Genomic DNA, 143,478 nt, shown 5'->3' on the forward strand with positions numbered 1-143,478 from the left:
TCCTAAAGACAAATGGAGAAATCTGGGGGTAACTTGATAATTTATTTGCAGGTTATCAATGAACTCATTTGGAAGGGAGAGAGTTTGGAAACCAGCTAGATGTGGACACAGAATTAGTGGGACTGGGCTTCCTTGTGGGACTCAGAAGCTCAATTCTCTTCAGTATTCCACATTTTGCAAAAGGAGGGTCTACATCTCTGGGGAGTGAGGCAATGAAGAAGTTGTGTGCTGACAGCAGAGATTCAGCCACAGGAAGAGGCACAGCAGGTGGGACGGGGGCAGGTGGAGATGACACAGGTTGGGCGATAGCAAGTGGTGTGGCAGGAGACTTGGCCAGAGACTGGGCGGAAGCAGCAGCAGGGGCGGCAGCAGCTGGAGCCACAGGAGCTAGAACCACAGCAGGAGGGGCGGCAACAGCTGGAGCCACAGCTGGAGGGGTGGCAGCAGCTGGAGATGCAGCAGGTGGGTTGGCAGCAGGTGGGCTGGCAGCAGGTGGACTGGCAGCACTGGGGCCTGTAGCAGCTGGACACAGAGCAGCTGGGGCGGCAACAGCTGGACACACAACAGCTGGAGCGGCAGCTAGAAATGCAACAACTGGGGCGGCAGCAGCTAGAAATGCAGCAATTGGGCCTGCAGCAGGTAGGCTGGCAGCACACGGACTGGCAGCACTGTGGCCTGCAGCAGCTGGACACACAGCAGCTAGGGCGGCAGCAGGTGGTCCTGTAGCAGGTGGTCTGGCAGCAGCTGGGGTGGCAGCAAGTCTCCTGGCAGAGATCTTGGCCACAGCCCTGGTCAGAACAGACGGAGCCACAACAGGAGTTGACCATGGTGTCGGAGGGTGGAGTTCTGGCTGTGGCTACAGGAGAGTGAAGTTCCCAAATATGGAAGTCTCCTTACCCCATGTCTCCTTTTATACCCTGCTGAGGGGCTGCTGTCACCATGTCAAGCATTTTTTCCTTGTTATTATTCATCCTTCTGGAAAACTTAATCATTTAATTACATACTTGTGTTTTTCTAGTTAAGAACTCCAAAATGGAGAAAATGCCATGTTTTCCTCTTCCTGGTGTGATCCTGTGTTTCCAATTAAAACATTTCTCCCTCTTCTTCCTTGGAAGACACCACCTCAGTCACTGGCCAATACAGTATGTTCTATACATATTTGTCACGTGACTTTCTGCCACTTTGTTTTTGAATATGACATTCCCTTCTATCTGTATATTGTTCTCTGAAAACCCTGGAGAATGTCTCTCATGATGCTAAGAAACCTTTTGTTGTCAAAGATGGGGCAGGGTGTTCTGGTCAGATGGGATGCTGATAGGGAAATAGAAGGAAAGACCCATGATGGGGAGGATGTTCCAACTGTAATGAAGATGACCGTGATCCTGTGTGGGCATCTTGGATGGTCAGAGAGATGATGGGACCCCACGGAAGTGCCAAGCTCTGTGCCAGATCTTATTTCACTGTCTCAAGCTGAAGAACTGGGCAATGACTTGGTGCTTTCAAATAGTAAAATCACATTTCTGACTGTAAGAATGTCTTCTAGGATAACCATTAAGAGTGGGAAGTTTTCGTTAATCTTATGAGTGTCAAATTTTTATGACTACTGATTTTTTTTAATTATAAAATATTTTATTATATATAAGAATCTTTAGAATTAGCAAGCCTTTCAATGACATCTCTCCAAGACATTCTGTTGGGTACTATGGGGGTATGACAGATAAGCCTTCATGTCTTTCCTCCAGGCATTTGAGTAAAACACATATAAGATACAGAGTTTGGTAATCACGAAGATATTTATGATTACTTTAATTAAAAAAATACAACCAAAATATGTAGTATGTGGGTAAGTCCATACACCCTCAGTGAAAGGAGAGAAAATACTAACAGCTACCATTTGTGCAGTGTTGACCATGTATCAGGCATTGGGCTCAACATTCTCTTTTTAATCTTTAGTGCAGCCTTATGAGGTTTTTTTTTTTTTTTTTAATGAGGTAGTGTGTTTTCTTACTACTCCTTTAGTAGAAAAAAAAAAATAGTAGAAGAGGCAACAAAAGCATAGACAGGTTAACAACAAAAACTTTTCCAAGGTAAACAGAAAGTAAGCTCAATATGTTTAGAATTACCAAGGAAGAATGAGTAAGTAAACTTAAAAGCCTTTGTGGAAGAGATTGTATCCTTCTGAAATGTTGCTTCTTTCTTGTCAGCTCATATGTCGAGACCTAGTTGTCGTGCTTTCTCTGCAGTGATGTCTTTCCTGACCAACTACACCATTCAAATATAATTCTTCCCTGTACTGTGCTCCTAACCTAGCACACCTGACTGTATCACCGTTATGTCTTCTGTCCTTGCCCCAGCTGCAATGCTTATACCCTGAAGTCATGTGCCATCACTTCTGTTTTCTTGTTACCCTGGTGGCAGGTACAGAGTTGGAACAGAGGACACTGACAATAAATGCTCCTTGAGTGAGCGAAAACTTTTTGACACCTTGGGGACATGCAATGGACTTTCAACAACACATATCTTTTAGACAGATGGAAAGAAGGGAAAAAACATTCTAAACAAAAGGATCATGTTATGAGGAAACCCATGCCTATGTCATGTAGTAGGTAACACATGACATGAAACACAGATTATGCAGGAAGTTTTGGAAGGTAAGTTGCAATTTTTACAATGAGATGTGTTTAGAAATAATCATGAATAGTGTGCTTAACACACATGCCTATATTCTCACAGACATAAGACAGGAACGCAGTGATCACCAAATGCTAACACTGATTTCCATCACCTCTGACTCCCCGATATTACTCTTGTTGCTAAAAATAACCAGTATTACCAGTTTTTTTGTCAGTCAGCCAAAAATATTTGCTGAACATCTACTCTCTTAGCTTGAAATCCCCCCAAAGCAGACTCCAAGATGAGGACATGAGGGCAGATGGTTTATTTGGGAGGTGATTCCAGGAGACACATGTGAGCAAGTGGGGAAAGTAAGACAGGAGAGGAAGAAAAGCCCAGAAAGTCTGCATTAATGACAGGGTACCATTGTGGATGACAGGAAACAATTCTTCAGGAGGCCCTCTGATAATCTATGGGGACGTGCCTCAGTTTGGTGGCATTTAGTCACCTTAATCGGATGCCCAGAAAACCCAACCAAAACAAGTGATTATTAGAATGAACAATGAGGTCAGATAAAAGCCTAACATACATATTGATGGATTTCTTAAACACTAGGAATAATCCTCCATAAAGTAATGGAAAAAAAAAAAGACAATTCTCAACAATAAACATATATGTCAATAAATCTTCCAGGGAATATATGTGGCATATATGGAGGAAGGAAACCCTCATGGCATAGTGGTTAAGAGCTTGGCTGCTAACCAAAAGGTTGGCAGTCTGAATCCTCCAGCTGCTCCTTGGAAACCCCGTGGAGCGGTTCTAGTCTGTCCTATAGGGTCGCTATGAGTCTAACTATGAGTCGAATTTGACTCGATGGAAGTGGGTTTAGTTTGGGTTTTTTTGGTATATGGTGGAAAGTATTAACATTTGCTAGAGGACATAAAATAGTATTGGCATAAATATCAGAAGAAGAAATGTACAACTAAAGCCAGGTTTCTGAATAACTATACATGAGGTACAAATGATTCGAGAAGATGTATCTCAACTTGTAACACTGGATCTTGAATGGGATTCCCAACAACTAATGAAAGGAAACTTGCTTTTGGCTGTGTTCTTCTGCATTGTTTACATTTTTAACAAGCAATATATTTGTGTTCAAATTATACAAAAATCCTTAGAAAGGAATAAACATAGTTTATATAAAACTTATAATTTTCTCTATTAAGTTAAATATTTTCTCCACTATAATGTTTATAATCCTATCTCATCATGCACTATAAGTATATTTCAGCCTACCATTCCAACTGTCTCTAGGTATCATGAATTCCACATGGGATTTTCTGGCAGGTTGGGCTCCCCAAGAAGCAGATGGTGAGAAGGAGATTAGCATGCAGGAGGCCTACTGAGGAGGGTTTGGGGATTAACACTTGAGGAAGGGAAGAGAGAGAAGCAGGATTGGGAGAAATCAAGTTGTGAAGCAGTCTCAGTGGAAGACTCAGCTGACCCTACGAGGAGTTCTGAAGAGAGAAATGTGAACATTTTTCTATCCATCCTGGGAAGGGGACATGACCTTGGACAAAAAAAAAAAAAAAAAAAGTCTCCTCAGATACCTATCAGCTTCCACCAGGTCAGTTTCATACATTTATGTCACCTGCCTGGTCCTGGAGGCAACCCGCCTATAAGGCAGAATGAGTCCCTGCTGACGCTCTACCAGTCAGAATGAAGGAACACCATCGTGCATGCGCAGAAGGGAGAAGGGATAGCTCCTCATACATTGCCTATGACCCTGAGTAAAAAATACATGGACTTTGCCAAACTATTTATTGGTTGCTTTTGTTGGTGGGGAAAAAAATCCGAAAGATGGTGTCTTTAAAAAATCATGAGTTGTGTTCAATCTTTTCAAAAAATTTCTCCTGCTATTACATTCATGGATGCACCACGACTTCTGTTTCACTCTCTATTTTCTGAAGACTAGATAAGGATTAGTTGATTTGCCTTAGTCTAAAAAGTCTTGCTAAAGAAAACTGGGTAGTATCGAACGACATTCAACTTCTATTGAGGGGTTAGCTAAACCGTGATGTTTACCCTACCAGTGTAGGCAAAATGCAGTTACCAAGGACCAAAATATAAAACCCATTTGTAAAAAATAGCCACAATCACATTCAATTTTCAGTGTCAGTAGAATAGAAATTTATTTTAGTACACGGATTAGAAGTTACAAGAGATCATTGAAAAGGAGTGCCAGAGATTGGATTTTCAGGTCAGCGGGGTTAAAAATTGGTAGCCTGAAGGGATGGAGACAATCTGCGAATCCTTAGGTATGATAAATGGGTGTCCTATAGACAAATGGAGAAATCTGGGGGTAACTTGATAATTTATTTGCAGGTTATCAATGAACTCATTTGGAAGGGAGAGAGTTTGGAAACCAGCTAGATGTGGACACAGAATTAGTGGGACTGGGCTTCCTTGTGGGACTCAGAAGCTCAATTCTCTTCAGTATTCCACATTTTGCAAAAGGAGGGTCTACATCTCTGGGGAGTGAGGCAATGAAGAAGTTGTGTGCTGACAGCAGAGATTCAGCCACAGGAAGAGGCACAGCAGGTGGGACGGGGGCAGGTGGAGATGACACAGGTTGGGCGATAGCAAGTGGTGTGGCAGGAGACTTGGCCAGAGACTGGGCGGAAGCAGCAGCAGGGGCGGCAGCAGCTGGAGCCACAGGAGCTAGAACCACAGCAGGAGGGGCGGCAACAGCTGGAGCCACAGCTGGAGGGGTGGCAGCAGCTGGAGATACAGCAGGTGGGTTGGCAGCAGGTGGGCTGGCAGCACTGGGGTCTGCAGCAGCTGGACACAGAGCAGCTAGGGCGGCAGCAGCTGGACACACAGCAGCTGGGCCTGCAGCAGCTGGACACACAGCAGCTGGGGCGGCAGCAGCTGGACACACAGCAGCTGGGGCGGCAGCAGGTGGTCCTGCAGCAGGTGGTCTGGCAGCAGCTGGAGCCACAGGAGCTAGAACCACAGCAGGAGGGGCCGCAACAGCTGGAGATGCAGCAGGTGGGCTGGCAGCACTGGGGTCTGCAGCAGCTGGACACAGAGCAGCTAGGGTGGCAGCAGCTAGACACACGGCAGCTGGGCCTGCAGCAGCTTGACACACAGCAGCTGGGGCGGCAGGTGGTCTGGCAGCTGACTGGGTGGCAACAGCTGGACACACAGCAGCTGGGGCGGCAGCAGTTAGTCCTGCAGCAGGTGGTCTGGCAGCAGCTGGGGTGGCAGCAAGTCTCCTGGCAGAGGTCTTGGCCACAGCCCTGGTCAGAGCAGACGGAGCCACAACAGGAGTTGACCATGGTGTCAGAGGGTGGAGTTCTGGCTGTGTCTACAGGAGAGTAAAGTTCCCAAATGTGGAAGTCTCCTTGCCCCATGTCCCCTTTTATACCCTGCTGAGGGGCTGCTGTCACCATACCAAGCATTTTTTCCTTGTTATTGTTTATTCTTCTGGAAGACTTAATCATTTAATTACATACTTGTGTTTTTCTAGTTAAGAACTCCAAAATGGAGAAAATGCCATGTTTTCCTCTTCCTGGTGTGCTCCTCTGTTTCCAATTAAAACATTTCTCACTCTTCTTCCTTAGACAGTGTCACCTCAGTCACTGGCCAATGCAGTATGTTCTACACATATCTGTCACATGATTTTCTGCCACTTTGGTTTTGAATGTGACGTTCTCTCCTGAAAACCCTGAAGAATGACTGTCATGATACTAAGAAACCTTTTGTTGTCAAAGATGGGGCTTGGTGTTCTGGTCAGATGGAATGCTGATAGGGAAAGAGAAGAAAATACCCATGATGGGGAGGATGTCTTATCTGTAATGAAGATGACTGTGATCTTGTGTGGGCATCTCGGATGATCAGCGAGGTGGTGGGATTCCAAAGAAGTTCTAAGCTGTGTGCCAGATCTTATTTCACTGTCTTAAGCTGAAGATCTTGACATTGACTTGGTGCTTTTAAATAGTAAGGATGTCCTCTAGGATAGGCATGACAAGTGAGAGGTTTTGGTAAATCTTTTGATTGTCAAACTTCTGCAGCGAGTTTTTTTTATTACAAAAGCTTTTATTATATGTAACAATATTTAGAATTATCAAGTCTTTCAATAACATGTATCAAAGACATTCTGTTAGGTAGTATGGGTATATGACAGATAAGCCTTCAACCCTTTCCTGCAGGTACTTGAATAAGACACATACATAAGATACAGAGTTTGGTAACCACTAATAGAATTACAATTATTTAAAAAAACAAAAATATATCATATGTGGTTAAGTCCATACAGCCTCAGTGAATGGTGAGAAAATACTAACAGCTATCATTTGTGAAGTGTGGACTTCAAGTATTGTGCTGAATATTCTAGATTTATTTTGTTTTTAAGCCTTAATGCAGCCTTATGAGATAGTGTGCATTTTTGCCTCTTTTAGTAAAAGAGGCAACAAAAGCATAGACAGGTTAACAATAAAAACTTTTCCAAAATTAAACAGGAAGTAAGCTCAATACGTTTAGAATGACCAATGAAGAATGAATAAAAAAAAAATTAAAAACCTTTGCTGAAACTATTTTATCTTCCTGAAATGTTGCCTCTTTCTGGTCAACTCTGTGAACTCCAACTCCTATGTCAAGACCCAGCTGGTGTGCTTTCTCCTCAGTGATGTCTCTCCTGACCAATTGCACCATCCACATATGTCTTCCTTGTACTGCGCTTCTAACCTAACACACTCTACTGTATCAGAGTTAAGTCTTCTGTCCTTGCCCCAGCTGCAATGCTTATACCCTGAAGGTATGTGCTATCACTTCTTTATTCTCGTTACCACAGTGGCAGACAGAGAGTTGGAACAGAGGACGCTGGCGATAAATGTTTATTGAGTGAGCAAAGGTTTTTTGACACCTTGGGGGCATGCAACGGCCTTTCAACAATACTTATCTTTTAGACAGATGGAAAGAATGGGGAAAAAAATCTAAACAAAAGGATTATGTTACATAGTAAGTAACATGTGGCATGAAACCTAAATTATGTGGGAAGTTTTAGAAGGTAAGATATAATTTTAAGAATGAGACATGTTTACCAATAACCATGAATACTATGCTTAACATACACGCTTATATTCTCACAGAAAAAAAGACAGGAAGGTGGTGAACACCAAACGGTAACACTGGTTTTGCCACCTTGGACTCCCCAGTTTTACTCCTGTTGCTAAAAATAACCACCATTACCAGTCAGCCAAAAATATTTGCTGAACATCTACTGTCTTAGCTTGAATTCCCCCCAAAGCAGACCCTGAGATGAGGACATGAGGGCAGATGGTTTATTTGGGAGGTGGTCCCAGGAGACACATGAGAGCAAGTGGGGAAAGTAAGACAGGAGAGGAAGAAAAGCCCAGAAAGTCAGTGTTAATGACAGGGTTACCATTGTGGGTGACTAGGAAACAACTCTCCAGGAGACCTTCTGAGAATCCATGGGGACATGTCTCAGGCTGGTAGCATTTAGCCACCATAATTGGATGCCCAGAAAATCCTGCAGGAACAACTAAGTATTAGAATTAAGAGTGAGATCTGATAGAAGACTAACATAAGTATCGGTAGGTATATGAAATAATCCTCCATAAAGTAATTAAAAAAACTCACAATTCCCAACAATAAATATATAATACATGTTAACAAATCTTCCAAGAAATATACTTGTGGAGGAAAGAATTAACATTTACTGAAGGACATAAAATAGTATTTGGATAAACATCAGAAGAAGAAGTGTACAACTAAAGCCACGTTTTTGAATAAATATACATGAGGTACAAATGCATATCTCAGCTTGTAACAGTGGGTCTTGAATGGGTTTAACATCAACTAACAAAGGGAAGGGTCCCTGGTGGCACAGTGTTTAAGAGCTATGGCTGCTAACCAAGAGTCGGGATTTCGAATCCGCCAGCCCCTCCTTGGAAACCCTATGAGGCAGTTCCACTGTGTCCTGTAGGGTTGCTATGAGTCAGAATCGACTCAACAGCAATGGGTGTAGTGAAGGGAAACTCATTTTTGGCCATGTTCTTTTGCATTGTTTACATTTCTAAAAAGCAATATACTTGTGTTTAAAACATACAAAAATCTGTAGAAAAGAATAGATGTGATTTATATAAAATTGAGAGTTTTCTTTATAGATTAAGTTAAATACAATCTCTGCTATTGTGTTTATAATCCTATCTCATCATGCACTAACAGTACGTTTCAGTCAGCCATTCCAGCTGTCTCAAATTAGCTATCGTGAACTCCAAACGGGATTTTCTGGCAGTTTGGGCTCCCCAGGAAGCAGATGGCCAGACGGAGATTAGCATGCAGGAGGCCTATTGAGGAGGGCTTTTGGGATTAACACTCGTAGAAGGGAAGAGAAAGAAGCAGGACTCGGAGAAATCAAGTTGTGAGTTATCCTCAGTGGAAGCCTCAGCTGACCCTATGAGGGTTCTGAAGAAGGAGTGACCAAGTGACCCTTCAGGGTCATCCGACTTTGGAGAGAAATGTGAATGTTTATCTTTCTGTTCTGGTAAGGGGCCATGACCTTGGACCAAAAAATCATAGTCTCCTCAAATACCTATGAAATTCCATCAAGTCAGCTTCATTCAATTATATCACCTGCCTGGCCCTGAAGGCAACCCTCCTGTAGGGCAGAGTGAATCCCCACTGACGCTCTACCAGTCAGAATGAAGGGACACCTTTGTACATGTGCAGAAGGGAGAAGGCATAGCCCCTGATACACTGCCTGTGACTCTGAGTGGAAAGTACATATACTCTGCTAAACTATCTATTGGCTGCTTTGTTTGGTGGGGAAAAAAAATCTGAAAGATAGTGTTTTTAAAAGATCATGAGCTGTGTTTAATCTTTTCAAAAAATTTCCTCTGCTATTACATTCATGGATCCGCCATGACTCCTGTTTCACTCTTTATTTTCTGAAGCCCAGAAAAGGATTAGTTGATTTGCCTAAGCCTAAAAAGACTTCCTAAAGAAAACTGGGAAGTATCCAATGTCATTTGACTTCTATTGGAAGGTTAGCTAAACTGTGATGTCTACCCTACAGGTGTAGGCAAAATACAATTACCCAGGACCCATATATAAAGCCCATTTAAAAAAAAAAAAAAATAGTGAGCATCACATTCAATTTTCAGTGTCAGTAGAATAGAAATTTATTTTGGAACATGGTGATAAGAAGTTACAAGAAATCTTTGAAAAGGAGTTCAAGAGGGATATTTCATTGGACTTTCAGTTCAGTGGGGTTAAAAATCGGTGGACCCACAGGGGATGCAGACAATCTCCGAATCCTTTAGGCATGATGAGTGGATGTTTTATAGACAAACGGAGGAATTTGGGGGAAATACATTAGTTTATTAGCAGGTTCTGAATGAATTCATTTGGAAGGGAGAGAGTTTGGACAAAAGCTAGATGTGAACACAGTAATTAGTGGGATTGGGTTTCCTTATGGGACTCAGAAGCTCAATTCTCTTGAGGACTCCACATTTTTAAAAAGGAGGGTATATACTTATGGGGAGTGAGGCAACGAAGAAGTGGCGTGCTCAGAGCAGGGATTCAGCAACAGGAAGAGGCACAGCAGGTGGGACGGGGGCAGGTGGAGATGACACAGTTTGGGTGATAGCAAGTGGTGTGGCAGGAGACTTGGCCAGAGACTGGGCGGAAGCAGCAGCAGGGGCGGCAGCAGCTGGAGCCACAGGAGCTAGAACCACAGCTGGAGGGGCGGCAGCAGCTGGGGCGGCAGCAGCTGGGGCGGCAGCAGCTGGGTTGGCAGCATTGGGGCCTGCAGCAGCTGGACACAGAGCAGCTGGGCCTGCAGCAGCTGGACACACAGCAGCTCGGGCGACAGCAGGTAGGCTGGCAGCACACGGACTGGCAGCACTGTGGCCTGCAGCAGCTGGACACACAGCAGCTGGGGCAGCGGCAGGTGGTCCTGTAGCAGGTGGTCTGGCAGCAGCTGGGGTGGCAGCAGGTCTCCTGGCAGAGGTCCTGGCCACAGCCCTGGTCAGAACAGACAGAGCTGCAACAGAAGTTGACCATCAGGTCAGAGGCTGGAGGTTCTGGCTGTGTTTTCAGGACAGTGAGGTTCTTGAGTTTGATGTCTCCTCGCCCTGTGTCGCTTTTTATACCCTGCTGAGAGCTACTGTGATCATGCGCAGGACTCTTGTTGTTGTTTATCCTAGTAGGAAATCAAACAGTAAATCAGTTCACAGTAGATTAGATAATTGCCTATCTGGTAAGTAGTGCTGTGTATAGAATAGGCACGTCTCCGTCTCCTGTTGTATTGTGTTCTTTCCAATTTGGCCATGCCAGGTGCATCAGCTCCTGTGGTTCTTCCTTTGCCTGATGGATCTTTTAAAGTGCACCCATTATATGACATTTTTCTCTGTATTTTACAAGTGTTATTTTCTCTTTTGTGAATTTAACTCCAGAATAATAGGTTGAGAATGGATTTTATAATGCCTAGATTTCCTCTGATGTCAAAGAAGTTAAAAGCAAGTCACGTGGAATGCTGGTAGAAAAATAGAATAAAAGGTGTATTTTGTGTATAATGAGGGATACTGTGATTTCTTTGGATTTGCTGGGTGGCCAATGAGGTGGAGAGAGTTCCAGTGAAGTTCCTATCAGTTTTGTCTTATTGAATCTCTTCAATTTGAACCAGTCCTTATGTGATTTACTATATTTAGTAAAACACACTGGCAAAATGGTCTTTTTAAAAATTTTTACATTATTATTGGCATGTTCTTCAGATATAGGATATCATGAGAGAGGATTTTTGCCCTATCCTTCAATAGGTCAACATACCCAATAGAATCTGTACAATGGAAATTTTATTCAAAGTATGTTTTCTTATATTCTGAGCATTGTCTCTCAACAATGTATGTTTAAGATATTTTGCTTGATACAAAGGTGATATGAAGTTAAGCTTTAATCTCTGTCCTATAGACACTTAAAACAAGACACACATAGGAAAGAGTTTGGCAATTATTTAAAGTATTATGTGACTTCTAAACAAAATAATAATTATGAATTTAAGTCCCATACGCTTCTAATGAAAGATGAGACGATACTAATGGTTACTATTTGTTGAATGCCTACTGTGTGTCAGGAATTTTTTGAGTACTCTATCATTGTTATCCTGTTCACACTTCACAAGGACTGTATGAGGTCGACACTATTCTTCTAAATTCTTTAGACATGAGGCAATTGAGGCCCAGATAGACTGAAGTCACACAGTCAGTATGGAAGGTGATTCTAACCTAGAATGTTCAAGGAAGGTGTGAAGAATAATAATGACATGCCATTTCTCAGGCTGCTTCATTTGCTAGAACATTTATTTCTCCCTTGTCAACTCAGCAAACTCTTGCTCATATTTATATGTGCAGTCTAGATGTCACCTTATCTTTGGTATCTTTCTGAACAGCTACCATATTCAAAATAAATCCTTCCGTCCATTTTGCTCCAAAACTATTTGAATATGCTTCTAATCTAGGGTATCACATTCTATCATCATTGCTTTATGTCTTTTTCCCAGCCTTCTGTAAATCCCATGAGGTCAGAGACTGTTCTTTACTCATATTTACAACTCTCGTGACTAGCAAACGCCCTGAACGAATGTATGTTGAGTGAATGTGGGATTTCTTAAAATTCTTGAAAGGGCATTTTCTCACCCTTCAACTTACTATTTATTATTTAGATGGATGGAGAAGAGAAGAAAGAGCATTAAGGCAGTGGGGAGATGGTTGAGTGGGAAATATACTTTTCATTTTTAATGGGATAACTAAGTTGTCTGGATGGTATATGTAGGAGAATACAGAAAAATAATACTCAACTATTTGAATGGGGAGAATTTAAGGATATTCTTGAATTTATGCAAAGAGACTGGATTTCATATCATTACACAGTAGGGAGAAAAGTGTGAGCAGACCTGTAGACTTTGTAAATATTATTTGGCTGGGGGAGTGACAGGAAGCAGGAAGAACATGTAGGTGGTGGTTGCAGTCTAGGCGTAAGACATGAATGGCTCCCTAAGGTGGTGACAATGAGTGTGGAAGGGAAGGTATTGGTGCAGTAGGCACTTCAAAGAGAATCAACCAAAACCAGTTACAAACTGGACAATAAAGGTAATAAGAGACCTCATCATTACAGAGGACATACAATTTAATATTTTTCAATTTTATACACACACACACATAATAAAATCCCTCCCAATAATGAAAAGAAAATAATTTGTAATAAAAAAAAAATGCTTGGTTAAAAAAACAAAAATGTAAGAAAAGTAAAAAGACAACTAAAAAAAAGAAAAACTTGCAATTTATATCACAAAGTGTTAATGGCCCTAATATATAAAGCGCTTCTAAAAATAGATTAGGAAAAAGACCAAAGCCTGAAAGAAAACTAAAATGAAATGTCTCCTCACCATTTGAAAATGCCCAATCTCATTCATAATAAGATAAATGGAATTTCTCTCCTTACCTGTTGGATTGTCAAACATTCAAAATTTGACCGCATTCTCTGATGATGAGACTGTGGGGAAATAGACATGCTCATGCTTTTCTGGTGAGGATTTGACAGTATCCAGCAGCATTATTCTTTGACCCAGCTATCCCAATTCTATGAATTATCCAAAAGAGACTCAGGTAAAAATATGAAAATATATTGCACGTAGTTATTCATAGGAACTCTATTTGTTAAATAAAAAATAAAACAAGCAAACGAATAAATCAACAAAAGAGTAGACACAATCCAGATAGCCTTCAGTGGGGTACTGGTAGATAAACTATGGTGCATTCCCATTAAAAGGATAAGAAATATCTTTATGTACTACTATGATAAACTATTAATATTGTATACATCCTACCAGGACATATTAAGAGAAGATAAAGCATGGTACAGAAAAGTGTGTAGAGTGTTCTAAAATTTGTCTAAATTTATATTTGGAGATATGAATATAAAATTATATTTGCTTACATTAAAAAAACAATGAAAGAGTAGAGAAAGAGGAGATGAGAAAACGGGGGAAAAAAAGGCATCTGCTTCCAGCCAAAATGGAGTAGCAGGGACTGGGTTTATCCTCCTGCCTGAAACAATTAAAAAACCAGACAGAATAAGTGAAACAATGGTTGTTAGACATTGGCTGCCACACAGGGCAGGATACTCATGTCTTAGAGAGGGGAAACAAATGAGGCAATCCCTAGGATTGCCTCAGTTTATTGCTTGAAGAGCCTGTAATCTCCCTAACTTGAGGACATGGAGCTGGGAGTAGGAGAAGCCAAGGCAGCTAGAATTCACAGGGATGTAGAATACCAGAGACGGGAGAGTTTCACCAGAGCCCCTGAGATCTGTGGAAGGTCCACCTCGAGTCTGAGTCTGAGTCTGAATACCGATCAGTGCATCGTGTAAAAAAGCTACCCAATGGTTGGGGGGGAGAAAAAGATGTCTTTTTTCCCATCACCACCACCAATAAATAGAAGAGAGAATAATCCTTGGAGCTCACACAGGGCCAGAAATAGTTCAAGTTCCCACAAGCTACAGTTGAAAACCTTATAATTCATGGGTCATTGGTAAAAATATTCAGAAGAGTATTGCCTCAAGAGTGGGACACATTTTTGCTCTAGACTAAAAGCTGCTCTGGTCCTGCTTAACAACCCTGAAAAGTAAGCCTAGAAAGGACTGAGCTGTTAAGTAACTTAATTGTATCCCAGAACAATCAGTTAATTGGACTCCATCAAAATTTAAAATTTTTACTCTTCAAAAGATCCTGTTCAGAAAATAAAAAGGTAAGCCACTGACTTGGAAAAATATTTATAGAACACATATTTGACAAAGGCTTTGTACATAGAATATATAAAGTACTCTTAAACCAAAACCAAACCACACCCATTGCCATTGAGTTGATCCCAACTCATAGCTACCCAATAGGGCAGAGTAGAACTGCCCCTATAGAGTTTCCAAGGAGCACCTGGTGGATTCGAACTGCCAAACTTTTGTTAGCAGCCACGGCATTTAACCACTACGCCACCAGGGTTTCCAAAGTACGCTTACCACTCCATGATGAGAAGACAAACAATCTGACCCCACCCCCCAAAAAAAATGGGCAATAGATTTGAACCAACATTTCACCAAGGAAAATAGATGGAAGGAAAATAAGTCCCATGAAAATATGTTCAACATCATTAGCCATTAGCAAATTAAAACCACAATTGGATGGCACTATATACTCTCTAAAAAAAAAAAAAAAAAAATTTTTTTTTTAGAATGGTTAAAATTAAAAAAGCCTGAACATATCAACAGTTGGTGATGATATGAAGCCATTGGAACTCTCATATAAGTTGGGAACATAAATGGTATGAACACCTTGTAAAACAGTTTGACAGTTTCTTAAAGAATTAAGCATACATCTACTATATGATATAGCCATTCCATTCCAAAGGAAATTAGCATCAAGAGCTACAACACAAAAAGAGGGATGACCAGACAATATGTGCCTTCTGAAGGAAGCTCATATCATTACCTGTGAAATTGTCTTTGGCAAAAAGAGGAAAATGCAGAACAGAATTTTCAAATTCTCATGTACTCCAGACTTCCTGGAGCCATAGAAGGTGCATGAACCCCAGAAACTATTGCCCTGAGATAATCTTTAAACTCTAAACTGAAAATATCCCCTGAAGTCTTCTTAAAACTAAACAATAAAAAAAAAAAATAGTTTAATTAGTAAAAATGTCTACCTCAGGCATTGTGCTCTATCAAGATCTATTTATATGGGATCAAATTGACAAGAGCAACTCAAAAGATTAGATAAGAAGCTTAGGAGGCAGTGAGTTTATGCTAAGTGGGAGGAATGACTCAGAAAAGGAGGGTGAGAATGATTGCACAACTCAGACAATGTAATCAGTGTCACTGAATTGTACATGTAGAAACTGTTGAATTTGTGTATATTTTGCTGTGTATATTCTCAACAACAACAACAAAACAAAATAAATTTTAAAAAAAGAAGAAGAAAAGAAATAGTCTTTGGGTCCTACAGATCCTTTGGGCTATAGTCTCCCATTAGCAGGTTCAGCTGTTCTCTGGGTGGGTTGGGTTGCAGTTTAACTCTAGTTACTGGCCTGTGGCAAGGAAGAGAGAAAGAAGGAGATGCAGATCGGAGCCTGTGTTGTCTTTTAAGACATCATATTCAAGGAAAGAGGTGGCACTAGACTTTCATAGGAAGGATTGAGCCACTTTTCCTTGAGGAAGATCTGGGAATTCAGGATCTTCAAATGCATCAACTCAGATGTCCCCAACCCATGTCTCGGGTCCCATTCTTTCCCAATCAGGGCCCTTGGCATGACAGAACAGATTAGGATGATAGAACAACCATCTGTGGGGCTCTGCTGCTCCTATGATTAAGTCCTAGGCTTGGTCCTCAGTTTTATCTGCCTTGTGGTTGCATCAGATCAGAGTCTACTTACACGCTGTCATTGAAACCTTCTGGCTTTCAAATCTGTCCTTTAATTCTGATTTATCACTCTCAGCCTTTCAGTATGGTTTTCCAAATCAACACCTCTAGCTTCTGACATACAATTCCATTATCCTTACAATTACTTTCACAGATATGTCGAAAAGATGTTGTCCTATAGAACATTAATTGTTCACAGTCTTTACAAAATTTTTTTTTTTTTACTTTTTGTCCATGCACTACTGAGAGTTTCCGTTTTGTTAAGAACTAAAGTGACTGCTCATGAAAACTAGGCTGTGGCTAACGTGACTTAATCTCTATTGTAACATTGACAAAACTATGTTGTCTGTCCTGCAGTTGTCCAGACTAAGTATAAAATCTTAAAGAAGGGCACAATCACAATGGATTTTCTACACAGGAAAGCAGTGATTTATTTTGGCATAGAGAGGTGACATATTTGGGGAGCAGGAATTATAGAGGAGAAACTTCATTGGACAGTTAAGAGAAAGACTATAAAAATCTGTGATGTAGAAGTACCGAAATTAATCTTCAGCTTCTTGAGCTTGATGGCTTGTTGCCCAAAACTCAAAAAGGAGAATTTGTGAATTGAGTAGTTGGTATATCACAAGCAAATTCACCCTTGAATATAAGGGAAAGGTCCACAAGGAGAAGGATTTGGACTGAGATTCGAATATGCTCACAGAGTCAATGGCCTGCGGTTGGCTCATTAAAATCATGAAACACAAGTCATTGAGCAACATCAACCCCAATCCATGTGTCCTAAAGGTCAGCACAAGAAGAGGATCTAAGTCTGTGGGAAGAAAGGTGGAGGAAGAGATGGGTCCAGGGCAGGGGGCTCAGCAGCAACGGTAGGCACAGCAGGTGGGACGGGGACAAGTGGAGATGACACAGGTTGGGCGATAGCAAGTGCTGTGGCAGGAGACTTGGCCACAGACTGGGCGTAAGCAGCAGCAGGGGTGGCAACAGCTGGAGCCACAAGAGTTAGAATCACAGCAGGAGGGGCGGCAGCAGCTGGAAATGCAGCAGCTGGGGTGACAGCAACTGGGCTGGTAGCACACAGACTGGGAGCACTGGGGCCTGCAGTAGCTGGACACAGAGCAGCTAGGCTTGCAGCAGCTGGACACACAGCAGCTGGGCCTGCAGCAGCTGGACACAGAGTAGCTAGGTCTGCAGCAGCTGGACACACAGCAGCTGGGGCGGCAGCAGGTAGTCCTGCAGCAGGTGGTCTGGCAGTAGCTGGGGTGGCAGCAACTGGACACACAGCAGCTGGGGCGGCAGCAGGTCTCCTGGCAGAGGTCTTGGCCACAGCTCTGGTCAGAGCAGACGGAGCCACAACAAGAGTTAACCATTGTGTCAGAGGGTGCAGGTTCTGATATTAGCAAGAAAGTGAGTTTGGTGAATATGAAAGTCTTCTCACTGCATGTCCTCTTTTATACCCTGCTGAGAGGCTGCTGTGACCATGTCTAGGACCATTTCCTAGTTTATTTTCCTATAGAAATGTTAGTCATTAAGTTATGTCATTGTGCTTTTCTGGTTAAATATTTTAAGATGAAGAAAAATAAGACTTCCTTTTCCTGGTGTCTTAATATTTTTCTATCTGGTCTTTCTCATAGAACTAGCTCTTCCATTTCTTTGTCTACTATGTCTTCTCAGGAGCATCCGTCACATAGATCCCATCAGCAGTTTGTTCTTGTGATCTGTGCATCACACAATGATGCCATTTGGGGAACTGGTCTCATGATGCCAAGATCTCTTGATGTCAAAAGAGAGGTAGAATTATGGTAGGGAAACAGAAGGAAAAAAGTTCATCTTTGTGGGTCACTTGTGTGCAGTGAGGAAGACGGATCCTCTTTCTGAGTCATGGATGCTCATTTTGAGAGTGAAATCTCAACATAAGTGCTAGGAAGGACTTCGTTGACTCAGTTTGAAACTGCTACCAGTGACTCATTGGTTTTAAATACTAAAAGGCGTTTGGAGCCACCTTGAAGGGACTTTCACTGGCTCAATATGGGACAACTTGAGCACCAAAATAAACAATGGCGGTAGTGGATTTTAACCCATTAAACAAAATTAGAATCCATGAGTCTATACTGAGACCCATTACATAAGTAAACAGAAAGACAAAAAAAGTTATCCATGGCAGCTGAATGTCAACTAATAAGTATAGAAGGGATGATGGACTTACAAAATCCCTACTTAAAACTATCACAGTAGAACTCGATTCAAGTAAATATCAGCAATGGAATTTATAACTATTAGGTGAAAATTTGTTGGGAAACAGGATATTTTCACACTTTTGAAGTATTTCTCCATGGATTATTTATTAATTTCAAAGGGAAAAATGCCGAATTTACTGTGGAAAAACTTGAAGAAACATCCTTAGTCAAAGACTTGAAGCTTTAATGTCATTAATAATAGGACAAACTGACACATGTGCTTCCTGAAATCACGCACTGACATCACTTATGTGTATTCCTCCGCAAATGCATAACCTGAGTCTAATCATGAGGAAACATCAGACAGACAGACATTCCACATAACAACTGGCCTGTTTTCTTCAAAAAGGTCAGTGCCAACAAAGACAAAGACGCTAAGGAAGTGCTTCAGATTGAAAAATTTCTCTATATGACATTATTGGGACGATCGGCAATATTTGGGTAAGGAATGTATGCTGTTGTTAGTTGATGTCTAGTCACCTCTGACTCATGGCAACCTTATGTATAACAGAACCAAACATTGCCCGGTCCTGCTCCGCCTTCATGATTGTTGGTTTATCTGAGTCCATTGTTATGGCTATTGTGTCATTCTTTCTCACTAGAGGCTTTCCTCATTTTCACTGACCCTTATTTGACCAAATGTGATGTTCTTTTCTGGTGATTGGTCTTTCTTGATTACGTGTCCAAAGCAAGTGAGTCAGTGTCTCACTATCCTTGCTTCTGAGGTACATTCTGGTTGTATCTCTTCTGAGACTGGTTTATTCATTTTTCTGGCAGTCCACAGTATTTTCAATATTCTTCATCAACATCATCACATTTCGAATGCAGGAATGTATGTTAGATAATAGAATTACATCACTATTTAATTTAATTTATATCTGTACTGCGGTTAAGAAAAAAAAATTTTCAGGGTTAGTGTATTAAGAGTGAGTAGTTTGGGCCTTTTTGGGAAAATGCTAAAGTATACAATAAATTTTATATTATAGGTGTTTCCACTAGAAGAACTTTTTTAGTTTGGGCCTTTTTGGGAAAATGCTAAAGTATAAAATAAATTTTATATTATAGGTGTTTCCACTAGAAGAACTCTTTTTTACATACCTAACTAATGCATGAAATCTTTCATCTGCTCTTGGGTCCCTGAAAATAAAGGGATGAAAGACTTCTGGCAACATGGCTGATTGAGCTGGCATGGGCATATGCACTTCCTGGTGCAAGCAAATAGAAATATTTGAAAAAATATTTTTGAATATATTAATTTTGTAGCTGAACTTGAAAAAAAGAAAAACCTTCATTTTCCAGGAACAAAGAAGGGACTAAAACTATAAACAATAGCTGGTATCCTCTGGCCTATGAAGGTTTGGCACCTAGTTATAGGTTCTCAGAGTTGGAAGCTTATGGTTTAAAACCCAGGCAGGTGTAAGAAATGGAACCTCAAACCATCACAAGGCAGGGACCAGGAAACGAAACCCCTATCATAAACCCACTGGAAGAAATCTATATTTGTGCCCATTCTAGAGAAAGGTGACCCAACAGAATGTGGAAATTGTCAAACAATATCATTAATATCACTCACAAGTAAAGTTTTGCTGAAGATCATTCAAAAGCAGTTGCAGTGTACATCGACAGGGAACTTCCAGAAATTCAAGCCAGATTTAGAAGAGGATGTGGAATGAGGGCTATCATTGCTAATGTCAGATGGATCTTAACTAAAAGCACAGAATACCAGAAAGATGTTTACCTGTGTTTTATTGACTATGCAAAGGCATTTAACTGTGTGAATCATAACAAATCATGGATAACATTGGGAAGAATGAGAATTGCAGAACGTTTAATTGTGCTTACGCAGAACCTATACATAGTCCAAGAGGCAGTAGTTTGAAAGGAACAAGGGTATACCACATGGTTTAAAATTGAAAAAGGTATGTGCTAGTGTTGTATCCTTTCACCATACTTATTCAATCTGTATGCTGAGCAAATAGTCCAAGAAGCTGGATTATATGAAGAAGAATGAGGCATCCAGATTGGAGGAAAACTCCTTAACAACTTGCAATATGCAAATGACACAACCTTGCTTGATGAAAGTGAAGAGGACTTGAAGCACTTACAGATGAAGATCAAAGACTACAGCCTTCAGTATAGATTACACCTCAACATAAAGAAAACAAAAATCCTCACAACTGGACCAATAAGCAACATCATGATAAATAGAGAAAAGATTGAAGTTGCCAAGGGCTTCATTTTACTTGGATCCACAATAAATGCCCATGGAAGCAGCAGTCAAGAAAATACACAATGTATTGCATTGGGAAAATCGGCTGCAAGAAATCTCTTTAAAGTGTTAAAAAGCAAGGATGTCACTTTGAGGACTGACCCAAGCCATGGTATTTTCAGTCATTCCAAATGTATACAAAACCTGGACAATGAATAAGAAAAACCAAAGAAGAATTGATGCATTCGAATTATGGTGTTGGCAAAGAATATTGAATATATCACTGACTGCCAGAAGAACGAACACATCTGTCTTGGAAGAAGTACAGCCAGAATACTCCTTAGAAGCAAGGATTGTGAGACTTTGTCTCACGTATTTTTTACTTTGGACATGTTATCAGGAGGGACCAGTCCCTGGAGAAGAACATCACGCTTGGTAGAGGGTCAGCTAAAGAGAGAAAGACCTTCAGTGGGATGGACTGACACACCAGCTGCAACAACGGACTCAAACATAGCAACAATTGTGAGTATGGCACAGGACCCAGCAGTGTTTCATTTTGTTGTACATAGGGTCTCTATGAGTGGGAACTGACTTTAGGACACCTAACAACAGCTACATATAAAGTTTGGATTCTTAAAATGGTGCCTTATGAGTGAGATGGGCATAAGATAACCTCAGCCTGCCAACATGGGATTCTATGTGGCAACCAAGTCTCCTGTGAAAATTTCAACTACAACAAAGTCACCAAGCCTCTTATTTTATACATATGCGTAGTAAAGGAATCTCAAGGTGAGAAACTGTTACAGGATAGTGAGCATCCTTAGAATAATCAGAAACAAAGGCAAAGTTCATAACACACAGAAAAACTCAAAAATTTAAAATAAAAAAGCATTCATCATAAGTGAAAAAAACCTCTAAGAAACCACACACAGACTACATGGGACTTTCACAGGCAAAAATCCCTGCATAAGATAAACTCACAGGCAAATATTACAAAGTATACAAGAAGATGATCCACAATGAGTGACATACTAAACCCAAACCAAACCCAGTGCTGTCGAGTTGATTTCAACTCATAGTGACATACGAGATGGAAGAAAAATATAACTCCCAGTAATTCAGATAATTAAAAATTCTGAAGGAGGCTATATATAAATTTATTCTAAAAATTTTGAAAATGTAAGAAAAAAAAATCCTAATTAAGGAATTGAATGTTTTAGAAAAAAAGCTGATTTAGAAAAGAACCACATAGCTTTTAACCTTTATTGTGGTCTTCATTTCTTTTATCTCATTGTGCTTCTATCATTTTATTCCTTTTGAAGAAGTCCCCTTTGTTTTTTTCTCTTAGTGCATTCTACTGTGACAAATTGCCTTATTTTGTATGTCTGATAATAAGTTTATTTCACTGTCCTTTTTGTTTCCCTGGGCATATAATTCTAAATTGGCAGTATTTTCTTTCATCGTTTTAAAAGATGTCTTTTCATTGTCTTGCTTCTATTATTTTAGTTAGGTATCAGACTTACTGTTCTTTTGGGGAAAGTATGGGTCTTTTTGTCTTGGTGCTTTTATGATGATTTTGTCTTTATCTTTGGTTATCAACGATTATCTATGATGTAATTAGATGTTATTTTTCCTTGCATTTACTTTGCCTTGGGCTCAAAGAGCTTCTTGAAATTGTAACTTGGTATCTTTTGTTAGGTTTGGCACATTCTGTACCAATATCTCTTCATGTATTGCTTCAATCCCCTTCTCCCTTCTCTCGGGGACTCCAATTTACCTGTATGTTAGACCTTTTCACGATGCTGTTATGTGTCTTATGCTCTTGTCTATATTTTCTACCTCCTTCCTCTCTTCACTTCAATTTGCTACTTCCAATTTTCTCTCCCTCTTTTCTCATTTGTATAATCTGTTGTTAAACCCATCTACTGAATTCTTAATTTCAGTTTTCATGATTGTCAGCCATAGGATTTTCACTTGGCTTTCTTTTTTTTTTTTTTTTTACAGATTCCAGTTCTCTGATGAAATTTGCTATTTTTCGTCTATTATTTCAAACATACTAATCATAGTTATTCTAAAGTTGGTGTTAACACCTACATATGGGCCATCTTTGCATTTATTTCTATTGTATTTTCTTCTGTTTTTAGTAATTTAACCTTCTTTTCTGACATGCCTGGTAGTTTTTTACTGAATGTTAAACATTTATAGAAAAATGTAGAAGATGTAGATGATATTATCTTCCATCTGAGAGAATTTACTTTTCTTCTGAGATGACGGGCTTTCAAATCCTGGCTACATAGGTCAATTCCCAATCCTTTCTAATGACTGTTTTCTGAATTTTATCTACCTTTCATAGTTATCCTCAGTGAGAGATTTGTTCTGATAGCAGCTACTCTTTCAGCTGAAAGTGGAATTCTGTTCCTTAATTTTTCAAATAGCTATTTTTCCTTCACTTGGGTTTTTGAACTCCACTTTCTGTTAGTTGTTTTCTTGCTTCTCTGGTTATTCCTTTTAGACTACTGTGGTGGCTGTTACTCTTCTCTCAACTATCTTATAAATGCCAGAGCATCTAATAACTCAGGTCATAGGTGTATTCTCTTTAGACTCTTACTCCCCATAGCCCAGGAAACCACATATATTCCCATGACATTAAAAAGAATTTTATACACTGAGACTAACAAAAGACACAAATAATTCTCATTTACAATCCTAAGCTCTTCGAGAGTTCTTTGTCTTGAATGGAATGGAGGAATAATTCCTCTACACAATATAAAACTATTTTCTCATTGTTATTATTCGTGTATTAGAATTTATAAAAGTTAAAGACATGTAAGATTTAATACCACCACATTACCACCAACTCTTAGAGTGTATGTTTTGTACAGATCTTTCTAAATGTTTCTCCCACTTTTACTAGCATGAATTCATCAGAATTTTTTTTAACCTTTTTGTCCTAGGATAGAGTTCATAGGAATCTGAGGGCATTCTGGATTGGCCTAAGAACTAAACTAATCCAGTAATTGGTTCCTTGTTAGCTCCATATTTTTCACAGAATATGTTGACAAAGTTCCTCAAGACCATGTTGGCAAATACACATCTAGAAAAGTCACTGAAATAAGACAATACTAAATTTTGAGTATTTTCCATTTTCTTCTATCCTCCCAGCTTCTCAGGAAGGTTGATTTTCCCAGAAGGTGATTATTTTGTTGATAGATGGAGGTGAAATTGAAGACGCTAAGTGGGTGATAAATGGAGTTACATGAGTGAGGATGGGTAAACCTTAAGGAGGATCCTCTGGTTTTCCAAGAATTGGATAAAAAAGACAAGGACAAAACAAAGCAGATGGTGGAAGAATGGAGAAAGAGAGAGAGGGAAGGAGAATGGTGAAATGAAGCAGCTAAGAGAGAAGTAAAACTGTAGGGAAAGATACTTTTTAAAAAACATTTAAGAAAGTTTTGTTGTGGGATGTAACCCTTCTCCTCCACACCCCTATGGAGCGTAAGTAAAAAATATTACTCTCCAATGCTTTTAGAGACATCTATGTATTTCTGAGGTGGTTTATGTATTGCTGTTATTTCTGGGGGATTTTGTTTGTTTTTACTTGTTTTTGATGGTTTTTTTTTTTTTTTAATGTCACTACCTGTTGAGATTTTCTGAAAGATGACAGCAGGAATTGGAAAGCCTAATGAAGTTGTGTTTTGAATATAATTTCCCAGAAACTGAGGAGAATCATAGCAAAGAAACAAACATGAGAAGATTATATTTCTAAGCCAGGAAAGTGGAACTTTATTCAGAAACAGCAGCAATAAGATACAGAAACTTTACTATAAAAGGAAATACAGGAGGGTGCCATCAGACTTTCAGATCTGAGGGTGGGAAGTCAGGTTCTGCAGGTAACGTCTGTATTTGGGGCAGGATGGCCTGGTGCCCAGAAATCAAAACATAGGATGTAGAATTTGGGTGATTCTATTAATTTCTTGCCATAAATGCCACCTAATGTCATACTTGGAGTCAACAAATGACAGTGCTTGACCTGAGACTAGGATGTGGGATGATGAGAATGGCCTCTCCCATGTTGAGGTACACAGGGTTTGCTTCTGTGAGGAAGGAGATAAAGTAGGTTGGGTTCAGGGAAGGGGCCTTAGCAGCAAGACTATGTGCAAAGGTAGGGTTGGGGAAGGTGGAGATGATACAGGTTGGGCGACAGCAGCTGGTGTGGCAAGATACTAGGCCACAAATGGTGGAGGCAACAGCAGGGACAGCAGCAGCTGGAGCCACAGCAGCTAGAACCACAACAGGAGGGGTGGCAGCAGCTGGAGATGCAGCGGTGGGCCTGCAGCAACTGAAGTCACAGCAGCTCAGATGGCAACAGCTAGAAATGCAGCAGTTGGGGAGAGAGCAGCTGGGCTGGCATTAGCTGGGATGGCAGCAAGTCTCCTGGCAGAGTTATAGAGGAGACACAGGAAGCTGGATGACTTCATGCCAGGTCATATTAAGTGGGCTCAAAAGTATTCTTTGCATGTGTCATAGAAGTGCATGCAAACCCTGCAGTTAGAGTTTAATGGAGCGTGAATTGATGAATGTCATTAATGTGTCTATTGTGGCAGGCTTCACATTCACCAGCAAAAGACCACACACACACACTCACTCTAACAGTGCATGGGAAATGCTTTACTCACATAGAGAAGAAACAAGATCAGCTTCACTAATGGGGACTGGTCTCCCATGGCCAATAGGCTCACCTCACATATGGCCAGTGCAGGGCAGATGTTCAATGTTCACCCCTCTTGTACAAGAGCCCCCATTCCCTCTGTGCTGACCAGGTGTGATGGTGGCTGTGCATGTGCAAGAGACAGAGAAAGTTACTGTGTGCCCAGAACAGGAGGAACCAAACCAAACCCACTGCCGTCCGGTTGATTCCAACTCATAGTGACACCTCGGGACAGAGTAGAACTACCCCATAGGGTTCCCAAGGCTATAAATCTTTACAGAAGCAGACTGCCACATCTTTCTCCTGCAGAGAGGCTGGTGGGTTTGAACTGCAGGAGTTTTGATCAACAGCAAAGTCCTTTAACCACTGTACCACCAGGGCTGAGCAGAAGAAACCTTCTCTGATAAGGAGAAAGAACTGAGAGAGAAAAGGTAACCCAATTACCAGACTCCTTATCAGAGAATATTCTGGGCCTTAAGCCTTTACTTAGGCAGCCTGGATGGGAGCATAGAGGCAGACCATTCCCCCAACATTGTCAATCCAGCCCCTCAAAAATAGCACCCAGCTTGCATCTCTGGCTTAACTTACTCTTCTTACCATAAGTGACATGTGTCATCCATCATACTCTTTGGTTTCTCATGGCGTCTGTTACTTCAACCTGAAATCCCTGACTCCTGTCTTCTCATAGGTTCCATCGTAATTAGGCCCACTGCATGAATTTAGCGTGATATACATCCCTCCTTAAAATAACTGTAATGTTGCTTGGCACTTTTATGATAATTTCCTTCATAATATAATACTCATCTGTCATCTGATCCTCTCCTTCACTATGTCTTACATATTTGTGATCTGTACATATTCCCTTGAATTTTCAGACTTGACACATTTTATTTCTGTGAATCAATCCTTATATGTTACTCTTATTCAATACTCTGGAAACCCTGGTGGTGTAGTGGTTAAGTGCTACGGCTGCAAACCAAAGGGTCGGAAGTTCAAATCCACCAGGCGCTCCTTGGAAACTCTATGGGCCAGTTCTACTCTGTTCTATAGGGTCGCTATGAGTCGGAATTGACTCGACAGCACTGGGTTTGGATTTTTGGTTTTATTCAATACTCTACTCTTGCTTACCAATATTACCAACATACTGCACCTGACATTTGCCTTCCTGTTAAATCCAAGATCTCATTGTGAGTTACCTAATGGATGTAAACTGGGTCTAATTCATCTCATGTGCTCCCCAGAGCCCAATAGTGCAAGGACCCTGCCAGGTGATCTATAAATCATTACAGTAGCAATGAAGGTCTTGTTTTCTCTCAATAGACTTGCCAGCAAGTAAGGTGGGCAATCTGGTTTTGGGAAAAGTTAATTATTTGGCTCTGGTTTATATTCATAGAATTGGTTTTCTTTGTTCATGTGATAGAAACCCAAACTTAACTCCAAATAAGCAATCAACACTAAAAAGTAATTAAGGACCACAAACATTTCTGATACCAAGATGGTAAATATTTATTGGGACATAGTTACCATATTACACACAATTTATTGTGAAGGTCAAGCCATGCACAGCAGTCATAGATTAGCAAGGTTTCCAACTGAGTAGTGTAGACATTTGGCATCTGAATGAATGAATGGTAGGTAGTTTACATTGCTGCTTTTTAAATAGTTGCTTGGTAGCATGACCAAGGGGATGAATAAACATAGTGACAGTTTAGAACAAGGCCAAGTGCTGTGAAGAAAGGAAATATGAATAAGACTGATAAATTGGCATCCCGGTGGTTGACTCAGGGCTGGTGGTCATTGAATGAAATTTAACAACAAGAGGACCCACAGCAGTTTAGGCGACAGCAGGTGGTACGGTAGCAGGTAGTCTGGCAGCAGGTTGGATGACAGCAGCTGAACATAAGGCACCTGGGGCGGCAGCAGCTGGACACACAGCAGCTGGGCCTGCAGCAGCTGGACACACTGCAGCTGGGGCGGCAGCAGGTGGTCCTGTAGCAGGTGGTCTGGCAGCAGCTGGGGAGGCAGCAGATCTCCTGGCAGAGATCTTGGCCACAGCCCTGGTCAGAGCAGACGGAGCCACAACAGGAGTTGATCATGGTGTCAGAGGGTGGAGGTTCTGGGTTTGTTTCTGAGAATCTGGGTGTCTAAGGTTTGGAAGTCTCCTTGCCCCATGTCCCCTTTTATACCCTGCTGAGGCACTTCTGTGATTATGAAAATATTATTTCCTTGTTTTTTTTTTTTATATGACTACCAATGCACTTAGTAAATGATATTTTTCTAGTAAGAAGTCCGGATATATAGAAATTAGTTATTTCCCTTTTCTCAAATTCCCTGGTGTTTCCACATGAATCACCATATGTGTTTCTCCCTTTGGTTTCAATAACATACGACTTTAACTCCTGGGTGTCACATGACATGAACAGGTCACTCTCACTTGTCTGTTTCTCGCCTTGATATGAATTTGGGAGAACTTCTGATGGGCAAAGATGCCTAGTGGAGAAATGCCTTTTCAAACAGACGGAATGCTGGTAAGAAAAAAAGGCGGTAGACTCTTTTTTATAAGTGCGAGAACTGAGGAAAATTATGGTTCACCATGTGCATTTCTTTTTGTTTTTGTTTTTTTGTGTGCGTATTCTAGGAGCCCTGGTAGTACAGTGGTTAAGTACTCGGCTGCTAACTGAAAGATATGTGGTTCAAACCCACCAGCCACTCCATGGGAGAAAGATGTGGCAGTCTGCTTCCATAAAGATTACTGCCTTGGAAACCCTACGGGACAGTTCTGTTCTGTCCTATAGGGTCGCTATGAGTCAGAATTGACTTGACGGCAATGGGAGTGTGCCTGTGTGTGTGCGCGCGTGCACGGGTATATATTCTGGGTGGTCAGGGGGCTCTTGAAATTTCTAGGACATTCTCATCACCGTGATGTACCTTGAAACATTTAGTAGTGACTTACCAAACCCAGAACAAAATCCATTGCCATTGAGTCAATTCTGATTCATAGTGACCCGATAGATAGTGACTTAGTTTTTTTTTTAATTCCGAAGGGTCATCTGAGATTGATTTGTGTCTTCAAAAATGTTCTTTAAGCTGGGGCAGAGTATTTAGGACAATAGTTTTTGGTCTGTCTTCTGACATATCAAAATATATCATGGTTTATACTTTATGGAAGTTTTATTAAAATCTTTTTCATACATTCTGAGCTAAAAAGTCCAGCCATTTTTTTTAAATAATTTTTATTGTGCTTTAAGTGAAAGTTTACAAATCAAGTCAGTCTCTCACATATAAACTTAAATACACCTTACTACATACTCCCACTTACTCTCCCCCTTCCAGTCTCTCCTTTCATGACCATTTTGCCAGTTTCTAACCCCCTCTACCCTCCCATCTCCCCTCTAGACAGGAGATGCCAACATAGTCTCAAGTGTCCACCTGATACAAGTAGCTCACTCCTCATCAGCATCTCTCTCCAACCCATTGTCCAGTCCAATCCATGTCTGATGAGTTGTCTTCAGGAACGGTTCCTGTCCTGGGCCAACAGAAATTTTGGGAACCAGGACCACTGGGATTCTTCTAGTCTCAGTCAGACCATTAAGTCTGGTCTTTTTATGAGAATTTGGGGTCTGCATCCCACTGTTCTCCTCCTCCCTCAGGGGTTCTCTGTTGTGCTCCCTGTCAGGGCAGTCATTGGTTGTGGCCGGGCACCATCTAGTTCTTCTGATCTCAGGATGATGTAAACCTCTAGTTCATGTGGCCCTTTCTGTCTCTTGGGCTCATAATTACCTTATGTCCTTGGTGTTCTTCATTCTCCTTTGATCCAGGTGCATTGAGACTCATTGATTCATCTTAGATGGCTGCTTGTTAGCATTTAAGACCCCAGATGCCACACTTCAAAGTCTAGCTGTTTTTGTAGTATCATGTATTAAATAATATAAAAGACATATTTTTTTAATTTTATTGTGTTTAGTGAAAGTTTGCAATGCAAATTATTTTCTTATTCAAAAATTTATACACAAATTGTTTTGTGACATCGGTTGCAATCTGTACAACGTGTCAGCACTCTCCCCCTTTCCCTGTACACCCCAGGTTTCCCATGTCCATTCGTTCAGTTTTCCTGTCCCTTCCTGCCTTCTCGTCTTTGCTTTGGGGCAGGTATTTTGTATTTGGTCCCGTATACTTGATTGAACAAAGAAACACATTCCTCATGTGTGTTATTTGTTTGTTTTATGGGCCTGTCTAATCTTTGGCTGAAAGGTGGACTTTGGTTTCACTTCTGAGTTAGCAGAGTGTCCAGGGGCTGTAGTCTTGGGAGTTCCTCCAGTTTCTGTTAGACCAGTAAGTTTGGTCTTTCTTTGTGAATTTGAATTTTATTCTACATTTTCCCCCCTTCTCTGTCTGGGACCCTCTATTGTGATCCCTGTCAGGGCGGTAGATGGTGGTAGCCTGGCTCAGACTGGCAGAGGCTGTGGTTCATGTGGTCCATTAGTCCTTTGGACTAGTATTTTCCTTGTGTCTGTTTTTCTTCATTCTCCTTTGCTCCAGATGGGATGGGGGCAATAGATGTATCTTAAATGGTTGCTCACAAGCTTTTAAGACCCCAGACACTACTCACCAAAGAAGGATGTAGGACATTTTCTTTATAGATTATGCCAGTTGACCTAGATGTCCCCTGAGACCATGGTCTGCAGCCCTCAGACCCAGTAACTCCATTCCTCAGGGTATTTGGATGTGTCTAGAAAGCTTCTATGATTTTGCTTGGTCAAGTTGTGCTGACTTCCTCTGTACTGTGTGTTGTCTTTCCCTTCACCAAAGTTAGCACTTGTCTACTATCTAATTACTGATTTTCCCTCCCTTATAACCATAAAAAAAAAAAATTTTTTTTTTTCTGTGTGTAAACCTTTTTTTGGGTTTTTATGATAGTGGTCTCAAACAGTGTTTGTCCTTCTGCGATTGTGCTCGTGATTTCACTCAGTTTAACGCCCTGCAGATTCATGCATATTGTGAGATGCTTCTCAGATTCATCATTGTTCTTTTTTGTTGCATAGTGTTCCATTGTGTGTGGGTGCCATAGTTTGTTTATCCATTTAGCTGTTGATGGGCACTTAGGTTGTTTCCATCTTTTTGCTATTGTGAATAATGCTTCAGTGAACATGGGTGTGCATATGTCTATTTGTGTGATGGCTCTTATTTCTTTAGGATATATTCCTAGGAGTGGGACTGCTGGATCATATGGTATTTCTATTTATAGCTTTTTAGGTGGTGCCATATAGATTTTCATAGTAGTTGTACCATTTTACACTCCCACTAGCAGTGCCTGAGAGTTCCAATTTACCCACAACCTCTTCAACATTTGTTATTTTCTGTTTTTTTTTGTTAATGCCAGTAATGTCAGGATGAGATGGTATCTCATGGTACCTTTGATTTGCATTTCCCTAACAGCTAATGATCACAAGCATTTCCACACGGTCTGTTAGCTGCCTGAGTGTCTTCTTTGGTGAAGTGTCTGTTCATATCCTTTGCCCATTTTGTAATTGGATTATATGTTCTTTTTGTTGCTGAGGTGTTGAAGTATTCTATGGATTTTAGAGATTAGACCCTTGCTGGATATGTTGTAGCCAAAAAATTTTTCCCAGTCTATAAGTTCTCTTTTTACTCTTTTGGTGAAGTCTTTGATGAATGTAAGTACTTAATTTTTAGGAGCTCCCAGTTATCTAGTTTATCTTCTGATGCTAGTGCATTGATAGTTATGGTTTGTATTCTATTTATGCTATGTGTTAGGGCCCCTACCATTGCCCCTATTTTATCTTCCATTATCTTTATTGTTTTAGGTTTTTATTTAAGTCTTTGATCCATTTTGATTTGGTTTTTGTGTATGGTATGAAGTATGGATCCTGTTTCATATTTTTACAGATGAATATCCAGTTTTGCCAGCACTGTTTGTCAAAAAGACTGTTTTTCCCTTTGGTCCTGTTTCCTTTACATATGAATTTGGTGATTAGTTTTTCTACCTCATTAAAGAACGCTGTTGGTATTTGGATCAGGATTGCTTTATATCTGTAGATCACTTTTGTTAGAACTGACATTTTCACAATGTTGAGCCTTCCTATCCATAAGCACGGTATGTTTTTCCATTTATGTTGGTCTCGTTTGGTTTTTTGCAAAAGTGTTTTGTAGTTTTCTTTGTATAGGTCTTTTATGTCCCTGGTTAGATTATTCCTAAGTATTTTGTCTTTTTAGGGGCTATTATAAATGGTATTGTTTTCCTGATTTTCTTTTCGAAGTCCTCTTTTTGGTATATAGGAATTCAACTGATTTTTGTATGTTGATCTTGTATCTGCTAGGCTGCTGAATCTTTCTATTAGTTCTAGTGATTTTCTTGTGGAAATCTTTGGGGTTCTCTATGTATAGAATCATATCATCTATGAATAGGGATAGTTTTACTTCTTCCTTTCCAATTTAGGTATGCTTTATTTCTTTTTCTTGCCTTATTGCTCTATCTAGGACTTGAGCACAATGTTAATTAGAAGTGGTGATAAAGGACATCCTTGTCTTGTTCCCATTCTCAGGGAGAATGCTTTCAACCCCTCTCTTTTAAGAATGATGTTGGCTGTCTGTTTTGTATAGATGTCCTTTATTATGTTGAGGAATTTCCCTTCTATTCCTATTTTATTGAGAGTTTTTATTAGAAATGAGTGTTGGCCTTTATCAAATGCCTTTTCTGCATTGATTGAGATGATCATGTGATTCTTTTATTCTATTTATGTGGTGGATTATGTTGGTTAATTTTTAATGCTGAACCATCCTTGCATACCTGGTATGAATCCCACTAGGTCATGGTGTATTATTTTTCTAATATAGGCTGAATTCTATCGGCTAGAATTTTGCTGAGAATTTTTGCGTATATATTCATGAGAGATATTGGTCTGTAATTTTCTTTTTTTATGGTGTCTTTGCCTGGCTTTGGTATCAGGGTTATGCTGGCTTCATAGAATGGATTAGGGATTATTCCTTCCTTTTCTATGCTCTGAAATAGTTTGTGTAGTACTGGTGTGAGCTGTTCTCTGAATGTTTGGTAGAATTCTCCAGTGAGGCCATCCAGCCCAGGGTAAAAGACATGTTATTTATCTTACATGCACTTACACAGAAATTGCATCCATGAAGAGTTTTATAATCAAAGCTTCATATGATTATGGTCCTAAATAAGGAGGTTTCTTTATTGTCATAGGCATTCAGGGAAAATAAAACTCTTCAGGGAAAGAACAAATTACCTTCATGCCATTCTCTCTGCAGCCAAATTTATTTGTTTTTCTTTTATGGCTTCTGGACTTTGTGTCCTACTTTGAAACACCTTTCTAGTTGCTAATTTATGTAAAAATTCTCCCATAATTTCTCCTGGTAAATCCAAGATTTTGTGTTTATATTTTTAAGTATTTGATTCCTTTGGAATTTATTCAAACATAAGGTGTGAGGTTTAAATATGTCTTTTAAGCAGATAGGACCAGTTAGCCCAACACAACTTATTAAGCAATACTTCTTTTCCCTACTGATTTGGGTCTACTTCTGGACTTGCTTTTCTAATTCATTAATAATTTTTCATGCACTAGTACCTCAGTGTTTACCTGTGTTTTACTGACTATGCAAAGGCATTCAACTGCGTGGATCATAACAAATTATGGATAACATTACGAAGAATGGGAATTCCAGAACACTTAATTGTGCTCATGAGGAACCTTTACATAGGTCAAGAGGCAGTTATTTGGACAGAACAAGGGGATACTGATTGGTTTAAAGTCAGGAACGGTATGCGTCAGGGTTGTATTCTTTCACCATACCTATTCAATCCGTATGCTGAGCAAATAATCTGAGAAGCTGGACTATCTGAAGAAGAACGGGGCATCAGGATTGGAGGAAGACTCGTTAACAACCTTGTTATGCAAATGACACAATCTTGCTTGCTGAAAGTGAAGAGGGCTTGAAGCACTTACTAATGAAGATCAAAGACCACAGCCTTCAGTATGTATTGCACCTCAACGTAAAGAAAACAGAAATCCTCACAACTGGGCCAATGAGCAACATCATGATAAATGGAGAAAAGATTGAAGTTGTCAAGGATTTCATTTTACTTGGATCCACAATCAACAGCCATGGAAGCAGCAGTCAGGAAATCAAAAGACACATTGCATTGGGTAAATCTGCTGCAAAGGACCTCTTCAAAGTGTTGAAGAGCAAAGATGTCACCTTGAAGACTAAGATGCTCCTGACCCAAACCATGGTATTTTCAATCTCATAATTTGCACGTGAAAGCTGGACAATGAATAAGGAAGACTGAAGAAGAATTGATGCCTTTGAATGGTGGTGTTGGCAAAGAATATTGAATATGCCATGGACTGCCAAAAGAACGAACAGATCTGTCTTGGAAGAAGTACAACCAGAATGCTGCTTAGAGACTGCATCTTACATACCTTGGACATGTTGTCAGGAGGGATCAGTCTCTGGAGAAGGACATCATGCTTGGCAAAGTACAGGGTCAGTGGAAAAGAGGAAGACCCTCAACGAGGTGGATTGACACAGTGGCTGCAACAATGGGCTTAAGCATAACAATGATTGTAAGGATGGCTCAGGACTGGGCAGTGTTTCTTTCTGTTGTGCATAGGGTTGCTATGAGTCGGAACCGACTCCATGGCACCTAACAGCAGTAACAACAGCACCTCAGTTGTCAGTGTATAGTACTAACTTACTTTTAATGATTATCAAATCCTAGTCTACCTCACTAGATGATGGCAATGTACTGGTGAACTCAAATATCTGTGTGACACAACAGTAAATGTATACTACGTTCCGTGCCATGAGAATGTAAATTGTGCTTTACGGACTCGTGCGCGGAATTGAAAAGAAAGCAGTAGCCCAGTCTGCAGTGGCAGACCAGTTTCCCCAGGCTATTGCACTTTCTATAAAATTCTTACATGTTTGGTACAGCTGAAGGAACTGGAGAAATCACCTGTTGAATCATCAGGTGTTCAAGGTTATCCTCCAGGAACGGTCTGCCTTACATACTGGTCAGATAGCACTGGTAAAGTGAGTCAATGGGAGTTAAGCTCTTGCTTCAACTCTCTCTTTAATCAATACAGTCATCCCATGTTACCCTCCTTGAATTCCCTATTGCTTGTTATTTACTATATAGGAGGGCTTGGGTAATTCCAAAGGCTCCTATTTAGCATGTCCAAATAGACCTGATTGAAAAGCAGACTTAGTTAATGTTCCATTCACATAAAGTTCATCCCAACTATGCATTTGGATAAAGTTGATGTGACCACAGAATAATCACTCTAGTCATGCTTTTCCATTTGCAGCTTTATCTCTACCTTGGTTTTGTCTACATGATCCCTACATTATCACTTTTGGACTTTCCAGAACACCATAATTCTCCCCAATAGGAATTACTACTGTTCATTGAATTTCTGTATATAGCAATCCTGTTTTGCATGCCACCCACTGATCATTTCACCAAATCACTGCATAAGCCTTCAGGCTTAGGGGTAGCTGCTCCTTGCTGTTACGAGCTCTAGGTAGTGAGCTATCCCTTGTTGCTTTCCCCCCACCCTGTCCACAACTTTGTAAATAGTTTTTTCTTATTATCCATACTCAGTGTCCCATTTTGTTCTTGCCATGGCCCAGTTCTTGCTGTAAAAACAGGAAATTATAAGCCTTATATTCTTTAATACTGATAAAGACAATATAAGCTCATATTCTTTGATTTGGCCCTAGCCAATAAAACATAATACTAAAACTAGAACTTGCATCCTATAATTAGTAGCTGTTAAAGAGGAACAGATGGAAGGATAAAAGATTTGTTTGTTCTGGTGTATGAAAAGACAGGGCCCTACCCTGTACAATGATTTAGAATAAGTTGAAAAGGACTAAGCTGAAAATGTCTGCAAGACATCTCTATGATATACTAAGGATGTAACACACAAACTATGCTGGATTGATACCCACTTTTTGTCAATTTCTACCCATTTTGCCTCTTGACATTTTAAAACTTTTTTTAATTAAAAAAAAACAGTCAAATCTTAGTTACACTTGTTAAGATATTCAGAAATATAACAGCACTAACAAGGAACCCTGTTGGCCTAATGGTTAAGTACTTGGCTGCTAACCAAAAGGTCCATGGTTTGAACCCACCTGGCAAAAAGATCTGGCTATCTGCTCTCATAAAGACATCAATCAGCCTAGGAAACACTGTGGGTTGGTTCTACTCTGTCCTATGGGGCCGCTATAAGTAGAAATCGACTCAATGGCATACAACAACAATGTATAAAACATTCATGTATGAAATTTTAAAATTTAAGTTGTTTTTAATAAACTTTAGATCATAAACCAAAACTTATAAACCCTTATAGTGGTATCAATATGATGTATCTTATATATTGTGACACAATTTTCCCAGCTAAGGAGGATCATTTCTACCTGAGTTTTGGTAAAAACTGGAGTCTCAAAGAAATGGCCTGCCACGTTCTCTTTTGCAAGACCAAACAAGATGATGAAAGCCCAAAATTGAAGAGTAAAGCCATCAAGAAAATGGAGACACCTTGTGTGATGGTTAAGGTTGTGCGTCAACTTGGCTGAGCCATGATTCTCAATGGTTTGGCAGTTGTAAAATGTTGTGATCACTTCCATGATGAGACTTGATCACCTCCATGATGGAATCTGCTGTGAGTAGCCAATCAGTTGAAAGGGAGTCTCCTTGGGCCTGTGGCCTGCATCAAACATAAGTAGATATTCTAGCAAGGCTCGTTGGCTCATGTTCGCTCTGGATCCTGCATCTGGCTCCTGTTCACCTGGCCTCCAGTTCTTAGGTCTTGAACTAGCAGCTTACTTGTGGTCTTGCCTGCCAATCTTGGGATTCACTGACCTCCCCAGCTTGTGAACAAGAGCCTTGCTCTCTGACCTGCCAATCTTAGGTTTGCCAGCCCCTGTGGCTACGTGAATCAGGAGAAGTCTCTATCCTGACCCACAGACTTGGGACATTCCAGTCTCTACAACTGCATGAGCCATTACCTTGATGTAAATCTCTCTCTGTATATATTTATACACTTTACTGATTTTTCTTCTCTAGCGAACCCAGCCTAAGACATCTTGATAATATGAGAGGCTAAAATTATTAAGAAATTTCAGTCTATAAATGCTAACAGTTTAAAGAGTTATGAGTAAAAATTTTAAATATTTTATGGAAAAGTTGCCATGGACTTCATAAATTTCCAGAAATCTGGATTTAGAAAGTAAACTTTGTATTCTGGAAGAGTTTTATGTTTAGAAAGATAGGAAAGAAGGGAGGAAAGAGGAGCTTGAGGGAGGCAGGCAGACAGGCTTGAGGTAGGTAGACACACAAGATTTACATACCCAATGATAGAACACACTGAAAGTAGAAATAAAGTCAGGTGAAATTGAGATTTCTTCATGTTCAACTCACTGGAGATTTTAAGGGACATTATCACAAAACTTAATTTTGAATTATAGAGGACCCAAAACCAAACCCAAACCCTCTGCTGTCTAGTAGATTCTGACTCATAGGAACCCTACGAGACAGAGTAGAGCTGCCCCATACGGTTTCCAAGGAGTTCCTGGTGAATTCAAATGGCCAACATTTGGGTAGCAGCTATCGCTCTTAACCACTATGCCACCAGAGCTTCCTATAGAGAATTGTGAAATAATTATCCAAACTTTCCTAAATGTCCTGTCAAAGAGAATAATATGCTAAGATAATATTCTAATCCAGGTTAATATTTCAAGAACAATAAAAATGACATTTATTGAGAGCTTGCATAGAGTGCCAGGACTTGTGCTAAGTATATTGCAACGATTATGTCTTTTAACTTTGAAGAAGATGTGTACTATCCCCGTTTCACAGAGAAAGAAAACTGAGGCTTGGAGAGGTTAAATAACTTTCCTCATGTCATTCAACAAATGCCTGGTGGAGTCTCAATTCCAACACACTTAAGATGAATCAAGAGCCCATGCTCTCCTGCATTTGGAGAGCGATGGCCTTTGGTGTGAAGTGACAGGTATACACACACACACACACACACACACATCCCAAATCATTACAAATCAGGGCTTTCAATTTCACAGGATATAGATGTTTATTAAGAACACATGGAAACAATATGAGCTTGTCACAATCAGTGTAGACTTAGAATGGAAAATTTGCTGGTCTAAAAATAGGTGCATTTGGGCCTTGGTTAAAATTATTCAGTAAATGTTTTACCTCTGCCATTTTCTAGAAGAACTGGATGCAGACCCTAAATGCCAAATCAAAAGAAGAGGAGTTGGTAGTTAAGAGTCCATTCCCAGTCACTGGCTGGCTCCCACAAGTTTTATACAACTTGTGAGGATATCCATGGTGTGATTACAGGTAGAGACTAGCAGCAAGAGGAGGCACAGCAGGTGGGGCTGGGACAGGTAGAGATGACACAGGTTGGGCGATAGCAAGTGGTATGGCAGGAGACTTGGCCACAGACAGGGCGGAAGCAGCAGCAGGGGCGGCAGCAGCTGGAGCCACAGGAGCTAGAACCACAGCAGGAGGGGGGGCAGCAGCTGGGGTGGCAGTAGGTGGGCTGGCAGCACTGTGGCCTGCAGCAGCTGGACACAGAGCATCTGGGGTGGCAGCAGCTGGAGCCACAGGAGCTAGAACCACAGCAGGAGGGGTGGGAGAAGCTGGAGATGCAGCAGCTGGGGTGGCAGCAGGGGACCTGGCAGCTCTGTGGCCTGCAGCAGCTGGACACACAGCAGCTAGGACGGCAGCAGGTGGTCCTGCAGCAGGTTGTCTGGCAGCAGCTGGGGTGGCAGCAGGTCTCCTGGCAGGGGTCTTGGCCACAGCCCTGGTCAGAGCAGACAGAGCCACAACAGGAGTTGACCATGGTTTTAGAGGGTGGAGTTTCTGGGTGTTTCCAGGAGAATGAGGTTCTTGAGTTTGAAAGTCTCCCTGTGCCACAGCCTTTATATACTGCCCCCAAAGGGTCTGTGTCAACATGTTTTCCTTGTTTTTGTTTACTGATAGTTAAGTAATTACCAGACTACTTAATGGCTTAAACTCATTGAAAACAAAATTTCCTTTCCCAAATGTGTTCATTCTATCCTGTCTTAGCTTCCTTCTGATTCACATCTTGCTGGCGTCTTCATCCACAGAGGGCTTTCATGTGATATTCTGCCTTTGGAATTACTTATCTCACCCTCCCCACCTGTATCTTCTACCAGGATGGAATCTGGACAGTCATACTTCTTGTTATACATTTCTTCCAATGAGTCTCCATAGTGTGGCATCTGGCACAAGACAAGAGGAAAGATCCTGTGCGGTGGGTCATTTCTGAGCAATGAGGAAAGGGACATCTCTATGTGTGCATGACCCAGGTGACATTTACATGTCTGGAATGAGTTTTCCTGGATGCTTCAAACTTCGGATTATGTTCTGTATCAAACTCTGGCGGGCAATTTATCTGTCCAATTCATGTGACTACAATGTCACATACTTTCTTAAATTGTTACTTTTCTATTTTTTCCTTGTGTCTTGTCTCTACGGCTGGTTCCTTAGACTCCAGAAGACATAGCCTTGTTTTTATCCCTTGTCTCATTTTTAATCAAAAATATTTCTTCTATGATACCAAAAAAAAAAAAAAAAAAAAAAAACGTTGAATAACTAGAATGTGCCTCTCTTCAGAATTTATTTCCAGAGCTGGGAAATCTACAGCATATTTTTTTGTTTTGTTTTGTTTTCCCTCAGTTTGAAGTGTCAGTGGATTTTAGTAAATTCAAATTTAATGTTCTAGTAAAAAGACCAGACTTAATGGTCTAACTGAGACGGGAGGGACCCCAGAGGTCATGGCCCCTGGACTCTCTGTTAACCCAAAACTAAAACCGTTCTCCAAGCCAACTGTTCAGACAAAGATTAGACTGTACTAAAAAAAAAAATTTAAAAAACTAAACCCGTTGCCGTTGAGTCGATCCCAAATCATAGCGACCCTATAGGACAGAGTAGAACTGCCCTGTAGGGTTTCCAAGGAGCGCCTGGTGGATTCAAACTGCCAACCTTTTGGTTAGCAGCCGTAGCTCTTAACCACTACACCATCAGGGGTTCCTAGACTGGACTGTAAGACATAAAATGATACTGGTGAGGAGTGTGCTTCTTAGCTCAAGTAGGCACATGAGACTATGTGGGCAGCTCCTGTCTGGAGGCAAGATGAGAAGGCAGAGGGGTACAGGAGCTGGTTGAATGGACATGGGAAGTACAGGGTGGAGAGAAGGAGTATGCTGTCACATTGTAGGGAGAGCAACTAGGGTCACATAACAATGTGCGTATAAGTTTTTGTGTGATAAGCTGGCTTGAATTGTAAACTTTCACTTAAAATGAAATAAAAAGTCAAATATATTGAATTGATATTTTTACTTTTCCTCTATTTAGTGGTAGTTCAACTTTAGCATGCGTCAGAACCATCTGGAGGGCTGGCCCCACTCCCAGAGTTCCAGAGTGCTGGGTGGAGCCTGAGGCTCTGTATTTCTTAAAAAAAAAAAAAACTTTTTTTTTTTTTTTTTTTTTTTAAGTATTTCTTACAAGTGCCCAAATGATGTAGATGCTGCAGGTACGAGGACTACACTCTGAGACCTGCTTTATTCTGTTCATTCCTTCTGCATTTGGAATTATGTATCTCACTCTCCCCACCTGTATCTTGTACCAGAATGGAATCTGGACAGTCGTATTTCTTGTTATACATTTCTTTCAATGAAGAAGCTTTGAGGAAGAAGTGCCCACATCAAGTTACTGCCTTGTTTATAAAACAGTGTGGAGTCGATGAGCTGGGAAAGACATGTTGCAAGTCACTGGGGGTGCAGATGTGATCTAGAATCTCACCCCTGGAAAATTCACAGTTTATTGGAAGGTAACACACACACACACACACACACACACACACACACAATTGTAATACAGTATGGTAAGGCAACATCAAAGGGACTCATGAGTTGGTTCCAACTCACAGTGGCCCTATGTACTACCGAACGAAACACTGCCCTGTCCTGTACCATCCTCACAATCGTTGTTATGCTTGAGTCCACTGTTGCAGCCACTGTGTCAATCCATCTCTTTGAGGGCCTTCCTCTTCTTTGCTGACTCTGTTCTTTACCAAGCATGATGTCCTTCCCCAGGGACTGACTCCTCCTAATAACATGTCCATAGTATGTAAAATGTAGTCTCACCATCCTTCCTTCTAAGGAGCATTCCGGTTGTATTTCTTCCAAGGCAGATGAGTTCATTCTTTTGGTAGTCCATGGTATATTCAATATTCTTTGCCAACACCACAATTCAAAGGCATAGATTCTTCTTCGGTCTTCCTTGTTCATTGTCCAGCTTTCACATGCATATGACGCAACTGAAAATACCATGGCTTGGGTCAGGTGAACCTTAGTCTTCAAGGTGACATCTTTGTTTTTCAATGCTTTCAAGAGGTCTTTCGCAGCAGAATTGCCCACTGATTTCTTAACTGCTGCTTCCATGGGTATTGATTGTGGATCCAAGTAAAATGAAATCCTTGACAATTTCAATCTTTTCTCCATTTATCATGATGTTGCCTATTGGTCCAGTTGTGAGAATTTTTGTTTTCTTTGTGTTGAGATATAATCCATACTGAAAGCTGTGGTCTTTGATGTTTATCAGTAAGTGCTTCAAGTCCTTTTCACTTTCAGCAAGCAAGGTTCTGTCGTCTGCATATTGTAGGTTGCTAATGAGTTTTCCTCTAATCCTGATGCCCCATTCTTCTTCATATAGTCCAGCTTCTTGGATTATTTGCTCAGCATACAGATTGAAAACCAAAAAAAAAAAAAAAACAAGCCCACTGCCATCGAGTTGATTCCAACTCATAGCGACCCTATAGAACAGAATAGAACTGCCCCCATAGAGTTTCCAAGGAGCATCTGGTGGATTTGAACTGCCGACCTCCTGGTTAGCAGTTGTAGCACTTAACCACTACGCCACCAGGGTTTCCACAGATTGAATAGGTATGGTGAAAGGATACAACCCTGATGCATACCTTTCCTGCCTTTAAACCATACAGTATCCCCTTGTTCTGTTTGAACAACTGCCTCTTAACCTGTGTACAGGTCTCTCATGAGCACAATTCAGTGTTCTGGAATTGCATTCTTTGCTATGTTATCTGTAATTTGTTATGACCCACACAGTCCAATGCCTTTGCATAGTCGATAAAACACAGGTAAACATCTTTCTGATATTCTTTGCTTTCAGCCAGGATTCATCTGACATCAGCAATAATATCCCTAGTTCCACGTCCTCTTCTGAATCTGACCTGAATTTCTGGCAGTTCCCTGTTGGTACACTGCTTCAGCTGTTTTTGAATGATCTTCAGCAAAATTTTACTTGCGTGTGATATTAATGATATTGTTTGATAATTTCTGCATTTGGTTGGATCACCTTTCTTGGGAATAGGCATAAATATGAATCTCTTCCAGTCAGTTGGCTAGGTAGCTGTCTTCCATATCTCTTGGCATAGATGAGTGAGCACTTCCAGCACCGCATCTGTTTGTTGAAACATCTCAGTTGATATTCCGTAGATTCCTGGATCCTTGTTTTTTGCCAGTGCCTTCAGTGCAGCTTGGACTTCTTCCTTCAGTACCATTGGTCGCTGATCATGTGCTACCTCTTGAAATGGTTGAACGTCGACCAGTACTTTTTGGTGTGATGACTCTGTGTACTCCGTCCATCTTCTTTTGATGCTTCCTGTGTCATTTAATATTTTCCCCATGGAATCCTTCACTATCGCAACTTGAAACTTGAATTTTTCGTTCAGTTTTCTCAGCTTGAGAAATGCCAAGGGTGTTCTTCCCTTTTGGTTTTCTAACTCCAGCTCTTTGCACATGTCATTATAATACTTTACTTTGACTTCTCGAGCCGCCCTTTGAAATCTTCTGTTCAGCTCTTTTACTTCATCATTTCTTCCTTTTGCTTTAGCTACTCGACATTCAAGAGCAAGTTTCAGAGACTTTCTGACATCCATTTTGGTCTTTTCTTTCTTTCCCATCTTTTTAATAACCTCTTGCTTTCTTCATGTATGATGTTCTTGATGTCATTCCACAACTTCTCTGTTCTTAGGTCATCAGTGTTGAATGCATCAAATCTATTCTTGGGATGGTCTCTAAATTCAGGTGGGATATACTCAAGGTCATACTTTGGCTCATGTCAACTTGTTCTAATTTTCATCAGTTTCAACTTGGACTTGCATAGGACCAATTGATGGTCTGTTTCACAGTTGGCCCCTGGCTTGTTCTGACAAGCTTTTTGTTTAGCTTTTCCATCATCTTTTTCCACAGATGTAGTCAATATGAGTCCTGTGTATTCCATCTGGAGAGGCCCACATGTATAGCTGCCGTTTATGTTGGTGAAAAAAGGTATTTGCAATTAAGAATTCGTTGGTCTTGCAAAATTCTATCATGCAATCTCCGGCATCGTTTCTATCACCAAGGTCATATTTTCCAACTACCAATCCTTCTTCTTTGTTTCCAACTTTCATATTCTAATCACCAGTAATTATCAATGTATCCTGATTGCATGTTCGATCAATTTCAGACTGCAGAAGCTGGTAAAAATCTTCAATTTCTTCATCTGTGGCTTTAGTGGTTGGTGCATAAATTTGAATAAGTCATATTAACTGGTCTTCCTTGTAGGTGTATGGGTATTATCCTATCACAACAATGTTGTATTTCAGGATAGATCTTGAAAAGTTCTTTTTGATGATGAGTACATCATTCCTCTTCAAGTTGTCATTCCCAGCATAGTAGACCATATGATCATCTGATTTGAAATGGCCAAAACCAGTGCATTTCAGCTCATTGATGCCTAGAATACCAATGATTGTGCATTCCGTTTCATCTTTGATGATTTCCAATTTTTCTAGATTCATACTTCGTACATTCCAGATTCCGATTATCACTGGATGTTTGCAGCTGTTTCTTCTCATTTTGAGTCACGCCACATCAGCGAATGAAGGTCCCAAAATCTTGACTCCATCTATGTCATTAAGGTTGACTCTACTTTGAGGAGGCAGCCCTTCCCCAGTTGTCCTGAGTGCCTTCCAACCTGGGGGCTCATCTTCCAGCACTATACTGGACAATGTTCCACTGCTAGTCATAAGATTTTCACTGGCTAATTCTTTTCAGAGTGGACTGCTGGATCCTTCTCCCTAGTCTGTCTTAGTCTGAAAGCTCAGCTGGAACCTGTCCTCCATGGGTGGCCCTACTGGTGTCTGAATACCAGTGGCATAGCTTCCAGCATCACAGCAACACACGAGCCCCCACAGCATGACAAACTGACAGACACATCGGGGAAAGAGACTCATAATCGCATAATTTAAAAGAATTATGTTTAAAGCAATTAGTCAAGATGACAATTTGGTAGAAGTATATAGATTTATTCCTAAATAGACACCTCTAGTTGCTGTTTTTATTTACTTTTAGAATTTATTTTGTAACTTAGATAAAATTTGCATACATGAAATGCACAAATCCTAAGTGTACTACTTGATGAGTTTTGATAAATGGATATATGCATGTAATCCCCACAACTGTCAAGATGAAGAATATTCCCATTACACCAGAAAATTCCCACATATCACTTCAGTAAACTCCCCACCACCATAGAGGCAACCACTGTTCTAATGTTTTCTTCAAAATAGACTAGTGTTTGATCTAGAACCTCAAAAAAAAAAAAAAAAAAAAAAACAGAAATGCACAGTTTGTTTTCTGTCTGGTATCTTTAGCTTGGCATATGTCTGTGAGAACCACCAGTGCTAATGTATGTATCACTAGTTCGTTTAGAATTGTACAAATGAATTACCAAGGCTTTCTTTTAACTATTACCAACCAATTTCACGTTACAGTGACAACCATTCCTGTTTTCCCAGGATGGGGGGGGAGGGTTCCAGAACATGGAACTTTCAGTGCTAAAATTAGGAAAGTCCCAGGTAGACAGAGATGAGTTGGCTGCCCTATGATGGCATCCTTAAATGTATTAATTAGGTGCATTGATAGACCAAACCCCTTGCAGTATTTTTATCCTATTAATTTGCTTATATATTTTTATTTTATAGACTGTATTTGTTGAACTAACCCTCCTCTTACAGGTTTCTCTAGAAATGCTGACAAACCAGTTGGAGTGAGTTTAATTAGAGAAATAGGTGGATCTGAACAGTGACAGGAGTAGACCGTGTGATACCCCATCCCTACCCCTTTTGCCAGAAAGATGCCCCCTCCCCAGCTGGTGTGAGTATGGACTGCTAGTGACTCACATTGTTCCCCTGCACTGTTCTCCAGGTAATTGTCCTCAGCTACAGGAGCCACCTCACCTCAAGGATTTTTGCCCCTCCTCTTTGGGGATGGCCTACAGCTAATAATAGTGTGGGAGTACAAAGGCCCAGTCAACTTGCCTCCAGGATGGACATGTATGTGGTGCCATTTGCACTCCAGAACTGCCTATGGGGTCAGCTAAAGATAGAATTCAACTGAAGCCACGTCTTGACTTAGCTTCTTTTGCTACCCTATCCTGCTTTCCTCCATTTGTTGTAGGTTTGTCCTGAGAGCACTGTCTTAACAAATCATTACATAAGAACCCTCGTCTTAGGCTCTGCTTGTAGTGAACCCAATTTAAGACACACAGTTTAAGGTGATACCTGCCTTAAATACAGCCTCCTTTAGGATGGGAGTTAATAGCATGATGAGCCACAGTAGTCATGGAGATGTATCCTATCCTTCATATATAATGATATATTATCATTATCCCTCATATATAATGAAGAAATACATTGAGAACTGCTAGTCTAAAAACAACTGTGCAAAAATTGTATAAACAGCAAAACATTCAAAAGACATAGTATTTTGGTTGGCATTACACTCATTAAGAGGTAACCATGGCCCACATGGCGACCACTCATACTGTGTGAAGAATGTTTAGAAGGGCGCTGATACTGAGATTTGCAATGATGATGTCTTAGACTGGGTTCTCACAAGAGTAGACCAAGAAACAGAAGTTTGGGAGCAAATAGTTTATTTGGGAGATAATCCCAAGAAGCCTTTTGGAAACTTGAGAAGTGATACTGGGAAGTGGAGGAAAAGAAGCTAATACAGACTGAATCAATGAGCAGACTGGTACAAATATAGGTGGTACAAATATCTAACACACTCAGCTGCTAACTGAAAGTTTGGAGATTCAAGTCCACTCAGGTGTCTTGGAAGAAAGGTCTGGAGATCTGCTTCCCCAAAATATCAGCCACTGAGAACGCTGTGGAGCACAGTTCTACTCTGACATACATGGCTGGTAGCTGGTGGTAATGAGCAGCTTATTCCTGTAGGCAGCTGGGACTCCTTCCCACTGAGGGGTTCTGGAAAATCAATATAACATACCTCTCTTTCTGGAGGGGAAACCCTGGTGGCATAGTGGTTAAGTGCTACGGCTGCTAACCAAGATCGGATGCAGCAGTTCGGATCCACCAGGTGCTCCTTGGAAACTCTATGGGGCAGTTCTACTCTGTTCTGTAGGGTGGCTATGAGTTGGAATCAACTCAATGGCAGTGGGTTTGGTTTTGGTTTTTTTTTCTCTCTGGAGGGGAAGAAGCTAGGGCATTTATCCACAAACTTGCATCCAGTGGTCCAGGACTGTTCCTGAGGCTTTAACTCTCCTACCTTTGCCTGCCCAGAGCTTGCTCCTTCGTCTAGAGAAAATCCTCAGGCAGAGAGTCCCAGGTGCTTGCTGTAAGAAAGCATCTTTCTGTACGACAATGGAGAGTACCGAGCAAATAAAGGTGGGGCACCTGAAGTTATCTGCTACAGTCCACTCTTCCTGCAGAGAAGAACAACAGAACAATTGACAGCTAAAGATGAAAATTCAAGGAGGAAAAATAATGAGACACCATGCACTTCTATTTCTATGATTGGAAGGTTCTGATTTATTTAAGAGATAGGAGAAAATTTGTCAGGGAACAAATATTGCAATTGGGGTAACGTGTTAGTTGGCAGATTTCAAGAAAATTCAAATTTTGTGTTAATTTGGGAGAGATAAATTAACTTGGGGGGGCAGTGTGTTTGGAAGCCAAACCCAGTCTAAGAATCAGTAGCACTGAGGTTTTACAATGGCCACACATGATTCAGCTCACAGATGGACTACATCAAGAAGACTGGTTGATGAAGAACAGGAATATGCAGGTCAGAGCGCTCAGCAGCAAGAAACACTAGAGCAGGTTGGATGGCAGCAGGTGGTCTGGCAACATCTGGGGCGGCAACAGGTGGTCTGGCAGCAGACTGGGCGGCAGCAGTTGGAGATGCAGCAGGCGGGCCTGCAGCAGCTGGAACCAAAGCAAGAGGGGCGACAGCAGCTGGATATGCAGCAGCTGGGGTGGAAGCAGCTGCCTTGGCAGCACACGGACTGGCAGCACTGGGGCCTGCAGCAGCTGGACACACAGCAGCTGGGCCTGCAACAAGTGGGCTGGCAACACATGGATTGGCAGCATTGGGGCCTGCAGCAGCTGGACACACAGCAACTGGGCCTGCAGCAGCTGGACACACAGCAGCTGGGGCGGCAGCAGCTAGAAATGCAACAACTGGGGCGGCAGCAACTAGAAATGCAGCAATTGGGCCTGCAGCAGGTAGGCTGACAGCACACGGACTGGCAGCACTGTGGCCTGTAGCAGCTGGACACACAGCAGCTAGGGCAGCAGCAGGTGGTCCTGTAGCAGGTGGTCTGGCAGCAGCTGGGGTGGCAGCAAGTCTCCTGGCAGAGATCTTGGCCACAGCCCTGGTCAGAGCAGACGGAGCCACAACAGGTGTTGACCATGGTGTCGGAGGGTGGAGGTTCTGGGTGAGTTTCCAGGAGAGTGAAGTTCTTGAGTTTGGGAATCTCCTCGCCCCATGTCCCCTTTTATACCCTGCCAAGGGCCTGCAGTCGTCAAGTTCAGCTGTCTTCCTTGTTATTGTTTACCTTAATAAATAGGCAATTATCAAATCAGGCAAGTTTGTTTTCCTGGTTACATTTTTCAAGCTGGGTGGAAAACACTGTTTCCTTTTTCCTCACTCACCTCTTCTGTGTCTTTCTTGCTTTACCTTCCTCCAAGAGAGCTGTCACATGACATTCTGTCTCTGTATATATCAGTCTCATTTTGCATAGCACATCATGTCTATACTTGGGTGACAATGCTCCTTATGGGCCCACAATTCTTTTTGGTGACCTGGGAGGGTAAAATTATGTTTTAGTCTGATGGCTCATTCACTGTGGGTCAGGCGGGCAAAGGTTTGAATGTATTACCTGTAAAATGGGATCACTGACATGTGAATCAGAAGATTATTTAGGACATACCCCTCCCCACTGTGAATCATGACCTGTTTTCCAGACTTTTGATGGGAAGTGTTTTAAGGAGGAAAACTAAGTGATAACATTTGATGTTTCTTTTTCTCCAGAAACAAACCTCCAAAACTCAGTTGTAGGACCTCTTGGGGAGGGAGGGGGGAGTGGAAACCCTGGTGGCATAGCGGTTAAGTGCTATGGCTGCTAACCAAAAGGTCAGCAGTTCGAATCCACCAGGCACTCCTTGGAAATGCTATGGGCAGTTCTACTCTGTCCTACAGAGTCACTGTGAGTCGGAATCGACTCGACGGCAACGGGTTTCGTTTGGTTTTTTGGTTTGGGGGGAAGTTGGCTGCAGAGATAGCTAGGAGCTCTCCATAAGGTTCAGGTCCCTCAACTCCCTGCTCTGTGGGGCTGATTTTCCTTCCGACTCTGACTTACAGTCCTTCAGGTTTTAACAGGGCATATTGACTCATACCCACTGCTTCCAAGTTTTGCCTGCCAGCCCAATTTAGGCTGCCAAGTCTCCTTGGCTTTTACTCTAACTCACCCCTGACCGTCTTGCTGTCTCTGTTGAATTGCTGGGCTCTGAAGATGCCCTGTGCCCTTCTGCTTCTTTACTCAAGTATTGATCAGATTTCACCCTCCAGGTGTTTACCTTCAAGAAAGGAGAAAGAAAACAGACATCTAGATTAAAGGACATCAACCTTTTTTTTTTTTTTTTTTCACAATAGAAATGAAGGAAAAGCTTAAGTGGTGTAAAAATGCTCAAACAAATGACTAGTGTTTCAGAAAATGAGGTGTGCTGCCAGTATGTGTGTGTGTGTGTTTCTTGCGGGTTGAGGAAACCAAGGGAAGGAAGAGGACACTTGCTTACTGGAAAATTCTGTCTTTGTATTATTTTATTTCAAATATGTGTTATTTTCCACTTTAAGATGGCCTTCGGGTGTTAGACTAACTTGGACTGGCCTCTCTAAATTCAATCCTGGGCGTCTCAATTTTGTTGAGAGTCTTTCCATTAAATGTGTTCATCAAAATACTTGGAGACTATAAAGTTGGGGGAAAGTGAGCATGCTGAATGGCAGAATCACGGCTCCAAATGCTTTAGACATCCTTTCAGAAGAGATTAAATCTAAACACATAAAATGTCAGAGCCACTCTTAGACCTAAAAAAGTGGTTATTAATGCAGCATGGTGTGTGACATTAAACAAAACCCATTGCCATCAAGTCAATTCCAGCTCACAACGTTCATGTAGGACAGAGTAGAACTGCCCCATAGGGTTTCCAAGGAATGACTGGTGGATTCAAACTGCCAACCTTTTGGTTAGCAGCCAAATCCTTAACTACTGAACCACCGGGACACCGCATGACATTGTGGAGGAGTAAATACATCTAAATTTCTTGGGAGAAACCCACACACCTAACATTGTGTCCATCTTCCACACTCCTTCCCCCTACATGATTTCTGTGTGTGTCATGCATAGAATAAGTTTAAGATTGTGTTTAGACATTTCTCATGATTTCTAGTACTTTAATAGCTTCATTTTTACAGTGAGTTTTTCATCCAACTGAAATTTATTTTGGTTTAGTGAATAAAGTAGTATCTCTCCCTTCTTTCCCCTCTTTCTTTATTCCAGAAGTTACCTACCTGCTGTATATAGTGCTGTTCTTAGGTGCCATTGGGTCAGTTCCAACACATAGTGACCCAATGTATAACAGAACGAAATGTTGCCAGGTCCTGTGCCATTGTCATATTAGCAGGTATGTTTGAACCCATTCTTGCAGCTACTGTGTCAGCCCACCTGCGTTAGGGTCTTCCTCTTTTTCACTCACTGTCTACTTGGCCAAGCATTATGTCCTTCTCCAGGGGTTGGTCTATCTTGATAATGTGTCCAAAGTAAGTGAGACAAAGTCTCACCGCCCTCACTTCTAAGGAGCATTCTGATTGTACTTTTTCCAAGACAGATTTGTTTGTTCTTCTGGCAGCTCATGGTATATTCAGTATTCTTCACCAAGTCCATATTTCAAATGCATTAATTCTTTGCCAGTCTTCTTTTTTCATTGTCCATCTTTTGCATGCATATAAGGTAACTGAAAATACTATAGCTTGGGTCAGATGCACCTTAGTCCTCAAAGTGACTTCTTTCCTTTTTAACAGTTTAAAGAGGTCTTTTGCAGCAGATTTGCCCAATGCAATACATCGTTTGATTTCTTGACTGCTGCTTCCATGGGCATTGATTGTGGAGCCAAGTAAAATCAAATCTTTGACAACTTTAATCTTTTCTCCATTTATCATGATGTTACTCATTGGTTCAGTTATGAGGATTTTTGTTTTCTTTATGTTCACTTTCACGAAGCAACGTTGTGTCATCTGCATATAGTACGTTGTTAATGAGTCTTCTTCCAATCCTGATGCCCTGTTCTTCTTCATATAGTCCAGCTTCTCCAATTATTTGCTCAGTATACAGATTGAATAAGTATAATGAAAGGATACAACACTGGAACACAATGAAGTGTTCTGGAATTCCCAGTCTTCACAATGTTAACCATATTTTGTCATGATCCACATAGCCAAATGCTTTGCATAGTCAATAAAACACAGGTAAACATCTCTCCCGTGTTCTCTGCTTTCTGCCAAGATCCATCTAACAACAGCAATGATATCCTTTGTTCCACATCCTCTTCTGAATCTGGCTTGACTTTCTGGAAGTTTCCTATTGATGTGTGACTATAGCTATTTTTGAATTACCTTCAGCAAAATTTTGCTTGCATGTGATTCTAATGATACTGTTTGATAATTTCAGCATTCTGTTGAATCACCTCTCTTTAGAATGGGCACAAATATGGATCTCTTCCAGTTGGTTGACCAGGAAGCTGTCTTCCAAATTTCTTGGCATAGTTGAGTAAGTGTTTCCAGTGTTGCATGTGTTTGTTGAAGCATTGGTATTCCATCTATTCCCACAGCCGTGTTTTTTACCAATGCCTTTACTGTATAAAGGACATCCTACCTGAAGAAAGTGAAAGATCATTGAAAAGGAAGGAAAGAAAGAAAGGACCAAAATGGATATCAGAAGAGACTCTGAATCTTGCTTTTGAACATAGATGAGCTAAAGCAAATGGAAGAAATGATGATGTAAAAGGGCTGAACAGAAAATTTCAAAGGGCAGCTCAAGAAGATAAAGTAAGGTATTATAATGAAATGTGTAAAGACCTGGAGTTAGAAAACCAAAAGGGAAGAAAGGACATGTTCAGCATTCTTCAAGATGAGAGATAGAAGAAAAAATTCAAGCCTCAAGTTGCAGTATTAAAGGATTCTATGGGCAAAATATTGAACAATGCAGAAAGCATCAAAAAAAGATGGAAGGAATACACAGAGTCACTGTACCAAAAAAAATTGGTTGATGTTGAACCATTTCAGGAGGTAACATATGACCAATAACCGATGATACTACAGGAGGAAGTCCAAGCTGCAGCTGTCCTATACCATTTTTTAAATAATCCTTTGTTTTTATCCTGATTTTACTCTGCCACTTTCATCTTATAATTAGTTCCTATAGTCTTTTAAGTCTATTTCTGTATGCTATTATTCAACGACATACCGCACTGAAAGATTTAGAGTGTCTCTACCATGACTTTCGGTTTTAGGAATCCATAAATTTATGACTATTTTTCAATTCCCTTTTACTTGAACTCTTCTTATTCTCCTTTCTTCCTCCTATCATGTTCAGATTTATCTTTTAGAATTTATAATAGTCCTCAGATTTAGTGATGTAAAATAACATTTTTAAGAGTATTCACTTTTATAGTACACAACAAATGTCCCTTTGTGCTCAGCCAAAAAAAAAAAAAAAAAAGATAAATTCAAAATAAAATACCCATCCATAAATGCCCAAAAGATAATTCTATCTGAGATACACAATGACATTGGAAAGTGATACAGAGCTCTTGGAAAATTATTTTTCACTATGTTTATGGTCTCAGGGTAGTGCTAAATCCATCAAAGCCCCCTAAATGTTAGGCATAATTAGGGGGTCTATAAACATAAGTACAACCTGTGTTTTACACTTATAGCAAACTATTCTTCCTGTTTCATGAGTATCTGCTTTTCAGAATTTAACTGAGATGTAAGCTGATGATTATCAGAAACGTGATATTGTGGTTCCCAGAGGAAAAGTGATTCTCTTGCAAGTAAAACCTCAAATATTAGAAACCTTTGGTCCAAGAAGAACATAGATTGTTTTATGATGAGAGTTTTCAAAAGCCTTAATGAACCAAGAGATAAAGAAAATAAAGACGCATTTACCTAATCTAAGAATACTAGAAAACAGCATGTCTCACAGCTGAAAAGTGGCACTGTTCGCCCACAAGTAAGAACCCGCAATAATTTTATTTTTTTTAGAAATCCAAATTTGAAACAGTTCAAATGTCTTTTAACAGATGAACAGTTAAACCAATCAAACTTTGGCACATCCGTACCGTGGGATACTACTTGGCAACAAAAAGGAATAAACTATTGATGCAAGCCACAATCTGGATGCATCTCAAGGGAATTCTGCTGAGACAAAAAAGCCTGTCACAAAAAAAATTACATACTATTCGTGAAAGAACAAAATTATTGAGGTAGAGAACAGATTAGTGATTGCCAGCGTTAGAGATGAGGTGGGGGCCGCTATAAAAATTTACTCCAAGGGAGCTTGATGGAGATGGAACAGTTCTGTACCTTGATTATGGTGGTGGCTACATAAATCCATACACATGCAGTTGCATAGAAATACCAGTGTTGGGTTACCCAATAAACAAGGTAAGCATGGGCTTGCTTGTGCTTACTTACTAATTTAAGGTGAACAATTTCGCATTTTTTCACCACATCAAAGATTCTGTTTCTAGCTATGGCTGGCATCTGTCTCTCTCCCACCCCCACAGCACCTTCCTACAGAATCAAATCCTCTTTTCAAATTTACAATCCCTGACAGGAATGGAGTACCCAGTGAGGAAAGTAAGCACAGGTTTACTTGTGCTTACTTATTAACCTGAAGTGAAGTTTCACGTGTTTTTCACCACATCTTTGAAATTGTTCACTATAGCTTAGTAGCTAAGTAAGCCCGTGCTTACCTTGTTTATTGAGTGATCTGTCCCTGAGAACTCTACACACACACACACATACGCACACACACATAAATGAGTGTGTGCAAAACTGGTAAAATCTGCAGAAGCACTGGACTGTACCAGTGTCCATCTCTGGGTTTTGATACAGTCTCTGGTTAAGCACTCAGCTGCTAACCAAAACATCCACGGTTTGGACCCACCACCTGCTCTCGCTGGAGAAAGATGTGGCAGTCTCCTTTCACAAAGTTTACAGGCTTGGAAACCCTATGAAGCAGTTTTAACTCTTTTTTATAGGGTCAGTATGAGTCGGAATCGGCTCGACAGCCATGGGTTTGGTTTTATAGTTATGGAAGATATTACCGTTAGTTAAAAACTGGGTCAAGAGCACATGGGACGTCCCTGTAGTTTTTTTGCAACTTCCTTTGAATCTAAACTTGCAAAATAAAAAGTAAAAGAAAATAATAATAATACAAAAGAGGCTAATTGAAGATGAAAGGGAGCAGGCTTTTATTTGTCTGCAATGCACCTTTATCTCACTGAATCTTTATGACAACCTTACTAGGTGGGTATTGTGATCCCTTAGTGAAAAGCAATTCAAGGTCAACAGTTTAAAGTAATGTGTCCAGGATCACAGTTGGCATGCAGGAGAGCCAGAATTCGGATCCAACCCTGTCCAACTCCAAAGTCCATGGGCTTTTCGCTGTACTATGTTGCCTCCATCAAATTGGTTTTGAAACAATTCATGGATTATAGATAGTATATTAAGGATTTTTTTTTTTTTTTGGTGGGAGCTGCAATCTGTAGCTCTCATGTTGTACATTTTAGATCTAAAATCCTTTAAACCTTTTCTTATTGCTGCTGTCAGACTAAATTCTGGTCTTGATAAAATCTCATTAATGAGTTCCAATTTAATTTTTCTATTGTAAAGTCCCCTGAGATAATGTGCTCCTACGTTGTGCAAAAAAAAAAAAAAAAAAAAAAGGGATATAGGTAGAATATTTCAATGACAACAAATGACGAGAGATGAGAAACTTTAGTGCCTTTGAATGCTAAAAGGCTTTGTTGGGGAACTTCAAGCAGTTCCACATGAGAAAAATATTATTACAAAGAAAAATACAGAAAGGGAATATTTGAAGACTCTTATATTTTGAATCAGAGTTGGGAATTCTAAAATAAATTGTTACAATATCTCACTGTAAAGTCTGAGTCACTAATAATAAGATGTTTCTACAAAAGAGACTAAAGGAGGCAATAATATAAAGACCAGACATTTCCAAATCAGTTTGGTGGTCCTATTTATAAGTTTATGGCATCAAGAAGTGCCAGCTGTTTTGTTGCATAGACACTGTCTGCCTGGACTGAAGATGGGAGCAAGGAAACTGATGGATAGTTCATGGATCTAGGGCAGGACGCTCAACAGCAAGAACCACCACAACAACTGGGACAGTAGCAGGTCATTCAATAGCAAGTGGTCTTGCAACAAGAGGGGCAAGCGACACCTGCAACCACAGCAACTGGGGCAGCAGCAACTGGACACACAGCAAGTGGGCTGGCAACACACAGACTGGCAGTATTGAGGCCTACAGCAGCTGGATACACAGCAGCTGAGCCTGCAACAAGTGGGCTGGCAAAACACGGATTGGCAGTTCTGGGGCCTGCAGTAGCTGGACACACAACAGATGGGCCTGCAGCAGATGGTCTGTCAGCAGCTGGGGTGGCAGCAGGTCTCCTGGCAGAGGTCTTGACCACAGCCCTGGTCAGAGCAGAAGGAACCACAACAGGAGTTGACGATGGTGTCAGAGGGTAGAGGTACTGGGTGTGTTTCCAAGAGAGTAAAGTTCTTGAATCTAGAAGTCTCCTTGCCCCATGTCCCCTTCTGAGGGAGCTCTTTTCTTGTTATTTTTTATTCTAATAATTAAGCAATTATCAAATTAGGCAACTATGTTTCCCAAGATGAATACAAAACATTGTTTCCTTTGCCTGATGTGTTAGGATTAATCCCATTGGCTCTTCCTGAATCGAATATTGTGTATCTTCTTCTGTGTGCATCCTCTTGGCTCGGATGCTGGTTAAATATTCTGAGATGGATGTGTTGACTCTCACTCCATCTACTCTTTCCTACTGAATTGTCTCCTGTCATTTCTTCCTTGTGGGCATCATCTATGTTTACAGACACTGTAGCTTCTTACACAGAGCAGTTGTCATGTGAACCGTGACATGGAGTAGTCCAGGTGTCACTCTTCCCCATGCGTGGGCAATACCATGCCCGTGATTTTTGGAGCATTCCTTATAGTAAAAAGAAAGTCCAATGCAGATATAAGGAAATCTCAGAATAATGGCATCTTAGCATCAGGAGGCAGGGTAAAGGCATATCAGGGTGGTCAGCTGTAAATAATAATGGTCAGTGGACCAAGATAGAAGAACCCCCAGGACACCTGGACTTTGTTTTCTTCCCTTTTCTTGACTTGAAAATATTGGTAGATTATGTGGAATGAAATAGACTTTGAGGGATCACCACTGAAATTGAAAATTTTGTTTATGATACTGAAAATATTTATATTTATATAAAAATAAATATACAATATAACCTCAATTATCTAAAAATGTGTAGAAAATATTAATGCAATGGCTGGAACTATTAGTAGTAATTATCTCTGGTTGATGCGATTATGGAAACTTAATTTCCTTAACACTTTTTTTCCTGCTTTTTCTATGATGATTTGTTTATCTTTTGTAAGCAGAAAAAAAAAATTAAAGGAAATTTTTTCATGCCACTACCCTACTTAGAGATCTCCACTGTGAACCTCTAGGGCTGAGAGTTGGGGGTGGTTCTCAGGCCAGGCTAATGTTCAGCCAGTTTAGTTGTACTGAGTGTTAAGATATTGAAGTTCTGTTGGTAAACAGCCGCTGCCCTGAGCTCTCTGAGTGTCCTTTTTCCCCATGCTGCATCCCTGTGATCCAGCACGAATGAGTTAAAGCTAAGAACTGCGAGGAGGGCTCTAGGATCCTGCTCTAGGGCTAAGCCTGATGTCCATTCTGATTAGTTGGTGACTATGATGGTTAAGCGTGTGTGTCAACTTGGTTGGGCCATGATTCTCAGTGGTTTGGCAGTTGTATGGTGTTATGATCACTTCCATGATGAGATTTGATGTAATGTGACCATCTCCATGATGGGATCTGCTGTGAGTAGCCAGTCAGTTGAAAGGGTGTTTCCTTGGGCATGTGGTCTGCATTGAGTATAAGTGGACATTCTGGCAAGACTCATGGGCTTTTGCTTGCTCTGGATCCTGCAGCTCACTCCTGTTTGTCTGACCTCCAGTTCTTAGGACTTGAGCTAACAGCTTACCTGTGGTCTTGCCTGCTGATCTTGGGATTCATCGATCTTCACAGGCTCTGAGCAAAAGCCCCACTCTTTGACCTGCTGATCTTTCATTCACCAGCCCCTGCAGCTACGTGACTCAGGAGGCGCCTCTATCCTGACCCATGGACTTGAGACATTCCAGCCTCTACAACCACATGAGCCATTCTCTTGATATAAATCTCTCCATATATATATTTATATGCTTTACTGGTTTTGCTTATCTAGAGAACCCAGCCTATGACATTTGGTACCAGGAGTGGGGTGCCTCCGGGCACTTATCAGTGGAGTTAAAGAGCTTTGGAACACTTGGCTGAACAAGGCAGACACAGGCGATGAGGTCCAAGGGGCTGAGAGGCCAAGAAACCGGGAAGCATAAGTTGAACAGACAAGGAGCACGGGAAACAGAGCCTCAGTCTCAAAGGATAGAGTCACCACTCAGATGGACTAGGAGAATGGGGCCGCCCAAAGCCAGGGGAGCAGAGTTGCTGTTCCAGTGAGCCTGGAAGGCAGAGCTGAAGCCCAGGACTGAGGGGTCTCCACCCAGAGTCTGGAGAGTATGGCCAATACCTATAATCTGGAGGGCAGGTCCATTGTCTAAATGGTCTCAGAGAACAAAGGATTATTTTCAAGACTGGAGAGCTAATGTAATGTGTTCTGCTGACTTGCTTGGTGGCTGTTATCCCCTGTTTCCCTCCAATTTCTCCCATGTAATGGAAGTATCTACCTTGTGCCTGTTCCACCATTGTGCTTTGGAAGTGATAACTTATATTCTAGATTTCACAGATGAAGAAGAATTTTTGGATTTTGGATTTGGAGTTGAATTAAGACTTTTGCTGATATGATGGAGTGAATATGTTTTACATGTAGCAAGAACATGAATTTTTGGGGGCCAAAGGGTGGAATGTCATGGATTGATTGTGTTCCCCCCAAAATGTCTGTCAGCTTGGCTAGGCCATAATTCCCAGTGTTGTGTGATTGTCCACTATTTTGTCATCTGATGTTCCTATATTTTGTAAACCCTGCCCCTATGATGTTAATGAGGCAGGATTAGAGAGTTATGTTAATGAGGCAGTACTCAGTCTACAATATTAGGTTGTATCTTAAGTCAATCTCTTTTGAGATATAAAAGCCAGAAGCCAGCAGAGAGACATGGGGACCTCATACCACCAAGAGAGCAGCCCAGGAGCATAGCGTGTCCTTTGGATCTGGGGTTCCTGTACAGAGAATCTCCTAGAGCAAGGGAAGATTAATGACAAGGAACTTCCCCAGAGCCAACAGGGAGAGAAAGCCTTCCCCCAGAGCTGGTGTCCTATATTCAGACTTCTAGCCTACTAGACTGTGAGAGAATAAATTTCTCTTTGTTAAAGCCATCCTCTTGTAGTATTTCTTTTATAGCAGCACTAGATAACTAAGACAGTTACCTTGACTTACTGGTTGTTAAGTATTTTGAATCTCATCTTGCCCTGGTATGCTGATATACAAACCCAAGGGTGTCCACTGGTACATTTCTTGAGAAAGTGTTCTACAGATAAAACTGCCTTTAAACTGCTTAGTAGACAGGAAAGCAATGCCTCCTCAGGAGGCAAGGGACCTGCTACGAACTGGTAGGGGAAGCCACAGAGCTCTAGGCAGGAGACACAGCATTAATACTGTGGTTCTCAATACACCTCCAGAGAGTCTGACTCAGGAGGTCTGGGGAGGAACCTACACTTCCTCTCTCTATTCTTTATAGTTCTTGAGATCCTTCTGGTGCAGAGCTACAGTTTCAGACCCCCCGAATGAGGTGCCAAAGTTGGAGGTGAGCTTAAAGATTGAAACAGAGGTCACCGGTGAAACTGGCAGGAATGGAGCAGGTTGAGGGTAAAAGGTGGGCTAAATAGGAGATAATAGAAGCAAATAGCTAATAGACATAAGAAAAAATGCTTAAATTAACTTGTAATTAAGAAAATGCAACTCAAAACAATAGAATACTATCTTCTTTTACCAAACGACAAAAAAAAAATTATTAAGATTGATCATAATCAAGGCTGGTGAGGATGCATTGTTGTTGTTGTTAGGTGCCGTTGAGTTGGTTCCAACTCATAGTGACCCTATGCACAGCAGAAAGAAACACTGCCCGGTCCTGCACCATCCTTACAATCGTTGTTATGCTTGACCTCATTGTTGCAGCCACTGTGTCAATCCACCTCGCTGAGGGTCTTCCTCTTTTCCACTGACCCCGTACTCTGTCAAGCATGATGTCCTTCTCCAGGGACTCATCCCTCCTGACAACATGTCCAAAGTATTAAGACGCAGTCTTGCCATCCTTGCCTCTAAGGAGCATTCCGCACTTCTTCCAAGACAGATTTGTTTGTTCTTTTGGCAGTCCATGGTCTATTCAATATTCTTCGCCAACACCACAATTCAAAGGCGTCAACTCATCTTCAGTCTTCCTTATTCATTGTCCAGCTTTCACATTCATATGATGTGATTGAAAATACCATGGCTTGGGTCAGGCGCACCTTAGTCTTCAGGGTGACATCTTTGCTCTTCAACACTTTGAAGAGGTCCTTTGCAGCAGATTTGCCCAATGCAATGCGTCTTTTGATTTCTTCACTGCTGCTTCCATGGCTGTTGATTGTGGATCCAAGTAAAATGAAATCCTTCACAACTTCAATCTTTTCTCCGTTTACCATGGTGTTGCTCATTGGTCCAGTTGTGAGGGTTTTTGTTTTCATGTTGAGGTGTACTCCATACTGAAGGCTGTGGTCTTTGATCTTCATTAGTAAGTGCTTCAAGTCCTCTTCACTTTCAGCAAGCAAGGTTGTGTCATCTGCATAACACAGGTTGTTAACGAGTCTTCCTCCAATCCTGATGCCCCGTTCTTCTTCATATAGTCCAGCTTCTCGTATTATTTGTTCAGCATACAGATTAAATAGGTATGGTGAAAGAATACAACCCCGACTCACACCTTTCCCGACTTTAAACCAACCAGTATCTCCTTGTTCCGTCCAAACTGCCTCTTGATCTATGTAAAGGTTCCTCAAGAGTACAATTAAGTGTTCTGGAATTCCCATTCTTCGCAGTGTTATCCGTAGTTTGTTACGATCCACACAGTCATATGCCTTTGCATAATCAATAAAACACAGGTAAACATCCTTCTGGTATTCTCTGCTTTCAGCTAGGATCCATCTGACATCAGCAATGATATCCCTGGTTCCATGTCCTCTTCTGAAACCGGCCTGAATTTCTGGCAGTTCCCTGATGATACACTGCTGCGGCCGCTTTTGAATGATCTTCAGCAAAATTTTACTTGGGTGTGATATTAATGATATTGTTCTATAATTTCCACATTCGGTTGGATCACCTTTCTTGGAAATGGGCATAAATATGGATCTCTTCCAGTCAGTTGGCCAGGAAGCTGTCTTCCATTATTTCTTGGCATAGACGAGTGAGCACCTCCAGCGCTGCATCTGTTTGTTGAAACATCTCAATTGATATTCCATCAATTCCTGGATCCTTATTTTTTGCCAATGCCTTCAGAGCAGCTTGGACTTCTTCCTTCAGTACCATCGGTTCCTGATCATATGCCACCTCTTGAAATGGTTGAATATCAACTAATTCTTTTTGGTATAAAGACTCTGTGTATTCCGTCCATCTTCTTTTGATGCTTCCTGCATCATTTAATATTTTCCCCATGGAATCCTTCACTATTGCAACTCGAGGCTTGAATTTTTTCTTCAATTCTTTCAGCTTGAGAAACACCGAGCGTGTTCTTCCCTTTTGGTTTTCCATCTCCAGCTCTTTGCACATGTCATTATAATACTTACTTTGTCTTCTCGAGCCACCCTTTGAAATCTTCTGTTCAGTTCTTTTACTTCATGAATTCTTCCTTTTGCTTTAGCTGCTTGACACTCAAGAGCAAGTTTCAGAGTCTCCTCTGACATCCATCTTGGTCTTTTCTTTCTTTCCTGTCTTTTCAGTGACCTCTTGCTTTCTTTATGGATGATGTCCTTGATGTCATTCCACAATTTGTCTGGTCTTTGGTCACTAGTGTTCAATTCATCAAATTTATTCTTGAGATCATCTCTAAATTCAGGTGGGATATACTCAAGGTCATATTTTGGCTCTTGTGGACTTGCTCTGATTTTCTTCTGTTTCAGCTTGAACTTGCATGTGAGCAGTTGATGGTCTGTTCCACAGTAGGCCCCTGGCCTTGTTTTGACTGATGATATTGAGCTTTTCCATTGTCTCTTTCCACAGATGTAGTCAATTTGATTTCTGTGTGTTCCATCTGGCAAGGTCCATGTGTATAAAAAAAAAAAAAAATTTTTTTTTTTTTTTTATGTGTATAGTCACCGTTTATGTTGATGAAAGAAGGTATTCGCAATGAAGAAACCTTTGGTCTTGCAAAATTCTATCATTCGATCTCCGGCATTGTTTCTATCACCAAGGCCATATTTTCCAACTACTGATCCTTCTTCTTTGTTTCCAACTTTTGCATTCCAATCACCAGTGAATATCAATGCATCTTGATTGCATGTTTGATCAATTTCAGACTGCAGCAACTGATAAAAATCTTCTGTTTCTTCATCTTTGGCCCTAGTGGTTGGTGTGTAAATTTGAATAATAGTCGTATTAACTGGTCTTCCTTATAGGCATGTGGGTATTATCCTATCACTGACAGCATTGTACTTCAGGATAGATCTTGAAACGTTCTTTTTGAAGATGAATGCAACACCATTCCTCTTCGAGTTGTCATTCCCAGCGTAGTAGACTATATGATTATCCGATTCAAAATGACCAATACCAGTCCATTTCAGCTCACTAATGCCTAGGGTATCCATGTTTATGCGTTCCATTTCATTTTTGACAATTTCCAATTTTCCTAGACTCGTACTTCGTACATTCCAGGTTCCAATTATTAATGGATGTTTGCAGCTGTTTCTTCTCATTTTGAGTCATCCCACATCAGCAGATGAAGGTCCCAAAAGCTTTACTCCATCCATGTCATTAAGGTCGACTCTACTTTGAGGAGGCAGCTCTTCCCCAGTCATCTTTTGAGTGACTTCCAACCTGGGAGGCTCATCTTCCAGCACTATATCAGACAATGTTCCACTGCTATTGATAAGGTTTTCACTGGCTAATGCTTTTCAGAAGTAGACTGCCAGGTCCTTCTTCCTCTTCTGTCTTAATCTGGAAGCTCAGCTGAAACCTGTTCTCCATGGGTGACCCTGCTGGTATCTGAATACCGGTGGCATAGCTTCCAGCATCACAGCAACACACAAGCCCCCACAGTACGACAAACTGACAGACACATGTGGGGTGAGGATGCATAGAAACCAGATTTATAAGTGTATGATGATAGTGTAAATTGGTGTCACCTTTTTGGAAAGTGAGTTGCAATATTTATTAACCTTTTAAAGGCAAAACTGTGATTCAATGCCACTTAATGATTCTAAGGGCTGTCCTCTCTTATCCTCCTTTGCTGCAGCTTCTCCTCCCTTGGCCTCTAAATGTTAGGAGACTCCCTGGTTCCATCCTTTACCCTCTTTCTTTTTTTCTTTTATTTACCTATTCTCTCTCCTTGTGTGATTTCACCCACCCCCAAGAATACCATGTTTATACCTTTATCCCTGACATATCTGTAGACTTCCTCCTTGACCTCTTCATTCCAGTAACTAATATGCATCTCCAGCTTGACACGGCCAAAACAGAACTCTTAGTCTCCGTCTGCCCTCAGATTGGCACTATGATAGTTTTAACTGTTAACACAAAAATTCTAGATGGCCCATGATTAAATCTTCTCTCTCACCCTCCTTTTTTCTCACCCTCCATGCCTAGGCCATCAATAAGTTCTATCCACTGTGTCTCCAAAACACTGCCCAATAAATTCACTTTTCTCCATCTCTGTTGTTACTACTTTTGTCCAAACAACTGTCTTATCTTACTTGTAATAAATTAATCATCTCTTAACTATTCTCCCTACTTCTTCCTTGCCTGTCTGCAATCCATTCTCCATACAACAGCCACAGTTATGTTTTTAGAGCATAAGTCAAAACATCTTGCCCTTAGAACCCTTCAATGCTTATTTTAAACATAAAATAAGTTTTAAGTTGTTAAAATTGTTAAAAACAATTTTGAAATCTTATCTTGAACTTTGATGCTGTCCCTAAAGTGGTCCTCACTCACCTCTCCAGGCTCATCCCTTGCAAGCCTCCCCCTCATTCACTGTGTTCCAGCCACACTGGTGGCTTTCCTGTCCTGAGCACATGCCAAGGTTGTTCCCACTATAGGGTTTTAGCACTTGATATTTCCTGGGCCTGAGAGACTTGGCCTCTAGCACATGACCTGGGGCTTCTCAGCATCACTCAAGTCTTGACTCAAATGTTCTCTTCAGAGAAGCCGCTCCTGACCTCCCAATCTCAAGAACCTTCCAGGCTCTTCCATCACATTGTACTTTTTGTGTTTTAATTGTCTTCCTAGCACTTATCTTTATTTTAAATTAGCTAATTCATTCTTATGCTTATTATCAATATCATCCTTCTAGAATATGATCTCTTGTTCAGTGTCTTATGCTTAGTTACTCAAATAGTGCAAGGTATAGTATAGTATAGATACTCAGTAAGTATTCATTGAATAAATGTACCACATGGACCCATTTTTGTAGAGAAGAAAGTAAAATATATTTACACACTGATATGTTTTTATAGGAAAAAGCGATGGGAGGAAAGTCATCAGGGGGATTTTACTTTTTATATTATTTTTTAAATGTTGGGATTATTGGAGAATCTTTTCAGTATTAAATAGAATCAAATTTTAAAACAAACAGAAGAGTTGGCTTAGCCAAGAAACACATCTTGTGAACTGTGTTCCTCCTTATGTCTGTTTTGCCAGATTTTGTGTGCCACGGCCAGGTTTGGGGCAGAGCCTTAAGAAGAAAGGCTTCTGCTTGTGCGAACTCCCTGGAGCCCTCAGGATGTAGCCCAAACTCTTTAACAAGGCATAACAACCTTCTCACAATCTACCTTCCCAAGCCCATCTCCAGCCACTCTTCCACCTCCCTTATCACCCTAAGCTCTGTGCTATACATGTTCCAGACCCTGTTCTTTGCAATTCTGTCCAACTCCTTGGAAAACCTACTCCTTATTTTCTATTGAGCAAAATCCTAGCTCAGAGCCACTTTCTATTACACCTTCTCTTACTCTTTCAAGCAATTATTCGGTGTTATTCTCTTGATACACCCGCAAAGCTCGGTGCATCCTCACCTCTGGGGCTGCATCCATGTTATTCCTCTTTGAATCTCCAGCATGTAGCAAAGTCTTTGGTACACAGCAGATACTTAATAAAAGTTTTTGGAACTTGAGTAAGCATTTTAATAATGTAAGAAATCTTTTAAATTTATAACAAAATACCAAATTTCTCCACAGAAACAGTATAATGAAATTTCTCTAGTGTGAAAAAACAGGAAGGCAGGCTAGGCTAATTTGGTTGGCTAGGAACTTTGAAAAATAATACCTTTTAGTCTCTTTTTAATACATTTAAAACAAAATTAGGAATCATAGCTAAGGAATGCTTCTGAACAATGAGTTTCAAGGTTTAAGTTCAGAAAGAGATGATTCACTTGTAATTAATGCAAAGTTAATCCACATTGAGTTAAATATATCTTCCATAATTATATTTACCTTCTCATTTTACCTTGTAAACTGTTATTTTATGGAATATACCAAATTTCACTTGGGTGTAGGCCAGAGCAAATTAGTCCACACATGTCCCAAATGAACTGTGTTCAAATCAATGAGATTTTATTCCATAAATGTCATAGGTGGGGATTTAGAGGGTGTAGAAAACATTCAGACCCTTGTCCTAATCCTTTTCTGAGGGTTCAGGAAATCCGTCAGCTGAGTAATGGATTATTGTCCCAACAAATAGTACTTCCAGAAACATGTAATGTCTTCAGAGTCACTTTCCTGAGAGCCAAAGTGAGTCAGTAATCCCACAGTCTTCAATGCTCAGAATGTGGCACAGGGTCATGGAGGGATTGGATTGGGGCCTAAAAGAGGCCTGAGTGACTCACGATAGGGATCACAATATCAGGCCCATGTTTGCAGACAAGCTTTATGTTGGTGAGAAATGTTCTTCCTGAAAGGTCTTTGATGAATTTTGAAAGAATGGTAAAACTGGAGTACTGTAGCTTATCACTCACTCATCTATTCAACAAACGGTGGTCAAGAACTTCTGTTCCAGGCACTATGCGTGAAGCTTCATATTACTTGCTATTTAAGATTTAGGTGTTGTCACCTCCTCTAGGAAACACTTCCTGGTGTTCTCCTCCCAAACCACCCTTACCGTAGGTGAGCTTCTTCTCATATCTGAGAGCGTGCTCCTTATGTGTTTCATATTGCTTTCTCATCACTATTCCTGAGCTCCCTAAGAAAAGATACCAGTGGGTCTTCTTTATAATCCCCTATGCTCACAACATGAACAAGAGCTTGCTCTGTATAAGTGTTCATTGAATGGATAATATAGTCCCTATCCTTGAGAAATTCAGTGTAGAAACGGGGAAAGATGGATGAACAAATAGCTACAGTACAATGAAAAATCCTGTATAGAGAACTGCTATGAACTCCCATGGAGTAGGAGGAGCAACCAGATGTCCGGAAAAGATGCATAAAAGTGCTGTTATACATAGACCTTGAAGAACAAGAAGGGGACAGGGCTGAAGAGGAAGCCCCAACCAGAGTGACACATACACAGGCACAGAAGCGTGGGAGATCATGGCATGTTCATGGAACGGTAAGTGATTTTGTAGAGCTAGAATTTACAGAGGTTCTTTTACATAGTGTACATAAAAATTACTTTGGGAACTTGATAATAATTCTAAATCTCTAAACTGGCCCCTAAAAATTCTGATTTAGGAATCTTGAGCAGAGCCCAGGGATTTGCGTTTTAAATAAGTACCCGCAAGTGTTTCTGGTTCGTGTAGAGAAGCAGTATCAGGAATATCAGATTGCAATGAGTTTTAATCCTTACTTCAGTAGAACTCAATGAAAAACCCATAGACCAGGGAAGAATTGTGGATTTTTGCCACTTTGATGTTCGTTTTGTACTAGTATTTCAAACATAAGATTTCTCGTCTACTTTTTTCCCCCACTTACACTGCCTTCTTACTGTTTTATTCACAACATTCATACTGGTGTGAATTTCTTGTTTTAACTTAATGATTTGTAAGCTTTTTTTTTTAACTTTTTAAAAATTCTCCCTCATCCAGAAACTCGCTTTATAAAAGTCAGATAAAACAGAGGCGCTCAAGTTGAAGGGAGGAGGCCCAGCTCTCAGCCACAGTCCAGCAGCTTTTGAGGTACTTCTGTGAAACTCTAAGCAGCTCATTTGGAAAACTACTATTCTATCCAAAAGAGCCAGTCAGAGTAGGTACAGTAATTTATTTGAGCTATGATTCAATGTTGCTTTGAAAAAGAGGCACCAGTATGTCAAGTCTATGCATATAGCCAATCCCCCAAATGTACTACACTGAGAAAAACAACAATCTAAAAGTGAGGTCACCGTGGCCTTTGTGAAGTGTGATGTCCTAGAGATTGGGTGATCTCTTTATGAGGGAAGATACCCTGTGGAAAAAAGTGAACCCAGCAGAAAAATCATTATCGAGAGTAATAGAAGGCAAACACGTTTTCTGCCCCCAAGTGATAGATACTTCGGGGGATGTTGAAGTGTCACAGAGCACCACTATGGAGCAGGAGACATGAATGTTCCTCTGTAGCTTTTATTGCCTAAAAATAGAAACACTAAAATGGGAATGAAGTCTTCATTTTGTACATGAACGGAGAATAACTCTTCCCAGAACTTTCCACAGCTATTGTCCACCTGTTGGCTGTTCTCTTCAAGCCAGGGTGTCTAGAAAGAATAGAGCTTGACTGCTTCACTGGAGGATCAGTGAGACGAGTTTTTTTTGTGCTGAGGTGTTTTGGTTTGGAAAGACTATTGTTATGTTGTGACCCGGGTCTAAATTCTTGTCTGCAATGGTGTGTAAAAGCAATTATTCATCATCTAGTTATGAACACATAAGACGGAATGAATAGTAAGTCAATTTTATTTGTGTACTCAGAAACAGAAATGCATAATCAAACAGAAAAAAACAGACATAGAAACATCACCCTAACAGAAAAAGCTGAGAAAGTGTCAACAATAAAATCTGAGAATTTGGATAACTATCCGTGCTCACATAAGCCTGACGAATAGTTTCCTTCTTTTTGAGTAGTGGAAGGTGATATCTGGATGCCAGGGAGGAGGACAGCAATCTGGGACTCTTACTGGACACTTAGAGAGAGAGACAGTGAGTAATCATTGTGCCCAGGAGCCTTAGGGCCAGTGTGGGAAGGAATTCAGAGATTAGACACACAGTCATTGGGACTGGCTCAGCCAGAATTCTGTGCCCTAGTGCCCTGGAAGAAAGAAGCTCCTGATTTAGTGAGGAGAATGTTGATGGGGAGGGTGTAGGTATAGAATGGGGAACTCAGCAACAAGAGGATCCATAGCAGCTGGGGCAACAACAGATGGTACGGCAGCAGGTGGTCTGGCAGCAGCTGGGGCAGCAGCAGCTAGAAATGCAGCAATTGTGCCTGTAGCAGGTGGACTGGCAGCCCACTGACTGGCAGCACTGGGGCAGCAGCAGGTGGTCCTGTAGCAAGTGGTCTGGCAGCAGCTGGGACAGCAGCAGGTCTCCTGGCAGAGGTCTTGGCCACAGCCCTGGTCAGAGCAGACGGAGGAGCCACAGCAGGAGTTGACCATGGTGTCAGAGGTTGGAAGTTCTGGGTGAGTTTCCAGATGAATAAGTTCCTGAGTTTGACCATCTCCTTGCGACATTGTCCTTTTTATACCCAGCTGAGAGACTGTTGTCACCATGTGCAATCCTCTTTCCTCGTTAGTATTCCTACTAGTACATAATCAGGTATCAAGTTACATATTTATCAAATTAAAATTACTTAATTATTATAAATTTAGATAGAATATATTCTTCTCCCTGATGTTTTAAGATATATATGTCTTGTTTTGCTCCTCAATCATCAGTTTTGTATCTTCTTTATTGGTATTATCTAATTTCAAGACTGGAACTTCATTGTCTAATTGGCTGTCAGGCAACAGCTTGTTATCAGTGATTCTATGTGTTCCTCTCCACTCTATGTGTATCACATCATGAGTTAATGTAGGCAGCGTTTCTCATGGAGGACTCTTTTCTGCTGGCCACTTAAGAGGATGGGATGTCGGTTCAGGCTGAGAAGGAAAAGGTCCATCGCTGAGAGTCATTCCTGAACCATGATAAACAGTGTGACTCTAAGCGTGGCCTGGTCATCAGGGGACTGGGGAAGTAGCACCTTAAGCTATGTATCTTGGTTCATATCCTCATGCCATTAAAGCTCTCTTAGGCTATTTCTGTGATAATTTTTTCCCTTCTGTTTCCTTTTCTCTCTTTTTCTAGAATTTCTCTTAGTTATGTGGTGGTAGTATTGTTGTCAGGTGCTGTCAAGCTGGCCTCACACTCATTGCAAGTCCATGCACAACATGATCAGACCTTTGTGATTTATAAGGTTTTCATCAGAAATAGGTCACCAGGCCTTTCTTCCTAGTCCATCTTAGTCTGGAAGCTCTGCTGAAACCTGTTCAACATCATAGCAACACAAGCCACCACTGACATATGAGTGGTAGCTGTGCTTGAGGTACATTGGCCAGGAATCAAACCCAGGACTCCCTCATGAAAGGCAAGAATTCTACCCCTGAGCCACCACTACCTCCTCGTTGTGTGGTAGATCTTCTGAATAGATACTCTTTGTCATTACATTTTCTTTAATTTTGTCCATTTCTTTTATTTCTTCTACTTTATCTTCTAAATATTTTACTGTTTTCTAATTCTGTTTATCTTAATTCTTGGAGAAGCAGGTGATTTTATTCTGCTTCTCTGATTGCTCCTTTTTCATAGCATTTTGTTCTTATTTCATGGGTACAATTTCCTCTCTCATTTCTTTGAAGACAGTATAGTTTCTGGTTTTGTAGTTTTTTTAGTTCTATTCTACTTCCTGCTTTTTTAATTATTGCCAAATTGCTTTTTTTCCCCCTTAATGTTTGTTTGTAATTTGATCTCAAATGCCTATGGCATATTTAGTAATATGTCACTAAAATGTCAGTTTGAAGTACTGTGCGGATGGTAGGACTTGTCCATCGGTGGGCTTCATGAATTGATCCTCACCTCTCCCTTCCTTACCACCAAAATATTGTCAGGCTATATAGATCTTTTCACTGGGTCCCTTCATTTTCTTTAGAGAAGAATCTTTCAATATCCTGCTAGGAAGGTTTATGCCTGGCTGTTGGGGCCCTGGATGCTGAGCACAGTGTTCAGGTTTTCACTTCGTCACCCTATTTTCAGTCCCATACTTCACCTTTGTCCCTTGCAGTATCCCCAAATGTGAGGCTTCTCTCATTAAATTCTCTAGAGAAAAACCTGCTGCCTGGTGGAAACTAGGACTCTGCAGAGTGGACAAGGGAACCTAGGGGCCTACCAGCTCTCTTGTCTTACCCTTCTTCTATATTTTCCGGTGACTCCAGGTTCTGAGACTTTCTGAGTCTTCAAGGGAAATCAACTTTACACTCAGGAGTATTCTGCTTGCGCCCTTTCGGGGTGTAGATCCTTTTGCTCTGTTAAGTTGGTCATGACTTCTCCCTCCAAGAATGTGTTGCTACTTCTTACCTGCTGTTGTCCCTTTCCTAAGAGAATAGAATTTGTGTCTCTACTTTTCATTCTCCTTGTTGGTTTGTTAATAATGAATTTGGAGATGACAACGGGGCATACACAGTTTATTTTGTGACACCTTAAAGAACTACTACTTCTAAACTTTTGAAATTAAGCCTATTGTTTTCATTGTTAGGTGCTGTCGAGTTAATTCCTACTCATAGTGACCCTATGTACTACAGAACGAAGCACTGCCCAGTCCTGCTTCACCCTCATGATCGTTGTTATGCTCGAGCCCATTGTAGCAGCCACTGTGTCAGTCTATCTCATTGAGGGTCTTCCTCTTTTTCCCTGACTCTGTACTTTACCAAGCATGGTATCCTTCTCCAGGGACTGATCTCTCCTGATAACATGTCCAAAGTATATAAGACGTAGCCTCACCATCCTTGCTTCTAATGAGCATTCTGCTTGTACTTCTTGCAAGACAGATTTGTTCGTTCTTTTGGCAGTCCGCGGTATCTTCAATATTCTTCACCATCACTAAATTCAGAGGCATCAATTCTTCGTCCATCTTCCTTATTCATTGTCCAGCTTGCACACGCATATGATACGATTGAAAATACCATGGCTTGGGTCAGGCACACCTTAGTCTTCAAGGTGACATCTTTGCTTTTCAACATTTTAAAGAGATCTTTTACAGCAGATTTGCCCAACGCAATGCATGTTTTGATTTTTTGACTGCTGCTTCCATGGGTGTTGATTGTGGATACAAGTAAAATGAAATCCTTGACAACATCAATCTTTTCTCAGTTTATCGTGATGTTTCTTATTGGCCCAGCCGTAAGAGTGTTTGTTTTCTTCATGTTGAGGTGTAATCCATACTGAAGGCTGCAGTCTTTGATCTACATCAGTAACTGCTTCAAGTCCTCTTCACTTTCAACAAGCAAGGTTGTGTCACCTGCATAACACAGGTTGTTAATGAGTCCTCCTCTAGTTCTGATGCCCCATTCTTCTTTATATTAATGATCTTGTTTGATAATTTCCACATTTGGTTGGATCACCTTTCTTGGAAATAGGCATAAATATGGATCTCTTCCAGTAAGTTGGCCAGGTAGCTGTCTTCCAAATCTCTTGGCATAGACAACGAGTGAGCGCTTTCAGCACTGCATCCGTTTGTTGAAATGGCTGAATATCGACCAGTTCTTTTTAGTATAATGACTCTGTGTATTCCATCCACCTTCTTTTGATGCCTCCTGCATTGTTTAATATTTTTCCCATGGAATCCTTCACTACTGAAACTCAAGGCTTGAATTTTTTCTTCAGTTCTTTCAGCTTGAGAAATCCCAAGGGTGTTCTTCCCTTTTTTTCTTTCTTTTTTTTTTTTTTTTTTTGGCTCATCTACTCTAGTCATCACAAGAATGCAAACACTTTCTTGTCTCCTCTGCTTCCTCTTTATTTTATGGGTGTGTACATTACCCCTGAATTTACTGACTTAACTCATTCTATTTCTAAAAATTATTCCTTCTGTATTAACTTTCTTCAAAACAGGAATTTCCCCCTGATGATCAGTAGTACCCAAAACACTCTACTTGCCTTGACCTTCCTCTTATTTCCAAGACTAGATTGTGAGATCCTTGTAGGAAGAAACAGTGGTTCACATGTCTTGATATGATTCCCAGAGCCCAACGGTGCAATGAACATGGCAAGTGATCAATAATTTTGTTGACTGAATAAGACAAGTAAGGTGGGTTATCTTATTTTGAAAAATATGTAAAGGTCCTGTATTAGGTAATATTTGCAAAATTAATTTTCCTTCCAGGCCATAGAAACCCAAACTCTTTTTCATCTTGAAAGAAATAATGCGGGGGGGGGGGGGGAGGGTGGCGACAGTCAACTCTCAAATACAGTTCAGTATATAAGAATTTCTGATACCAAGGTAAAATTTATTGAGAAAGAATTTTAGTTGTGAAGGTTAAGGAGAGGATAACAATCATGGGCTCAGGGACTTTGTCCACTGCATCATGTATCTGAGGACTGAATGCAAAGAAGAGGTCCATGGGAGACATAAGGGGTATTCAGTGTAGACTTGTGGCCTTTCACCAGTTGCTTACTGGTATAACAGGATAATAAAGGTAGTGGCCGTTTAAAACAGAGAAAAGTTCATATGAATGCCACTTTTCTGTTGATAAGATGCTGGCCAGCTCATGGTTGATTGTCAGGTATGATGCTTAGCAAGAGGATTGAGAGCAGCTGGTGCGACAGCAAGTTGTGCGGCAGCAGCTGGTCTGGCAGCAGACTGGGGGGCGGCAGACTGGGCGGCTGGTGGTCTGGGAACAGACTGGGGGGCAGCAGCTGGGGCGGCAGGTGGTCTGGCAACAGACTGGGCGGCAGCAGCTGGGGTGGCAGGTGGTCTGGCAACAGACTGGACGGCAGCAACTGGGGCGGCAGGTGGTCTGGCAACAGACTGGACGGCAGCAGACTGGGCGGCAGGTGGTCTGACAGCAGGCTGGGGGGCAGCAGCTGGGGCGGCAGGTGGTCTGGCAACAGACTGGACGGCAGCAGACTGGGCGGCAGGTGGTCTGGCAGCAGGCTGGGGGGCAGCAGCTGGGACGGCAGGGGGTCTGGCAACAGACTGGGCGGCAGCAGCTGGGGCGGCAGGTGGTATGGCAACAGACTGGACGGCAGCAGACTGGGCGGCAGGTGGTCTGGCAGCAGGCTGGGGGGCAGCAGCTGGGACGGCAGGGGGTCTGGCAACAGACTGGGCGGCAGCAGCTGGGGCGGCAGGTGGTATGGCAACAGACTGGACGGCAGCAGACTGGGCGGCAGGTGGTCTGGCAGCAGGCTGGGGGGCAGCAGCTGGGACGGCAGGGGGTCTGGCAACAGACTGGGCGGCAGCAACTGGGGCGGCAGGTGGTCTGGCAGCAGACTGGACGGCAGCAGACTGGGCGGCAGGTGGTCTGGCAACAGACTGGGCGGCAGCAGCTGGGGCGGCAGCAGCTGGGGCGACAGGGGGTCTGGCAGCAGACTGGACGGCAGCAGACTGGGAGGCAGGTGGTCTGGCAGCAGCTGGTCTGGCAGCAGCTGGGGCAGCAGCAGGTCTCCTGGCAGAAGACTTGGCCACAGCCCTGGTCAGAGCAGATGGGACCACAACAGGAGCCGACCATGGTGTCAGAGGGTGGAGGTTGTAGATGTCTTTACAGGAGAGTGATTTCTCAAATTTGGAAGTCTCCTTGCCCCCCCTCACCTTTTATACCCTGCTGAGGAGCCGCTGTCACCATGTTAATGGCTATTTCCTTATTATTGTTTATATTAATAGATAGACACTTCTGAAATTAGTTAATTGTAGGGGAGTATATTTTTTTTTTGTTTTTATATGTAAGTTTAAGTTAGATGGAATGTATTTTTCCTTTCTCTCTGTTAGGGTTTAACCAATCTAATCTGTCCTACTGAATCACCTCTGATTTTCTTTCTTATGGGTATCATCTAATTCCAAAGAATCTTCAGCTTCCTCATTGGATTGCCTATCATGTGATCAATCATTTGGAACTCAACATTCTGTGTATCCCTTAAAGCTTTGTGTCTCACATCATTCCTCAATTGGAAACAATGTTTCTTGTTTCTAGAGACCCTTTTGAGAACAATGAACCGTGAAAATACTAGAAGAAAATTTGGGAATTTTTTTTCTTAAAATATTTGAAGCAGTATAGTTTTTCCAAGACACAGAAAACTTAATAGTAATAAAGGAAAAGATTTAAAAATGTGACATCAGAAAAAATTTTCTACCTGGTCAAAAAAAAAACCTTAAAATCAATAGTTTAAGGGCAACTGGGAACAAACTCATTAATCAATATACCACAAAAGGAGCTGTTTTCCTTAATATGTGAATACCTCTTACCAAAAAAAAAAAAAAAAAAACCATTGTCATCGAGTCGATTCTGACTCATAGGTACCCTATAGGACAGACTAGAACTGCTCCATAGGGCTTCCAAGGAGCAGCTGGTGGATTTGAATTGCCGAGCTCTTGGTAAGCAGCTGAGCTCTTAACCACTGGGCCACCAGGGCTGAGAATACCTCTTACAACCCAATTAAAGAAAAAATTTAACAGAAAATTGAGTAAAGGATAGCAACCGTTCAATGAAAAATAAATATAATGCCTTTTAAGCTTATTAAAGATGTTCAATGTTACTTATAATTTATAAAAAATGCTTAATTGAACAATTTATTCACTCATCAAACCATCGTTGAACACCTACTATGTGCCAGGTCCTACCCTATGCACTGGGGATACAGTAATGAGTAGCTGTTATTAATAATCTCATTCAATAATTTCTGCATTTGGTTGGATCACCTTTCTTGGAAATAGGCATAAATATGGATCTCTTCCAGTTAGTTGGCCAGGTAGCTGTCTTCCAATCTCCTGGCATAGACATGTGAGTACTTCAAACGCTGCATCCGTTTGTTGAAATGGCTGAACGTCAACTAATTCTTTTTGGTTTTAATGACTCTGTGTATTCCTTTCATTTTCTTTTGTTGCTTCCTGTGTCATTTAGTATTTTCCCCATGGAATCCTTCACTATCGCAACTTGAGGCTTGAATTTTTTCTTCAGTTCTTTCAGCTTGAGAAAGGCCCAAGCATGTTCTTCCTTTTTGGTTTTGTATCTCCAGCTCTTTGCGCATGTCATTATAATAGTTAACTTTTTCTTCTGGGGTCATCCTTTGAAATCTTCTGTTCAGTTCTTTTACTTCATCATTTCTTCCTTTTGCTTTAGTTACTCGATGTTCAAGAGTAAGTTTCAGAGTCTCTTCTGACATCCATTTTGGTCTTTTGTTTCTTTACTCTCTTTTTAATAACCTCTTGCTTTCTTCATAAATGATGTCCTTGATGTCATCCCACTACTCGTCTGGTCTTCGGCCATCAGTGTTCAATGCATCAAATCTATTCTTGAGGTTGTGTCTGAAGTTCATGTGTGACATACTCAAGGTCATACTTTGGCTCTCATCGACTTGTTCTAATTTTCTTCAGTTTCAACTTGGACTTGCATATGAGCAATTGATGGTCTATTCTGCAGTCAGCCCCAGACCTTGTTCTGACTGATAATATTGAGCTTTTCCATCGTCTTTTCCCACAGATGTAGTCGATTTGATTCTTGTGTATTCCATCTGGCAAGGTCCACACGTATAGTTGTCACTTATGTTGGTGAAAAAAGATTTGCAATGAAAAAGTCATTGGTCTTGCAAAATTCTGTCATGCAATCTCTGGCATTGTTTCTATCGCCAAGGCCATATTTTCCAACTACTGATCCTTCTTTGTTTCCAACTTTCTCATTCTAATCATCAGTAATTATCAATGCATCCTGATTGTATGTTCAGTCAATTTCAGACTGTAGAAGATAGTAAAAACCTTCAATTTCTTCATCTGTGGCCTTAGTGGTTGGTGTGTAAATTTGAATAATAGTCGTATTGACTGGTTTTCCTTGTAGGCTTATGGATATTATCCTATCACTGACAGTGTTGTACTTCAGGATAGATTCTGAAATGTTGTTTTTGACGATGAATGCAACGCCATTCCTCTTCAAGTCATCATTCCCAGCATAGTAGACCATATGATTGTCTGATTCAAAATGGCCAATATCAATCCATTTCAGCTCACTAATGCCTAGGATATAGATGTTTATGAGTTCCATTTCATTTTTGACAATTTCCAATTTTCTAGATTCATACTTTGTACATTCCATGTTCCGATTACTAATGAATGTTTGCAGCTGTTTCTTCTCATTTTGAGCCATGCCACATCAGCAAATGAAGGTCCTGAAAGCTTGACTCCATCCACATCGTTAAGACCTACTCACTTTGAGGAGGCAGCTCTTCCCCAGTCATCCTTTGAGTGCCTTCCAACCTGGGGGGCTCATCTTCCAGCAGTATATCAGACGATGTTCCAGTGCTCTTCATAAGGTTTTCACTGGCTAATTCTTTTCAGAAGTAGACTGCTGGGTCCTTCTTCCTAGTCTGTCTTAGTCTGAAAGCTCAGCTGAAACCTGTTTGCCATGGGTGACCCTGCTGGTATCTGAATACCGGTGGCATAGCTTCCAGCATCACAGCAACACACAAGCCCCCACAGTACAACAAACTGACAGATATGTCAGGGAAAATTAAGCCTAGCAGTTGATATATATGCTCCTCCTTAAAGTTTTTCCTGAAGTCAACCTGTTAGTTACTCATGCTCCACATATTAGTGAGAGTCTCCTTCTCTGTGTATCCATAACATGTTAGAGCAGTAAAAACAAACAAACAAAAACCTGTTGCTGTAGAGTCCATTCTGACTCATGGCAGCCCCATGTGTGTCAGTGTAGAGCTGTGCTCTATAGGGTTTTCAATGGCTGATTTTTTTCATAAGTAGATCACCAGGCTTTTCTTCCAATGTTAGAATATACCGCATGGCAATTTTTAAAATATTTTGCTCACGTCTAAAATGTTTTGTAAATCCAGACAAGTTATTGGTCATGTGTGAGGGCAATGGAAAGATTTGCAAGGACTCCCGGCTTATTCCTTCCTTTAAAATTATTTTAAGAAGTATTCCAACCAACTGAGAAATGAATCAAAATAAAGAATTCCACTATGAAGTAGTATACCAAAAAAATGGTACTGAGAGAAGAAACTAGTAAAATTTAAAGGTTCAAATATATTCTAGAATTAGTAAAGGATAAAAATCAGCAAAGAAAACTCAAGCATAAATACAAGAGAAATGCAAAAGGCAAGTGCCAAAAACAATAATAGAATAACATATTTTATTGTAATAAAGGGAAAAATGTAAAAATTAAGATGAAGTATTCATAAATGTTTATGTGCCACATAATATGGTATCGGCAGCATAGCATAAGAAAACAAAAACAGCTTTAAAATACAGAGACAATACGGCAGGCATAATAGCTTGCGGCTCTAACATGTTTCTCAGGCCTGGGCATTTGAGAAATACTGCAATGAGAAATGACCTCTGTAGAGCAGTTGCTGTCTTAGAATAAATCTAGGAGTAAAACTTGTATCACATTACTAATTTACAAATATGTCATTTTAGTTTTGTGCTAGTCTTTGTTTCCCTTTGTTTATTATCTTTTCCGCGTAAAAGCTTTTGCCTAATCCTAAAATATTCAGCTCTTGAACATATGATTTCACTTAGGAAGGGAAGGGAAACTCTTGAAAAGACATAGGAAGTCCAACTTAAACTGAACTCTCAATGGAAAAGAGAATTTCAGAGTTATAGAGAAGACAGAGGCAGCTGGAAGACTTCATGCCAGGTCATGCTAAGTGGGCTCAAATGTATTCTTTATATGTGTCATAGTTATAAATGCATGCAAACCCTGCAATTAGAGTTTAATGGAGCATGAATGGGTGAATGTCATTAATGTGTCTGTCACGGCAGCATTCACAATCGCCAGCGAAAGATCACACACATGCTATAACAGTGCATAGGAAATGGTTTACTCACATAGAGAAGAGACAGAGCGAGATGAGCTTCACTAGTGGGCACTGGTCTCCCATGGTCAGCAGGCCCATCCCACATATGGCCTGTGCAGGGCAGGTGTTCTACGTTCACCCCTCTTGTGCTGTAGTGCAAGAGATCCCGTTCTTTCCCTGATGGAAAGAGATACAGAAGTGGAGTTGGCCAGGTGCCATATGGTGCCTACACATGTGCAAGAGACAGAAAAAGTTACTGCGTGCCTGGAACAGGAGGAAGGTTCCTCTAATAAGTAGAAAGAACTGGGAAAGAGACAGCGACCCAGCTTCCAGCCTCCTTATCAGAGAATGTTCTATGCCCAAGGCCTTTACTCAGGCTAACTGGATGGGCAGCATAGAGGCAGACCATTCCCCCAACAGTGTCAATCCATCCCCTCAAAAATAGCACCCAACTAGCGCCTCCAATTTAACTCGCATTACTTTCCTTACCATAAGTGTGATGGTTAAGGTTGTGTGTCAGTTTGGCTGGGCCATGATTCTCAGTGGTTTGGCAGTTACAATGCAGTTTGGCAGCTGTGTATTGATGTGATCACCTCTGCAATGAGATCTGATATAATGTAATCACTTCCATGATGAGATCTGTTAGGAGCAGCCAGTCAGTTCAAAGAGAGTTTCCTTGAGACTGTGGCCTGCAACCAATATAGGTGGACTTTCTGGCAGAGCTCTTGGACTTTTGCTCACTCTGGATCCTACAGCTGCCTCCTGTTCATCTGACCTCCAGTTCTTGGGACCTGAGCTAGCAGCTTACTTGCCAATCTTGGGATTTGTTGACTTCCACAACCTGTGAGCCAGAGGCCTGCCATCTGACCTGCCAATCTTGGGCTTGCCAGCCCCTGTGGCTACATGAGTCAGAAAAGCCTCCCCCCTGATCCACAGTGACCCTCAGACTTGGAACTTTCTAGATTTTACAGCCGCGTGAGCCATTTCCTTGATATAAATCTCTCTCTTATATATACGTATTTGTAAGCGTGAGTGGTTTTACTTCTCTAGAGAACCCAGCCTAAGACAAGTGACATCATACTCGCCGGTTTCCCACAGCATCTGTGACTTCAACCTGAAATCCCTGACTCCTCTCTTCTCATAGGTTCCATCATAATTAGTCCCACACCATGAATTTATCCTGATTTACCTCCCCCTCCTTAAAATGACTATAATTTTGCTTGGTACCTTTTTTACAGTAATTACCTTCATAATATGAACACTCTTCTGTCATCTGATCCTCTTCTTCACTTTGTCTTGTTTGTTTGTGAGCTGTACATATTCCTTTGAATTTTTAGACTTGACACATTTTATGTTTGTGAATCAATCCTTGCATATTACTCTTATCAAATACTCTACTTTTTCTTACCAATATTACCAACACACTCCACCTGACATATGCCTTCCTCTTAAATCCAAAATCTCATTGTGATTTACTTGAGGAATGGAAACGGGGTCTCATTCATCTCATGTGCTCCCCAGACCCCAATAGTGCAAGAACCCTGCCAGGTGATCTGTAAATCATTATAGTAGCAATGAAGTTCTTATTTTCTCTCAAAAGACTTGTCAGCAAGTAAGGTGGGCAATCTGGTTTGGGGAAAATGTATATGGCTTAGGTTTATTTTGTAAAATCAGTTTTCTTTGCTCATGTGATACAAATCCAAACTTAACTCCAAATAAGCAGTCAACACTAAAAAGTAATTAAGGACCACAAACATTTCTGATACCAAGATAGTAAATATTTATTGAGACATAGTTACTATATTACACAAAATTTATTGTAAAGGTCAAGCCATGCACAGCAGTCATAGATTAGCAATATTTCCAATGGAGTAGTGTAGACATTTGGCATCTGAATGAATGCCAGGTCAATGGCCATAGAACTTAGAGGTTTTGTGTGGTAGTTAGTTTACATTGCTGCCTTTTAAATAGTTGCTTGGCAGCATGACCAAGGGGATGACTAAACATAGTGACAGTTTAGAACAAGGCCAGGTGCTGTGAAGAAAGGAAATATGAGTAAGACTGATAAATTGGCATAACGGTGGTTGACTCAGGCCTGGTGGTTATGAATGAAATTTAACAATAAGAGGACCCACAGCAGTTTAGGCGACAGCAGGTGGTACGGCAGCAGGTAGTCTGGCATCAGATTGGACGACAGCAGCTCGGCCGGTGGCAACTGAACACAAGGCAGCTGGGGCAACAGCAGCTGGACACAGAGCAGCCGGGGTGGCAGCAGCTGGACACACAGTAGCTGGGGAGGCAGTACCTGGGGCTGTAGCAGCTGGACTCACTACAGCTAGGGTGGCAGCAGGTGGTCTGGCAGCAGCTGGGGTGGCAGCAAGTCTCCTGGCAGATGTCTTGGCCACAGCCCTGGTCAGAGCCGACAGAGCCACAACAGGAGTAGACCATGGTGTTGGAGGGTGAGATCCTGGTGTTTCCAGGAAAACGATGTTCTAGAGTTTGGGAGTCTTACAGCCCCAGATCCCCTTTTAAGCCACCTTGAGAGAGCTTTTTACTTGTTATTGTTTATCCTAGTACATAACCAATTATCAAATCAGATAACTGTAGCCATTTTTTCTTGCAAAAGTCAAATAGGATGCATCTTTCCTTTCTATAATGTATATTAAGTCTAATCTTTCCTTCCAGATGGACTGTTCTGTTTCTTCGTGTGTGTGTATCATCTAATTTTCAAGAAGGCCGCTCTCTTCTCCAATTGGCTATCCTGTGACTGACAGGTTGTTACTAGATTCCATATATTCCTCTTTCAATCATGACACAACACACAGCAGTTGGGACTGAATCTGAGGAAAATCAATGGGAATGAAATCAAGCCCATTTCAGAATGAGGGAATGAGGGCTTGGGAAAAGGGGAAGGTCCACCACTGTGGGTCACTCTTGAGGGATGAGTAAGGGGACAACTCTAGGTGCCGGCTGGTAATTAGTGAGTTAGAGAAGGAAATCCCAAACAATGCGTTTTGGCATATTTCCTCATGACATTAACCAACTCTTATTGGTAGTATCACTCTATTTAGGAATCAAGGTTGCATGTGAAATAATCATAATCTCTTCTTTCTGAAACAACCAAGTAATAAATAACCAAAATCAAATAATAAAATCTCCAGTAGTGCAACCAATAAATCTATATTTTTAATAAGCTGCCCAGGGAATTATTCAGGGAAGGTGGCAGGGAGGGTCCATGGCCATGACTTTTTCTTCCAACTCCTTGCTGAGACAAATGCACTAGAGACTTAGTCTTCTCAAGAAGATGAAACAGGAGTGGAACTGTGTTAAATGTGGTATACAGTGAGGCAGGAAAGGCCGAAGACTTAGTGAGGAAACCATGTAAGGACTAAATTATGATTTCTGGTGGAGCTTGTGTGGTCAAAGACAAATGACCTTGCAGCTGGTTGAGAGTGGCTACTGACCTGAGCGGCATGGACACCCAGCGTATAGGGGAATATGCTTCTGTCTGCTTGTTACCTGCAATTCTTAGAGATTTCACAGATTTACAGTGCCCTTGAGGGAGATGTGCTAATGGATATAACTGCTTCTCTTCCATCCAGTCAAAGAACTTTAACTGACCACACTCAGCCAAGCCTATTTCTTCACAAAATTCCCATTTCTTTCTCTTTCTCTGCTGGGTGCTGGGAAATATAGCGCCTGAATGGGGGCTACTTCCCAGGGGTAATTCTACACAGTACAAGAGCGAGAAGGAATTTTTGGTAGACGACTACCCATTTAAGCCACAAGCAGACAATTTGTTCACATGAAAGAGCTAAAGAAGGGTATTTCCAGGCATGCAAGGAACCAAAAACTATACTATGTATGTACGCTTTTGGTAAAATTTCCCGAGGAAGTACTCCAGCCATATGAAAAACTAAAGCATGAAAATATCCCACTGTACAAGAAACAGTGCATTATTCAAATTTTTAGAATGTCTATATCTATGCAATTCTTATTTAAAAGCAAAAATTTTTAAATGACTATGTTGGATTAAAAGCTGGGTTTAGAAGGCATAGCTTTAGGGTAACTCATTTGCAGTGCGTATCTTTGACCAATACCTTCATCTTTCTGCTTTCAAACTCTGTTTGGTTTCTGCATCCAGTATGGACACGCTCCCCTTTCTCATGAGCAAATGAATATTTTAGGCATATCAATATCTTAATTCAAGATTGGTTCTTTGGAGTCATTCTCTCCCTGTGTATGGTTTTGCATTTCTCTGCTCTGTGAACGAGCATAAAAACTCAGGCACTGTTTGAAATTAAAAGTACAGAGATTTGTTAAGCCTCAAGGCAATTGCAATTGGGAAGCTGCCTAGCCCACTGAAAATGGAACCAAGCAATCCATGGTGGGGCAGTTACAGAAGCATACTTATAGGGTAGAAAGAGGAACAAATCCATGTGCTAAGGCATTTACAGGAAGATCAATGAATATTGTAATAATCACAGTCTGATTGGATACATATTAAATAGTTACAGTAAAAGTTATGAATATTAGTAGAAATTACAGGAGAAACTATGAATATACTAAAACATGTTAAGTAGCTCGAGCAAAAGAACCACGATGAATTTGTTTCTTACTTCTGATTATTTGATACTTTATCAGAGACAAGTTTTAGTAAGAGTTTCCCTGGAACAGGTTGTAAAACATATTTTAAAGTAGAATTAATTCCGGGCAAGGTTCAAGAGGCCAAGGTGGATTTTGGCCTGTATTTGGGACAGAATCCTTTACCATGTCAAGTGGCTTACCAGCAAGCATTAAAGAAGTAACTTAACAAACAGTAAAATGGATCCTGATTTTATATCAAACCTCAAGATGGAGTCAGGACTCCAGCTGTAAGCCATAGCCTTCCACAAACCAAGTGCCTCAGATTTTAATTTGCTCTTACTCAGCTCTAAGCCAAAGGAGCCCTGGTGGCACAGTGGTTCAATGCTCAACTGCTAAGTGAAAGGTCTGCCATTTGAACCCACCAGCTACTCCACAGGAGAAAGATGTGGAAGTCAGCTTCTGTAAAGATTACAGCCTTGGAAACCCTATGGAGTGGTTCTACTCTGTCCTGTACTATGAGTTAGAATCGACTTGATGTCAATGGGTTGGGCTCTAAGCCAGAGGTGATTTATAAGTAACTTTCAGAAGACAGTTTTATTTTTATGTTCATGGAAGCTCTTTAATTTTGTCCCATGTACCTATAAGAAATATTAGTAGATGGTGATTTTGTGCCACTTCTATACAATAGTCTAGAGGAATGGTTTTCAAATACTAGTCTATGACCCAGGTCCAGCTTGTGATAATGTTTTCATAATCATGAAGTTAAATGAGAAAAAATAAGAATAAGGTACGTATTTTGATATAACAATGTAGTCAATTGAGGAGTACCCCTTTACTCTGATATATGTTAGTCCTTTTTGCCTTTTTAGTGTTGAAATGTATATATTCTTTTATGATAAAAAAAATCTTATAATTTTGGGTCTTTCTGTTTCATCATTTATTCTGTAACTACCCTAGTTATAGCAGCTTTGTTCATAATAGCCAAAGACTGAAAACAACCCAAATACCCTTCAGTGGGTGAACAGGTAAAAAAAATTTGGTACATCCATACCATGGCCTAGTACTCAGCAATAAAAAGGAATGCACTATTGATACACAAAACAACCTGGATGAATCTCCAGAGAATTATGCTGAGTGAAAATAAGACAATCTGAAATGGCTATGTACTGTATGATTCCATTTATATGACATTCTTGAAATGACAAAATTATAGAAATGGAGACCAGATCGATGGTTGCCAGGAGTCAAGGAGGTAGTGTGTGGCTATAAAAGGGTAACTTGAGGAATTCTTGTGGTACTGGAAGTATTCTGTATCTTGATTGATGAGATTGGTATAAGGAGTAATAGAATTAAAATGTAAAATTAAAAGGAACGAATGGGAATATTTTTATGTACTACAGACTGTTAGATCATTGCTAAAAAAAGATCGTTGGCTCATTTATTCTGCTCCTACTCAAGTATCTTCTTTTCATGTGGGAGTGGCATCAGACAAGACAAGTGAAGTAATGTGACTGCAGGAGACATTTGGCTTACTTACCTGAACATGATTAAGTCTGCTTGAGATAAAGGAGACCTGTAGGATCTAAGAATGTCCAATGAGTGCAGTCTTAGTGCAGGGCTTTGAGGCACAACCTAAATCTTTCCCTCTTATAAACTCACCTTTGCCTACCATTCAAACCCTCTTCCTCCTCCCCGAATCTTCCCCAAAGGGGGTGTTACTCCCCCTCTGACTAATGGTCTCCTCATTTGCTTATGACTTTTTTAGTATAGTATCATTGGGCTGGGATCATTAAAAAGACACCACTCGTCTGTCAGTGTGTTGCACTGTTGTGTTGTACTACATGTTGCTGTGTTGTTAGAATCTATGCCACCAGTATATTGAATACCAGAAGGATCGCCAGTGGTGAACAGGTATCAGCAGAGCTTCCAGACTAAGACAGACTAGGAAGAAAGACCTTGTCAACTTCCAAAACTTAGCCAGTGAAAACCCTGTGGATCACAACAGAATATCATCAGATGTAGTGCTGGAAGATTAGCCCCCTATGTGGAAGGCACTCAAAATACACAGTATCTGCGACGACGATTGTAAAGATGGTATAGGACCAGGCAGTGTTTCATTCTGTTGTACATGTCATCACCACGAGTCCCTGCTGACTCAACAGCGAATAACAACAGCCATCATTAAAATGAAGGGGGCTGGGTAAGGCCAGGGAGGTTTAGTCTGTCACATTTGGTCAACTGCAGGTGGTTTTTTATTTTTTGGCTCATTTTCTCTAGTCATCACAAGAATGCAAACACTTTCTTGTCTCCTCTGCTTCCTCTTTATTTTATGAATGTGTACATTTCCCTTGAATTTACTGACTTGACTCATTCTGTTTCTAAAAATTATTACTTCTATATTAACTTTTTTCAAAACAGGAATTCACCCCTTATGATCAATAGTACCCAAAACAGTCTACTTGCCTTGACCTTCCTCTTATTTCCAAGACTAGGTTGTGAGATCCGTGTAGGAAGAAACAGTGGCTCACATATCTTGATATAATTCCCAGAGCCCAACGGTGCAATGAACATGGCAAGTGATCAATAATTTTGTTGACTGAATAAGACAAGTAAGGTGGGTTATCTTATTTTGAAAAATATGTGAAGAAGGTCCTGCCTACAATATAGGCATTAGATAATATTTGCAAAATCAATTTTCTTTCCGGCCACAGAAACCCAAACTATTCTTCATCTTGAAAGAACGCTAGGGGAAAAAAACTGACAGTCAACTCTCAAATACAATTCAGTATACAAGAATTTCTGATAAAAAAAAATTTATTGAGAAAGAATTAACATATAATTGTGAATCTCAAGATGAGGGTAATAATCATGGGCTCAGGGACTTTGTCCACTGCATCATGTATCTGAGGACTGAATGCAAAGAAAAGGTCCATGGGAGACATAAGGGGTATTCAGTGTAGACTTGTGGCCTTTCACCAGTTGCTTACTGGTATAACAGGATAATAAAGGTAGTGGCCGTTTAAAACAGAGAAAAGTTCATATGAATGCCACTTTTCTGTTGATAAGATGGTGGCCAGCTCATGGTTGATTGTCAGGTATGATGCTCAGCAAGAGGATTGAGAGCAGCTGGGGCGACAGCAAGTTGTGCGGCAGGTGGTCTGGCAGCAGACTGGACGGCAGCAGCTGGGGCGGCAGGTGGTCTGGCAACAGACTGGACGGCAGCAACTGGGGCGGCAGGTGGTCTGGCAACAGACTGGGCGGCAGCAGACTGGGCGGCAGGTGGTCTGGCAACAGACTGGGCGGCAGCAGCTGGGGCGGCAGGTGGTCTGGCAACAGACTGGGCGGCAGCAGCTGGGGCGGCAGGTGGTCTGGCAACAGACTGGACGGCAGCAGACTGGGCGGCAGGTGGTCTGGCAACAGACTGGACGGCAGCAGCTGGGGCGGCAGGTGGTCTGGCAACAGACTGGACGGCAGCAGACTGGGCGGCAGGTGGTCTGACAGCAGGCTGGGGGGCAGCAGCTGGGGCGGCAGGGGGTCTGGCAACAGACTGGACGGCAGCAACTGGGGCGGCAGGTGGTCTGGCAGCAGACTGGGCGGCAGGTGGTCTGGCAACAGACTGGGCGGCAGCAGCTGGGGCGGCAGGGGGTCTGGCAACAGACTGGACGGCAGCAACTGGGGCGGCAGGTGGTCTGGCAGCAGACTGGGCGGCAGCAGCTGGGGCGGCAGGTGGTCTGGCAGCAGACTGGACGGCAGCAACTGGGGCGGCAGGTGGTCTGGCAGCAGACTGGACGGCAGCAGACAGGGCGGCAGGTGGTCTGGCAACAGACTGGGCGGCAGCAGCTGGGGCGGCAGCAGCTGGGGCGACAGGGGGTCTGGCAGCAGACTGGACGGCAGCAGACTGGAAGGCAGGTGGTCTGGCAGCAGGCTGGGGGGCAGCAGCTGGGGCGGCAGGTGGTTTGGCAGCAGCTGGTCTGGCAGCAGCTGGGGCGGCAGCAGGTCTCCTGGCAGAAGACTTGGCCACAGCCCTGGTCAGAGCAGATGGGACCACAACAGGAGCCGACCATGGTGTCAGAGGGTGGAGGTTGTAGATGTCTTTACAGGAGAGTGATTTCTCAAATTTGGAAGTCTCCTTGCCCCGCCTCACCTTTTATACCCTGCTGAGGAGCCGCTGTCACCATGTTAATGGCTATTTCCTTGTTATTGTTTATATTAATAGATAGACACTTCTGAAATTAGTTAATTGTAGGGGAGTATATGTAAGTTAGATGGAATGTATTTTTCCTTTCTCTCTGTTAGGGTTTAACCAATCTAATCTGTCCTACTGAATCACCTCTGATTTTCTTTCTTATGGGTATCATCTAATTCCAAAGAATCTTCAGCTTCCTCACTGGATTGCCTATCATGTGATCAATCATTTGGAACTCAACATTCTGTGTATCCCTTAAAGCCTTGTGTCTCACATCATTCCTCAACTGGAAACAATGTTTCTTGTTTCTAGAGACCCTTTTGAGAACAATGAACCGTGAAAATACTAGAAGAAAATTTGGGAATTTTTTTTCTTAAAATATTTGAAGCAGTATAGTTTTTCCAAGACACAGAAAACTTAATAGTAATAAAGGAAAAGATTTAAAATTTAGACAACAGAAAAAATTTACTGCCTGGTCAAAAAAGAAAAAAACCTTAAAATCAACAGTTTAAGGGCAACTGGGAACAAACTCATTAATCAATATACCACAAAAGGAGCTGTTTTCCTTAATATATGAATACCTCTTACCAAAAAATAAATAAATAAACCACTGCCATCGAGTCAATTCTAACTCTTAGTGACCCTATAGGACAGAGTAGAACTGCCCCATACGGCTTCCAAGGAGCAGCTGGTGGATTTGAACTGCTGGCCTTTGGGAGAGCAGCTGAGCTCTTAACCACTGGGCCACTAGGGCTGCAAATACCTCTTACAACTCAATTTAAAAAAAAAGTTTAAAAATACAAAATTGAGTAAAGAATATCAACAGTTCAAAGAAAAATAAATATAATGCCTTTTAAGCTTATTAAAGATGTTCAATCTTATCATTTCTAAAAACATGCTTAATTGAACAATTTATTCATTCATCAAACCACCTGTTGAACACCTACTATTTGCCTGTCCTACCCTATGCTCTGGGGATACAGTAATGAGTAGCTGTTATTGTTACCAACTGGAATGACAAATATAAAATATTTCATTTTTAAAACCTCAGCCTCTAGGCTGGTGTGCCCATTTAGTCTCGTATACATGGTTGGACTATGTGGTTTATTCTTTGTTTTATAGGCCTATCTAATCTTTGGCTAAAGGGTGAACATCAGAAGTGACTTCAGTCCTGAGTTAAAAGGAGTCTGGGGGCCACACTCTCAGGGTTTCTCCAGTCTCTGTCAGACCAGTAAGTGCAGTCTTTTTTTGGTGAGTTTGAATTTTGTTCTACACTTTTTTCCAGCTCTGTCAAGGACCCCGTATCATAACCCCTGCCAGAGCAATCCGTGGTGGTAGCCAGGCACCATCTAGTTGTGCTGGACTCAGTCTGGTGGAGGCTGTGATAGTTGTGGTCCATTAGTTCTTTGCACTAATCTTTCCCTTGTATCTTTGGGTTTTTTTTTTTTTTCACTCTTTTTTTGTTCCAGACAAGGTGAGACCAGTGGAGTGTCTTAGATGGCCACTCACAAGTTTTTAAGACACCAGACGCTACTCACCAAAGTAGGATGTAGAACATTTTCTTTATAAACTATGTTATGCCAATTGAGCTAGCTGTCCCCCAAGACCATGGTCTGTAGCCCTCAGCCCATCTTTTTTTTAGATGTAAATATCCATTACATCTAAGTCTTCCTAAAATTCTCTGTTATCTCTATTTTTCTTCTTCAAATGACTGCTTTTGAAATAGTGTGTTACATTCTCTGCTATGATTGTGGATTTAATCATTTTCCTGTGTATTTTTTAACAGCTTCTTACACTTGATTTAAGTGTAAGCCAAGTGACTATAAAAATAAGAAAGTTAATGTTTTTGGAGCTACCACAAAGAAGTCACCATCAAGGTCAAGTACAAGTATGATAGGCTTAGAATTCTGGTCTAATTGGGCTACAGTTCTATGGTTATTTTGTTTAGAGACGTTTGGTCCTCTGTTTCAAGTCAGGGGAGATATCTTGGAGATGACAGGTTTATTCAGTTATCAGTATATAGATTTATGCTTTATTGACAGTTGCTAGGTTATATGATAGGAGCCCTGGTGGCGAAGTAGTTAAGAGCTTAGGCTGCTAACCAAAAGGTTGGCAGTTTGAATCCACCAGCCATTCCTTGGAAACTCTATGGGGCAGTTCTACTCTGTCCTATAGGATCCTTATGAGTCAGAATCAACTCGATAGCACACAGCAACACCAACAGGTTATATGGTAAAATTTGTTAGTAAAGATCATGGCAGTTTAGTGCAAGACCAGGGAAGAAAGTCAAAGACCATTGCTTAGATTGCAATTGGCATCATGTTGACTGAAGTTTGGTTCATAGTCAAGCTTAAAGTTTAGTAGAGCTGTTGGGATAGGACCAAGTATTGTGGCAACAGGTGGTCTGGCAGCAGACCAGGCAACAGCAGCTGAAGGTACAGCAGGAAGGGCAGCAGCAGATCGTTCAGTACCAGGTGGTCTGGCAGGAGCTGAGGGCACAGCAGGTCTCTTGCCAGAACCTTGGTCAGAAATGACAGAACCATAATAGGAGCTGGTCATGTTGTCAGTGGGTTGAGGCTCTGGGTGCACTTCCCAGAGAGGAAGGTTGTTTGTTTTGAAAGTCTCTTTGTCCCTTATCCTCTTGTATAGCCTGCTGAGGGACGAAAGAGAATTTAAGGAAAAAAATGATACCTTGGATAAAGCCAACCAGAAGGAAATTCTCTCTTCCATCAAATACAGGCACTCAGTATAATTGCCTAAATTTGACACGTGCTTTTCAAATCTGATAAACAACAGCTAAGACATAATGTACATTTCAACAGAATATTCAAATATTCTTTTATCTGTAGTGGCCTATGAAATGACAGTTTCAGCAACATGAAAACTGTTCCCTAGTGGGGGTTATTTTCTATGAATGCATAGGAGAGAATGCCCAGCTAACAGGCAGATTATGTTACCATACGCAGGACTCTATTTGTCACCAGTATCTTCAATTACAGATAATTACAAATGGGTTTTTCTTGAGAAATATTATAAATCTAATGAAGGAACTATATTCTACCACTAATGGGTTTTCTAGGTACATTTTTTAATCTAAAAATCAAATTAGTTGTGCCCTCCCCTCCATTTTGGGGGTGTGTGGGAGAGAGGTGTTAGCAATATTACCTCTGGTCCTTAATTATTTCTCATTCTTCAGCCACTTTTCTCTTCTGTGACAAATCAGAGTCTGCCTGTTAGCTGGGCATTCTCTCCTACTCATTCATAGAAAATAACCCCCACTAGAGAACAGTTTTCATGTTGCTGAAACTGTCATTTCATAGGCCACTAAAGATAAAAAATATTTGAATATCCTGTTGAAATGTACATTATGTCTTAGCTGTTGTTTATCAGATTTGAAAAGCATGTGTCAAACTTAGGCAATTATACTGAGTGCCTATATTTGATGGAAGAGAGAACTTCCTTCTGCTTGGCTTTATCCAAGATATCATTTTTTTCCTGAAATTCTCTTCTGCGTTTCACATTGTTTTAGGGAAGACAATTTGGTGTGTGCTGTACCTTTACTTCAGGTTTATCTTCTGATGATTTGTCACCATTCTTTAATGTGGTCACTATTTCTTCAGTGTCATTACCCCATGAGTCCATGAAACAAAGAGCCCTTTTCAAAGCGCCATATGGATAAAAGTCAACTGCTGTCAGGTTAGACAAGACTGTGTCCAGAGCCAAGAACTCATTTATCGAGCAAATATTAATTAGTGTTAACCAAATACATTGTGTTTTGGGGCAAAGGGAAGGAACGAGGAGGTTGTAATCAGAGAGACCTGGTCTTAACCCAATTCAGCCACCCTATGGCATTTGGGCATGTTTCTTAATTGCTCTGCACCTCTGTTTTCCCATTTATAAAATGAAAATGATGCCAACCTTGCTGAGTAATCGAGAAAATTAGAAATACTAAGAGAGGTAAAGCACTAACATCACTTGGCTTTGTAGCAGGAATCTGCTGTCTGGAAGAGATAGAATGTACACATAAACAAATAGCTTTATTCCTAGGTTAAAGTACAAGGGACCATAAGAAAAATTGAAATAAAATGTTAGAGAATTAATAGGTAAGAGTGGTCACAGTCAGGTGGAGGGATCTGGGAAAATGCTAGGAAGGAGGTAGCTCTTGAACTGTACTTTCAGAGCTGACATTATTTGGATGTGTGCAAATGGGGGCTAGAAGAAGCCAGTCCACCAGCCCAAGAGCTGGTCAAGCAATTCTTCAAGTTTCAAGTTTTTCAGTTGCCCCTCTCTTATTGACTCATTTTCACATTTTTCACAGCTCAGTTTCAAATCATGTCTACCATTTTAGTCTCATGATCTACAGTGCTCACTAAAAACATAACCTCCAGCTTTATGGAATGCAGGAATGGGAAGAACACGAGTTTGGCAGTCAGGCCTGAATACAATATGGCTCCACTGACGCCTTGCTCTGTCAAGTCATTGAACCTCACTAAACCTCGTTTCTCTGATTTTAAATGGGAATACTAACAGTACCAACCTTAGTGTTGTGAGGATTAAGAGATAATGCTTGTGAAGAATTCAGTACAGTCTTCATATGTTAAATACTCAATGAATATTAAGTATGAGTGCCATTGCTGGAGTGATTGTTGTTAAATTTGTCATTATAAAGGAAACCAAGGCCATCAGGGACTGCCATCTCACCTGCATTTTTTCACCCTAATTACTAAAATGTCTTGTCTTTTCAGATGTCTCATTTCAAAGTCACCTTTTATTTGTACCTTCAAGTTCAACCCCACCTCCAGCCATTGGCTTCATCCAGGATCTTGATCCCTCGCTAATCTCTTTTTCTGTCCACCTAGCAACAGTGAAATGGTCTCAAGTTTGAAAGTCTTCTCCCCTAAGTTCTCTTTTACACCCTTCGAAGGAGCTGCTCCACAGCAATGGGTTTTTGGTTTTGGAAGGAGCTACTAAAAGGAGTTCTGGTGGCACAATAGTTAAGTGCTCGGCTGCTAACTGAAAGATCCTTGGTTTGCACCCACCAGTTGCTCCGTGAGAAAAAGATGTGGTAGTCTGCTTCCATAAAGATTGCAACCTTGGAAACCCCATGGGGCAGTTCCACTCTGCCCTATAGGGATGCTGTGAGTCAGAATCGACTAGACAGCAACAGGGTTTTTGTTTGTTTGTTGTTTATTTGTTTTGTTTGTTTGTTTTGAGGGGGATGTTAAGGAGCTGCTGTTGCCATGCCCAGGATTATTTTCTTGCTATTGTTTGTCTTTCTAAAGACATGCTGATTTTGGTAGGATATTGATGTAGAGTTAGCCTTTTATTTGGACAGTGCTTAAAGTAAATGCAAACAAGATATGTTAATACACAATAAAACAGACCTCCCCCCCATATATTACAGTAAAATGGCTGGCAGTGAAATTAGCACAGTGCACTTATGAATTGTGAAGAAGCTAAGAAATGTGGAGTGCAATGGGCTGCGTTTAAGGTATGTGGCTTCAAATTTGACTCGTTCAAAATAGAATTGGTCATTGTGTCGCTTTTTCAAACCAGAACCACAATTCTCCAGTCCTAGTACAAATTACTGTCAGTCCAAGTTTTCAAGCTAGCAAACTTAGTTCTCCTTTTCAATAATGATTGATTCCCACGATGCGCTGGGCCTATTCTCAACGAAGAGACACAGAGATGAATAATACCCCATCCCATCCCATTTCCCAACATGATTCTATTCTGACTCAAGGAACTGCTATTACTACGCATTGCCATTGAGTGGGTTCCAACTCATAGCAACCCTATAGGCCCCATAGAGCTTCCAAGTCTATAATCTTTTGAGAGCAGACTGCCACACCTTTCTCCTGTAGGGCAGCTGGTGGGTTCGAACCACCACCGTTTGGTGGGTTTAACCACTCACTGCCCCAGCGGGGCTCCTTACTCAGTGAACAGCAGCAGATTATTTGGCAAGATCTGCAAACAGGGGGATTATCCACTTGTACAGCCAAGGCCATCAATACTGCAGCAACCCCGGAAATCCTCAGCCGCAGCTTAAGTCAGAGCAAATGAAACTGTATCAAAAGCCCACTCTGAGGCTCTAGGTTAGCCAAATATGGAAATTGCTAAGCATCCAAGGTAGTATGCACCCTATTCTGCCTTTGCTTCATTCATACAGATGATGGAGTGATCGCTTTCCTTTTTTTTCCCTGCATTAAATACACTTTTGGGCCTTGGCATTTTTAAACTACAATTCAAGGAAAAATTCTTTGTCAGAGTAACTGCATTTCACCACTTGTTGTTAGTTGCCTGGAGTCAGCTCCTCTCCTGCCCCATAGCCATGATTTTCATGTGTTTGAACCCGCTGTTGAGGGTATTGTGCCAATTTGTCTCATTGAGACGGTAAATAAGCCTCCCGGGGGTAGGTCTGGTAGTGACTTTCTCTACAGATTTGGAACTCAGTTTGGAAGAGATTATGTCAATTATAATTAAACTCAGTGTCCTCTTTAAAGAAATAAGATACCAAAGTGGAGATACCAAGTGTCTGCTGCTGATAGTCACCTATCTTTGAATCAGGATTTTGTGTGGCACAGATAAATACCTTGTTAACCGAACCAAACCAGTTGTGGAGTCCATTCCAACTCGTAGTGACCCCATGCGTGTCAGAGTAGAACTGTGCTCCATAGGGTTTGCAATGGCTGATTTCTCGGAAGTAAATCCCCAGGCCTTTCTTCTGAGGTCCCTCTAGGTAGAGTCAGACCTACAACATTTTGGTTAACAGCTGCACACATTAATCGCTTGTACCACCCAGGGACTAAACCTTGGTAAACTACGGTTTTAGTTCAAACTGTGCTAAAATATGGCTCAAACTTGTCACCACAGTTTCATCAACAACATGCTCTATCTTCAGAGGTGCATCCCACTCTATGGGGCACTGAGGGAAAAAAGAAGGCGGTATGACAATGGTTCTATCCTCTTCCCTAAATGAACTTGAACTGTCAGGTGATCAACTGATGCACTCTCTTTAAAAAATGATGGTTCATAGTTAAATGATGCTATTGATGTTGATTGTCTCTCTTATTTTTGGAAATAAGTTCTTATGAGTTATTTATCAGTTAGGACAACAATTCAATCATGTATATTCAGAAGATTCATAATACTTAGGGAAGACTTCCTTCTTGGCCAATTTCCTGTGGGTCATGAAAAAGAGTATAGTAAATAATAACAAGGAAAAGTTCTGCTCATTGGTCCCAACTTTGGGGGTCCAGTGTATAAATGCCCCAGAACAGAAGGAGTTCTCAGAACCTGGGAAACTCACCTCTGAACAGAAGCCCACCCTCCACACCTGACACCATGACCCACTCCTGCTGTCCCCCTTGCTGCCAGCCCACCTGCTGCACAACCATCTGCTCCCAGCCCACCTGCTGCACAACCACCTACTGCCAGCCCACCTGCTCTGGGTCCTGCTGCTACCAGCCTTGCTGCTGCCCAACTTGTCAAACCACCTCCTGTACCACCAGCTGCCAACCAATTTGTCAGGCCAGCTGCTGCCGTCCTTCCTGTTGCAGCACACGCTGCTGCCAGCCCACCTGCTCTGTGTCCAGCTGTGCTGGCCAAACCAGCTGTGGGTCCAGCTGCTGCCAGCCTTGCTGCCGCCCTAGTTGCTGCTCCACACCCTGCTGCCAGCCAGCTTGCTCTGGCCCTGTGTACTGTCGGAGAACCTGCTACCGCCCAACATGTGTCTGCCTGACTAGTGGCCTACCCCAGAGCTTTGGATCCAGCTGCTGCCAACCCTGCTGTCAACCAACTTGCTGCCGCCCAACCAGCTGGGTGTCCAGCTGCTGCCAGCCCTGCCCCCGCCCAACCAGCTGCGTGTCCAGCTGCTGCCAGCCCTGCCCCCGCCCAACCTGCTACGTGTCCAGCTGCTGCAAGCCCTGCCCCCGCCCAGCCTGCTGCGTGTCCAGCTGCTGCCAGCCCTGCCCCCGCCCAGCCTGCTCCGTGTCCAGCTGCTGCCAGCCCTGCCCCTGCCCAGCCTGCTGCGTGTCCAGCTGCTGCCAGCCCTGCCCCCGCCCAGCCTGCTGCATGTCCAGCTGCTGCCAGCCCTGCCCCCACCCAGCCTGCCATCAGACCACCTGTTGTAGGACTGCCTGCTGCCACCCCAGCTGCTGATGCCAACCATCCTGCACTGATCCACTTGCTATAGACCCACTTACCACAGACCTACCACCCACCAAAGAGCACATTTCCTCAATCGTTTTGCAAAGAGCCTGTTCTTGTAATAAACTTGTTCCCAAGCCTTGCTGAGAAACTACATGCTGGCACGAAACTTCTTGTCGCAGAATGTTGTTGTCATCTTCTTTCTATGCTTGTGAATCTTCTGAGGGGATGATGTAAGTCACTTTGCTATTATTCTTCTTCATTTCGTCTTGATCATTATACCAGATGCTGGTCAAGTCCATCGGAACTTGACATGCATTCAGGGTCTAGGCCTCAAGAAAGTGATCATCACCTTTAGTCTCTATGAAACTTTAAGAAAAAATTCTTATGACTGTATATTTAGCTCTCTACAATGACTAGTATTTCGTGTATTTTTTTGGACATGTGCATTATTTTTGTGTCTTCTTTTCACCCTTTCATGATCCCATTGACTTGTCTTCCTAACTGATCTTTCCTAATAAAATCCGTATTAATCTGCATCCTATGGCGTGTTTATTTGTTTGTTTGTGGAGCTTCCTTTATGAGGCCTTTCTTTTGAATTACATTTTATATGCATTATTATCTCACTCAAGCATCACACTAGTCATACAAATTGGGTGGAGCAAAGATTTTGATTCCCATTTTAGTGATGCAAAAATGATTTGCTATAGAACTAGTGATCGACATTAGCTATAATGTCCGTCCAGGTTCTTTGATTCCAGGTCAAGGGCACTTTTCTTTATATCTTTCTATGAGTAGAAATTATACTGGGGACTGGGCACAGAAAAGATGTACGTTTGGAGTTGCTTCTCTAACGATGGAAGTAATTATCCCTTTCATGTACAGAATCATTCTCTGTCTACAAAGATCTTCCCAAATACTCTCTCCACATCTGTGATCCTTAGAGACCATCTTTAAGCGTTCTAATCAATAAAAGGAGCCTTTACATTTTCTCTGGGTTCTGATCAGCCACTAGGGCAATCTGCCACCACCACCAACAAAAAAAAATGAGCATCATTGAAGTGCCTGATCTGACCCTCACCTAAAGGAACGTCTTCTTTGATGCTGTGGAATTAGCATTCTGATGTCATTGTATACATCTCAGCAGAACTTGAGACTAGGAATCAAAAGCCCACCAACTCAGGCCACATTTCTGGGGCTCTCAGACTTTGAAGCAATTTGATAATTGATAACCTACAGAGGAAGTGTAGTTTTTTTTACAAATTGTGCTATAATTAAACAACCACGTACCAAAAAAAAAAAAAAAAAGAGCCTTAATTCATACTTCATACCATACACAAAAATGAACTCTAAGTGGACCATAAACTTAAATGTAAAACTTAAAACTGAAAAACATTCAGAAGGAAACATAAGAGAAAAGCTTTTTGACCTTAGGTTAGGCAAAGATTTCTTAGTAAAAAAAAAAAAAAAAAAAAAGCATAAATAATAAAAGAAAAAGTTGGTAAATTGTACTTTATCAAAAATAAAAACTTCTGGTATTTGAAAGACACACTATTAAGAAAACAGAAAGAAAAGGCCTAGTCTGGGAGAAAATATTTGCAAAACACATATTTGATAAAAGAATTGTATCCAGAAAATATTTTAAAAATCTCTTAAAACTCAGTAATAAGAAAAACAATCCGATTTTAAAAATGGGCAGTAGATTTGAACAGAAACTCTACCAAAAAAAAAAAAAGTGAATGGCAAGTATAGACTGTGTTAGTTATTAAGCTATTGTATCTTATGTCCAAACGTACTTCTGTACTCTGTTCTGTGATGCTGCAAACCACATTTCTCCTTTGCACTTCGTTAGGCAATATAATGGCAGGTGGGAAGGCTAGAAGGAGACTAGCAGGCTTCTTGTTCACTTCTTGTTGCTGTCAGTTTCACCTTGCAGTGACTCTTCATCCAGGCGGTACCTGTTGGGGCCAGGTAGCAAAAATGAAGACCAGTTTGCAGTTGTCTTTAATGCTTGGAGAATCATCCCCGTTAGGGTCTTCAGATATGCCAGACCAGCCAGGCAGAGTCTCCTCTTCAGAGGCCTGAATCTCAGGTCTACAACTTCTCCTCTAAGCTCATAAGACACCAGTGCCGACCAGTGCTCCTCCTTACAGGTTGTTGTTCTCAGCTCTGCAGGACTCTACCTCCAAGTGTCTAAATTTTAATAACCCAACCTCCTCCCATTATTCTGTCAGTCCTATGGTGATAGTTGCTTCCTATAGTTACCATCTCTGTCACAATTTAGTGTTCCCTTTTTACTGGGTTCTCTAATACCTACTTGATAATTCCTTATATTAAATTCTCTCCACTAAAATAACTGGTGTGGTTACAGTTTTCTGCCCGGCCCTTAACTTAAACTGCCCACTGCCATCAAGTCAATTCTGACTCATAGTGACCCTACAGCAACCCTATAAGACAGAGTAGAACTGCCCCATAGGGTTTCCAAGGAGAGGCTAGTGGATTTGAACTGCCGATCTTGTGTTAGCAGCCGAACCCTTTAATCACTGCCACCAGGGCTCCCCTAACTGAAATAGGAGGCTTAAATAGGTTAGTTCACCCAAGTTCACAGCCAATGAGTGGCAGGGCAGGGCTATGAATACTCATTATACCTGATTGCACTCCCCATGCTCAAGTCCTACACTCTAATGTCTTCTTAACAATGGAGAACATATGGATGAAGTTAAAAAGAGAGGTGGTTACATGGGTTGTCATTGAAGGAACTTACCTGAGGTGAAACGATCAGATAGATTGCACCTCACAAAACAGACATGGATGCAAGAGGCACAAATGAAGAGATAGTCAGCTCTCCTTACACTCCTTGGAATCTCATTCCGCTAAAATAGAACATAGTAAGGTTGTGAATATCCAGAAGAAGTATTCTGAACTTGATCCTAACAAAGAGGAGGGTATGGTTGGTAAAGTCAGCGAGGAGGACTTTGGCAAATGCTGACCATCCTAAAGTTTGTGATGATTGGAGATATTAAAGAAGTGCGTTGCCAGAATGTAGTCTATTCAGTGGAAAGACAGAATCCAGAGTTTAGAAGAAAATTAATGTGAAATCATGGAAAGAGGCACTGGGAGAGAAGATGGCTAATAAGGGTAGAAACTTCGCAGGATTTCTGTTGAGTCAGTGTGTTCACAAGTGATCCTAAAGAGGAAAATATGCAGGAGGCCCAGGGTGGAAGGAACTTAATATGAGAATTATCCTGGGTATATGAATTCCAAACACTATAGGGATTTAAGCATTGGCTGAAAAATCATCTGGCTGGATATGGAACGAAGGATTCACAAATTTTAGTAATTGATTATTATTACTGGACTCTGGGGGCCGCTTTAGTTCTTGAGATTCTTCAAAGCCCCTTAAAGTTCTTTGTTTTATTTAAAACTGTTTGCTGTTATTCTTCAAAGCCCATAAGCAACAAAATACATAAAATTTTAAAAAGAAATAGGCAGTGCCATATACATTTATTAGGCATTCACTTGGGGAGAACAGGAAGGCTGCCTTCTGCAAGGCTTCCAGGGTATTCACTACCCTGACAGATTTATGAGTCTACCCTTCAGCCAAGAGACCCTGCTGGTGCCGTGGTTAAAGTGCTTAGTTGCTAACCAAAAGGTTGGTGATTCAAACCTACCGGCCACTCTGCAGGAGAAAGATGTGGCAGTCTGCTTCTGTAAAGATTACAGCCTTGGAAACTCTATGGGGCAGTTCTACTCTGTCCTTTGGGGTCACTATGATTTGGAATTAACTCAGCTACAGCGGGTTTGGTTTAGGTGGGGCCCTTCAGCCTGCCTGGTGATCTGCTTCTGAGAGGTCACAGCCTTGAAAACCCAATGGAGCAATTCTATCCTGCAACACATGAGGTCGCCATGGGTCAGAATCGACTCAATAGCAACTGGTTTGGTTTTTCTGATTTGGGCCTTCAGCCTTGCAGACTTTGACAACTGATCTTATTTATATTCCAAGGGTGAAATCACCTCTGTGACAGACTCAATTTAAACAAGGCCATAAAATCAGTGTACCAATTTACAATTTTATATGAGAAATAACTTAAAGAGGTATTGGAGTTTTCATAGGTCTTTTTGGACTAGCATACATTCTTCCTATAGGCATACCTGCATGAAAACTTAAATCTTTACCAGAAGGTTATTTTCTGAGCAAACACTTAGAACAGAGTATTTGAAGAGGAATGTTAAATAGTATATCATGCATAAGTTTAAAAATAGACTTTACCAATGAATCTGAAAGACTCAGGATGCCTTGGCTGATGACTGTCTGTCTCCCCTCTTCCCATGCAGTGGTTGGCCAGGCACTGCCAACATGTACCCCCTACTTCCATTTAAGAGTCACATGTTCTTTTTATAAAACATCTTCAATCTACTTCGTGTAAATTCTGCAAGTCTTGAAGCAGCACCTCCAGTGTTCCCCAACTTCTGATACAACTTCATTTGAGTCCTTACCTCATGAGTGTATACAAGGAATTTTATGTTTTACTTATGTTCATTTTGCCATAACATTTATAGAACATTTCTTAAGTTTCAGGGCATAGGTCTCATCTTTTAGAAAACTCAGGGTTTTGTCCACTTTCTATTTCTTCCAAAGAAAAACGTAAAATTCAACTCTGCAGGCCTGTCTTCAGAAGCTAGCATTGGGTCTTTGTTTCCATTAGGTAATAATATGACATCACCGGCTTACAGTGAGCAATTCATGCACCACATGTCTTCTCCAGGGTTCCCTTGATGAGTTGTGATGGTGAATGCAAGCCATTCAGCAATTCCCTCTTCCTATGACTCCAGGTTGTGTTACTGGGTATGACTCCAGTTGGACATAAGATAATTCCACAGTTCAGTCTTCTAGTAAAATATGATATTATTATGAAAGGCACAAGGAAATACTCTCAGGAAAACTATTCTTCTTTGCCTTTGTCCAAAGTAAATAACGAAGCTCGTGTCTTTTTCTGCTAGAAAGCATCTACTCTGAATTCCCCTACATGGCATGATTTGGCTCATGTATGTGTTTAAAAAGAAAAGGAATGTCGGCGTCTGAAGCCAAACTCTGCTAGCACTGATAATTTAAGGACTAAGAGAAACTAGTTGCCATCAAGTCAATTCTGATTCACGGAGGCCCTATGTGCATCAGAGAAGAAATGTACTCCACAGAGTTTTCATTGGCTGATTTTTTTTTTTTTTTTTTTTTCAGAAGCAGATCACCAAGGCACCTCTGGCTGGACCTGAACCTCCAACCTTTCAGTTAGCAGCTGAGAATGTTAACTGTCTATACCACCCAGGAGTAAGAAAGAGCCCTTAGAAATTCTAGTATTGAAAGTCATATCAATGTCAAGTTGATTGGCAGGAGAATTCAGAAGCTTGCTAGGTTCCGAGTTTACGTAAGTGTAAGATGTGGAGAAAATGGAGAAAGAATCAAAGGGAATGTATAATCACTCCCACTGAGGGATTCAGTGTAGAAAATTTTTTATACAAATTATGAAATCAGTCATTTGGAAAGCTGACAATGCTAGTATTACATAAATTGTTTAGAGAGATGTCCACAGTATTTGCATGATGATTTAATGCCTTCTCAGATAGTTCAGATTAGGATGTTGAAATCCTTTGCAAATTGGTGACAAGAACTATCCAGCCTGACAGCTATCTAGTTAATATAAAGACTTAAGAGGTAAAATTTGAGAAGTTCTCGAGTCAGAGCGAAGATGGCAGAATAGACAGAGACTTCCAGTGAGCCCTCTTTACAACAAAGACCTGAAAAAACGAGTGAAACAAGTGTATGTGTGATGAACTGGGAGCCCTGAGCATCAAAGGCAAGCTTAGACAACGAACTGAGGGTCAGGGGAAGGAAGAGACCATTCAGAAGTGGAGAGGAGTTGCCGGACCTGAATCGCGGGGAGCCCTCAGGCACCATTTCTGGAGCGGCAGCGGGCTGGTGCTAGCATTCAGCCACAGTTTCCTCAGGGAGAAGCAGTCAGCCACACAGCCTACTCACACCTCCGGAACCTAAGGATAAGGGTGCTCTCGGCAAAAGCTAAGTAATTGCATATATTTTACCATGCCCCCCCCCACCCCCAAGCTGGCTTCAGTGGCTGAATCCCTGGGCCTGAGATAGACCCTGCTGAGCACCTACAGCCATCCTCCCGGCCTTGGGGAAGGAAAAAAAATTGCAATTGGGAGGAAAAGATAATTTGCTAGCTCCATTAACCAGGGGAGCTCAGGACAGAAGCAGCTCCTGTCCAGGCATAAACCGTCCGTGGACCTTGAGCACCTTTCCCTTCTGCATGGACCCGTGTGGGCCTATTTCAAGAGAATAGCCCCGTGTTGGCAAACTCCAACCATTTCAGCTGTGCAGTGGAGAGGTGGGTGTTTGATGTTTGACATTGCTTTGCCTATTAAACAAGGTCCTCACCTACCCACATCAGGGACCTGAGGACTGGTAGCTCCACTCAGGTCACCCAGTCACCCGTGACAGGGGTTCAAAGATAACTGGTACCTCCCAGGCCTTACAATCAAAAACTTTGGGTGCCCATGGTCCGTCTGCCGAACCCACCCACCAGCACACTCTAGGGAACAGAGACGCTTTCTTCTCAGAGACACTTGGGGGTCAGTTCTGAGCCCCCTGCCTTGTTCAGAGCATGACACCCTGCTGCAGTCAGATACTGGCATATATGCCAATCACCCCTGCCCCTCTCAGACTGTAGGACAGAGCCTGTACCACACACTTGATGATCATCTACCTGGAAACCTGAGCTAAATTCATACAAGAAAACTGAATGGACTCCTAGACTGATATACCTGATAACAGCTCTAGCCAGCTGGGGACAGAACAAGAGAGCTCCAAAGGCGAAAATAATCAAGCTAGCTCACTCAAGAAACCCATAGGGGTATACCAAAACAAAACAAAGCAAGCAGCTGCGACACAGTAACCAAGCATAAACTAATACAATAACTTATAGATGACTCGGAGACAACAGTCAATATCCAGTCACATAAAGAAACAGACCATGGTCATCTCAACAGGCTCTCAAAACAAAGAATCCAAGGATCTTCTAGATGCAAGTGCATTCCTAAAATTCCCAGATGCAGAATACGAAAGTTTAATATACAGAACCCTTCAAGACATCAGGAAGGAAATAAGGCAATACACAGAACAAGCCAAGAAACACACAGATAAAGCAACTGAAGAAATTAGAGAGATTATTAAGGGACACAATGAAAAGTTTAATAAGCTAGAAAAATCCATAGACAGACAGCAATCAGAAATTCAGAAGATTAACAATAAAATTACCAAATTAGACAACTCAATAGAAAGTCAGAGGAGCAGAATTGAGCAAGTAGAAGCTAGAATTTCTGAACTTGAAGATAAATCACTTGGCACTAGTATATTTGAAGAAAAATCAGATAAAAGAATTTTAAAAAATGAAGAAATCTTAAGAATCATGTGGGACTCTATCAAGAGAGATAATCTACGAGTGATTGGAGTACCAGAACAGGGAGGGATAACAGAAAATACGGAGAGAATTGTTGAAGATTTGTTGGCAGAAAACTTCCCTGATATTGTGAAAGATGAGAAGATACCTATCCAAGATGCTCATCGAACTCCACATAAGGTAGATCTTAAAAGAAAGTCACCAAGACATATTATAAGCAAACTTGCAAAAACCAAAGATAAAGAGAGAATTATAAGAGCAACGAGGGATAAATGAAAAGTCACCTACAAAGGAGAGCCAATAAGAATAAGCTCGGACTACTCGGCAGAAACCATGCAGGCAAGAAGGCAATGGGATGACATATTTAAAAAATTGAAGGAAAAAAAATTGCCTGCCAAGAATCATATATCCATCAAAACTGTCTCTTAAATATGAAGGTGAAATTAAGACATTTCCAGATAAACAGAAGTTTAGGGAATTTGTAAAAACCAAACCAAAACTACAAGAAACACTAAAGGGAGTTCTTTGGTTAGAAAATCACTAATATCAGGTATCAACCCAAGACTAGAACACTGGGCAGGGCAACCAGAAGTCAATCCAGAGAGGGAAATAGAAAGAAACAAAGCAAGATTATAAAAAAAAAAAAAAAAAGCCCCAAACAGGGTAACAGCGATGTTATTATATAAAAGAAGACAACATTAAAATGATAAAGAGGGACTAAGAAATGCAGTCACACACCTTCCATATGGAGAGGAAGATACAGCGATACAAAGAAATAAAAGTTAATTATAAATTTAGAAACATAGGGGTACATAATAAGGTAACCACAAAAGAGACAAACTATCCTACTCATCAAAATAAAATACGAGGGAAAAGTACAGACTGAGCAGAAACAAAATCAATAACAACAAATATGAGGAAAGGACACTATATAAAGAAAATCTACACAGCACATAAAATCAAGTGGGAAAAAGAAGCTGTCAACACGCAAAAAAAGACATCAAAATGATAGCACTAAATTCATATCTATCCACAATTACCCTGAATGTCAATGGACTAAATGCACCAATAAAGAGACAGAGAGTGGCAGAATGGATCAAAAAACAAGATCTGTCTATATGCTGCCTACAAGAGACACACATTAGACTTAAAGACACAAACAAACTAAAACTCAAAGGATGGGAAAAAATATATCAAGCAAACAACAATCAAAAAAGAGCAGGAGTGGTAATATTAATTTCTGACAAAATAGACTTGAAAGTTAAATCCATCAGAAAGGATAAGGAAGGACACTATATAATGATTAAAGGGACAATACACCAAGAAGATATAACCATATTAAATATTTATGCACCCAATGACAGGGCTGCAAGATACATAAAACAAACTCTATCAGCATTGAAAAGTGAGATAGACAGCTCCACAATAATAGTAGGAGACCTCAACACACCACTTTCGGTGAAGGACAGGACATCCAGAAAGAAGCTCAATAAAGACAAAAAGACAAGGAAGATCTAAATGCCACAATCAACCAACTTGACCTCGTAGATATATACAGAACACTCCACCCAACAGCAACCAAGTATACTTTCTTTTCTGGTGCACATGGAACATTCTCTAGAATAGACCACATATTAGGTCATAAAGCAAGCCTTAACAGAATCCAAAACATGAAAATATTACAAAGCATCTTCTCTGACCATAAGGCCATAAAAGTGGAAATCAATAACAGGAAAAACAGGGAAAAGAAATCAACACTTGGAAACGGAACAATACCCTGCTCAAAAAAGACTGGGTTATAGAAGACACAAAGGATGGAATAAAGAAATTCAGAGAATCCAATGAGAATGAAAACACTTCCTATCAGAACCTTTGGGACACAGCAAAAGCAGTGCTCAGAGGCCAGTTTATATCATTAATGCACACATCCAAAAAGAAGAAAGGGCCAAAATCAAAGAATTATCCCTACAACTTGAACAAATAGAAAGAGAGCAACAAAAGAAACCCACAGGCACCAGAAGAAAACAAATAATAGAAATTAGACCTGAACTAAATGAAATAGAAAACAGAAAAACAATTGAAAGAAATAAGGCCAAAAGCTGGTTTTTTGAAAAAATCAACAAAACTGATAAATTACTGGCCGAACTGACAAAAGAAAAACAGGAGAGGAAACAAATAAGCTGAATAAGAAATGAGATGGGCGATATTACAACAGACCCAACTGAAATTAAAAGAATCATATCAGATTACTATGAAAAACTATACTCAAACAAATTTGAAAACCTAGAACAAATGGATAAATTCCTAGAAACACACTACCTACCTAAACTAACACAAACAGAGGTAGAACAACTAAGTAGACCCAGAACAAAAGAAGAGATTGAAAAGGTCATCAAAAAACTCCCAACAAAAAAACCCTCTGGTCCAGAGGGCTTCACTGCAGAGTTCTACCAAACTTTCAGAGAAGAGTTAACACCACTACTATTAAAGGTATTTTAAGCATAGAAAAGGACAGAATACTACCAAACTCGTTCTATGAAGCCACCATATCCCTGATACCAAAACCAGGTAAAGACACCACAAGAAATATCCCTCATGAATGTAGATGCAAAAATCCTCAACAAAATTCTAGCCAACAGAATTCAACAACATATCAAAAAAATAATTCTCCATGACCAAGTGGGATTCATACCAGGTATGCAGGGATGGTTCAACATTAGAAAAACAATTAATGTAATCCACCACATAAATAAAACAAATGACAAGAATCACATGTTTTATCAATTGATGCAGAAAAGGCATTTGACAAAGTGCAACACTCATTCATGATAAAAACTCTCAGCAAAATAGGAATAGAAGGAAAATTCCTCAACATAATAAAGGGCATTTATACAAAGCCAACAGCCAACATCACCCTAAACGGGGAGAGCCTGAAAACATTCCCATTGAGATCGGGAACCAGACAAGGATGCCCTTTATCACCGCTCTTATTCAACATTGTGCTGGAAAAGTCCTAGCCAGAGCAATTAGGCTAGATAAAGAAATAAAGGGCATCCAGATTGGCAAGGAAGAAGTAAAAGTATCTCTATTTGCAGATGGCATGATCTTATACACGGAAAACCCTAAGGAATCCTCAAGAAAACTACTGAAACTAATAGAAGAGTTCAGCAGAGTATCAGGATACAAGATAAACATACAAAAATCAGTTGGATTCCTCTACACCAACAAAAAGAACATCGAAGAGGAAATCACCAAATCAATGCCATTTACAGTAGCCCCCAAGAAGGTAAAATACTTAGGAATAAATCTGACCAGAGATGTAAAAGACTTATACAAAGAAAACTACGATAAACTTCTGCAAAAAACCAAAAGAGACTTACATAAGTGGAAGAACATACCTTGCTCGTGGATAGGAAGACTTAACATTATAAAAATGTCTGTTTTACCAAAAGCGATCTATGCATTTAATGCAATTCCAATCCAAATCCCAAAAACATTCTTTAAGGAGATGGAGAAACAAATCACCAACTTCATATGGAAGGGAAAGAGGCCCCGGATAAATAAGGCATTACTGAAAAAGAAGAACAAAGTGGGAGGCCTTACTTTACCTGATTTTAGAACCTATTATACCGCCACAGTAGTCAAAACAGCCTGGTACTGGTACAACAACAGATACATGAACCAATGGAACAGAATTGAGAATCCAGACATAAATCCATCCACATATGAGCAGGTGATATTTGACAAAGGCCCCAAAACAGTTAAATGGGGAAAAGGCAGTCTTTTTAAAAAATGGTGCTGACATAACTGGATATCCATCTGCAAAAAAATGAAAAAAGACCCATACCTCACTCCATGCACAAAAACTAACTCAAAATGGATCAAAGACCTAAATATAAAATCTAAAACGATAAAGATCATGGAAAAAAAAATAGGGACAACGTTAGGAGCCCTAATACATGGCATAAACAGTATACAAAACATTATAAACAATGCAGAAGAAAAACTAGATAACTGGGAGCTCCTAAAAATCAAACACCTATGCTCATCCAAAGACTTCACCAAAAGAGTAAAAAGACTACCTACAGACTGGGAAAAAGCTTTTAGCTATGACATTTCTGATCTGAGCCTGATCTCTAAAATCTACATGACACTGCAAAACTCAACTGCAAAAAGACAAATAACTCAATTAAAAAATGGGCAAAAGATATGAATAGACACTTTACTAAAGAAGACATTCAGGTAGCTAACAGATATATGAGGAAATGTTCACGATCATTAGCCATTAGAGAAATGCAGATCAAAACTACAATGAGATTTCATCTCACTCCAACAAGGCTGGCGTTAATCCAAAAAGCACAAAATAATAAATGTTGGAGAGGCTGTGGAGAGATTGGAACACTTCTACACTGCTGGTGGGAATGTCAAATGGTACAACCACTTTGGAAATCGATTTGGTGCTTCCTTAAAAAGCTAGAAATAGAAGTACCATACAATCCAGAAATCCCACTCCTTGGAATATATTGTAGAGAAACAAGAGCCTTTACACAAACAGATATATTCACACCCATGTTTATTGCAGCACTATTTACAATATCAAAAAGATGGAAACAAGCACCGTGCCCATCAACGGATGAATGGATAAATAAATTATGGTATATTCACACAATGGAATACTACGCATCGATAAAGAACAGTAAGAATCTGTGAAACATTTCATAACATGGAGGAACCTGGAAGGCATTATGCTGAGTGCAATTAGTCAGTTGCAAAAAGACAAATATTGTATAAGACCACTATTATAAGAACTTGAGAAATAGTTTAAACTGAGAAGAAAATGTTCTTACATGGTTACAAGAGGGGGGAGGGAGGGAGGGTGGGAGAGGGGCACTCACTAATTAGATAGTAGATAAGAACTACTTTAGGTGAAGGGAAAGACAGCACACAGTACAGAGGAGGTCAGCACAATTGAACTAAACCAAAAGCAAAGAAGTTTCCTGAATAAACTGAATGCTTTGAAGGCCAGGGTAGCAGGGGCAGGGGTCTGGGGACTATGGTTTCAGGGGACATCTAAGTCAATTGGCATAATAAAACCTATTAGGAAAACATGCTGCATCCCACTTTGAAGAGTGCCGTCTGGGGTCTTAAATGCTAGCAAGCAGCCATCTAAGGTGCATCAACTGGTCTCAACCCACCTGGATCAAAGGAGAATGAAGAACACCAAAGACACAAGGTGATTACGAGCCCAAGAGACAGAAAGGGCCACATGAACCAGAGACTACATCATCCTGAGACCAGAAGAACTAGATGGTGCCTGGCCACAACCGATGACTGCCCTGCCAGGGAGCACAACAGAGAACCCCTGAGGGAGCAGGAGAGCAGTGGGATGCAGACCCCAAATTCTCATAAGACCAGACTTAATGGTCTGACTGAGACTAGAAGGACCCTGGTGGTCATGGCCCCCAGACCTTCTGTTGGCCCAGGACAGGAACCATTCCCAAAGCCAGCTCTTCAAACATGGATGGGACTGGACAATGGGTTGGAGAGGGATGCCTGTGAGGAGTGAGCTTCTTGGATCAGGTGGACACTTGAGACTATGTTGGCATCTCCTGCCTGGAGGGGAGATGACAGGGTGGAGGGGGTTAGAAGCTGGTGAAATGGACAGGAAAAGAGTGAGTGGAGGGAGAGAGCTGACTGTCTAATTAGGGGGAGAGTAATTGGGAGTGTGTAGCAAGGTGTCTATGGGTTTTTGTGTGAGAAACTGACTTGATTTGTAAACTTTCACTTAAAGCACAATAAAAATTATATATAAAAAAAAAAAATTCGAGAAGTTCTTTACAAATACAACCCAGACATTGTGAATCCAGATTCGTTTGGAAGTTGGGTTTTTTCTTTAATAAACTGTTTGTCTCTGTCTTAATTATCTGGTACTGCTGTAACATCAATACCACAAGTGGAAGGCTTTATTTTCTCACAGTTTAGGAGTCTAAATGTCCAAATTCAGAACACTGGCTCTAGGGGAAGAGTTTCTCTCTCTGTCAGCTCTGGAGAAAGGTCCTTGTCTCTTTAGCTCTGCTTCCTGGTTTCTTGGGGATCTCCATGTATCTTGGCATCTTTCTTACCCCATCTCTGCGCTGCTAGATTATTTAATCTCTTTTATACCTCAACAGAGATTGTCTCAAGATATACACTAATCCTGCCTCGTTAAGGTTAACAAAGACAGCCCATTCTCAAATGCGATTATAACCACAGACATAGAGGTTAGGATTTACAACACACATTTTGGGGGGACATAATTCAATCCATAACAACTTCCCTCTAAGATGATCACCATGGCTACAGTGGGGGTGATCAGATATTTCACAAACCCAAACACCATTATCCTTCTACTTTTTAAAAATGCAATATCCTTTCTTCATTTAGATTTTTTGAATTAACTTTCTGTTTTGGGATAATTGTAGATTCATTCATATGCAGATGTAAAAAATAATACAAAGATCCCAGGTACCCTTTAGATATCCCCCAATGGTAACACCTTGAAAAGCAATACCACAATATCACAAGGATGTTGAGACTGATATAATCAAGATACAGAGCATTTCCATCACCACGAAAATCCCTCATGTTGCCATTTTATAACCCACCCTCACTGTCTCTTTGGTGAAGGGTAAGACAGTACACAATACTGGGGAAGCCAGCACAGTTTGTACAAGGTAAGGTCATGGAATCTCCATTGTTGTTGTTGTCGTTAGGTGCCATTGAGTTGGTTCCAACTCATAGCGACCCTATGCACAACAGAACGAAACACTGCCCGGTCGTGTGCCGTCCTTAAAATCGTTATGCTTGACCCCATTGTTGCAGCCACTGTGTCAATCCACCTCCTTGAGGGCCTTCCTCTTTTCTGCTGACCCTCTGCTTTGCCAAGCATGATGTCCTTCTCCAGAGACTGATCCCTCCTGACAACATGTCCAAAGTATGTAAGACGTAGTCTTGCCATCCTTGCTTCTAAGGAGCATTCTGGTTGTACTTCCTCCAAGACAGATTTATTCATTCTTGTGGTAGTCCGTGGTATAGTCAATATTCTTTGCCAACACTGCAATTCAAAGGCATCAATTCTTCTTCAGTCTTCCTTATTCATTGTCCAGCTTTCACATGCACACGATGCAATTGAGAATACCATGGCTTGGGTCAGGTGCACCTTAGTCTTCCAGGTGACATCTTTGCTCTTCAACACTTTAAAGAGGTCCTTTGCAGCAGATTTACCCAGTGCAATGTGTCTCTTGGTTTCTTGACTGCTGCTTCCATGGCTGTTGATTGTGGATCCAAGTAAAATGAAATTCTTGACAACTTCAATCTTTTCTCCGTTTATCATTGGTCCCGTTGTGAGGATTTTTGTTTTCTTTATGCTGAGGTGCAATCCATACTGAAGGCTGTGGTCTTTGATCTTCATTAGTAAATGCTTCAAGTACTCTTCACTTTCAGCAAGCAAGGTTGTGTCATCTGCATAATACAGGTTGTTAATGAGTCTTCCTCCAATCCTGATGCCCCATTCTTCTTCATATAGTCCAGCTTCTCATATTATTTGCTCAGCATACAGATTGAATAGGTATGGTGAAAAAATACAACCCTGATGCACACCTCTCCTGGCTTTAAACCAATCAGTATCCCCTTGTTCTGTCTGAACAACTGCCTCTTGATCTACATAAAGGTTCCTTGTGAGCACAATTAAGTGTTCTGGAATTCCCACTCTTTGCAATGTTATCCATAATTTGTTATGATCCACACAGTCGAATGCCTTTGCATAGTCAATAAAACACAGGTAAACTTCCTTCTGGTATTGTCTGCTTTCAGCCAGGATCCACCTAACATCAGCAGTTATATCCCTGGTTCCACGCCCGCTTCTGGAACCAGCCACAATTTCTGGAAGTTCCCTGTCAATATACTGCTGCAGCCATTTTTGAATGATCTTCAGCAAAACTTCGCTTGCATATGATATTGTTCTATAATTTCCGCATTTGGTTGGATCACCTTTCTTGGGAATAGGCATAAATATGGATCTCTTCCAGTCAGTTGGCCAGGAAGCTGTCTTCCATATTTCTTCGTATAGACGAGTGAGCGCCTCCAGTGCTGCATCTGTTTGTTGAAACATCTCAATTAATATTCCATCAATTCCCAGAGGCTTGTTTTTCACCAATGCCTTTAGAGCACCTTGGACTTCTTCCTTCAGTACCATAGGTTCCTGATCATATGCTACCTCTTGAAATGGTTGAATATCGACTAATTCTTCTTGGTATAATGACTCTGTGTATTCCTTCCATCTTCTTTTGATGCTTCCTGCATCGTTTAATATTTTCCCCATAGCATCCTTCACTATTGCAACTCGAGGCTTGAATTTTTTCTTCAGTTCTTTCAACTTGAGAAACACCAAGCGTGTTCTTCCCTTTTGGTTTTCCATCTCCAGCTCTTTGCACATGTCATTATAATACTTTACTTTGTCTTCTCAAGCTGCCCTTTGAAATCTTCTGTTCAGTTCTTTTACTTCATCAATTCTTCCTTTTGCTTTAGCACTAGACATTCGAGAGCAAGTTTCAGAGTCTCCTCTGACATCCACCTTGGTCTTTTCTTTCTTTCCTGTCTTTTCAGTGACCTCTTGCTTTCTTTATGGATGATGTCCTTGATGTCATTCCACAATTTGTCTGATCTACGGTCACTAGTGTTCAATGCATCAAATCTATTCTTCAGATGGTCTCTAAATTTAGGTGGGATATACTCAAGGTCGTATTTTGGCTCTCATGGACTTGTTCTGATTTTCTCCAGTTTCAGCTTGAACTTGCATATGAGCAATTGATGGTCCACAGTCAGCCCCTGGGTGTTCTGACTGATGATATTGAGCTTTTCCATTGTCTCTTTCCACAGATGTAGTCATTTTGATTTCTGTGTGTCCCATCTGGCGAGGTCTATATGGAGTTGCCATTTATGTTGGTAAAAGAGGGTATTTGCAGTGGAAAAGTAGTTGGTCTTGCAAAATTCTATTGTTTAATCTCCAGCAGTGTTTCTATCACCAAGGCCTTATTTTCCAACTACTGATTCTTCTTTGTTTCCGACTTTCCCATTCCAATCACCAGTAATTATCAGTGCATCTTGATCGCATGTTTGATCAATTTCAGACTGCAGCAGCTGATAAAAATCTTCTATTTCTTTATCTTTGGCCCTAGTGGTTGGTGCGTAAATTTGAATAATAGTCATATTAACTGGTCTTCCTTGTAGGCGTATGGATATTATCCTATGACTGACAGCGTTGTACTTCAGGATAGATCTTGAAATGTTGTTTTTGACGGTGAATGCAACACCATTCCTCTTCAAGTTGTCATTCCCAGCATAGTAGACTATATGATTGTCTGATTCAAAATGGCCAATAGCAGTCCATTTCAGCTCACTGATGCCTAGGATATTGATGTTTATGCATTCCATTTCATTTTTGACGATTTCCAATTTTCCTAAATTCATACTTCATACATACATTATTAATGGATGTTTGCAGCTGATTCTTCTTATTTTGAGTCATGCCACATCAGCAAATGAAGGTCTCGAAAGCTCTACTTCACCCACATCATTAAGGTCAACTCTACTTTGAGCAGGCAGCTCTTCTCCAGTCATCTTTTGAGTGCCTTCCAACCTGGGGGGCTCATCTTCCAGCACTATATCAGACAATGTTCCGCTGCTCTTCATAAGGTTTTCACTGGCTAATGCTTTTCAGGAGCAGACTGCCGGGTCCTTCTTCCTAGTCTTTCTTAGTCTGGAAGCTCAGCTGAAACCTGTCCTCCATGGGTGGCCCTACTGGTATCTGAATACCAGTGGCATAGCTTCCAGCATCACAGCAACATGCAAGCCCCCCCAGTACGACAAACTGACAGACATGTGGGGCGAAGCTCCATAGACACATCCAAACTTCCTGAGGGACCAAATTGCTGGGCTGAGGGCTGGGTTTGCCATGGTCTTGGGGAACACCTGGCTCAGTTGCCATAAGATAGTTTATAAAGAAAATGTTCTACATTCTACTTTAGTAAGTAACATCTGGGGTCTTAAAATCTTGTGAGCAGCCGTCTAAGATACTCCACTGGCTGCACCCCATCAGGAGCAAGGGAGAATAAAGAAAACCAAAGACACAAGGGAACGATCAGTTCAAAGAATGAATGATCCACAACTACCACAGCCTTCAGACTGAGTCCACCACAACTAGATGGTGCCCAGCTACCACCACTGAGTGCTCTGATAGGGATCACAATAGAGGGTCCCAGACAGAGCTAGAGAAAAATGTAAAACAAAATTCTAACTCACAAAAAAAGACCAGACTTACTGGCCTGACAGAGACTAGAGAGTATGGCCCCCCAGACACCCTTTTAGCTCAGCAATGAAGCCACTCCCAAGGTTCACTGTTCAGCCAAAGATTAAACAGGCCCATAAAACAAAATGAGACTAAAAGGGCACACCAGCCCAAGGGCAAGAACTAGAAGGCAAGAGGGGACAGGGAAGCAGGTAATAGGGAACACAAGTTTGAGAAGAGAGAGTGTCGACATGTCATGGGGTTGTTAACCAATGTCGTAAAACAATGTGTGTACTGTCTAATGAAAAACTAGTTTGTTCTGTAAAACTTCATCTAAAGTACAATAAAAAGAAAGTTTTGTTTGTTTGAACTCAACAAAACTGATAAACCACTGATAGTGTTGGTAAAGAAAAAGAGAGAAGACAGAAATAAAGAATAGTATCAATGAAAATGGGGGACATATCTAGGAATGAAACAGACTGTACAATAATCAAAGCTAGAAATAAAAAGTACCCACGTGGAAAAGATCATCCTGGATTCCAACCCCACACCGTGTACGAAAAATTAATTCCAGGAGTATTCATGACTTAAAGCTTAAAGACAAAAGCCCTGAAAACCTTGCTAGATGATTTTTGTGAAGGACTTTGGATCTTAGAGTAAGAAAATATCCCTTAAACAAGAGAGACACAGAGTTATTTCTAAAAGAGACAACTGATAATTTCAACGATTTCAAATTTGAGAAAATGTGGTCATCAAAAATCACATTTCAACTAAGTGAAAGCATGTGAAACTGTTCACTACAGATTAGTAGGTAAGAACGAGTAAGCCTGTGCTTACCTTGCTTACTGGGTACTTTGTCCCTGTTCCAAAACCAAACCCAGTGCCGTTGAGTCAATTCCAACTCAAAGCGACCCTATAGGACAGAGTAGAGCTGCCCCATAGAGTTTCCAGGGAGCACCTGGTGGATTCAAACTGCCGACCCTTTGGTTAGCAGCCGTAGCACTTAACCACTATGCCACCAGGATTTCCTTGTCCCTGTTAGGGATTGTAAACTTGAAAAGTGGCTTTGATTCTGTAGGAACATGCTGTGGGGTTGGGAGAAAGACAGATGCCAGCCATACCTAAGAGCAGAATCTTTGAAGTGGTAAAAAAAAAAAAAAAAAATGTGAAATTGTTCACTACAGATTAGTAAGTAAGCACAAGTAAGCCCATGCTTACCTTGCTTATTGGGTAGTCTGACACTGGACATCCAACCCCTGTCTCTTGTCCCTTCTGCTCCCTGTGTACCTGAGATGATGTGAGCCTCAGCTTGTGTGTTTCCCTCCTTCAAAGGTTGAAGCCTCAAGGTGATTGCTGTTCAATGCCTGCAAACACTTGTTTTATGTATTTTCCCAGCTTTCATTATTGTTTACAGCAGGAGGCTAAGTCTTATACTAGCTTCTACATTACAGGTGGATTCAGAAGCCTCACTAAACTTGATTTTAATTCATCACCGTGACTCACCAACACCACCCTCTCTTCAGAAGTGCTTCCCAAAGGAAATAGCAGCAAAGAAGTATAGATGGAGACCAGCGATGATTCTGACCTCTCACCAAACAGAGTTGCAATTTTGGGGTGACCAAATATTATACTCAGCTTTAAAATAAGCATTGGTGCTTAACTGATATGAAGAATGATGGCTGCATTTCTCATTTTTTATATTAACTAGGAACACAAACAAATCAATTAGCCTCAGGATATTCTTAATGCTTAAGGGACAACTTCCTCCCGGAGCAATTCCCCCATAAACCAGGGAAAGTCACACAAAAAAATAGCAAGGAAAAGTTCTGCTGATTGGTCCAAACTTTGGGGGTCCAGTGTATAAAAGTACCAGAGCAGGAGGAGTTCTCAGAATCTGGGACACTCACCTCTGAACAGAAGCCCACCCTTCACACCTGACACCATGACCCACTCCTGCTGCTCCCCTTGTTGCCAGCCCAGCTGCTGCACAACCATCTGTTCCCAGCCCACCTGCTGCACAACCACCTACTGCCAGCCCACCTGCTCTGGGTCCTGCTGCTACCAGCCTTGCCGCCGCCCAACTTGTCAAACCACCTGCTGTACCACCAGCTGCCAACCAATTTGTCAGGCCAGCTGCTGCCGTCCTTCCTGTTGCAGCACACCCTGCTGCCAGCCCACCTGCTCTGTGTCCAGCTGTGCTGGCCAAACCAGCTGTGGGTCCAGCTGCTGCCAGCCTTGCTACCACCCTAGTTGCTGCTCCACACCCTGCTGCCAGCCAGCTTGCTCTGGCCCCGTGTACTGTCGGAGAACCTGCTACCGCCCAACATGTGTCCGCCTGACTAGTGGCCTACCCCAGAGCTTCGGATCCAGCTGCTGCCAGCCCTGCTGCCAACCAAATTGCTGCCGCCCATCCTGCTGCATGTCTGGCTCCTGCCAGCCCTGCTATCACCCAACCTGCTGTCAGACCACCAGCTTCCATCCTTGCTGTGTCACCAACTGCTGTCAACCTTCCTGCTGCTGATCCTCTTGCTGAGGACCCACTACCAGCCACGTTCCAACTTTCCATCCACCAATGCAGGTCCTGCAACAAAATCACTTCCCGGGCTTTGCCATCCTGTTACTTGTCTTCTCCTATAACTCTTGAGAGTGCTTTATGGGCTGCAGCCTACCTCACTCTGACCTTCTCTTTTTCTGTTGATCAGTGTCCCAGCTCCTGGCCTGCTTTATCTGTTCTTAAGTCGTGTTCTCAGGTGTGGAAAACTGACCTGCACCCTTTCTCTCTAAGCAGCCTAAAAAACAAGCAAACACTTCCTGGCTTTTTTCTTACCTTTCCTCAATAATAAATATTTTCTCAATGTATTTACTACTCTCATGTCTTGCTTTTCTCTTTTTATATTCACTTTAGTATGTCTTCCTAGCTACAAGGGGTCCTCCCTGTGTACTTTCTGATAAAATTTATACTACCGTGCATCTTTTTCCACATTTTGCTTTTGTTCCTACAGCATATCCTTTATAAGAACTCATGTTCGCACTGCACTTCACTTCTGTCATCCCTTCCAATTCTCACAAAACCCTCACTAGATGGTCAGAACCAAGAGTATCTTTGGCAATGAGTAGATTAGAAAAATGGGTCCCTTAATGTCATGAGATCCAGTGCACTGGACTTCTTACTTTAACTCGGGGACACTTTCATCACTGCTTACTGCAAGTGGGAATAACACTGATACACTGACTGTTCTATGCATTGGAAATCTTAATACTTTCATGTGTAAGGTGCTTTTCTGCATATAAGTAGAGGAATGTGAGGAATAAGAATATGAGCAAGAACTATGCACCACAAGAATCCGTGATAGATTTGAGAGTGATATTATGGAAACTTTATGCCAAGATTACTTAAATTTTACATAAAATTCAGAATTTCCCAGAGGAAAAAATATCAAAGCTGACATGAGAAATAGAAAATCTGAAGAATTTTATGTCTACTCAAGAAATAGAATCAACAGTTATAAACACCGCATTTCTGCAACACACACCATACAAACACTAATGGCTTCCACCAATATATTTTGTCAAATATCAAATAGTCAAGGAAAAAATAATAAAATATTAAATTCTTGTAGGTACTATAAAAAGGAAATAATGTACAAATCTTTTTACATTCCCATATCAATCTGATACCCAAATGTAACACAGTTATGTCCAGAAAGCAAAGTTACAGGCAAACATACTCATGCAAACCACAGAGATGCAAATATTCTAAACAAAATATTAACAAAAAGAATTCTCTGATACATACAAAGATTAATACATCAAAACCAAGTTAATTTATTCCAGCAATGCAAGGTAGATTTAACATTTGAAAATTATTTGACGTATTTCATGACCTTAACAAAATAAAATTAAAATGTCCTATGATAATCATAAAAAAAAAAAAACTTTTTAGTTTTTTTTATGATTATCTATGCAAAGGCATTCGACTGTGTGGATCATAACAAACTATGGATAACACTGCAAAGAATGGGAATTCCCGAACACTTAATTGTGCTCCTGAGGAACCTTTACATGTATCAAGAGGCAGTTGTTCGGACAGAACAAGGGGATACTGATTGGTTTAAAGTCAGGAAAGGTGTGCGTCAGGGTTGTATTCTTTCACCATACCTATTTAATCTGTATGCTGAACACATAATATAAGAAGCTGGACTATATGAAGAAGAACGGGGCGTCAAGATTGGAGGAAGACTCATTAACAACCTGCGTTCTGCAGATGACACAACCTTGCTTGCTGAAAGTGAAGAGGATTTGAAGCACTTACTACTGAAGATCAAAGACCACAGCCTTCAATATGGATTACACCTCAACATAAAGAAAACAAAAACCCTCACAACTGGACCAATGATAAATGGAGAAAAGATTGAAGTTGTCAAGGATTTCATTTTACTTGGATCCACAATCAACAGCCATGGAAGCAGCAGTCAAGAAATCAAAAGACACGTTGCATTGGGCAAATCTGCTGCAAAAGACTTCTTTAAAGTGTTGAAGAGCAAAGATGTCACCCTGAAGACTAAGGTGCGCCTGATCCAAGCCATGGTATTTTCAATTGCATCATTTGCATGTGAAAGCTGTTCAATGAATAAGGAAGACCGAAGAAGAGTTGACGCCTTTAAATTATGGCGTTGGCGACAAATATTGAATACACCATGGACTGCCAAAAGAACAAACAAATCTCTCTTGGAAGAAGTGCGGCCAGAATGCTCCTTAGAGGCAAGGATGGTGAGACTGCATCTTACATACTTTGGACATGGAGAAGGACATCATGCTTGGCATAGTACAGGGTCAGCGGAAAAGGGGAAGACCCTCAATGAGGTGGATTGACACAGTGGCTGCAACAATGAGCTCAAGCATAACAACGATTATATGGATGGTGCAGGGCCGGGCAGTGTTTTGTTCTGTTGTGCATAGGGTCGCTATGAGTCAGAACCGACTCGACGGCACCTAACAAAAACAACAACGCGATTATCTTAATAGATGTAGAAAGAGCATGTCACGCTTTTAATACACACTACATGTTTTTTTAAAAATGTTATGAAACTATAACACATAAACCAACTACACTACCCAACATCTCTAGAATACTCCATCCAACAGCAGGAGAATATACATTTTTCTCAAGCACGTGTGGACAGTTCCCCTGGATACACCATATACTAAGCCATAATACAAAAACCAAAAAAAAAAAAGAAACCAAACCTACCACTGTCAAGCCATAATACAATAGAAAAAAAAAATTTTTTTTTCTATAATACAAGCCTCTATAAATTGAAAGATTCAACTCATAAAAAGTACATTCTCCAACCACAGTGAAATTAAATTGGAAAACCAACAACAGGAGGAGATTTGGGAAATTCACAAATACATGGAAATTAAAGATCATATATGTAATAACCAATGGGTCACAGAAAAAATCATAAGAGGAATTACAAAATACATTGATATCTCAAACCAGTAACTGTTCATCTTAAGAAACACACAAAGAAGAGCAAACTAAACCCAAAACAAGCAGAAGGAAGAAAACAATAAATACTACACTGGAAATAAATGAAAGAGACTAGAAAAATGATACAGAAAACCAGCGAAGCCAAGTGTTGATTCTTCTAAAAGATTAACAAAATTATCCACTTTAAGCTAGACTAACCAAGAAAAAAAAGAGAGAAGACTCGAATTATTAAAATCAGGAATGAATGAGGGGCATTGCTACTGACCTTACAGGAATGAAAAAGATTATAAAGAAAAATATCTCAACAATTATATGCCCTCAAATTAGAAATCCTCACACTGCTGGTGGGAATACAAAATGGCACAGCCACTTTGCCAAACAATTTGACAGTTCTTCTAAGCTTAACCTTAGAGTTACGCTATGACCTCACAGGTATCTACCCAAGAGAAACAAAAGTCTATGTTCACACAAAAATTTGTACATGAATGCTAATATCAACACTATTCATAAATAACAAAAATGTGATGAAATGATGAATGGATAAACACAGTGTGGTATATCCATACAAAACCCAACAAACCAAACCCACTGCCGTTGAGTCATTCCAACTCATAGCGACCTTATAGGACAGAGTACATGAAAAATTTATTCTTATATGACAGAAATAAGCAGGTATAAACACTGAATCAAAATGATTCCATTTATATACCATAAGCAAACATTTAACTAAGAATAAATGTAACAAAAGACTGGCAAGACCTCTTCACAGGAATCTACACGACATTATTATGAGAAGTTAAACAAGATTTAAATAAACAAAGACATGTATTACTGAATTAGAAGACTCAATGTTGGAAAAACATCAATTCTCCCCAAAATGATCTATGAGTACAACATATTTCCAGTCAAAAAGCAAGCAATTTTGGGGGGCATGTGGGACAGGGAGAAGACAGAGGGTAAGACTGACGAGCTGGTAGGGGACCTCCACTCTGTACGTAGCTCTTCTCGTTCACTGTTCTCTGTCAGTTTCTTATTCCATTTGGTGCTTAATCAAGTTCTGTATTCATTTACTTGATGTTTAGGTTTCCAGGATTAACATTGGTATCCATTCTACTTAGTGTTTCAGGTCTTTGCTGTGAGGGATGGCGTGGTAATTCTGTCTATAGCACCACATTGGCTCTGCCTTTTGGTTTCTTTTTCTTTAGCTCCAGATGAGTAGAGACCAAGAGTCGCATCATAGATATTCACTAGCAAGTTTTTAAGACCCCAGATGCTACTCACCAAACTAGGATGTAGAACATTGTCTTTATAGACTATATTATCCACTGAGTTGCTTGTGTTTGCTTGTGTCTAGGAAATATCCATAACTGTGCCAAGGCTATACATCTTTACGGAAGTAGACTTCACATCTTTCTCCCATGGAGCAGCTAGCTGGTGGGTTCGAACCAATGACCTTTTGGTAAACAACCGAAGGCTTAAACATTCAGAAAAAGGAAAGAAGTACTGATACATGCTATACCATGGGTGACTCTCAAAAACAGCATGCTAAATGAAAGAAGCTAAGCACAAAAAGCCACACGTTGTATGATTCCATTTATATGGATTGTCCAGAATAGGCAAATCTATAGGAACAAAAAGCAGATTAGTGGTTGCCAGGAGGTGGGGGGAGGAGGGATAGGAAGTGACTGCTAATGGATATAAGATTTCTTTGTTGGGGTGATGAAAATATTCCAAGATTATATAGTGGTCATGATTGCCCAACCTTGTGAATATGCTAAAAACCACTGAATTGTACACGTAAAGATGAATTTCATGGTATGTGAATTATATTTATCTCATTAAAATATTTTTAAATTATACCATTATACTTAAGGAAAGTTTTTCATTTGAGTTCAGGAACAAAACAAAGCTCTCTGTTATAGCCACTTCTACTCAACATGGTTTTGGAGGCTGCATCCAGCGTAATAAGGCAAGAAAAAGAACAACAGATAATGGGATTAATAATGAAATAATACAATGCTCAACATTCACAGATCACATTACTGTGTACATAGAAAACCCCAAACAATCTATGGATAAATTGTTAGAATTGATAAGGGTGTTTAGCAAGGTTTCTAGATATTGTAGAGCCAATATGCAAAATTTTTAATGTTATATAACAGAAATAAGCAGGTAGGAACATCGAACCAAAATGATTCCATTTATAATATGATAAACACACACTACTTAACTAGGAATTAATGTAATGGAAGATGTTCAAGACCTCTTCACAGGAAACTACAAAACATTATTATAAGAAGTTAAAGAAGATTTAAATCAACAAAGAGATATATTAAAGTAATGAATTGGAAGTCTCAAAATTGGAAAAATGTCAATTCGCCCCAAACTGATCTATGAATGCATTATAATCACAATAAAAAATTAAGCAGTTTTTGGTGGGCATGTGGGGTAGGAGGTTTGCTGAGGGTGGGCTTTATAAGCCAATTTTAAAAATTATAAGAATATGAATTGTCTGATTCAAGACAACGTTGAATCAGAAGACAAAATAGGAGGATTTACACTACTAGATACCAAATGTTTTACAGATATGCTGTACTTTACACAGTATGATTGATATTCACAAAACAATAAACAAGTAGACCAAAGGAACAGAATAAGAAAGCAAGAAAAAGATCCAGGCATATGAGGTAATTGGATTTACAGCAAATAAAGGTGAGCAGATTACTGGAGAGAGGTTGGTCTTTTTAATAAATGATGCTGGAATGATAGGCTACCCACCAGAGGCAAGGGGTGGGGGAGCTGTTGTCTACCTTTTGCCATATAAAATCCAATTCCATGTATATTTTTGATACAGGAGATCTAAATGTAAAAGGTAAAACACTAAAGCTTTTAGAATATACAAGAACATCTTTGTGATCTAATGTAGTAACGTTAAATACACCAAAATAAAGAAAAAGATAGATTTATTGGATGATATTAAAAGTAAGATCTTTAAATTATCAAAAGACAACATTAAGAGACTGAAAAGGCAAGACACATCATGGGAGAAAATATTTGTAAGGTAGGTAATATATATAACATGTATATATGAATATATATCCAGAATCTATAAAATCCATAAGAAACTGACAACCAGGAAGAATATAGAAATGGACAAAAGACTTGACAAGGCATCTCTCAAAAAAGGAGAAACATACGTAGGATATACATTAGTCACCAAAGATATGCAAACTAAAAGCATACATACATACCAGTAGAATTCAGAAGACACACAATATCAGCACCACAGGATTCATTGCTGACAGGGGAACGTTGGAATACTATTTTATTCTTTCTTCTAATGTCAACTACTTACTCTCCCTCCCTATGACCTGGAAATCTCACTCCTATGTATACACTCAACAGAAAGGTGTACATCTAGACCAGAAGACGCCATGAGTTTCAGATAGAGGAGACAGGGAATGGGTCTGAAAAAATTTAAAGATATTATGGCTGACGATTTCCCAAATTAGTTGAAATACGTAAATTTACAAATGCAAAATACCTTGAGTATCATCTCCTCTCACCTGATTCCCTCAATTATAAAAGCAGGTATGTGAAAGTCAGGGTGCCTCACCTGAGGTCACCTACCCAAATAGAATATAGGTTTGTTTTTGTTGTTGTTAATTGCCACCAAATGGGCTCCTGGTCATGGCGACCTTACGTATAACAGAACGAAACATTGCCAGGTCCTCTGTCATCCTCACAATCATTGCTATTTTTGAGCCCATTGCTGCAGTCACTGTGACAATCCAGGGTATTCTGAGTGCTGTCCAATCTGAGGGGCTCATCTTCCAGCACTATACTGGACAATGTTCTGTTGTTATCCCTAAAGTTTTCATTGGCTGATTTTCAGAAGCAGATCACCAGACCTTTTACCTAGTATGGAAGTTAATTGATTGATGCTTTCTGAATCCCAGTGTATTGCATCTGCCTCTGTCCTCCTGCATCGATGCTAATTTTGCTTATGAAAAGATTGTGCCAACCATCCTCTAACCAAATATCTTTGATTAAACTTGGGTGCACATATAGAGTAGGCAGCCACAGATAAGGATACCTGTTTAGCCTTGAATCAGACTTTTGAGTAAAGAGACTTGGACCCAGGAGGAGTTTAAATTCATCACAACATATCGACATCATGCCCCTCTTCAGGGACACTACACAATCTAAGTAAACCCATTGCCCTCAAGTCAGTCCCGACTCATAGGGACCCTATAGGACAGAATAGGCTGACCCATGGGGCTTCCAAGAGGTGGTTGGTGGATTCGAACAGTGAACCTTTAGGTTAGCAGCTGAACTTTTAACCACTGGACCACCTAAGGCCAAAACCCAAACAACCAACCAAGCTAGGGAGAGACAACTTCTTTGAACCTCCCCGGGCCACCAGGAGCTATCACATGTCCGGATAATGTCACAAGATTAGAAACGATGCTGATTGCTGCCTTTCTCATTTCTGGGAAATGTTCTAAAATAGTATGCCCAATTAAGAAAAAGATGAAAACACTAATTTTCAGAAGCTTCAAAACTCTTAGAGAACAACTTCCTCCTTGAGCCATTTCCACAGGGGCTATGGAAAGGAAAAGTTTTACTCATTGGTCCCTGCTTTGGGGGTCCAGTGTATAAAAGCCCCAGAGCAGGAGGAGTTCTCAGAATCTGGGACACTCACCTCTGAACAGAAGACCACCCTCCACACCTGACACCATGACCCACTCCTGCTGCTCCCCTTGTTGCCAGCCCAGCTGCTGCACAACCACCTGCTCCCAGCCCACCTGCTACACAACCACCTACTGCCAGCCCACCTGCTCTGGGTCCTGCTGCTACCAGCCTTGCTGCCGCCCAACTTGTCAAACCACCTGCTGTACCACCAGCTGCCAACCAGTTTGTCAGACCAGCTGCTGCCGTCCTTCCTGTTGCAGCACACCCTGCTGCCAGCCCGCCTGCTCTGTGTCCAGCTGCGCTGGCCAAACCAGCTGTGGGTCCAGCTGCTGCCAGCCTTGCTGCCGCCCTAGTTGCTGTTCCACACCCTGCTGCCAGCCAGCTTGCTCTGGCCCCGTGTACTGTCGGAGAACCTGCTACCGCCCGACGTGTGTCCGCCTGACTAGTGGCCTACCCCAGAGCTTTGGATCCAGCTGCTGCCAGCCCTGCTATCAACCAACTTGCTGCCGCCCAACCAGCTGGGTGTCCAGCTGCTGCCAGCCCTGCCCCCGCCCAACCAGCTGCGCGTCCAGCTGCTGCCAGCCCTGCCCCCGCCCAACCTGCTGCGTGTCCAGCTGCTGCCAGCCCTGCCCCCGCCCAACCTGCTGCGTGTCCAGCTGCTGCCAGCCCTGCCCCCGCCCAACCTGCTGCGTGTCCAGCTGCTGCCAGCCCTGCCCCCGCCCAACCTGCTGCGTGTCCAGCTGCTGCCAGCCCTGACCCCGCCCAACCTGCTGCGTGTCCAGCTGCTGCCAGCCTTGCTGCTGCTAGTCAACTCACCAAAGAACCACCATCGGCACAGACCAAACTTCTGTCAACTGACTGGCCATTCCTGGGACAAATCCACTTCCTCGGCTTTGCTGACGTCCAGCATGTAACTAAAATTTGTGTTACTCATTAGCTTATTTAAAACCTTGTGAATCAGCCTGATGGAGTACAGGCTGCTTCACCCTAATTCTCTCCTTCCTGATGTCTTGTGGATCATGTCCTAACTTAGTATCTTCACCTTCCTCCTTTAAGTAACTTAGGTTTCATAGGTCTCTGTGACTGAGCAGTAATCTTCATAACCATGTTCTATTTCTCAGTGATCTCAAGATTCATGTGTCCTGCTTTATTCTTGTACTTCCTTTTTGTACTTTCTCCCATATGCAGGGAGTCTTACCTATAGTCTCTTAATAAACTTTGCACTATTATTCATCCCATGTTGAGTTTTTGTTTGGTTGTACGTCATTCCTGATATAGAAATTTATATGCATATTGCATGCTGTATGCATTTTCCATTCTGAGCCTCACAACAGCCCCCCCCATGAATTACTATCTTCATTCTTCAGACCAGAAAATAACTTGTATAATGTCACATAGATAACTATGAACAGACTCAGCTCTGAGACTAGGTTTTCTACTCCTGATCAAGGATACTTCTGTTCACATCTCAAGACAAGTAGAAATGACACTGGAGTCTTGGCACTAGCAAGATGTGTACCTGAGCTTCATCTTAGCAATAGAAATACTAATCCCTTGTAAATGCAGGTCATGTTTCTGTTTGCAGAGTCCTTCCCTCCCCGGTTTTGTACGCCTCAGTGAGCAGGAGCTACGTGGTAGAGCAGCAGGGTGCCGCATTTAGGAACTCTTGTGAATGCAGGGCAGACTTTCCTTGTCTCAGGCTCTGTCCAGCCACTGATGTAATTCATGTGAATAACATGTTTTTAAGCTTCGATTGTGTCCTGTTGAGAGAGGGTCGTCTAAAGGGACTTGTTTCCTGATATCATGCAAATCAAATTCTTGCATGGCCTTCAGTATGTGAGTAGATAAACTGTTGCACATCCATACCAAACCAAACCTACTGCTGTTGAGACGATTTCGACTCACAGCAGCCGCATAGGGCAGAGTAGAACTGTCCTATAATGTTTCCAAGTCTATAAATCTTTGCAGAAGCAGACTGCCACATCTTTCTCCTGTGTACATCCATACAATGGAATATTATTCAGTGATTTAAAAGAAATGAGCAAGCAAGCCATGAAAAGACATGAAGGAACCTCAAATCCATATTGCTAAGTGAAAGAAGCCGATCTGAAAAAACTACATACTGTATGCTTACAGCTATACGACATTACAGAAAAGGAAAAATTAGAGAGGCAGTAAAAAGATCAGTCATGCCAGGAGTCTAGAGGGGAGGAGAGTAAGGATGAATAGGTGGAACACAGGGCATTTTAAAAGAGTAGTAAAACTATTCTGCAGACATTGTAAAGGCAAACACATGACATGATTCTGTCAAAACTGTACAACACAAAGAATGAACACTAATGTGTGCTATGGACTTTAGTTAGTAATAATGTATCAACATTATTAGTTCATCAATTTTAATAAATGTGCCACACTAATGCAAGGAGTTAAAAATAGGAGGAACTGTGTGCTGGGTGGGAGGAGGGAATATATGAGAACTCTCTCTGCTTTCTATATAATTTGTCTGTGACCCGAAGACGGCTCTAATAAAAGTGGAATTAAGGGGAAAAATCAAAAAATACTAATATGAAATAGATGAAACTATCATTATTTGTAGATGCCATAACTGTGCATGCAAAAATTTCAAAATAATCTATTGATAAACTACTAGAAATACTAAGGAAGTTTGGATATACATCAATACATGAAAATGAATTATTTTTCTATAGGACAGAAACACAAAAATTGAATTTTTAAGATGATAGCATCTATAATAGCACAAAAATAGGGATAAATCTAATGAAAGATGGCACTCTACAGAAAACAGCATAATACATTTTGACCAAGCAATTCTACTCCTAGGTATAGACGTATCAGAAATGCTTATACTGTACGTACTTACCAAGAGACCTGTACAAAAATGTTCATAGAAGCACAATTTTTAATAATCCCAAAATGCAAACAACCCCCATGTCTATCAAAAGTGGAATGAACAACTAAATTATATCATATGAACGAGTAGAATATTACACAGCAACAAAAAAGAAATGAGCTACAGATACTGTATGGATGAATCTCACAATCGTAACGTAGGAAGAAAGAAGTCAGTTCTGTATTATTTCATTTCTATGAGGTTCAAAAATGCCTAAAATTATCCTGTAGGGTTACACATCAACAGAGTGATTACCTACCTTTGGGAATGACTGAGGAGGTATAATTTAAGGGGTATGAGGTTAAGTACCCTCAAGCTGGTAAGAGTAACGTGGGTGTGTTCACTTGGTGATAATCCATCAAATTGGAAATTAATAACTAGCATACTTTTTGAATGAGTGATGTGCCTCAAAAAATGTTTTTAAAATGTTAGGACTCAAAGATATCTCAGATATCATTTTATCTAACCTGAATCCTTCATTTAAAAAAAAAAAAAAACTTGTACATTCAAAACTCTGAAACATTGCTGAAGGAAATTAAAGAAGATCTAAATAAATGGGTGCTCTTGGGTTGGATAACTTAATATCTTTAAGATGTCAGTACTACCCAAAGCAATCTATAGATTCGATGCAATTCCCATCAAAATTCTAACAGCCTTCTTTCCACAAGTGGGAAAGCTAAACTTCAAATTTATGTGAGTCCACAAGGGGCCCTAAATAGCAAAAGGAATATTGAAAAAGAAGAACAAAGTCTAAGTACTCATGCTTTCCAAACATATTAGTAAGCTACAGTTATCAAAACAGTCTGTTACTGGCAGAATTATAGACAAACAAAGTAATGGAACAGAATTGAGAGTCCAGAAATAAACCCATATATCTATGCTCAACTGAGTATCCACAAGGGTGCTAAGTCCATTCAATGGAGAAAGAATACTCTTTTTAATAAATGGTGCTGGGATAACTAGACTTCCATATATGGAAGAAAGAAACTGTACCCATACTTCATACTATATATGAAAACTCAGTATCAATCAAGAACCTAAATATAAGAACTAAAACTATAAAATTCTTAGAAGAAAACATACAGGTATTGTTTCAATATCTATTTTTTGAAAATAAATTCTTAGATATGACACCAAAAACGTGAAGAACTAAAGACAAAATAGATAAATTGGACTTCATCAAAATTTAAAACTTTTGTGCATCAAAGGACTTTATCAACAAAGTGTAGAGTCAACCTATAGATTGGGAGAAATTTGGGGGGAAACATACATCTGAAAAGGGTTTAATATCCCGAATACATAAAGAAAGCCTACAACCAACAAAAAATAGACCAAAAAACCAATTAAAAAATGGGCAAAGGACTTAAATACGCATTTCACACAAAAAGATACACAAATGGCCAATAAGAGCATAAAAACATGCTCAACATCATTAGTCATTAAAAACAAAACAAACCTGTTGCTGTCATTAAAAAAACAAACAAAAAACTCGATTCTGACTCGTAGCAACCCTATAGGACAGGGTGAACTACCCCATAGGATTTCCAAGGGGCGCCTGATGTATTCATACTGCCGACCTTTTCTTTGGCAGCTGTAGCTCTTAACTACTACGCCACCAGGGTTTCTTTCCTGTCGTTAACCAAACCCACCAAACCCACTGCTGTTGAGTCAATTCCAATTCATAGTGACCCTGTAGGACAGAGTAGAACTGCCGCATAGAGCTTCCAAGGAGCGTCTGGCAGATTTGAACTGCTGACCTCTAGGTTGGCAGCCATACCACTTAACCACTATGCCTCCAGGGTAGCTATCATCATTAAAAAAAAAGGGAGATGTAAATCAAAACCATGATGAGATACCACCTCACCCCTGTTAGGATGACTATGATTAGAAACAAAACAAAAGCAGAAAGCAAGAGGTGTTGACGTGGATATGGAGAAATTGGATCCTTCAGCCATTGCCTCTGGAATTGTAAAATGATACAGCCAGTTGTGGAAAACAGTTTGCCAGCTCCTCAAAGAGTTACAGGTAGAATTACTATCCATATGAACAAGCAATTCCGCTTCTACATATATACCTGAAACAATTGAAAGCAAGAATGAAAATAGATACTTGTACACCAATGTTCACTGCAGTATTATTCATAATAGCCAAACAGGGGAAGCAACCTAAATGCTCATCAATAGATAAATGGATACACAAAATGTGGTATGCACATACAATGAAATATTACTCAACCATAAAAAGAACTGAAGACCTGATACATGCTACAGCATGGATGAAACTTGTAAACTTTATGCTGAGTAAAATATGTCAGTCGAAAAAGGACAAATATTGTATGATCTCACTTTTATGAAATATCGAGAATTGGCAAATGTATACACACCAAAGTTTATTAGTAGTTACCAGGGGTTGGGAAAGAGGGAGCAGGGGAAAGCCATTGTCAGGAGGGCACTGAATTACCGATAAGAGTGATGGAAAAATTTGCAAACAGAGAGGTGTGATGTTTGCACAACGTGATGAATACAATTAATGTTACTGAACTGTGAATGTAAAAGATGTTGAAATGGCAAATGTTTTGTTATATATATTTTTACCACAATAAAAAGAATGTGCAGGTTAGAGTGTCTCACCTCAAGTCACTGTGTCTACTAGTAAACAGTGTCAGGACTAGAGTCACCAACTTGTCCCAGTTTGCCAAGTACTCTCCAAATAAAGACACTGAAAGTCCCACATCATGGGAACTCCTCAGCCCTGGGAAAGCCAGGATACCTGGTCACCCAAGTTGTAAAGTAATGGATGCTGCCTGAGTCCCCAGCGCACTGCTTCCGTTTCTAACCACCTGTTTTCCTTCCTCTTTGCCATATGGAAGGGATGGTGCCAAACATCCTCTACACCAGTATCTTTGATAGAACTGGGATACCCAGGTACAGCAGTGGCCACAGATACCTATTTCTTGTAGCCTTGATATCAGGCTTTCCTGGTGAACAGGCTTGGGCCCAGCAGGCTTTCAATTTATGACTCCATGAATCGGCATCAGCTGAGAGGAACACCGTTCTGACCCTCCATGGCAGCTGGAACTATCATGTGACCAGACGATGATTGGAGCAGGAAGGATGCTGATGATGTGACTGCCTCCCTTTTATCTGAAAAAAAGTTTCTATGAATAATTCTCAATTAAGAAACATTAAGCATCTATTTTCAAAAGATGCAAAACCCTTAAAGAACAACTTCCTCCTTGACAATTCCTCCAATGATGATAGAAAACAACATGAGCAATAACAAGGAAAAGTCCTGGTTATTGGCTCAAACTTTGGCAGTCCAGTGTATAAAAGCCCCAGAGCAGAAGGAGTTCTCAGAACCTGGGACACTCACCTCTGAACAGAGGCCCACCCTCCACACCTGACACCATGACCCACTCCTGCTGCTCCCCTTGTTGCCAGCCCAGCTGCTGCACAACCACCTGCTCCCAGCCCACCTGCTACACAACCACCTGTTGCCAGCCCACCTGCTCTGGGTCCTGCTGCTACCAGCCTTGCTGCCGCCCAACTTGTCAAACCACCTGCTGTACCACCAGCTGCCAACCAGTTTGTCAGGCCAGCTGCTGCCGTCCTTCCTGTTGCAGCACACCCTGCTGCCAGCCCACCTGCTCTGTGTCCAGCTGCGCTGGCCAAACCAGCTGTGGGTCCAGCTGCTGCCAGCCTTGCTGCCGCCCTAGTTGCTGCTCCACACCCTGCTGCCAGCCAGCTTGCTCTGGCCCCGTGTACTGTCGGAGAACCTGCTACCGCCCAACATGTGTCTGCCTGACTAGTGGCCTACCCCAGAGCTTTGGATCCAGCTGCTGCCAACCTTCCTGCTGCTGATCCACTCACCACAGAATCATCCATCATGGACCAACCTTCTCACAACCAACCTGCCAGTTCCCCAGTTACTGCCGCAAGCTTGATCACCAGGCATCACTGGCACTTGCCATGATATAACCATCTTTATATTACTCCTCATCTTGATTAAAATCTTTGTGGGTGGTCTTGGTAGGGTGCAATTGACTTCACTCTCATTTTCTTCAACTTCATCCGTGTTGATCTCTTTGACAGCTGCAGGCCTTTCTTGGGTGTCCCTCACCTACAGTCATTGCTCAGTCTTGAACGAGTGACCATCACTCTTTGCCGTATAGTAACTTCAGTAATAATCCTTATCGTGTTTACTATTTCTGCATACTCATGCTTTTTCTAATATGCTCATTCTTCCAGTGTATTACTTCCTCATTTTCATGGCTACTTTGCATTGTCTTCCCAGCTCCAGGCAAATGTCTCCAATTCCTTCCTAATAAAGTCTTTGCTGTCTCCCAGCCTATGTTGTGATTTTGCTGTTTGTACAACACTTACCTTCTGAGGCCTTACATTCACATTTTATTTCATAAATATTACCTTGAGTCTGACAATTACCCCTAAGCTGGCAGAACCAAAATCATCATCTCCATCCTACAGATGAATAAAGTGTCCCAAAGAAAACAGTGATCGGAACACTGGGAAGATAGGTGCTTTCGATTGTCTCTCTAGCAGTAAAAACAGACCTTCCAAATGCAGATTATTTTCCTGTTTACACGTGCATTCTCCAATCTATTTCCAAAACCTCGGTGAGCACTTGCACATTAAGGCCAGCAGGCTGTTTTAAAAGCCATCCAGTATATTTGCAGATCGTTGTTTTTCTGGTTCTGTGCTAAGACATTTAACTGGGAGCTCATCTACAGAATTCTTTGTTCTACCATGTCATGCAAATGGCATTCTGGAATGTCTGTTTCGTCTGACCATGTACAGTGTGGAAAATAAAAAAGGGATCAAGTAACATGCTATAAAACACACCCTCAGGACATATTTCATGCACTCTCAAACTTTGAGGCAGTTTATTCTCCTGACAAGAACATTATTAAGGAGATTGAGTATGGACACAGCCCTAGGAACTGAGCTTATCTGGCCACTCCGTGGAATTTTTACCTTGGAGCCATCCACAATCTCTAAACACAGCATCTTGCATTTTATAGGGATTTTCAAGGACTGGATGTGATAACAAACAACTTGGCAGTTTATAAAGATGTCTCCCGTCCCCAAGGTTCTTTGAGTTCCCTAAACATCCTCTGTCCTGTCCCATCATTATTTGTTTGATTGATCACTAATGTATTACCATTTTTTTTTAAAGGTCATTAGCATTCAAATACAGAAAGGATTTACATGCCTACTGCCTGAACTGAAACATACACACTGCCATGATCATTGGCATTCTCAGACGTGGAAAAGTGATCTTCGCCCTTTCTCTCCAAGCAGTTTAAAAACAAACAAACAAACACTTCATGGCTTTTTTCTTAACTTTCCTCAATAATAAATAATAAATGTTTTCTCAATGTATTCTCCACTCTTGTGTCTCACTTTTCTCTTTCTTATGTTCACTTTAGTATGTTTTCTTAGCTACAAGGAGTCCTCCCTCTTTATTTCCTAATATAATATTTACCACTTTGCATCATTTCCACATTTTGCTTTTGTTTCTGCATCATTTCCTTTAGAAGACCTCACATTCCTACTGCATTTCACGTCTGTTGTTCCTTCCTGTCCTCACAAAAGCCTCACAAATGGTCAGAACCAAGAGTATCTTTCGAAACCAAAAAAAACCAAAACCACTGCTGTTAAGTCAATTCCAACTCGTAGCAACCCTTTAGGACGGAGTAGAACTGCCCCATAGAGTTTCCAAGGAGCACCTGGTAGATTTGAACTGCCAACCTCTTGGGTAGCAGCTGTAGCTCTTAACCACTACACCACCAGGGTTTCCAAGAGTATCTTTAGCAATCAATAAATGAGAAAAGTGACTTGCTTAATGTCTGTGTACAAGCTGAGAAATGAGAGGAACAAGAATATGAGCAGAAACTGCGCATCACCAGAATCTATGATAGATATGAGGGCAATATGACGGAAACTTTGTGCCAAAATTTCTTTAAAATTACATAAAATTGAGAATTTTAGAGAAAAAAAATCAAAGCTGACATGAGAAATAGAAAATCTGAAGAGTTTTGTATTTACTCAAGAAATTGAACCAACAATTATAAACGCTAAACCCCTTCCTGCAACACACATACACACCCTGAGACAACAAATGGCTTCCACCAGTGTATTTTGCTGAATATCAAATAGTAAGGAAGAAATAATAAAATCTTAAATTCTTGTAGGTATGATTAAAAAGATATAATGTACAAATCATTTTATAAGTCCAGTATAAATTTGATACCCAAACATAACACAGTGATGTCAAGAAAGAAAAGCTACAGGTAAACACATTCATGCAAACCACAGAGATGCAAAATTTCTAAACAAAATATTAACAAAAAGAATTTTCTGATACATACAAAGATTAATACAGCATTTATTCCAGCAATGCAAGGTAGATTTAACATGCAAAAATTACTCAATGTAGTTCACCACCTTAACAAAATAAAATAAAAAATTCCCATCATTATCTTAATAGATACAGAAAGAGCATTTTATACCTTTTAATACAACTTACATGATTTTTTAAAATGTTATAAAACTATAAAACATAAACCAACTATACCTACTGTAATGTACTGAACTGTGCCCTCCCCAAAATTTGTGTCAGTTTGGCTACGCCATGATTCCCAATATTGTTTGATTGTCCACCGTTTTGTCATCTGATGTGATTTTCCTATGCATTGTAAATCTTGCCTATATGATGTTAATGAGGTGGGATTAGAGGCAGTTATGTTAATGAGGCAGGATTCAATCTAGAAGATTAGGTTGTGTCTTAAATCAATCTCTTTTGAGATGTAAAAGGAAGAAGCCAGCAGAGACAGGGGGACCTCATAACACCAAGAAAGAAGAGCCAGGACAATAGTGTGTCCTTTGGATCCAGGGTCTCTGCACTGAGAAGCTCCTCGACCGGGGAAGATTGATGACAAGGACCTTCCCCTAGAGCCAACAGAGGGAGAAGTCCTTCCCTGGAGCTAGCATCATAAATTTGGACTTCTACCTTCCTAAACTGTGAGAGAATAAATTTTCTCTTTGTTAAAATAATCCACTTGTGGTATTTCTATTATAATAAAAAAAAAAAGCAGGACTAAATAACTAAGATACCTAACCAACATCTCTAGGACACTCCATCCAACAGCAGCAGCACAATACACATTTTTCTCAAGCACACATAAACAATTCTCCTGGGCACACCATTTACTAAGCCATAACACAAGCCTCTATAAATTTAAAAGGATTCAACTCATACAAAGTACATTCTCCAACCACAAAGAAATTAAATTGGAAATCAACAATAGAAGGAAATTTGGGATATTCAAGAATATATGGAAATTAAAGATCATACGTGTACTTATAAATAACCAATGAGTCACAGAAGAAACCATAAGGGGAACTAGAAAATACATTGATATTTCAGATAAGTAACCTAACTGTCCATCTTAAGAAACCTAAAAAGAAGAGCTAACTAAACCCAAAACAAGCAGAAGAAAGAAAATAACAAATATTAAACTGGAAATAAATGAGAGACTAGTAAATAGGGGAAAATCAAAGAAAACAAATGTTGATTCTTCTAAAATGTAAACAAAATACCCAATTCAAGCTAACGTAACCTAGAAAAAAAGAGAGAAGACTCAAATTATTAAAATCAGGAATGAATGAGGGGCATTGCTACTGACCTTACAGAAATGAAAAAGATTAGAAGGAAAAACATGTGAACAATTGTATCCCACAAGTTAGAAACGTTCGCACTGCTGGTGGAAATACAAAATGGCATAGCCACTTTGGCAAACAGTTTGGCAGTTCCTCTAAACTTAAACGTAGAGTTACCCTGTGACTTCATAGGTGTCTACCCAAGAGAAATACACCTATGCTCACACAAAAACTTGTACAGGAATGTTCATATCAGCACTATTCAAAAATACTAAAAAGTGGAAATAACACAAATGTGCATGGAATGACGAACAGATAAACATAGTTTGATATATCTGTACAAAACCCAGAAAGTCAACCCCACTTCTGTTGAGTGGATTGCAACTCATAGTGACCGTACAGGACATAGCAGAACTGCCTCATAGGGTTCCCAAGGCTGTAAATCATTTTTTTTTAAATATTTTATTGTGTTTTTGGTGAAAGTTTACACAAGAAATTATTGATCTTACTTAACAATTTCCGCACATATTATTGAATGACATTTATTACATTCTTTACAATATATCAGCAATCTCATTATTTCCAATTTGGTTGTTCTGTTTCCATTAATCTAGCTTCCCTGTAGCCCCTAACCTTCTCATCTTTGGTCTAAGGTAAATGCTAACCATTTGGCTTCATCTACATGATTATTTTGAGGAAGATAGTACTTATGGGTAATATTTTTTATTTTATGGGCCAATCTGTCATTTGGCTGGAAGGTGACCCCTGGGAGTGGTTTGAGTTCCAAGTTTAAAGAGTATTTCAGGGCAATAGTCTCGGAGCTCATCTAGTCTCTACCAGTGCAGTAAATCTGGCCATTTTTTAGGAATCTGAGTTTTATTCTACATTTTTCTCCCATTGTATCCAGGACCATCTATTAGGTCCTGATCGGAATGGTCAGTAGTGGTAGCCGAGTACCATCTAGTTCTTCTGGTCTCCAAACAGGTGATGTCGTTGTTCATGTAGACTATTGATTTTGTAGACTAGTTTCTTATTTGAGTCTTTGGTTTCCTTCTTTCTCTTTACCTCTGAATGAGTAGAGACCAACAGTTGTATCTCAGATGTCCACTAGTGAGCTTTTAAAACCCCGGACGCTACACACCAAAGTAGGATGCACAACACTGTCTTTATGGACTATATTATGCCAGTTGATCAAGTTCCCCCATGAGACTGTGGTCCCAAGCCCTCAAACCCAGTAGACCAATCCAGTGAGAGATTTGCTTGTGTCTAGGAAGTATCCATAGCTGTGCCAAGTATCCTTATGGAAGAAGAATGCACTACTTTCTCCCATGGAGCAGCTGGTAAGTTCAAACCAATGACCTTCTGGTTAGCAGGTGAGGGCTTATTCAGTCATAAAAAGGAGTGAAGTACGATGTCGGTAACTCCCAAAAACATTAATTACGTTAAATGAAAGAAGCTAAACACAAAAGGCCACATGTTGTATGATTCCATTTCTATGAATTGTCCAGAATAGGCAAATCTATAGAGACAAAAAGCAGATTAGTGGTTGCCACAACGTGCGACGAGGAGGACTAGGAAGTGATTACTAACGGGTACAAAGTTTCTCTGTTGGGGTCATGAAAATATTCTGTAATTATATAGTGGTCATGGTTGCCCAACCTTGTGAATATAATAAAAACCACTAAATTGTACACTTTCAAAAGACGAATTTTATGGTATGTGAATTAAATCTCATTAAAATATTTTTAAACAGAAAGTATTATATGAAAGGAAAGTTTCCCTTTGAGATCAGGAGAAAACAAAGCTCCTTGTTATAACCGCTTCTATTCAACATAGTTTTGGAGGCTGCATGCAGTGCAGTAAGGCAAGAAGAATAACTGATAACGGGATTAATAGTGAAATAATACAAGGCTCAAAATTCACAGATCACATTACTGTGTACATAGAAACCCCCAATCTATGGATAAATTATTAGAATTGATAAGGGTGTTTCAGCAAGGTTTCTAGATATTACAGAGCCAATATACAAAAACTTTATTGTTATTTATATGACAGAAAACAACAGGTGTAAACATTAAATGAAAACGATTCCATTTATAATATGATAAACATTACTTAGCTAAGGATAAATGTAATGAAAGCTGTGCAAAAACTGCACAGGAAACTACAAGACATTATTCCAGGAAGCAAAAAAAATTAAATAAAGTTATATTAAATTAATGAATTGGAAGATCCAATATTGGAAAAATGCCAATTCTCCCCAAAATGATACATAAATACAACATAATTACAGTAAAAAAAGCAAGCAGTTTTTGAGGGTATGTGGGGCAGGGGGAATGCAGAGAGTGGGATTTACAAGCCAATCCTAAAATTTAGAGAAGAATGAAGCTCTACCCATACCTCATACCATGTATGAAAATTAACTCAAAATGCATCAAGAACCTAAATATACAACTAAGATGCATCAGTTGGTCTCAACCCACCTGGATCAAAGGAGAATGAAGAACACCAAGGTCACACGATAACTAAGAGCCCAAGAGACAGAAAGGGCCACATGAACCAGAGACCTACATCATCCTGAGACCAGAAGAACTAGTTGGTGCTCGGCCACAATCGATGAGTGCCCTGACAGGGAGCACAACAGAGAACCCCTGAGGGAGCAGGAGATCAGTGGGATGCAGACCCCAAATTCTCATAAAAAGACCAGACTTAATGGTCTGACTGAGACTAGAGGAATCCTGGCTGTCATGGTCCCCAAACCTTCTGTTGGCACAGGATGGGAACCATCCCCGAAGACAACTCATCAGACATGAAAGGGACTGGACAGTGGGTGAGAGAGAGATGCTGATGAAGAGTGAGCTAATTATATCAGATGGACACTTGAGACTGTGTTGGCATCTCCTGTCTGGAGCGGGGATGGGAGGATAGAGAGAGTTGGAAGCTGGCAAAATTGTCACGAAAGGAGAGACTGGAAGGGCTGACTCATTAGGGGGAGAGCAAGTGGGAGTACGGAGTAAGGTGTATATAAACTTATATGTGACAGTCTGACTGGATTTGTAAACGTTCACTTGAAGCTCAATAAAAGTTAATAAAAAAAAAAAAAAGAACCTAAATATAAGAACTAAAACCATAAAATTCTTAAAAGAAAACATAGGGGTATTCCTTTGTTATCTAGTTTATGATAATAAAATCTTAGTTAGATATGACACCAAAAGCATGAACAACTAAAGACGAAATAGATAAATCGGACTTCAATACAATCTAAAATTTTTGTGCATGAAAGGACTTTAACGACAAAGTGTAGAGACAACCTATAGATTGGGAGAAATTTGGGGGGAACCATATATCTGAAAAGGGTTTAATAGCCAGAATACATGAAGAACTCCTACAATTTAACAACAAAAGACAAACAATCCAATTAAAAAATGGGCAAAGGACTTAAATAGACATTTCCCCAAAGAAGACATACCTATGACCAACAAGCACATGAAAAATGCTCAAGGTCATTAGTCATAAAAACCAAACCAAACCCATTGCTGTCATTAAAAAATAATAATAATAAAACCATAATGAGATACCACTTCACCCCTACTAGGATGACTATGATTTTTAAAAAAAGAAAGAAAGCAACAGGTGATGAGGGTGTGGAGAAATTGGATCCCTCGCTCATTGCTGGTGGGATTGTAAAATGATCCAGCCACTGTGGAAAACAGTTTGGCAGCTCCACAAAAACTTAAACATAGAATTACCATATCAACAAGCAATTCCACTTCTAGATATATACCTGACACAATTGAAAGCAGGAATGAAAATAGACACTGGTACACCGATGTTCACTGAAGTATTATTCACAGTAGCCAAAGAGTGGTAGTAACCTAAATGCCCATCAATAGATAAATAGATACACAAAATGAACATTCCTCAATCATAAAAAGAACTGAAGGCCTGATACATGCTACAACATGAGTGACCCTCAAAAACTTTATGCTGAGTAAAATATGTCAGTCACAACTGCGCAAATATTGTATGATCTCACTTTTATGAAATATCGAGAGATGGCAAATGTATAGACACCAAAGTTTATTAGTAGTTACCAGGGGCAAGAAGAAGGCAGCAAGGGAAAGTCATTGTCTGGAGGGCACTGAGTTTCCGATAAGAGTGATGGAAAAATTAGGAGACTGAGAGTGGTGATGGTTCTACAGCATGATGAATGTGATTAATGTCACTGAATTGTGCACGTAAAAGATGTTGAAATGGCAAACGTGTACTTTTACCACAATAAAAAGAATGTGCAGGTTAGAGTGTCTCACCTCAAGTCACTGTGTCTACTACTAAACAGTGTCAGGACTAGAGTCACCAGCTTGTCCCAGTTTGCCAAGTACTCTCCAAATAAAGACACTGAAAGTCCCACATCATGGGAACTCCTCAGCCCTGGGAAAGCCAGGATACCTGGTCACCCAAGTTGTAAAGTAATGGATGCTGCCTGAGTCCCCAGCGCACTGCTTCCGTTTCTAACCACCTGTTTTCCTTCCTCTTTGCCATATGGAAGGGATGGTGCCAAACATCCTCTACACCAGTATCTTTGATAGAACTGGGATACCCAGGTACAGCAGTGGCCACAGATACCTATTTCTTGTAGCCTTGATATCAGGCTTTCCTGGTGAACAGGCTTGGGCCCAGCAGGCTTTCAATTTATGACTCCATGAATCGGCATCAGCTGAGAGGAACACCGTTCTGACCCTCCATGGCAGCTGGAACTATCATGTGACCAGACGATGATTGGAGCAGGAAGGATGCTGATGATGTGACTGCCTCCCTTTTATCTGAAAAAAAGTTTCTATGAATAATTCTCAATTAAGAAACATTAAGCATCTATTTTCAAAAGATGCAAAACCCTTAAAGAACAACTTCCTCCTTGACAATTCCTCCAATGATGATAGAAAACAACATGAGCAATAACAAGGAAAAGTCCTGGTTATTGGCTCAAACTTTGGCAGTCCAGTGTATAAAAGCCCCAGAGCAGAAGGAGTTCTCAGAACCTGGGACACTCACCTCTGAACAGAGGCCCACCCTCCACACCTGACACCATGACCCACTCCTGCTGCTCCCCTTGTTGCCAGCCCAGCTGCTGCACAACCACCTGCTCCCAGCCCACCTGCTACACAACCACCTGTTGCCAGCCCACCTGCTCTGGGTCCTGCTGCTACCAGCCTTGCTGCCGCCCAACTTGTCAAACCACCTGCTGTACCACCAGCTGCCAACCAGTTTGTCAGGCCAGCTGCTGCCGTCCTTCCTGTTGCAGCACACCCTGCTGCCAGCCCACCTGCTCTGTGTCCAGCTGCGCTGGCCAAACCAGCTGTGGGTCCAGCTGCTGCCAGCCTTGCTGCCGCCCTAGTTGCTGCTCCACACCCTGCTGCCAGCCAGCTTGCTCTGGCCCCGTGTACTGTCGGAGAACCTGCTACCGCCCAACATGTGTCTGCCTGACTAGTGGCCTACCCCAGAGCTTTGGATCCAGCTGCTGCCAACCTTCCTGCTGCTGATCCACTCACCACAGAATCATCCATCATGGACCAACCTTCTCACAACCAACCTGCCAGTTCCCCAGTTACTGCCGCAAGCTTGATCACCAGGCATCACTGGCACTTGCCATGATATAACCATCTTTATATTACTCCTCATCTTGATTAAAATCTTTGTGGGTGGTCTTGGTAGGGTGCAATTGACTTCACTCTCATTTTCTTCAACTTCATCCGTGTTGATCTCTTTGACAGCTGCAGGCCTTTCTTGGGTGTCCCTCACCTACAGTCATTGCTCAGTCTTGAACGAGTGACCATCACTCTTTGCCGTATAGTAACTTCAGTAATAATCCTTATCGTGTTTACTATTTCTGCATACTCATGCTTTTTCTAATATGCTCATTCTTCCAGTGTATTACTTCCTCATTTTCATGGCTACTTTGCATTGTCTTCCCAGCTCCAGGCAAATGTCTCCAATTCCTTCCTAATAAAGTCTTTGCTGTCTCCCAGCCTATGTTGTGATTTTGCTGTTTGTACAACACTTACCTTCTGAGGCCTTACATTCACATTTTATTTCATAAATATTACCTTGAGTCTGACAATTACCCCTAAGCTGGCAGAACCAAAATCATCATCTCCATCCTACAGATGAATAAAGTGTCCCAAAGAAAACAGTGATCGGAACACTGGGAAGATAGGTGCTTTCGATTGTCTCTCTAGCAGTAAAAACAGACCTTCCAAATGCAGATTATTTTCCTGTTTACACGTGCATTCTCCAATCTATTTCCAAAACCTCGGTGAGCACTTGCACATTAAGGCCAGCAGGCTGTTTTAAAAGCCATCCAGTATATTTGCAGATCGTTGTTTTTCTGGTTCTGTGCTAAGACATTTAACTGGGAGCTCATCTACAGAATTCTTTGTTCTACCATGTCATGCAAATGGCATTCTGGAATGTCTGTTTCGTCTGACCATGTACAGTGTGGAAAATAAAAAAGGGATCAAGTAACATGCTATAAAACACACCCTCAGGACATATTTCATGCACTCTCAAACTTTGAGGCAGTTTATTCTCCTGACAAGAACATTATTAAGGAGATTGAGTATGGACACAGCCCTAGGAACTGAGCTTATCTGGCCACTCCGTGGAATTTTTACCTTGGAGCCATCCACAATCTCTAAACACAGCATCTTGCATTTTATAGGGATTTTCAAGGACTGGATGTGATAACAAACAACTTGGCAGTTTATAAAGATGTCTCCCGTCCCCAAGGTTCTTTGAGTTCCCTAAACATCCTCTGTCCTGTCCCATCATTATTTGTTTGATTGATCACTAATGTATTACCATTTTTTTTTTAAAGGTCATTAGCATTCAAATACAGAAAGGATTTACATGCCTACTGCCTGAACTGAAACATACACACTGCCATGATCATTGGCATTCTCAGACGTGGAAAAGTGATCTTCGCCCTTTCTCTCCAAGCAGTTTAAAAACAAACAAACAAACACTTCATGGCTTTTTTCTTAACTTTCCTCAATAATAAATAATAAATGTTTTCTCAATGTATTCTCCACTCTTGTGTCTCACTTTTCTCTTTCTTATGTTCACTTTAGTATGTTTTCTTAGCTACAAGGAGTCCTCCCTCTTTATTTCCTAATATAATATTTACCACTTTGCATCATTTCCACATTTTGCTTTTGTTTCTGCATCATTTCCTTTAGAAGACCTCACATTCCTACTGCATTTCACGTCTGTTGTTCCTTCCTGTCCTCACAAAAGCCTCACAAATGGTCAGAACCAAGAGTATCTTTCGAAACCAAAAAAACCCAAAACCACTGCTGTTAAGTCAATTCCAACTCGTAGCAACCCTTTAGGACGGAGTAGAACTGCCCCATAGAGTTTCCAAGGAGCACCTGGTAGATTTGAACTGCCAACCTCTTGGGTAGCAGCTGTAGCTCTTAACCACTACACCACCAAGGTTTCCAAGAGTATCTTTAGCAATCAATAAATGAGAAAAGTGACTTGCTTAATGTCTGTGTACAAGCTGAGAAATGAGAGGAACAAGAATATGAGCAGAAACTGCGCATCACCAGAATCTATGATAGATATGAGGGCAATATGACGGAAACTTTGTGCCAAAATTTCTTTAAAATTACATAAAATTGAGAATTTTAGAGAAAAAAAATCAAAGCTGACATGAGAAATAGAAAATCTGAAGAGTTTTGTATTTACTCAAGAAATTGAACCAACAATTATAAACGCTAAACCCCTTCCTGCAACACACATACACACCCTGAGACAACAAATGGCTTCCACCAGTGTATTTTGCTGAATATCAAATAGTAAGGAAGAAATAATAAAATCTTAAATTCTTGTAGGTATGATTAAAAAGATATAATGTACAAATCATTTTATAAGTCCAGTATAAATTTGATACCCAAACATAACACAGTGATGTCAAGAAAGAAAAGCTACAGGTAAACACATTCATGCAAACCACAGAGATGCAAAATTTCTAAACAAAATATTAACAAAAAGAATTTTCTGATACATACAAAGATTAATACAGCATTTATTCCAGCAATGCAAGGTAGATTTAACATGCAAAAATTACTCAATGTAGTTCACCACCTTAACAAAATAAAATAAAAAATTCCCATCATTATCTTAATAGATACAGAAAGAGCATTTTATACCTTTTAATACAACTTACATGATTTTTTAAAATGTTATAAAACTATAAAACATAAACCAACTATACCTACTGTAATGTACTGAACTGTGCCCTCCCCAAAATTTGTGTCAGTTTGGCTACGCCATGATTCCCAATATTGTTTGATTGTCCACCGTTTTGTCATCTGATGTGATTTTCCTATGCATTGTAAATCTTGCCTATATGATGTTAATGAGGTGGGATTAGAGGCAGTTATGTTAATGAGGCAGGATTCAATCTAGAAGATTAGGTTGTGTCTTAAATCAATCTCTTTTGAGATGTAAAAGGAAGAAGCCAGCAGAGACAGGGGGACCTCATAACACCAAGAAAGAAGAGCCAGGACAATAGTGTGTCCTTTGGATCCAGGGTCTCTGCACTGAGAAGCTCCTCGACCGGGGAAGATTGATGACAAGGACCTTCCCCTAGAGCCAACAGAGGGAGAAGGCCTTCCCTGGAGCTAGCATCATAAATTTGGACTTCTACCTTCCTAAACTGTGAGAGAATAAATTTTCTCTTTGTTAAAATAATCCACTTGTGGTATTTCTATTATAATAAAAAAAAAAAGCAGGACTAAATAACTAAGATACCTAACCAACATCTCTAGGACACTCCATCCAACAGCAGCAGCACAATACACATTTTTCTCAAGCACACATAAACAATTCTCCTGGGCACACCATTTACTAAGCCATAACACAAGCCTCTATAAATTTAAAAGGATTCAACTCATACAAAGTACATTCTCCAACCACAAAGAAATTAAATTGGAAATCAACAATAGAAGGAAATTTGGGATATTCAAGAATATATGGAAATTAAAGATCATACGTGTACTTATAAATAACCAATGAGTCACAGAAGAAACCATAAGGGGAACTAGAAAATACATTGATATTTCAGATAAGTAACCTAACTGTCCATCTTAAGAAACCTAAAAAGAAGAGCTAACTAAACCCAAAACAAGCAGAAGAAAGAAAATAACAAATATTAAACTGGAAATAAATGAGAGACTAGTAAATAGGGGAAAATCAAAGAAAACAAATGTTGATTCTTCTAAAATGTAAACAAAATACCCAATTCAAGCTAACGTAACCTAGAAAAAAAGAGAGAAGACTCAAATTATTAAAATCAGGAATGAATGAGGGGCATTGCTACTGACCTTACAGAAATGAAAAAGATTAGAAGGAAAAACATGTGAACAATTGTATCCCACAAGTTAGAAACGTTCGCACTGCTGGTGGAAATACAAAATGGCATAGCCACTTTGGCAAACAGTTTGGCAGTTCCTCTAAACTTAAACGTAGAGTTACCCTGTGACTTCATAGGTGTCTACCCAAGAGAAATACACCTATGCTCACACAAAAACTTGTACAGGAATGTTCATATCAGCACTATTCAAAAATACTAAAAAGTGGAAATAACACAAATGTGCATGGAATGACGAACAGATAAACATAGTTTGATATATCTGTACAAAACCCAGAAAGTCAACCCCACTTCTGTTGAGTGGATTGCAACTCATAGTGACCGTACAGGACATAGCAGAACTGCCTCATAGGGTTCCCAAGGCTGTAAATCATTTTTTTTAAATATTTTATTGTGTTTTTGGTGAAAGTTTACACAAGAAATTATTGATCTTACTTAACAATTTCCGCACATATTATTGAATGACATTTATTACATTCTTTACAATATATCAGCAATCTCATTATTTCCAATTTGGTTGTTCTGTTTCCATTAATCTAGCTTCCCTGTAGCCCCTAACCTTCTCATCTTTGGTCTAAGGTAAATGCTAACCATTTGGCTTCATCTACATGATTATTTTGAGGAAGATAGTACTTATGGGTAATATTTTTTATTTTATGGGCCAATCTGTCATTTGGCTGGAAGGTGACCCCTGGGAGTGGTTTGAGTTCCAAGTTTAAAGAGTATTTCAGGGCAATAGTCTCGGAGCTCATCTAGTCTCTACCAGTGCAGTAAATCTGGCCATTTTTTAGGAATCTGAGTTTTATTCTACATTTTTCTCCCATTGTATCCAGGACCATCTATTAGGTCCTGATCGGAATGGTCAGTAGTGGTAGCCGAGTACCATCTAGTTCTTCTGGTCTCCAAACAGGTGATGTCGTTGTTCATGTAGACTATTGATTTTGTAGACTAGTTTCTTATTTGAGTCTTTGGTTTCCTTCTTTCTCTTTACCTCTGAATGAGTAGAGACCAACAGTTGTATCTCAGATGTCCACTAGTGAGCTTTTAAAACCCCGGACGCTACACACCAAAGTAGGATGCACAACACTGTCTTTATGGACTATATTATGCCAGTTGATCAAGTTCCCCCATGAGACTGTGGTCCCAAGCCCTCAAACCCAGTAGACCAATCCAGTGAGAGATTTGCTTGTGTCTAGGAAGTATCCATAGCTGTGCCAAGTATCCTTATGGAAGAAGAATGCACTACTTTCTCCCATGGAGCAGCTGGTAAGTTCAAACCAATGACCTTCTGGTTAGCAGGTGAGGGCTTATTCAGTCATAAAAAGGAGTGAAGTACGATGTCGGTAACTCCCAAAAACATTAATTACGTTAAATGAAAGAAGCTAAACACAAAAGGCCACATGTTGTATGATTCCATTTCTATGAATTGTCCAGAATAGGCAAATCTATAGAGACAAAAAGCAGATTAGTGGTTGCCACAACGTGCGACGAGGAGGACTAGGAAGTGATTACTAACGGGTACAAAGTTTCTCTGTTGGGGTCATGAAAATATTCTGTAATTATATAGTGGTCATGGTTGCCCAACCTTGTGAATATAATAAAAACCACTAAATTGTACACTTTCAAAAGACGAATTTTATGGTATGTGAATTAAATCTCATTAAAATATTTTTAAACAGAAAGTATTATATGAAAGGAAAGTTTCCCTTTGAGATCAGGAGAAAACAAAGCTCCTTGTTATAACCGCTTCTATTCAACATAGTTTTGGAGGCTGCATGCAGTGCAGTAAGGCAAGAAGAATAACTGATAACGGGATTAATAGTGAAATAATACAAGGCTCAAAATTCACAGATCACATTACTGTGTACATAGAAACCCCCAATCTATGGATAAATTATTAGAATTGATAAGGGTGTTTCAGCAAGGTTTCTAGATATTACAGAGCCAATATACAAAAACTTTATTGTTATTTATATGACAGAAAACAACAGGTGTAAACATTAAATGAAAACGATTCCATTTATAATATGATAAACATTACTTAGCTAAGGATAAATGTAATGAAAGCTGTGCAAAAACTGCACAGGAAACTACAAGACATTATTCCAGGAAGCAAAAAAAATTAAATAAAGTTATATTAAATTAATGAATTGGAAGATCCAATATTGGAAAAATGCCAATTCTCCCCAAAATGATACATAAATACAACATAATTACAGTAAAAAAAGCAAGCAGTTTTTGAGGGTATGTGGGGCAGGGGGAATGCAG

At 40.8% G+C, this 143,478-nt stretch overlaps 11 protein-coding genes and 2 pseudogenes across 13 annotated transcripts; 3 read left to right on the forward strand and 10 right to left on the reverse strand.

Annotated features, from left to right (window-relative positions):
* Positions 1–242: 242 nt before the first annotated feature.
* On the reverse strand, positions 243–827 carry LOC126063169 (keratin-associated protein 4-7-like). Its single transcript, XM_049861355.1, has one exon. It carries the CDS (start codon positions 825–827, stop codon positions 243–245), a length of 585 nt encoding a protein of 194 aa, XP_049717312.1.
* A 4,362-nt stretch (positions 828–5,189) lies between these two features.
* LOC126063171 (keratin-associated protein 4-3-like) lies at positions 5,190–5,954 on the reverse strand. The gene has a single exon (XM_049861356.1). The coding sequence runs from the start codon at positions 5,952–5,954 to the stop codon at positions 5,190–5,192; it is 765 nt and encodes a 254-aa protein (XP_049717313.1).
* Positions 5,955–10,221: 4,267 nt separating this feature from the next.
* On the reverse strand, positions 10,222–10,704 carry LOC126062381 (keratin-associated protein 4-8-like). Its single transcript, XM_049859887.1, has one exon. It carries the CDS (start codon positions 10,702–10,704, stop codon positions 10,222–10,224), a length of 483 nt encoding a protein of 160 aa, XP_049715844.1.
* Positions 10,705–16,962: 6,258 nt separating this feature from the next.
* On the reverse strand, positions 16,963–27,355 carry LOC126062377 (keratin-associated protein 4-7-like). Of its 2 annotated transcripts, XM_049859882.1 has the most exons (5): positions 27,168–27,355; positions 24,839–24,861; positions 24,363–24,367; positions 17,309–17,409; positions 16,963–17,263 (listed from the first exon to the last, which is right to left on the reverse strand). In XM_049859882.1, the coding sequence occupies exons 1-5, from the start codon at positions 27,353–27,355 to the stop codon at positions 16,963–16,965; spliced, it is 618 nt and encodes a 205-aa protein (XP_049715839.1). The 2 variants fall into 2 exon arrangements, with proteins under 2 accessions (XP_049715839.1, XP_049715838.1); XM_049859881.1 differs by lacking the exons at positions 24,363–24,367; positions 24,839–24,861 and having other exon boundaries at positions 16,963–17,423; positions 27,178–27,355.
* Positions 27,356–37,675: 10,320 nt separating this feature from the next.
* On the reverse strand, positions 37,676–38,173 carry LOC126062380 (keratin-associated protein 4-11-like). Its single transcript, XM_049859886.1, has one exon. It carries the CDS (start codon positions 38,171–38,173, stop codon positions 37,676–37,678), a length of 498 nt encoding a protein of 165 aa, XP_049715843.1.
* An 8,345-nt stretch (positions 38,174–46,518) lies between these two features.
* LOC126063172 (keratin-associated protein 4-11-like) lies at positions 46,519–47,136 on the reverse strand. Its single transcript, XM_049861357.1, has one exon. The coding sequence runs from the start codon at positions 47,134–47,136 to the stop codon at positions 46,519–46,521; it is 618 nt and encodes a 205-aa protein (XP_049717314.1).
* Positions 47,137–54,149: 7,013 nt separating this feature from the next.
* LOC126063173 (keratin-associated protein 4-7-like) lies at positions 54,150–66,896 on the reverse strand (annotated as a pseudogene).
* Positions 66,897–71,057: 4,161 nt separating this feature from the next.
* On the reverse strand, positions 71,058–72,052 carry LOC126062376 (keratin-associated protein 4-4-like). Its single transcript, XM_049859880.1, has 2 exons — positions 71,582–72,052; positions 71,058–71,392 (listed from the first exon to the last, which is right to left on the reverse strand). The coding sequence occupies exons 1-2, from the start codon at positions 71,991–71,993 to the stop codon at positions 71,058–71,060; spliced, it is 747 nt and encodes a 248-aa protein (XP_049715837.1). The 5' UTR covers positions 71,994–72,052.
* A 6,344-nt stretch (positions 72,053–78,396) lies between these two features.
* LOC126062409 (keratin-associated protein 4-7-like) lies at positions 78,397–78,729 on the reverse strand (annotated as a pseudogene).
* A 5,243-nt stretch (positions 78,730–83,972) lies between these two features.
* LOC126063174 (keratin-associated protein 4-7-like) lies at positions 83,973–85,068 on the reverse strand. The gene is made up of 2 exons (XM_049861359.1): positions 84,817–85,068; positions 83,973–84,735 (listed from the first exon to the last, which is right to left on the reverse strand). Exons 1-2 carry the CDS (start codon positions 84,930–84,932, stop codon positions 83,973–83,975), a joined length of 879 nt encoding a protein of 292 aa, XP_049717316.1. The 5' UTR covers positions 84,933–85,068.
* A 7,330-nt stretch (positions 85,069–92,398) lies between these two features.
* LOC126062607 (keratin-associated protein 9-1-like) lies at positions 92,399–93,214 on the forward strand. Its single transcript, XM_049860313.1, has 3 exons — positions 92,399–92,751; positions 92,827–92,939; positions 92,994–93,214. The coding sequence occupies exons 1-3, from the start codon at positions 92,399–92,401 to the stop codon at positions 93,212–93,214; spliced, it is 687 nt and encodes a 228-aa protein (XP_049716270.1).
* Positions 93,215–112,940: 19,726 nt separating this feature from the next.
* Positions 112,941–113,519, forward strand: LOC126062760 (keratin-associated protein 9-7-like). Of its 2 annotated transcripts, none has more exons than XM_049860600.1 (2): positions 112,941–113,235; positions 113,278–113,519. In XM_049860600.1, exons 1-2 carry the CDS (start codon positions 112,941–112,943, stop codon positions 113,517–113,519), a joined length of 537 nt encoding a protein of 178 aa, XP_049716557.1. The 2 variants fall into 2 exon arrangements, with proteins under 2 accessions (XP_049716557.1, XP_049716558.1); XM_049860601.1 differs by having other exon boundaries at positions 112,941–113,211.
* A 7,645-nt stretch (positions 113,520–121,164) lies between these two features.
* Positions 121,165–137,429, forward strand: LOC126063175 (keratin-associated protein 4-3-like). Its single transcript, XM_049861360.1, has 5 exons — positions 121,165–121,585; positions 121,748–121,879; positions 127,775–127,905; positions 136,842–137,135; positions 137,202–137,429. The coding sequence occupies exons 1-5, from the start codon at positions 121,233–121,235 to the stop codon at positions 137,315–137,317; spliced, it is 1,026 nt and encodes a 341-aa protein (XP_049717317.1). The 5' UTR covers positions 121,165–121,232; the 3' UTR covers positions 137,318–137,429.
* The last annotated feature ends 6,049 nt before the right edge of the window (positions 137,430–143,478 follow it).

Source organism: Elephas maximus, chromosome 19, assembly GCF_024166365.1.
Source record: "Elephas maximus indicus isolate mEleMax1 chromosome 19, mEleMax1 primary haplotype, whole genome shotgun sequence".
Taxonomy (NCBI): domain Eukaryota; kingdom Metazoa; phylum Chordata; class Mammalia; order Proboscidea; family Elephantidae; genus Elephas; species Elephas maximus.

Excerpts from the sequence above, each read along its gene's own strand:
- LOC126063169 (XM_049861355.1), bottom strand. The coding sequence starts at position 827 with ATGGTCAACTCCTGTTGTGGCTCCGTCTGTTCTGACCAGGGCTGTGGC.
- LOC126063171 (XM_049861356.1), bottom strand. The coding sequence starts at position 5,954 with ATGGTCAACTCCTGTTGTGGCTCCGTCTGCTCTGACCAGGGCTGTGGC.
- LOC126062381 (XM_049859887.1), bottom strand. The coding sequence starts at position 10,704 with ATGGTCAACTTCTGTTGCAGCTCTGTCTGTTCTGACCAGGGCTGTGGC.
- LOC126062377 (XM_049859881.1), bottom strand. The coding sequence starts at position 27,355 with ATGATCAACTCCTGTTGTGGCTCCGTCTGCTCTGACCAGGGCTGTGGC. Across the intron at positions 17,424-27,177 it reads CTGCTGTGTGTCCAGCTGCT|ACCTCTGCCAGGAGACCTGC; the intron begins GCCGCCCCAGGT and ends GCTGTGGCCAAG.
- LOC126062380 (XM_049859886.1), bottom strand. The coding sequence starts at position 38,173 with ATGGTCAACTCCTGTTGTGGCTCTGTCTGCTCTGACCAGGGCTGTGGC.
- LOC126063172 (XM_049861357.1), bottom strand. The coding sequence starts at position 47,136 with ATGGTCAACACCTGTTGTGGCTCCGTCTGCTCTGACCAGGGCTGTGGC.
- LOC126062376 (XM_049859880.1), bottom strand. The coding sequence starts at position 71,993 with ATGGTCGGCTCCTGTTGTGGTCCCATCTGCTCTGACCAGGGCTGTGGC. Across the intron at positions 71,393-71,581 it reads CTGCTGCCGCCCAGTCTGTT|TCTGCTGCCGTCCAGTCTGT; the intron begins GCCAGACCCCCT and ends CCTGCCGCCCAG.
- LOC126063174 (XM_049861359.1), bottom strand. The coding sequence starts at position 84,932 with ATGGTCGGCTCCTGTTGTGGTCCCATCTGCTCTGACCAGGGCTGTGGC. Across the intron at positions 84,736-84,816 it reads AGCTGCTGCCAAACCACCTG|CTGTCGCCCCAGCTGCTGCC; the intron begins CCGCCCCAGCTG and ends CTGCCAGACCCC.
- LOC126062607 (XM_049860313.1), top strand. The coding sequence starts at position 92,399 with ATGACCCACTCCTGCTGTCCCCCTTGCTGCCAGCCCACCTGCTGCACA. Across the intron at positions 92,752-92,826 it reads CCAGCTTGCTCTGGCCCTGT|CTGCTGCCAACCCTGCTGTC; the intron begins GTACTGTCGGAG and ends CTTTGGATCCAG. Across the intron at positions 92,940-92,993 it reads GTCCAGCTGCTGCCAGCCCT|CCTGCTGCGTGTCCAGCTGC; the intron begins GCCCCCGCCCAA and ends GCCCCCGCCCAG.
- LOC126062760 (XM_049860600.1), top strand. The coding sequence starts at position 112,941 with ATGACCCACTCCTGCTGCTCCCCTTGTTGCCAGCCCAGCTGCTGCACA. Across the intron at positions 113,236-113,277 it reads GTCCAGCTGCTGCCAGCCTT|CTTGCTCTGGCCCCGTGTAC; the intron begins GCTACCACCCTA and ends GCTGCCAGCCAG.
- LOC126063175 (XM_049861360.1), top strand. The coding sequence starts at position 121,233 with ATGACCCACTCCTGCTGCTCCCCTTGTTGCCAGCCCAGCTGCTGCACA. Across the intron at positions 127,906-136,841 it reads AACATGTGTCTGCCTGACTA|GCCCACCCTCCACACCTGAC; the intron begins GTGGCCTACCCC and ends CTCTGAACAGAG. Across the intron at positions 137,136-137,201 it reads CTGCGCTGGCCAAACCAGCT|CTTGCTCTGGCCCCGTGTAC; the intron begins GTGGGTCCAGCT and ends GCTGCCAGCCAG.